Source organism: Phallusia mammillata, chromosome 8 (genome assembly GCF_965637545.1).
Source record: "Phallusia mammillata chromosome 8, kaPhaMamm4.hap1.1, whole genome shotgun sequence".
In the NCBI taxonomy this organism is placed as follows: domain Eukaryota; kingdom Metazoa; phylum Chordata; class Ascidiacea; order Phlebobranchia; family Ascidiidae; genus Phallusia; species Phallusia mammillata.
The window spans coordinates 1,471,042-1,613,419 of NC_137259.1; the positions used below are offsets into that span (position 1 = coordinate 1,471,042).

At 36.3% G+C, this 142,378-nt stretch overlaps 13 protein-coding genes across 18 annotated transcripts in view; 5 read left to right on the top strand and 8 right to left on the bottom strand.

Annotated features, from left to right (window-relative positions):
• Positions 1 to 6,639: 6,639 nt before the first annotated feature.
• LOC145204447 (Golgi SNAP receptor complex member 2-like) lies at positions 6,640 to 10,078 on the bottom strand. Its single transcript, XM_080076992.1, has 7 exons — positions 9,811 to 10,078; positions 9,497 to 9,561; positions 9,029 to 9,137; positions 8,667 to 8,799; positions 8,166 to 8,238; positions 8,033 to 8,103; positions 6,640 to 7,545 (listed from the first exon to the last, which is right to left on the bottom strand). Exons 1-7 carry the CDS (start codon positions 9,837 to 9,839, stop codon positions 7,384 to 7,386), a joined length of 642 nt encoding a protein of 213 aa, XP_079933118.1. The 5' UTR covers positions 9,840 to 10,078; the 3' UTR covers positions 6,640 to 7,383.
• Positions 10,079 to 10,502: 424 nt separating this feature from the next.
• Positions 10,503 to 18,730, bottom strand: LOC145204446 (protein Wnt-3a-like). Its single transcript, XM_080076991.1, has 7 exons — positions 18,233 to 18,730; positions 14,749 to 14,919; positions 14,312 to 14,394; positions 14,026 to 14,136; positions 13,248 to 13,420; positions 11,882 to 12,078; positions 10,503 to 11,506 (listed from the first exon to the last, which is right to left on the bottom strand). The coding sequence occupies exons 1-7, from the start codon at positions 18,340 to 18,342 to the stop codon at positions 11,224 to 11,226; spliced, it is 1,128 nt and encodes a 375-aa protein (XP_079933117.1). The 5' UTR covers positions 18,343 to 18,730; the 3' UTR covers positions 10,503 to 11,223.
• Positions 18,731 to 23,325: 4,595 nt separating this feature from the next.
• LOC145203949 (transmembrane protein 237-like) lies at positions 23,326 to 53,614 on the bottom strand. Of its 4 annotated transcripts, none has more exons than XM_080076330.1 (11): positions 53,407 to 53,613; positions 52,955 to 53,032; positions 52,816 to 52,880; positions 52,542 to 52,641; positions 51,891 to 52,063; positions 51,344 to 51,531; positions 50,828 to 50,958; positions 50,577 to 50,653; positions 49,308 to 49,428; positions 48,606 to 48,709; positions 23,326 to 23,572 (listed from the first exon to the last, which is right to left on the bottom strand). In XM_080076330.1, exons 1-11 carry the CDS (start codon positions 53,466 to 53,468, stop codon positions 23,544 to 23,546), a joined length of 1,128 nt encoding a protein of 375 aa, XP_079932456.1. In that variant the 5' UTR covers positions 53,469 to 53,613; the 3' UTR covers positions 23,326 to 23,543. The 4 variants fall into 4 exon arrangements, with proteins under 4 accessions (XP_079932456.1, XP_079932457.1, XP_079932455.1 ...); XM_080076331.1 differs by lacking the exon at positions 23,326 to 23,572 and adding an exon at positions 27,499 to 27,536; XM_080076329.1 differs by lacking the exon at positions 23,326 to 23,572 and adding an exon at positions 47,025 to 47,342 and having other exon boundaries at positions 53,407 to 53,614.
• On the top strand, positions 24,416 to 34,904 carry LOC145203950 (ankyrin repeat domain-containing protein 33B-like). The gene is made up of 7 exons (XM_080076332.1): positions 24,416 to 24,647; positions 27,829 to 27,910; positions 29,795 to 29,924; positions 30,348 to 30,491; positions 31,640 to 31,794; positions 32,873 to 33,036; positions 34,446 to 34,904. Exons 1-7 carry the CDS (start codon positions 24,529 to 24,531, stop codon positions 34,747 to 34,749), a joined length of 1,098 nt encoding a protein of 365 aa, XP_079932458.1. The 5' UTR covers positions 24,416 to 24,528; the 3' UTR covers positions 34,750 to 34,904.
• Positions 36,375 to 45,758, bottom strand: LOC145203951 (gap junction beta-2 protein-like). The gene is made up of 7 exons (XM_080076333.1): positions 45,512 to 45,758; positions 44,833 to 44,923; positions 44,144 to 44,251; positions 43,953 to 44,043; positions 37,995 to 38,172; positions 36,987 to 37,163; positions 36,375 to 36,645 (listed from the first exon to the last, which is right to left on the bottom strand). Exons 1-7 carry the CDS (start codon positions 45,604 to 45,606, stop codon positions 36,420 to 36,422), a joined length of 966 nt encoding a protein of 321 aa, XP_079932459.1. The 5' UTR covers positions 45,607 to 45,758; the 3' UTR covers positions 36,375 to 36,419.
• Positions 53,615 to 57,989: 4,375 nt separating the features above from the next.
• On the top strand, positions 57,990 to 62,631 carry LOC145204605 (uncharacterized). The gene is made up of 3 exons (XM_080077195.1): positions 57,990 to 59,815; positions 60,668 to 61,438; positions 62,189 to 62,631. Exons 2-3 carry the CDS (start codon positions 60,700 to 60,702, stop codon positions 62,629 to 62,631), a joined length of 1,182 nt encoding a protein of 393 aa, XP_079933321.1. The 5' UTR covers positions 57,990 to 59,815; positions 60,668 to 60,699.
• A 943-nt stretch (positions 62,632 to 63,574) lies between these two features.
• Positions 63,575 to 70,636, top strand: LOC145204604 (uncharacterized). Its single transcript, XM_080077194.1, has 4 exons — positions 63,575 to 65,438; positions 66,590 to 66,787; positions 66,913 to 67,042; positions 69,440 to 70,636. The coding sequence occupies exons 1-4, from the start codon at positions 64,143 to 64,145 to the stop codon at positions 69,727 to 69,729; spliced, it is 1,914 nt and encodes a 637-aa protein (XP_079933320.1). The 5' UTR covers positions 63,575 to 64,142; the 3' UTR covers positions 69,730 to 70,636.
• A 4,884-nt stretch (positions 70,637 to 75,520) lies between these two features.
• Positions 75,521 to 79,373, bottom strand: LOC145205119 (uncharacterized). The gene is made up of 9 exons (XM_080077767.1): positions 79,286 to 79,373; positions 78,944 to 79,015; positions 78,237 to 78,305; positions 78,101 to 78,181; positions 77,971 to 78,043; positions 77,407 to 77,603; positions 76,979 to 77,081; positions 76,789 to 76,916; positions 75,521 to 76,410 (listed from the first exon to the last, which is right to left on the bottom strand). The coding sequence occupies exons 1-9, from the start codon at positions 79,371 to 79,373 to the stop codon at positions 76,070 to 76,072; spliced, it is 1,152 nt and encodes a 383-aa protein (XP_079933893.1). The 3' UTR covers positions 75,521 to 76,069.
• An 18-nt stretch (positions 79,374 to 79,391) lies between these two features.
• LOC145205121 (large ribosomal subunit protein bL12-like) lies at positions 79,392 to 80,335 on the bottom strand. Its single transcript, XM_080077768.1, has one exon. The coding sequence runs from the start codon at positions 80,224 to 80,226 to the stop codon at positions 79,651 to 79,653; it is 576 nt and encodes a 191-aa protein (XP_079933894.1). The 5' UTR covers positions 80,227 to 80,335; the 3' UTR covers positions 79,392 to 79,650.
• Positions 80,336 to 80,877: 542 nt separating this feature from the next.
• On the bottom strand, positions 80,878 to 91,796 carry LOC145204052 (vesicle-fusing ATPase-like). 2 transcript variants are annotated; one of them, XM_080076468.1, is made up of 20 exons: positions 91,746 to 91,796; positions 91,118 to 91,229; positions 90,707 to 90,806; positions 90,398 to 90,437; positions 90,139 to 90,305; positions 89,629 to 89,773; positions 89,446 to 89,551; positions 88,786 to 88,939; positions 88,628 to 88,723; positions 88,109 to 88,274; positions 87,256 to 87,330; positions 86,238 to 86,425; positions 85,125 to 85,220; positions 84,595 to 84,705; positions 83,980 to 84,159; positions 83,608 to 83,674; positions 83,325 to 83,404; positions 82,481 to 82,615; positions 81,851 to 82,020; positions 80,878 to 81,620 (listed from the first exon to the last, which is right to left on the bottom strand). In XM_080076468.1, the coding sequence occupies exons 2-20, from the start codon at positions 91,198 to 91,200 to the stop codon at positions 81,611 to 81,613; spliced, it is 2,169 nt and encodes a 722-aa protein (XP_079932594.1). In that variant the 5' UTR covers positions 91,201 to 91,229; positions 91,746 to 91,796; the 3' UTR covers positions 80,878 to 81,610. The 2 variants fall into 2 exon arrangements, with proteins under 2 accessions (XP_079932594.1, XP_079932593.1); XM_080076467.1 differs by lacking the exon at positions 91,746 to 91,796 and having other exon boundaries at positions 91,118 to 91,364.
• Positions 91,797 to 92,028: 232 nt separating this feature from the next.
• LOC145204051 (endoplasmic reticulum disulfide reductase DNAJC10-like) lies at positions 92,029 to 104,297 on the bottom strand. Its single transcript, XM_080076466.1, has 19 exons — positions 103,965 to 104,297; positions 103,434 to 103,599; positions 102,962 to 103,012; positions 102,597 to 102,679; positions 102,199 to 102,333; positions 100,835 to 100,906; positions 100,362 to 100,532; positions 99,551 to 99,784; positions 98,876 to 98,986; positions 98,435 to 98,558; positions 97,748 to 97,887; positions 97,188 to 97,301; positions 96,872 to 96,973; positions 96,383 to 96,538; positions 95,646 to 95,845; positions 95,041 to 95,191; positions 93,478 to 93,630; positions 93,220 to 93,312; positions 92,029 to 92,791 (listed from the first exon to the last, which is right to left on the bottom strand). The coding sequence occupies exons 1-19, from the start codon at positions 104,142 to 104,144 to the stop codon at positions 92,780 to 92,782; spliced, it is 2,448 nt and encodes an 815-aa protein (XP_079932592.1). The 5' UTR covers positions 104,145 to 104,297; the 3' UTR covers positions 92,029 to 92,779.
• A 1,105-nt stretch (positions 104,298 to 105,402) lies between these two features.
• LOC145204053 (uncharacterized) lies at positions 105,403 to 109,774 on the top strand. Its single transcript, XM_080076469.1, has 7 exons — positions 105,403 to 105,543; positions 105,746 to 105,810; positions 106,154 to 106,246; positions 106,633 to 106,807; positions 107,336 to 107,476; positions 108,829 to 109,014; positions 109,545 to 109,774. The coding sequence occupies exons 1-7, from the start codon at positions 105,444 to 105,446 to the stop codon at positions 109,658 to 109,660; spliced, it is 876 nt and encodes a 291-aa protein (XP_079932595.1). The 5' UTR covers positions 105,403 to 105,443; the 3' UTR covers positions 109,661 to 109,774.
• Positions 109,775 to 136,554: 26,780 nt separating this feature from the next.
• LOC145204096 (armadillo repeat-containing protein 3-like) overlaps positions 136,555 to 142,378 on the top strand; it is an 11,300-nt gene continuing 5,476 nt past the window's right edge. The window contains exons 1-13 of one of the 2 annotated variants that reach the window (XM_080076523.1): positions 136,555 to 136,736; positions 137,073 to 137,190; positions 137,422 to 137,547; positions 137,670 to 137,735; positions 138,614 to 138,789; positions 139,147 to 139,273; positions 139,640 to 139,707; positions 139,971 to 140,157; positions 140,462 to 140,614; positions 140,995 to 141,103; positions 141,408 to 141,527; positions 141,807 to 141,936; positions 142,168 to 142,304. In XM_080076523.1, the coding sequence (XP_079932649.1) occupies positions 136,689 to 136,736; positions 137,073 to 137,190; positions 137,422 to 137,547; positions 137,670 to 137,735; positions 138,614 to 138,789; positions 139,147 to 139,273; positions 139,640 to 139,707; positions 139,971 to 140,157; positions 140,462 to 140,614; positions 140,995 to 141,103; positions 141,408 to 141,527; positions 141,807 to 141,936; positions 142,168 to 142,304 (1,565 nt within the window). In that variant the 5' untranslated portion in view covers positions 136,555 to 136,688. The remainder of the gene's footprint in view (positions 136,737 to 137,072; positions 137,191 to 137,421; positions 137,548 to 137,669; positions 137,736 to 138,613; positions 138,790 to 139,146; positions 139,274 to 139,639; positions 139,708 to 139,970; positions 140,158 to 140,461; positions 140,615 to 140,994; positions 141,104 to 141,407; positions 141,528 to 141,806; positions 141,937 to 142,167; positions 142,305 to 142,378) is intronic. The other variant, XM_080076524.1, reaches the window with a different exon arrangement.

Here is a 142,378-nt window from a genome sequence, read left to right on the forward strand (position 1 = left end):
CGGTGAAAAAAGCGACTTGCACTGTGTGTTTCTGCCACGCCCACAAAACGCCGTATTTCTCGCCTTGACGTCATTTTTGCGTCTTTACCTCCTACGCCTATGTGGCGCGTAACATTACAGGTATAGTTGCAACTTGCAACCGCTAAAGATAGCAGATTTACAAAAGGTGAGTTTAATATCATTAAACTTTAAAAAAAAAATACAAACTAACTTATTTGAGTATTTAGCAGAAAAGACACACGTCATCCAAGAAAGAACTGAAAGTAATGGCTGAAGTTTATCTCAAGTATTTCGTGTTGGTTTGGAATGAAGGCCAACAGGTTGTGAAACAAATTGAAAAGATATGGTCGGAAAATGAGACAATAATCATTATCAGAGACCGTGCATTTGTTACTTAACATGTAAATGCACAATGGATATTATGTACATACACCTATTTAATCAGTTGCGGACAAATTTTTGATCGTTTTTTTTTTGTCATTTAAATGCATAGTGTTGATTTTTATGTACATAGCTAGAGAAGTGTTAAATTACATTCAAATCGTTAATTTAAAGCCCATATGTGGTGACCGAATGCTACCACGGTGTTAGATGACTTTAACGCGTAATTACCGGCATTTTTTTGTTATTGTTTGGGTTCTGTGATGCATTTGCGACAAAACTGTAAGATATCTACGAAACACCTACATACTTGTGCGTATATATAAAAGGAAATGGAAAGCTAGGTGGAAAGAATGAATGAGTACAGCTCTTTTGATGAAAACAGTGAAACGGTTCAACGATTTATTGTACGTGACGTCATGCAAACAAAACACTAACGCAGTGTTTCTCAACCTGGGGGTCGCGACCCCCCAAGGGGTCGCCAAGCACTTTTGAGGGGGTCGCGGAGACGCAACCGAACACGGAATTATTTTATCTGTATCAAAAAAACTTTCCCTGTGACTTTTGTTTAGCATATAGTAACTCACACGACCGTTTGATTTAGAACCGGCGCAACATTATTTGCGATTGTATACTTCTATAATTGCGGGTTTTGGTTTTTCTTAACATAAAAAAAACACGAAATAGTGAAATAGTTATTGAAAAATATGGGTTTTCCGGAATACAGCAAAACGTCGAACTATTGCAGCCACGTTAAGATTGCAAATGTGTGATGAACACAATCAACACATGCTGGTAGTTAAACTTCTTGTGTGTGTGCGTATGTATAGGGGTCGCGTGGTGTTAGAAAATCTTTAAAGGGGGTCGCATAGTAAAAAAGGTTGAGAACCACTGCACTAACGCAAACAAACATTAGCCGTGTTCGGCAGCTCCACTTTGCCACCTTGTGGATTTCTCTATTTATTTTTAATGTTTCGGTTTTTGTTATGCCTTTGCTACACAAATGTAAGATATCTACACGAAACACATTTCTACTTGAGCGAATATATAAGAAAACGACAAGCTTGCTGATAAAAAAAACGAATTTACGCAATGGGCTTTTTGCAACACGCCCACAAAGCGCCTCATAGGGAACGCACGTTGCTTTTGTTTTTCGCGTCTATAGTGACCAAATCCGTCAAAAGACCAAAGCATCTTTCTTAACAAACCTTGTTGCATGGTATCAGGTGAGACTCCCGATCACCAAATCCCAGATACTAAAACTATAGCGCTGGGTTACAACCGCCATAGATAACAGATTTACAAAAGGGTAAGTTACATTAAGACCATTTTTCCAATCCATAGCCATGTGGTGACTTTTTTTGTTACCCGTGTGCTGACCGAATGCTGTTTCGTTTTTTGTTATGCCTTTGCAACACAAATGTAAGATATCTACATGATTCAAAACCCAGTGTATAAACCCTAGGCCAAACAGAATCAACCGTACTTGTACACAGTATTTCACAGAATATATATTTCGCCAAAAAGTTTTGGCATCGTCAGTTCTGTAAGCGAATACAATACTGTTATAAAAGCATAGTAAAACAGTAAAAACAATAAAATACTAAAACAAGCTACCAGAATAACATGCAACTGGTGAAGAAACTTTCCAGAGTGAACGCCGCACTGTTTACTATCGTGCTGTCAAGTATGCTGCAGGTGTGTTGCAAAACAGAAAAAAAGCGGAGGTACAGAAAAAGATAAGACAGTAATTGGGTTGAGGGGAATGCGTGGAAAACGAATTTAGCGAACACGCGGTAGTATCATGCGCTGGATGTTTATTTTGGCGTTAATCAATCCCAACCACTTTGCTTCGGCCATATCTAAATTTTGTAGCACAGGTTGTTCTGCAAAAATGACCGAAAAACATTGTGCGATGTTTGGTTTTTTAACGAGCGTAGACATATGCTTCTGTTCGTAATGGCGAAAAAGCGCAGCTTTGTCATCCTTGTGTTGGTGCTGTGTGATGGCAAATCTTTTCCATGCTGCGCGATGACTACGCCACCTTGTTGCAAACGTATTTTTCGTTTGACCAACGTATCTGTCGCCACAAAGCGTGCATGTCGCAATGTAAATACCGTGGCTGTTGCAATCCAGGCATTGCCTCAACGTATAAATTTCTGTTTCCGTCTTTATCTCCTTCACAACGCTTATCATCGACGTGCTGTTTTTGTAGTTCCCGCAAAGAGCACAGTGTCCGCAGGGCTTTGAAATACCGGGCTCTCTTGTGTTGGGGTATGATGCCAGTTGCCTGTAATTAGTCAGTATTCTGCCCAACGTTGGGGGTCGCTTGTAGGTGACCATTGCGTTCGGTTTTAACTGTTTTTCTTTATGTGTTTGTCGTAGCAGTCGTGGAAAAGCTGTAGCCCAGACCAATGGTTCCATCAGTCTTGATTTTTTAACTGGTGCTGGTATGTCCATTGTCCAGTGCACTGCCTCAGACAAAATTTTGTCAACTGTTCTAGGTGGGAAACACGAGTTGATACATTTCGTTTTCAGCTTGTTGAGACTCTCTGTATAGTACGCATCTTGTTCGTTAAGTCTACGTAGACGCGTGGCTTCGCCTTTCACAATTGCTTTGAAAATGTGCATGGGGTGGTGGGAGGTACCGTGTAAAAAAATCCGATTTGATGCAGTAGGTTTTTTGTAGTCTCTAAGAATAAAACCATACGGAGACTGCATGGACGATGAATGTAATACATCCAGAAACTCAACATCTCCTTCATCTTTTGAAAAACTCCTAAAGGTCAGGCGAAGCCCAAACTTCATCATTGCATTTTTTAGTGCAACCTCGATACATCTGTTTACTGCTGGTCCAGTTGCGATCCATATGATGTCGTCTATGAATCGTTTGAATATCTCGCATTTTTTAAGTGTTGTTGCTATCGGTTTCAAGACAAAGTGCAAAGCTATGTTTGCTAAAGAGACAGCGTGATTATCTCCGGTAACAATACCTTCGGTTTGTTGGTAATAATCTTCACCATACTTAGTTGTAACACCTTTTATAGTGACCATGACCAATTCCACCAACTGTTTCCTTCCTTCAGCATTAAACTTCGCATGTTCTTGTAGCGCTGTATCAATCGCTTCTTTTATTAAACTTCTGGGCAGATTTGGATACAGGGCAACTATATCTGCAGCTGTAATGCAGAGGCGTCCCCTGAGCATCTGTGCTTTGTGGATGTTTTCTCGCTTCCAATTTTTTACCTCCTCCACATAGTGCATACTATCACGACAGAATTCATCAATGCCCGACTGGCAGTATTTGATTGCCACAGGGTGCAATATACATTCAATAAGTGCCGTTACACGCGAGGTAGTGATGTTGCCAGCAGCTTGTAAGAGCCTCACAGGAATGTCGCGTACGTTGATAACATTTAGTTCTTCCTCCATCAATTTATGGGTTTTAAAAAGTGGATAAGCGTATGCCGGGCTACTATTTTCAAAGTATTTTGCCGTCGGTCCGGAAACTCGGTGGAACCTGTTTCCCGTTACCTTTAAACCCATTGAGTGCAATAGTAGGTGTTCCGATATCACTGATGTGTGGTATAGCGCCTTGACGATTTTTTCACATTTCGATCGAGTTAACTCGCACTGTTTTTTAAATGTCTTTTCTGCGATCGTTATTTTTCGGAATTCGTTTAACTGTTGTCTCATTATATAGTCATAGTCACTGTAGTCAACTACCACAATTTTGCCATCCTTGTCAGAACTGCAAATTACTATTTCCTGGCGCAAAACTAAATCTCTTAGTCGTTCCAAACTGTCCCGGAGTGAAAAATCTAGGTTGTTCCGTTTTTTGTAATCTTTTTTGACACCACTTTGCAAATTACGCAATTTAGACTCAACCAGTTCAGTGTATGCGATTGTTTCATCATCAAGGCTATCCCTGTTGGGACGGGAGATTTTCGGATTTTTTAATTTTGTCGGCAAAGCGGTTATTTCACGTTGGTATTTCCTTTCCTCTTCAAATATTTTTGCCCATTCGACATTCCGGATGTGGGAATGCAAGTTTTTCCACTCTGTATTTGAATTGTATTGATGTAAGAACAGTAATCACCGGAAAACTGCTACTGTGGGTGGATTTCATTTCAAACTAGATTTTATATATCTACATGAAACACATTTATACTTGAGCGAATGCAACACACTACGCGATGTGCTTCACTTACCGTGGAACACGCCCACCAAACGCCTACTAGGTAAAGCACCTTCTGCTTCATACACAACCCACGATAGGAACTGTCGCGGTTAATCACAGTTTTACGGTTTATCAGGTGAGGTCGAGACTAATTCTCAGAAATTCTAGCATTGAACTGCAACCGATATAAACAAATCTGTTAACAGATTTACAAAAGGTAAGTTTATAGTTATTAAAGTATTTAAAATAACTTATAAAATAAAACATGAACTAGTTGACTATTTGGCAGAAAAGACACAAGTCATCTGAAAAAGAACTGCAAGTATGGCAGAAGCTTATCTCAAGTACTATGTGTTGGTATGGAATGAAAACCAACAAGTTGTGAAACAAGTTGAAGAAATTAGGACGGAGTATGAGACAATATTCATTATCAAGGACCGTGCATTTGTTACTTAACATGATGGATATGATGTACATACACCTCATTAAGTGTGGACAAAATTTTGATCGTTTTTTGTTGTTGTCATATAGATGCATAGTATAGATTTGTATGTAAATAGCTAGAAAAGTGTTAATTTACACTTAAATCGTTAAATCTAAAGCACATGTGTGGTGGCCAAGTGCTACCACGGTGTTAGGCGGCTTTAACGCGTAATAACCGGGAATATTTGTTATTGTTTATGTTCTGTGTTGCATTTGCGAGAAAACTGTAAGATATCTACACGAAACACGTTCATATTTGTGTGAATATAAAAGAAAATGGAAAGCTAGGTGGAAAGAATGAATGAGTACAGCTCTTTTGATGAAAACAGTGAAACGGTTCAACGATTCATTGTATCTGAGCGCTGTTTGACACTAAACATGTCCACTTTGTTGTTACATAACTTGGCCGAATGGTCTGGCGCGCCTGACCCATATACAGAGATAAAAAAAACCTGATCGGGATTCGTCCCCGGGAGAGTCCTGGGTTCGAACCCCGTGAAAAAAAAAGTTACATTTTTAATGGGCAGGAACTTGGCCGGGGTTCGAACCCCGTGAAAAAAAAGTTTACATTTTAAATAGCGTTTTGCCCATTTTAGGTTCTAGTAGCATTTTGTAACGGTATAAACGGCTGACAGATACCCATGCTGTTAAACCCACTTGCGTTGCTCCCCGTGTTTGAAATGCTTGTACTTACAAAATGAAAAATAATCTCCCAGTCAGTTGTTTGGTGAACGAACTTTATGTCGATTGATCTAAGTTCAGATTTTTGATTTTTTTCGCAATTGGGCTTTATTGTTTTGAAATCATATGTTGTGTACAGAAACGAAATAAAAGCAATAATTTTAATAACACGAAAAAGGTACTTCTGCAACTTTTTCGATCGCTTACAACAGGGGTTCCCAACCGGTGGTACGCGTACCACTAGTGGTACGCGAAGGGTTTTTAGGTGGTACGCGAGTAGCTTCTGTTTTGTTCACAAAAACCTCAATTTGCAACTTTATATTTTGTTTGTCTGGTTTTGTTTACAAAAAAAAAAAAAAACAGTCCCCAGGCCTATTGTCATTGTTACGTAACTATTCCTGTTGTTTCGTATCATTACGATCTTCAAAATACAGGTCATGTCAATTCACAACAAAAAGCATAGTTGCTACTTGCTATGAAAAGCCGAACAACGCTGCGGCACAGTGGGCGTTAATTATGTCAAATGATTGCTCTTGATAGATATATCTACTGTTTTGGTGCTTAAGATAGCGTTGAATGAAATAAGATTCAAACAAATTAGTTGTTCTGCAAGAAGTGGTACCATAGAGCACTGTAGAGCACATTAGTGCTCTATCGTGGTACGCGTGGCAGTGCAGAGCGTCCAGGTGGTACGGGATCGTAAAAAGGTTGGGAACCCTTGGCTTACAAGCTATCTGTCTTATTGTGCTTTGAGGCATATTTTCAATGTATTGTCCGTCAGCTTGCATAGATAAAATGTCACTCTCTAATCTCTGTTACAAGAGAAAAATGAATTGCAAGAACCTACAGCATCAATTTTGGGCATAGATTACCACAAAACAACTACGTTTGGTACAAAATGTTTAAGACCAATGTTTTCAGTGGCGTAAATTTATTATGTAGGTGATCTTACAACATTTGCATTTAGGTTGGCAGTTTTCCAAACACATAAACATTTCCCACAATATATAAACCAACAGGCAAAATCTAACACCTCTATATCAACTCAAAATATTTGTACTGTGGCATTCTGTATCTATATACAGTGGCACCATTTTCTTTGCAATTCTTTGCCTAAAAGCACTGAAAAAAAGTAAAGCAAAAACAAAAAAGCGATCACTTTCAACTTAAATAATAAATTTATAAGAAAATTGTTGGTTTGTTATTCTTACATGTTCAAACTGGACAAATTTTGGGTTTAATATTTGGTCATTTCTAGTAAAAATCTCTAATAACACCACTTTGACAGTTCTTACCTTGCACACCAAAAATAAAACCATCACCGAAAGTTATAAATATTTTGCATAAAAACATGAATTGCACATTTCGTTAAGCACTTCTTAACTTTTGCTTTTAATAAACATTTTTTAATATCTATCATTGGATTTCTTTTTAGCAACAACCAAAGAATAGCCGTAACTTTTGTCATAACAGCCTTGGACTTGATAAATGTAAGGTCTTTGTATTTTTAAAGGAAAGCACAATGTATGTAATACATCGTCTGAAAATGTTTAGTATTTCAATAGTTTTTCATTCTACAAAACCTCTTGCAGAAGCTTGGTCATTTTTTTGTTGCCCAAAATATATAATTTATGTAACAATGGCAGCAAAGTACAGAATTAGGTGTAAAACTTCCAAAGTAAATACATGATTAAAGAAGTAACAATCATTCCCCCGAACAAAATGATTTTATCTTGCGTAGTTCTTTTCTCAATCAATCTCATCACTGTGTTTGAAATTCCCAAAGTGTTGGAAATATTCAACATTCTTGTCTTAACACCCTGCAGAAAAATAACACTATAAAGATATACATTGTAAAGAATGCAGTTTGAAATGTTTTATATGTTTACAGGTTGACAGGAAGCTTGATTTAACAACAACACTTAACTTTTACATAAGAATATAAAACCCAAAACCAAATTTTCATAGAGTTGATACCAACGGTGTAGCTGCAGCGCGTCAACCATTTATCCACCAACTGTGTCTCTCAACTTTGTCGCGCATTTTAACATCTGAACGTTGCACAGCTATTTCCAGCTTGGTGAATATTTCAGCGCAATCGTGCTGCTACGATTTTGCCGGTGAACTAAACTCAACCCAACTCATACCGTTTTCAAGCTCTTGTATAAAGTATACACATTCATGTTTTTGAGTTCCAATTTAATTTGCCCGTTTACTGTCATTTAAAAGTGGCAAATGGAGAAACATGCAAGAATGCTTTATCTACATGTGTATAAGCTTGTCTGTTTAATTTCACTTTAAACTTACCTTCAACATTCCTCTTTGGCCTTTCAGGTTTTCCAAGATATATGAGCCTTGACTTAAAACATCATCAATACCTAAAATATATTTCAAAGCAATGTATTGAATCCAAATAATAAAATACATTTAACACGATTACCCCTATGTGCATTGGTGAGACTTTGGTGGTGATTGAGATCGGCGTCCATTTCAATAGCTGTGTTTTCCTCGTCCTGAGAAAGAAAATAATCATTGTTATGAAACAATTTTGGGTGGGGTAGTACTTGAAACCACATGTTGTTGCATGGTATACAACAGAGTATGCCACATTGTGTGTGTTGTTGTGAGAATGTAAGCCCAACAAGGGTAAATGAAACCAGATTGTATTGATATTTTAATTACAAACCCTTACCCAAACCTGAAAAGCTCCAACCGTCAGCATTTTCAAAAGTATGCAAATTTCAGCACAAAGCAAAAGCCTGCAAATTATTTGTGCTACAGTCCTGCTTAACTCTGGCACTGCCATGCAGACTGGTTAATTAAGCACTAATAACAAAAACTGGAATGGTTTTTGCCTTGTTGTACAGATTGAACTTATAGATAAATTTCCTCTGATGAAACAACTTAATCATAGTGATGTTGGTAACTGAATGTTGCTTACATTGGTTTTAAAGGAAGTTCTCAACAGCAATTGTCTTTCCCTTTTTTGTTGGTCTCTCATATGCCGCCGATGGTGAAAATTGCGCAAAGCAGCTTGAATGTGTTGAGAGTCGTAGCGTACTTGATCTACTTTCCTGTGCAACCATGAAGATTTATTAGCACATTTCAACCAGTCAAACATTAAGCCAAGTTTACACAGTCATTTTTGGACATTTTTGTTCCGTTATAATATATTTGCATTATAAATTTATTCAATTTGTCATTGTTGAATGGTTTCAGTAAACGGCAAGGACTAAAGATTATCAAATTACAAAAAACAACATTTTTTAAATATTTAATATTTTTAAGAAAAGGCAAACTTACATTCTAGCACTTTGCCGTCTTGTGGGAGGTTCCTTGTTGACCAAAATATCGAGTCTGTCACAATTTCCATTGATTTGGTCAATGTGTGACTGGATTTGTGATTCAATAACTGAGGTGAAATAATAAAACACAAACAACATTAACTTTTTTCTGACCCCCAACAGCTTAAGACTGTACCCGGTGTGCAGAATATGGTAGGATCCGACAAGATCTTAGGTGTGCAAGACCAATATGACCCTTGTACACGTGCATGGCCTCTAAGTGTGCTTGCAATGCCAATTGTACTGGGTGCAACACAAGTGATATACAGGGCCAGGCAGTACTTCAAAATTCACAAAAAAACGTGCAAAATTATATTTTCATAAAAACGTTGTCATACTCTGCAGACAGGGCCTGAACAATTTTCCTTATCAGTTGAAATAAAATAAGGAACTGGGAGCAATGTTTCAACAGTACTGTAAATCTTACTGTGTGAATCATGCTCAGGAGCTGTTTCAAGTCTTCCCATGTGATCTTGAACATCCTGGATCATTCTGTTAAAAAAATTGAAACTTCTGGTTCTTTGTATTTGATTTTCTTGCGTTTAAAAAGTCAGTATTATTTCTGCTAAATATGTAGAAAATCCCTTTGAAGGGTTTGTGGACAATTTACAAATTTACCAATGCTTTAAAAAAGTAAGACAAAATATTTTGCATGTCCACATAGCAAATTACATCTATTCTAAAATAAAAATGAACAAAATTGCAAAATAACTAAAATTGCAAAACATTTACCAAGCCTACCTGTTTGTCTGGTGATACAAAGCTTCCATACTTTTATCGTTTGTTACTCAGCTAAGTTCGCAAGCAACTCTTCGTCTTCAAATAGATGCCCTTTCTTCTACCCAATGGAAAGCGTAGGGTTTGATATATTTTAGTTTTTTGACGCTTTTAAATTCTGAATAACAAACCTTAAAACAGTTTTTTTATTTACACTAACACGTCACACGCGCCAAATTGTGAATTTCTGACAAACATTTACGCCTGGAAATTTCTCAAACTGAATTTCCAAAAATGTTTCCAGCAAACCTACTACCTTGTACGGAACCAACAAAAGAACCAGTGAATTATTGGTCATCGCAATAACACAATTTCTTCTTATTAAAAGGTATTTCTACACAAATTAATTTCATAATAACCTAACTAAAGTTTTTTTCTACAATTGTAGTTATTTTTTGGTGGTGTATAGGTGTTTATTCTGTAGGTTGTAAAAATATTTTTGCACTGTATGAGGACTTTATAAGTACGTATATTTCAGGCTACGTCACTGGAAAACAGTTTTTCGGTGGTTTCCCAAGATACTCAAATATCATTGATTTGATTATTTCATCATCATAATAATAAACTGATCTCAAATAAGGATAACTATTTCTGCCTGTCAAAATATTTTCGAAATCTTTGACCAGTTTTGCAACAGCTGCTAACGACAAACAATATTTTCTTCTGTCAATTTTTGCGCAAAAGCATCAAACATTATGAAGCAAACAAATAAAATAGACAGAAATGCAAAAAGTATGTTGTTGGAAAACGAACTCAATGTCGTTGCGTAAAAACGGACAAAAACAAAATAAATAAAATAGAGTACGATTGAGCACAAAAATAAAAAGCAAGCGATGATTTGCGTGGCGCGACACGATGCAGCGCAACAAGCGACATAGATAAAAAGTGGAACATTTTGAAGCGAAAATAGTAACAGCAAAGCATGGGCATAAATAAGTTAAAGAAATAGCAATAGGCGATCACCGTAGCACGATGCTCAGATGACCTTGACTTTAAACTTCTTCTCCACAAAGTTTCCCGTTGAACTTCACAGTGGTAGGACCGGAAAATCTACTAACACCATACCTCAAGGGACACCCACATTTAGTTAAATTTCGATAGGTGGCGCAAAGGGCACTTTTCACATTTAAAACTTTATATCTCCAAAAATGCTCACGGTTAGGGCTATTAGGGTCGGGGTAAGGTATTAGCATTTAAAATTCAATAGAACTCGCAAGAGAACTTAGTTACTAATGTAAAAATTTTCCCCTCTTTATCAACCCCTCTTTAGCCGCTAAATAAATAATTCAGCTCTTTTCGCCACCTTGTGAAAGTGGATCACCCGCGAGGTATGGTGTTAATAGCTCTACCGGTGTGACTGATGACATCACAATGACGTCACTTGCACGTGTGTTCCTCGTATTCGATGACGCAGTCTTCGCACTTGACCTTGCAGCACCACTGGAAGACGCAGCGACATTTTTCAACCCGAGTTTTTCGTTTTGTTGTGTGGCCTCGGCCGCAACAGAGAAGGAAACAACCGTCGACGCCCTCTGAATCGGCGTTACATATTCTCCCGCGCGTGCCCTTGATTCCAGAAGCAACGTTTCGGTCGCAGAAGTCCGGTGAGCTTTCGTAGTAGATGAGATCTTTTTTGGTTGGCCTTCTATGGAACGAATGGCTGTGCGGAAACAATATAATAGTTAAATTACTGCTAATGGGTGTAATCACACACTCTTGAAACGATTTCAAAAGAAACTAAAAATTAACTAACAAACACTTTTTAATTTGTTATTTTATTTTCAGTTCGCTTTAAAATCGTTTGACGCGGAGCTTTTTCAAACACATAGCAATGTTTTTTCCAGTCGAGGATAAGGGGGTCTTTTCGAAATTGAAGTTGCATATTAATGCATTACGTTTCATGAAAATGTTTTTGGGTCTAAGTGCAAAATGTTGATCAGTAAATTTTATAAGGATGCAAGCAGGCCAACACTTTGTTTCTTACTACTTCAACAACAGGACAAGAAAGCAAGAACAAAAATGCACGTAAATTTACCTTGGTACAAAATCGTCTTCACAGCCTCTTACACCAGTGAAACTTTGAACTTTCATCAACGAAGCATCAAGATAACGCTGCTTCAAATATGCGCCGACTTGGTTGAAATCCGGAAGCACCAACCAACATGTCTTGAGTTCACAACTCCCGGAAACTCCGTGACATTTGCATTTGCGCCTTACTTGGTCTCTCAGTGCCTAACAAAAAATATATTCAGTTAAGAATGCTTCTGACTAGCAAACAGTTATGCTATGATGTGCAATAACATTTGAAACTATTAGAACAGTGTAATGTGTAAACAGTTTTTCGGTTTCCTGCACAAAGCTCGTTAGAAAACCAGTTTTGCCAGCTTGGTTTACGTCCCACTTAGTTAAAAAAAACATCCGAATATTATCACATTGTTTAAACTTAATTTCCATTATAATGCGGCGTTTCATTTTTGTTCTACAGCGTACAATGGCTATTTAACAAAATTGTCGTTCAACTTGTGTGATGCTAAACAATATACTAGTTGCTTTTTTTAAGAACTTGTAATTTTGCTGACGTTTCGCCCACCAAAAACAGTAGGCTATGCTTTAAATTTCGCAAGTGCGCAAATAATCTAAAGTAGCACATTGGCTACAAAAAAATCACGCGAAACTACATTTTGTGCGTAACAAATATAAAAAAGGAAGTTGGCGAAATTATTTAAATGTGCCACACCTAGTTGAACAAGTTGAAAGTCTAGTGCGGTCAGTTATGGGGAAAAGCAAATTCAAGACCGCAGACAATAAACCAACAAACTGTTCACGTGGAAAAATGACTTTAAAGCGAAGTTTCCAAATAAGCTTATGACGGTTTGGGTAATGGATGTTATCACAGCAGACGATGAAACCAGTTTCGATAAACGGGGGCGTATAAAAAATGGCGTACTCCATTCTCGAAGTGATGTTCTCTGTCGCGTCAAGAGCCAATTACGCGACAATCAGCACGCGACAAGAAGTGAGAGCAATCAAAACTGACGGATCAATTTAAAAGGAGAAATGGATGAACAGAAACGGAATTGGAAATTTATTTTTTATTGATGTGGTTGGATTGAGAAAAATGTGGAACGATATTTGAAAAGCAAAGTAGGAAAGATTGACTTTTGGGGGTTACATTAGTTTTAACTTTCCTCTATTTACTTCTTTTTGTCGCTATTTAGTATGTTACATTTGAAAAGAGTTTCGTGGCAACTTAAATTGATTTATTTTTAGCGTATTAAGTTTATTAGACTTAGGTTTATAAGCAGTGGATTTGAACCCCTAACCTTCCGAACAAATTCACTTGCGCAAACTGCTTCAAAATCGACGCAAATTAAACAAATTTAATCATTTTTCAAACCCACCTCTCGGCCAGCCTCGTTGTTGTGCAGATTCATGATTGACCTCGCGTATGGCGACTGATCACGTGCATCAACGAAATCACGTGACCTGGCTATCCCGTATTCCACGTTTTCGTCACACGACCCCCATTTCCAGTCAATTCGCGGGAGCGACCGAAACCGCGGGCGAAGGCGTCCTGTCGAATAAATAAACAATCAACATTATTCTTCGAGATCTTATCGGCATTGTGACGTCACGCGTCGCGTGTCAAGGGTATGACGTCACTGCGTGGGTGATGTCATAATGGGAGACTGTTGTCATTAGGCGGAAATTGGACGGACGGGAATTTATATTGTTTTCGATGCGTCGTGGAGATAAGGGCGTGTGGTCGGATGAGGGGAGCGACATTTCACGACGCGCCATTTTGCCGTGATTGTCCCGGTTCGATAATAATGTCGAAATGAGTGGACAATTGGTACAAATTCAATTAATTTATGTTTGATGTTACTTGTGCTGTTTTCTTCCAAACAAATATATTATTTTAAAACTGTCTTTTTTGTTTGTTTTTTGACAAAACTGTATTCAGTAAACCGAAGTCTTACGGCGATAATAGCCACATATTTCCTTAGTTGCTATTTTTGGGGGCATTGCTGACGATTTTAGGTTTAAGGGTTTGGAAATGTGTTAAGTATACAAGACACGGACTTAAATAGTAGCTTTAATAAAAAACAAATACGTTTTATTCTACATCGCTGGCAATTTGGTTTTTATAAATGGAAAAGTGTTGTTTGGTGTGCTCACCGATATTGTTGCATTTGCAATTTTCCAAATTTCCTTTCCAGCACGATTTAGTGATTGAATGCGCAACACCCGCCGCTGCTAATGCGTGGACGAAAGCCGCTTCTTTGGAACCTGTGAATACAATGTTTGTCATTTTGATATTATTCTATTAAACACTTGGTCGCAACCTAAAAATATGATGTATGCAATATTCTTTTCAGATAATTACAGCTTGAATTGTTTTCTGACAAATTGTTTGCAAACTGTTACTGAGAGAAAAGGTTTTTTAGTCGAAATATGAACTTACCTCTTTCCAAAACGGATCCGAATAAATTTCTTCTTCTGCTCCCGTGTCCTGAAACGCTTCGTGACGAAGTGCTGCAGTTCCATCTAGAAAAGATTCAAAGAAATTTAATAATTAAAAGAAACTCTGAATCTAAAAAACAGTTTTTTTCGAATTTGCAACGCATTCAAAACCCCAAAAATGTATTGTAGTTCCTATTCGAATATGTTTATTATACGAATAATACATGGAAAACAAAAAGAGGTGAAGAGGTGTAAAAATATAGCTTCGTGTTTTCCTATTATGAAACCGTTGCAAAAAAAACTATTAAAATGAATTCATTTTTTATCTAAATTTTAGGATGACTTAGAAATTCAAAACCGAAACGAAAACGGTGTCAACGAGGTTTTCCTACTTATTTCAAGTTGACGAAATTTTGCAGCCGCATTACTTTGTTTTACCTTCTGTTTTTAAACTGCAGCTGGCATTGTTTGAACCCGAGTTGTGTTCCATCAGCGATACTCGGCATGAAACTCCGGTTCATCGTACAAAACCGGAGTTGCCGCGAGTTTAACCCGGGAATTCGGGAGCACGCCATCGTTGCCATGTCAACCGACGTACTTGCAACGTTCCTGCCACACAGAAATCGTATATTATTTTATTATTCTTATTAGGGAGATTTTCGTAAATATAGTAATTTCTGTAAATATAGTAATTGTAAAAAATTTTCTGTAAGATAAATATAAAGCTTTAATTTTACAAAATGCGAGTATAGCATTTTACCAATGTAGCGCATTAATGGTTTAAAAAATGCAGCAATGACTTTAAGTTGAACAGAGTTTAAAAAGTGAATTGTTTTTGTCGCATTTTTCACTGCAGACATTTAATACAACAACTTTATGGAAGAAATTTTACGGCAGCCTGGTCAGGATATTGCCGAGCTGGAAAGGCGACAAAATAAACAACCCGTTCAATATTTTTAACCACATCAAACAAGTTTGGTTGTTACGGCAATTTCCCACCGTTTACTGCAGAAATCATCGCAGCACGAACTTTAAACTCGAACTTATCCATGATTTCTACCAAAATATTCTGGTTTATTTGTATGCTGGCATGAGTTTTGGCTGAAACGGTTGGTAAATAAAGTTATTTTAACAAACAGATTTATCACAAGAAATATTTTTTTGAAATTATTGCTATAAGAGTGAAAAATCAACTAGTTTAATTCACAAACATTAAAGCGTTCCTGCAATGTTGCCATTGTAAGCACTGTAAGATAGAAGCGGAAAACTTATAAATTCTTTTTGCTTTATATCCGAGCGGGTATTTTTATATTATTCAACTTTTTGGTCTGAAAATTAGGGACAAAATTTTAACCGACTAGACCTGAGTGCGTCACCATGTTTTCAAACCTGATAGAGATCAAAATCGCTCGCGTTAATTTTTAAATCGTCGTTTGCGCATAGAAATCAAAGTGCATCGATTAAATAGAAATCACACGTACTTTAACAGATGAAAAGTTTAAGAAAAACAAAATTTGGTTAAATTTAAAATTATAGGTCGCTGACTTCAGAAAACTGGTTTTGTGTAAAAAATCTGATGAATCAACGTAAAAATTGTTTTTGTGTGGCTCCAGGTTGTTCACTGGAGGCTGGGAAGAAAATTGGATAAAATTTTGGGGGGGCGCGGCACCCTCCCAAGTCGCGCAGACGGATAACAATCAGACTAGTTGAATTGGCGTGAGTAATAATAATCAACTAACTGCCGGGCGGGAATCGGGCGAAAATTGGCAAATAGTTTGCAGTCTCTTGCTGCGCGGAATGCCTGACATAACTCATCGCATTATCCCACTATCATGTAGCGACTTGCTGAGCCCGACTGCGACGTGCAGCCGCCGCCGGATCCAGGTGCACAAATCCCGGCGCATCCGGTGCCAGAATTACGATCTCGAAAGCTTTGCGACCGACACAGACAGTGAGAAGAAAATTGAGAGTAATTGTAAAAGTAAACGACTCGCTGCAACGGCTGCCGCAATTGGCTTATTCCGAATTGCAAGGATTATGATTTTCAAGAAAACGTTACCACAAGACTATTTATCGTGAAAATTGGATGAAAGAAAATTTCTTTTTAGCACGCATTTTTGTAACAACAATAACCTTTGTTGTTACATCTTGTTACATTTTCTAACCGCCGACATAAAAAGGGTATTGCAAAAATTTATAATTCATCACATAGATCTGCACAATGATGAAACATTGCTACACATATCCGTATAACCATTAATATGTAAAAAGTATTGTTTTTTCGGTTTGATTTACAGTTTGCCTTGTTACGGTTTTAAAGGTCAAAGAAACAATAACTTATACTTCACATTCTTGAGGGTTTTGCTTGACTTTTTACTAACCAGGAAAAATTAACACCAACGCAAATTTGTCTAAGCGCGCAACAAACTTTTGGCGGTTTTACTAAAAAAGCTTTCGAAATCCTGGTTTTCTTTGCGAAACCAAATGCAATCCATCATAGTTTTCTGACAGAAGCAAAAGTCTGCACAATAATACTTTGCGACTGTTGCCTTTAAATTTCGGGGCCGCCCGTAGAAAGATGGAGATGTCTCTAAATTTTCGCAAGATCGTTATCAACAGATGCCAATTTTCAAGCGTCTACATCTAAACCGATGCCGCTGGCCGGTTTGAATTGAGATAAACGACCCAAACTGACACCCGGGGCTTAAACTCACATCGACCGGCACGTGGACCTGAGGTTTCGACCCCAATCGTTATGTGAGCGTTCCGACTCATTAGGCAAGTAGGCACGTGACTTTTCGGGGGCTTTGGCCGCGTAAACCGCAAAAGTTACCCCGTTTGATTGCAATCAACGCGGCGAACAGGGACTTTGTTCTTTCGCGGCAAAACAAGCCCAGCCGAGACGTGGAAAGGGTAAAAACGCCCCATGGTCAAACGTCGTGGGCTCGACGCGCGGTCTATCTTTGTTAAAAGCGCCTTATTATGAAGCAAAAGGTGGAACGGCGGGGCCGCGTTAATTAGGGGGTATGTTACAATACACAGGGTTTGAAGCGCCTTAGCAGACCGCTGATCGCTTTTAATGGGATTTCAAATGCATCCGTTTTAGAATATTAACGAGAAATGAACTGCTTCGATATTACGCTTGTTATTTCCTTGATCAAAAGAAATATTAGCGCTAAAACACAACTTCGAAACTCAGATGCCTTCAATAAGCGAAATTAAATATTCTGCTATGTAATGTCAGATTCAACTGCGTCACTGACGTTGGTCGTCTACCGCTATTCTTGAGTATTTGTGTATTTAATAAGTAAAGACAGATCCGTCGGTCACCACAGGCTGATTTTTGGAGTCTGTTATGACATTACAGTTTTTAACACAGTGTACAAAACTCTGGGTCAACAGATATACACAATTTCTTACAAAACAAATCGTTCACGAAATGCTTTTAGCGTCCTTATTCAAATAGAATCTATGGCGCTAAAACAAAATGTGTGTTTACATTAAACGACAAATGGCGCACTTTATTTCATGTCACGTCCAAGCTTCGTCCTACACAAATTCACATCCACAAACCCAGACCTTTTCCTGTCACTAATCACCCCGCACCAAATACGATCTTTCTGCGGCCGAGGAGACCCAATTATCCGCCCTTCGTTATGTAAGAAATCCAATCAATAATCAACAAGACAAAGTTTTGCGCTTGAAATCGACGTTCGGTGCTCGGTGCGTGTTTTCCGTTCCGCCGACCCAGCAATTAACGCTGCGCCATTACATGTACTATATGTCAAACCCACCAAGTTTTTATGACAACAGGGCGGCCTGAACACCAATTAGTGGCTGCAAGGCGGTCCTATGTATCAATCCTCTACATTAGCTTCGTGTGTTCAACCCTTTAAAGCAAATAGAAATCATATTTACTTACCACCACTTGGGGGCCCCGTTCCTTGCTTCACATTTTGACGTCACCATGCGAAAAATAACAAACCAAAACATCGGGTAAATCCAGACCGCCACAGAACCAACTAAATTCATTTTTCCCGCTTCTTGTATATATACTTGAGTAGTAATCCAATATATCCTTACACTGTTAAGTTAACTAGATGCTATTTCAGTTGCCTTGCTGGCTGATTGCAGTGAATTGTTCCGTCCAAACGTTATTTCCACAATAAATGGAGAATCCAACGCGACTTGAAGACTTTTTTCAGCGCAATTTTCCTCACTTGGCACGACAACGCGGTTTTGGGTGTCAACAGTTGTCACTTCAAAGTGCGACAATTACGTGACGTCACGGGGGGCTATGACGTCACCTGTGCACCGGCGACGCGTGAAACTGGAAAAGCGTCACTTAAGATAACCGCGTCATTAATTGCCGATAAGAAATTGTCACCACGGGTGTCTGAAAATTGAAGTTCCTGCAAAAGACACATTTGTGATGAGACTCTATAATTCTGCGGTATCTGATTGCTCAGGCAAACTCAGTTAGGAAATGTATAATGGTAATGCCAACATAGACTTTCTCCTGCTTTTCAAATTATATTCATCATATTTTTCCTACTTCAAATAAACTTTATTCTAAATACAGCTGTTATGTTTATTTCTGTCTCGTGTGCCAAAAATATGCGCCTGGCACGACAACAAAGATTTTTGGATCGTCTGCAAGAAAACTGATTCACTACGTACAGGTTTTCTGACAGTTGTTGGCGAGCCTCAATTTCTACCACTTTCACATAATATAAAGCCCAACTGGTGTCACGCGACAAATTTGTTAAATGTGCAACCTGGTGGACGAAACGCCAGTATTTTCTACCCAAACAATTATAGTTAAAAGTTTTACGTTAAAAATATTTCCAAAGGCATAACGTCAACGTAATTCGTCACAATTAACATGCAGACAGGCTTTCCTGGAATAAAAACTTTTGCACACTTCACCCGAAACAAGGGGTTTGTTTCACGAAGCCAAACACCGCAATATCAAACTGCAGTGAACGAAGCAACCGTCAAGCACAATGTCAACGTTGCTGTCTCCTAACTGTCTCCTTTCAAACCCGGCCGAGCACTTTCTCTCGAATTCGCGCAGCCCCGGCCATTTTGAAGCCAAACCCACACACACAACAAAGGCGGGATTATTACATAAACAATTCACGCGCGAATGACGCTCTATGACGTCATAACGGTAAAACGAGACGCCCCTAATTGGCCGGGCGGGGGTGTGGACTTGAGGGGCGAATTAGGGGGTGAAAAAGTCACCCCCAAGTGGCGGGATCGATGTTACTGCTGCTATTTTTAGCGCCGAGCTGAACGGATGTTTTGGAAATAAGACAAGTTTTTGTTTTTGTTGTAAATAGTAAAAATGCTGTGTCTTGCAACGGTTGCTTTCACTTATTCATGTCGGTTTTCGAGAATGTTCAAACACGTGCTCAGCGAGTTGGCATGATCTCAAACACGTGCTCAGCGAGTTTTCTAACGGGCATTTTGTATTCACGCCGTAAATAAGATGGAAATTTTCACGGAATCCGAATCATTAAAATTTGATTGTAGTGTAAAAATGTCAAAACACGATCAAAGTCCAAATTGTTTAAGCTTGTGTATAATAGGCTGTTGCGTGTAAAACACTAAATTCAAAATCTCAATTTCTGCAAACACATACGTTTCTAAAATACTATTTCGTTTAATTTATCATTGCTACTAATTTCCATAGTTCTAACCGTAAACGTCGATTTAAAGGATTTGTAACACTTGGTCAAAGTGTTCTGAGCTTAAATTTAATTCAAATGTACTAATTCTCGTATAGCCAACCAGCAAAACAACATGCATACACTACTATTTAATCTAATTTTCCTCACTAGCCTCTCATTTCATGTCCTGACTTAAAGACATTTAATAAAGCGGCAATCAAACTGTTTTAAATTTAAACAATAACACAGAAAGACTTCACAAAACGCCCCTTGGTTTAGCGCACATGGAACCCGAACTATATAATAATGTAGGTTCGCATTTAGATGAATTGAGCAATTTCTTGAATTTGACTTCTCCAATCATCGTCGCGCGGTTTCGGCACGTCGTGTTTTGTGGCTTAAGGTACCAATTGAAAAGGTGAAGAACTTGCATCAGATTTGGCCGCGAGATCAAAAAAACCAACGCCTTATTTCAACACTTCGCCTGATTAAAGCGCTTGAAATGTGCTCCGATTGTGCTTTCTGCAAATTCAAGGTATGCGCGTTTTTTAAGCTTAGTTTTACGGCAGCGATTGTATAAAATTGAATTAATTTCGTTTATTCTTAAAGAATATATCTCCAATTTCTTAAAATTATTGCTATAAAAATCTGTTTAAATATTTAAATTTGATGCTATAAAAACGTACTATGCCTGTGTTTGTGTTAGACAATTTTTACCCAAATTTAATCTTCTATTTTCGTTCTGATTTCTTATGTAAACAAAACCGATTTGCACAAACTATTACATCAGCAGACTTTGTCGGTTTAGCAAACAATGTTATCATTAGTAAAACGGAAATACCAGAATTCCTTGTCGGGGTAATTTTCTTGCTAGTGCTTAGCTCAGCAGTTCTTGTTAAACCCTAAAATCCTAAACAAATTTTCACAGCCTTCTCGCGGAGACAGCAAGATTACTCGCAAGCAAATTTGCTAACACAGAAGTAAACAGCTTAAAGCTAAAAGTTTGAAACCGTTTTTGCAACGAGCAATCGCTCACTGCTTTCTACAAGGGCGGGCTGCCCTGTTTTAAAGCAGGCGCCCTCCAAACCGCGCATTCTATATCAAACATCCCTGCCAAGTCCAATAAAACTGTCTGCTAGTGGACACAACCCTGCAGCCCTTCGCGATAAAACGGGCTGATTTTAGCGCGTTCCAATTCGCCATTGTTACATCATAAAGTGTCTATTATAATTGTTGGCTATTTACGAACGTTGTTATTATCACTAGTCACGTGGCAGGGAATTGACTAGATTTTGACGTCATAGTGCTTAGTGTTATGTCATAAGAGCGTGGCGGTGTGAAGAGTACGTAGGGTTGGGTCAATGACATTATAACTTGTGATCATTGAATGGCATTTTTGACGAGTTCAATTATCAATGCGCCTTTATGTGGCAAATTCCAAAACGTAACGCCATATTTGGTCCCTTGAAGCAAAAAACAATTGGGCGTAAACCCATTAATTACAACGTCAGGTTGTAAACTACCTTTAAAAATAACTTTATTTTTGATAATTAGGAGTATTTGACGCTTGTAATTTTCAGAAAATACCAAATTAAAATGAATCTACTGAACCGTTCTATTACAAAACCCAATTTGTCGAAGAAAAAATGTAGCCAAATTTTCTGGCTCTTCGTGAAATTCCAGGTAAATGATAAGATAAAGCTGCTTTTAAAAATGCCAGAGAACATTATACGATCGAACAATTAGTTGCCTCATATCTTCCTATCGAACACTGCTCATTACAGATGTCTTCTGCAAAATATTCACAGGCAAAAAGAAGCCCTCGTAAAAAAGGTTTCAAATTTATACTCCTCTTACAAGATCAATTGCAGGGTAATTGTGACGTAATAAAGACTTGCGACAATGCGGCGATTCTAGAAAATCGGGAAACTCGCTTGACACTTCGATTGGGCCGCGGTGTCGAATTGTTTGTGGAAATTGGATAATAAGACACGACGGCAGGAATTTTGCTAAACATAATAACCGGAAAAGGTGTATTCGTGATTTATTGTTGTGTGGGGGTCATGGGTTTCGAGTGCATCGTGAAAGGGTTTCGAGTGTTCAATTGTCTTGTGGTGAAAACACGTTTTAATGTTTTTTCCGCGAACAAAAACAATATTATAGATACCAAAGGGAATTTGGATTAAAGAAGAAAAAATTTACATTACAGAAAGACAACCTTATAAAGCTAAGAAAAATGTTACGTTTTGATTATTTACTGTAAATGCAAAGATAAATTGGCTTATTTTACGCTTCTAGCTATACTATAACTTCTAAAGACGAAATAAAAACAAATAGAAAAGCTAATGGACTCCAAGTATGGAATTAAAGGTAATGTTTTGTGTATTCGTAAATTACATTTAGTTAAATTTTTATCTTTACGAAACTGGTCGTTTCTCAAAGTGCTGTAATAAAATGGGAAGTTTAAAATTTAAATTAGATTGCAAATATTGAAAACAAATTACCTCAATAGTTTTCTCTACAGGGCTATTTCTCCTCAAATTGACAAATCTGTTTCTCAATACCTAATTGCTTCAACTTACGAATAAACACTGAATTTGGCTGCACGCGAGCAAAATATTTATTTCCTGTGTTAAATTCCCACACAATGGTGCATGGGCGAAACACGGTCTCTCTGTCTCCCTCATGCGGTAGTTACTTCTGACGTGAATTCATCACTATATGAAACCACGAAAAATATTGGTTATCTGGTTCATTTTAAGGCGGTTTTAACCCTTCTTTAGAACCAAAATATTCCTTATGAACAACACGTTGAATTAATTAAACTTGTTTTCACATCGCACAGACTAGGTGAGGCATGGTTTTTCAGCCTGTTACCCCCAACAAACTAGAGTGCCGTTGGATGGTTACACTAACCAATCTGCACGCTCGTCACCATCTGCACTAATGAGGGGCAGGAACTTGGCCGAGTGGTCTGGCACGCCTGACCCCATACAGACATTGAAAAAACTGATCGAGATTCGTCCCCGTGAGTGTCCTGGGTTCGAACCCCGTGAAAAAAGCTATACTGATAACACCTTGAAGGTCGAAAACAGTGAAACCTTCATGCTTTTACATTTTCACATTATATTTCAACTTTCAGAACGTTATCTTATGGGTTGTGTTGTTCAACTTGTAACTTATTGTGGCAAATTACATTTCGTTATGGAAAACCTTTTGCGCGGTTGCATCTTGTCAAATAGGTTAAGTTTATGTTTCAACTTTTAATAACTTGGTAAATTGAAAACGTAAAGAAATTTTTGCTTAAATATCCACAAAAAAGAACTTCCTAAAAACCATATTCTTTGTATCACAATGTATTTATTAGAAAAAATAAAAAGATCCAAAAACTAAAAAAACAATTATTTACAATCTAAAAGTACAAAAAAGTCAAAAATTTTTGTTCGCTCTGCTGGGATTTTCACTGTTTTAAGGATCCATATATGACGTCATAAAGGGTTGAATTCCAAAACACGCACAAAAATGTTTAAGGACAATTATCCTTCGCTCATGGGACGTTTATCTTTCCTCGTCACTTCCGAAGATTTCTGTAAAAGTAAAAAGAGGATTAAAAGATTGGAATAACACAAGTTCATGGTACCCAACATAATATAATGTCGTTTCGATAAAACTGCGTCAAGTATAATGAATTGTAAAATATGTTACTTGTAACAAAATGTTGTGATGAAATTTTTGTCACATGAAAACAAAAAAATGCAGGAGAATCTCTTTGCAGGCGTTATAAACAATAATTGTGGAATTGAGAATCAAACTGTTGTAAAGTCAATAAAGGAAAAAGTTTCTCCCCGCGTTGTGAGAATTTAAAGAGTGGAACCGGATATGTAACCGAACCCGCGAACCGGTTCAAACGTATAATTTACCGGAACCGGAACGAATTATTACAAAACAAACGGAATGCAACCACAAGTTTTTGACCTTTTGAACCCAAACAAACTGACAAATCGGTAAAATCGAACAAAGAAAAAAGAGATAAATACTTTACTTCAAATTTGCAACATTGTGAAATATACCGGTGTAACCCTGATTGACCTTTATTTCAATCAAAAAAGCCCCAATAGCAACCGAGTTAATTTTGTACTTACGTAACACTTATGTAACATAAATGCCAGTGAACCACGAAACACCTCAGGTCAAGTCATTAAAAAATCCAATTTAAACCCCATTATGTGTTACAAAACAAGCACACAGACTGCATTGATTTTGCAGCAAGGCTTACGCAATAAAGAGAGCGATAAGACGCCATCGCGCTACTTCAATCCCTTTAACCTCCACAAGCATTGTGACGTTCCAATGACAGGTCGCACGCATGAGTAACCACATGATGAGACGAAAAAGGGCGAACAGATGGGATTTTAATCCTCGCGAATCCAAAGGTTTAGTTGCAAAAACCAAACGGGCGCTTCTGGACACATGTTGGTGAACTAAACCGTGGCCATTTTGAGCATATTTTGGAATTTGATTGAATTTTCATTGAATTCGTGAAATGGATGACGATTACGACAGTGACGACACCGAATTTAGTGATGTCACTGATGAAGAAATGACTGCGCAAGTGTTGAAGGATATTGACGAGTCGAAAAATGTGTTTCTCTCAGAATGTCGGTAAGAGGAGGTTTAATAATTTGTCGTTTAACTGGTGTGATGCTAAACAAAAAAAACTTGTTGTTTTGTGCTTGTAAATTGTAAGAGGAATGCTCATAGACAGGAAAAACAAAATCATATACATTTAATTGAGAATGATAACACTATAATTCATTGACTGATTCTGCTATTTATATTTTCCATTCCAAATCATTTAGACATTTAGTTGTTATTACAGCATCTATTTCGCGAATAGTGGGCATTATATGCAAACAAATAGATTCTATTTGAATAAGAGCGACTGATGATGCCCCAATGCGTGAAATATGTTAATGCCACTGTTGACTGATTCAGATCAGGAAGCATCGTTGCTTCGTCAGCCATTTTTACAAGTCATACAGACTTAAATAATACGTTTAATTGACAACGTCTCGGGCCAATGTCGATCAGTGTATTGCTAATAATGATAGTTAGTTAAAAAGGTTTACGAACCATTGTCAAAATTGTTATAATTTTTTGAATCACAATTTTGTGTAAGAAACAAAGACATTAAAACAATGACGCAATTTCGTTGCTGACTGTAAACCACAAAGGGGCACAACAAAAAATCGAAACAAAGTCGTTTCATGCCATAAATGTCCAACAATATAACCACAACTGAATACAGGACTTTTCGAGCAGAATAGTGACTATTATTATTACTGATATAATACAAAATTCATTCACGGCATACCAGCTTCGCAGCATTTTTATTTTTGCTAATTCTTATGTTCGTTTTCTATGTGTTTTTTTGCATTTTGTTACAAAACTAAGAAATTGGTGGAACCAAAACCTATAATCTAATTCGTGTTTCGACAAAATCATTACGGCGACCTGACGACAGATTTTATGTCATTCAGAAGGGATTAAACGTCATCCGAACATCTGTAAGCTAGTAGCGAAATTCGATAAGGTTGCATGGCCAAATTAACACGGTGACCTGAAATAATGTGCATGTCATTAAAATCAAAAAGATATAATTGTGAGATGTATTTAGGATTTTGGAACACTTCATATGTATTTGTTGATATGTTTATTCAGGAAAATAACATGCTTTATTATTTAAACGTTTTAACAAATGCTCCCGCCATCATCAGTGAGGGGCCTCATCAAATCATCATATGAGGGGCCTCATCAAAGATCGATAAAAACGTGCAAAAACCCAGCGTTTAGGATTTATTTTAATAAACAATATAGGTTATGATATTTTCTGTATGTTGGAATTGCAAGATGCTAGCTATCGGACAGTTTTGTTTTAGTTTTAGCTACCATCGAATTGTTTACACAAGTTACGTTTTTCAATTACGAATTTACACTAATACATATTTGATGTGTATTTGGGCTATTACACCCTTTACGTTTGTAGCAAAATTTGCAAAACCTGTTACGATTTGATTATACTGTACATACTCATCAAATGTCTAGAGCAGTAGTTCTCAAACTGTGCGTCGTTTAAACTTTTCAAGGGCGTCGCAGAATAGTTCGGTTTCGTGGGTTTTTGTGGTTGTATCAATAAACAAAACTTTAATAATAAGTTTCCTCATTAAATTTTATTTGCTTGTTTGTCACAAGTCCAGAAAAACTTGTCCAGGGGCGTCGCAAAAAAAAGTTTGAGAACCACTGGTCTAGAGAATGTAGAAAAACATTTTAGCTTCATACTTGATTATTTATAGCAACGCATTACCTTGTAAAGTTCCAACCCCACAATGCTTCTCATATTACATGACTTAGTTTGGCAAAAGGCTCTGGTATTCAAGTTCAGTACGCATTGGTGTGCGAAGTTATGTATAATACAGAAGCACTTCGCGAAATTGGCGGTAGTTTGTGGATTTCAACTCCGCGAAGTCGGTAGTAAGTTTAAACGTTTTACTACCGCTTTAACAAGTCAATTCGTGACATCTACCCCCACAAGGTCACACATTCATCAACTTAAGTGACGACTTAGCACTGCGACGGACAAAAAAGAGATTGAAAATTCACAACGCTATTGTCAGTTTTGTTTTATGATGTGCGGTGATTTCTTCGTGGTAGTTTTAGTGCAGTCGCTGATTTGGTTTCATAGCACATGGTTGTAGCGGTTAGCATTCATTGTGATGTAATTTTACATTTTACAATGTTGTAAAAAATACCATGCGAAATTAAGGGAACTAGTTCCCGCATAATGCGTATTTTATACAAACATAAATGTTGCGTGGTAACAGAAATTCGGTGTTTTCACTACAAACGATACATTCCTACAAAAAAGCTACTAACAATCATAAGGCAAAAATATCTGTCTGAACTTAATGATATAATATTTCAAGATGTCGTAACACATTAAACCTGGTTTTACGCATTAATCCAACGAAACGTTTGAAAACGATTAAAAAATAACAATTATTTGCAAAAATGCTGAACATATTATTAGAGTACAAACTGCAACAGACCATATTGAGCATTTTTTTCAATACATCACGTTGAACCTCAATCTATTTTAACACATGCAGAAGGATTTATGTGCGATCGATAACTTACAATATTGCTTGTAAATGCAACCGAACGGTACATACAAAACAACCAGTTTTTGGAGGAATTGTAGGCTATAAATTTGCTTGGAATATTGAAATCATAAATATATTTATGACTATAGTGCATTAAAATAGCTAGTTGCTTTAATTTTTAACATTGTTTTACTCGTAATGTTTGAATATTTTGTAAAAAATTCACCAAATATATGCAAAACTTCACATTAAAACGCAGAGTTTTTGTCGCAAGTTTTATGAAACAATGTTTGTAATTCCGACCAAAAAATAAATAAATAAATTATGTATATATATATCTTTGACTAACATACCAGTACGAGCTTGTATTTTTCTGCTGCAATGTTTTAATCTGTAATTGTAAGCCCAAGTTAGTTTACCGTAACCATCTGTTACAAAACATTTTCCAAGTTACTTAATGCAAAAAGTTTAAGAAAACGTCAAAAATATGTCTCTTCACAAAACCTTTTTAATTGAATAAGAAACTGATAACGCTGTTTAAGCAAAAATGATGTGTTTCTCAAACCCTAAAGATAAACGACTTCGTTGTTTTGTGATTTGACCTTACACAGTACAATTAAATTAGACACAAAACGTTTGCAGCTATATCGCAATATTAAATGTGTTACTTATTTGAACTGCAGGAAAGGCAACGACCTTGGAATTCGAGCACTACTTCGATTTTCGATGCCAAATTTGGCGAGTGCGTGCGACAAAAATGGACAAGTAAGTGTCATTGTTAAGAATCAGGTTTATAATTGGTTTGGAAGTGGAGTCCACTAAGTGGACGCCTATAAGTCGGTTTCGAATTATGTTTTGAGGGGTGTAAGGAAAATAAAACTGCCCATGTCAGCAGAAAATAGGCTGTTGTATTTGAGTAAGCAATTAAAGTTCAAAAATTACCATAGGACCTTTTTAAACAGTTGTGATCAATCTTATTAAATCGGGTAGATTAAATCCCTAATTGTTAAGATTCAGGTCCATGTTGGGTAAAAATTTGGATTTTCTTTAATTTGTTTAACCAATTAAAACACAATAATCAATGTTGAATAATTTTAGACACACGGTAATGAATGTCCTAAAAGACATATTGATGGCCAAATTGATTTAAAATCGAGTTTAGAAAGATCAAATGTAGAGAAATTAAAACCAAATACGGGAGCAAAAAATTGGGCTTCTATATTTGGGTAACCAATAAAAATTCAATAAGCATTTTAATAAATTTGTAAACAGTTGTGATCAATGTTATAAAACCGGGATGCACAAAAACCCAGGATGTACTAGTTTAGGCGGTTTTGTTTCAGTTTTGACATTCCTATTTAATTGTGCACGGCCAATTAAAATCCAAAAGTAGGAGTGGAAAAAATCAATATGTTGTTTAATAAAAAAGTGGAAAATGCAGGATATTTTTTTACAACAAACAAAATAATTTGTAATTCTCAGCTGTTTTGAAACCTTTACTCTACATTCAATATTCGTGTTTCCAACTGTGGTATAACGGCTGTTGTATGACCATGACTATATCAGAAGGGGTATACTTCCAGTAAAAGTCGTCCATATTATAATTTTAAAACTAGACCTACATTAAACCAGACAAAAATAAAATTTTCCGAACGAGAATAAAAAAGTATAAAGCACACGTTAAAAACTGTTTAAATCCCAAAGACCCAAAATTTTTAATCAAATCACAAAATAATATATTCTGCGCCCATTTTATTAAGTTGAGTTTATTTTACTTGGTCAAAGGACACATTGAGCGACACATTTAAAAAAACAAAACAATTACTACGCTGGAAATAGCTTCGCAACGTTAAGCTGTTATCAAGCGCAAAACGTAAAGAGCATAATTGGTGGATAATGACTGAAACCAACTATATCATAAAGCGTTACGTGACAGGGACTCACATTTGATTAAAGAAAGAGTTTGGTGCAGTTTGCTATATAGCTACAGTTCCCATACTTATATAGTGCAATAAGGTTAAAAGTTCTCTAATATGTTTGAAGTTATAGAGCATGAGCCAGAATCCAAAAACAAACTTCGGTGATGAATAATTTAACAGACCAATTTTGAAACTCGCTTAGAGCCGAATACTGGTCTATTTTAGTACGTGCGTTGGGGCCATGACATTTAGACCATGTTTATACGTTATGTGGCGCTTTAAGAGGGTTGAGAATGATACCAAAATGCTTTAAAAATCACGCAAATTAACACAGCATAAACTTCCGGTTTATGGTTTATGAATTTGAACCAACTCATTGTCAAAAATTTAACTTGAAATTTATGGTTTGTAGGCGTCAACCCAGAAAAAAACGCATAATGCAAACATACACTCATGGAAAACCTAAAATATTTTTCAATCGATTTAAATCATTGTCAAACTGTGTTTTTAGCAAATTTACCAAAATGTTTTTTGTTTAAATTGCGACAAAAAAGAGACGAATTCCCCATTCAACTACAATCTTTGCATTATTTTAAGGCATTTCATGTGGTTCGAACGCGCCGGTACAATAAGTTTACGTTAATTGAGCAACCATGTACTCCAATTTTATCATCAACGCAACCTTTACTCTACTGTAACAACATTCTGAAACAGTTTTTTCAAATTTTAGTCAGGACTAAGCCTGGCGTGTTCGACAGGAAATGTGGGCGTGGTCAGGACGCTCGTCCAATCAGGATCGGTCGACGTAAATTTCCCTGACAACGAGGGTAATACCCCTTTAATGATGGCGTCACAAGCCGGTAAGACAATAATTTCATTACGAGTAGTATTTACCACAATATGTTGAGATAAAACCGCGGTTTACGCACAAGCTTTCTTGATTGCATAAAGCCATAAGTAGTTTATGCGATTAACCGGATTCGTGTGTAAAATGAATTCACTTTATTCCAAGTTATTTCGCTTCTTTGTAAACCCAGCCTCGTGTTTTAAGCACGTGTGATTTCAACTATGGGTTAAAAGTATTTGACACATTGCCACTGATTTTGGAACACTATATACGGATCTGTTCATAAGTTTAATGGTAAAAATAACGGCCCAAATAGACGTAAAAAGCTGATGATGTCATGAGCATTTGCCAAAACGTTTGAAACATAAAGCATGTCACTTTTTACGTCTATTTGGGCCGTTATTTTCACCATTACGCTCCTGTTTTTGTTCGACAGGTTTTGACGAAATAGTCCGTTTCTTTCTCTTTCACATGCACGGAGAAGTAAATGTGGACGCTCAAAATTGCTCGGGTTTCACAGCTCTCATGAAAGCCGCTTTACATGGACGAACCAACTGTGCAAGACAACTTGTTATCGCCGGTAAGTCCCCACTGGGGGTTACCCTAATTAGATATTAGTTTGTTGTGTGATTTGTTGGTTGTTGAGAGAAAAGGTTGTTTCAAGGACATAAACTTGCTTGATTAGGTTATGCGTAAAATTGTGGAAGATTCTATGCAATAAGTAAACTGTTTCATACTAAGTGAACGTTTTCGCAACTAACATAAATACACAGGCACAAACAATACATACAACTTACAGCAATAGTCAAGGATTTTAGCCTTTTAAACACGCCGATGCATAATAAGAAAGGTGGAAGCTTAAACTTCCAAAGATTTTAAACAGTTTTTTTAAACAATGCACGTCTAAAGCAGTGGTTCTCAAACTTTTTTTTGTTGCGACGCCTCTGGAAAAGTTTTCTGGACTTGTGACGCACCATCAAATAAAAGTTAATGAAGAAACTTTTTATTAAAGTTGTGTTTATTGATACAACAACAAAAAGCCACGAAACGAATATTCTGCGACGCCCTTGGAAAATTCAACGACGCACCAGGGCGTCGCGACGCACAGTATGAGAACTACTGGTCTAAAGAATAGACTAACCAGACGCTAAACGCAGTGCTCTTATATGTAAAACTTCGTCAACAACAAAGACATTGGTTGTTTACTTTCAAAACTCGAGTTATATTTATAGTTATTTATTTCAGCACTTTGCGTAACATGCACCTCGTAAAAGTGCCAAAATCTAACAAAAAATCATTAATAAATGGATTTCAGTAATGTTGTGGAGACAATGCAAGATGATCCGGTTCGGGATGACCTGCCATAAAATCAATAAACAAGCACCTTTAACATGCATTCTGACGTCATAATGGCTTGTGGTGCTCGTAAATCAAAGCGAGCAGCGCGTTGGGCTCGTCAATAATAAATGATCGTCATATTTTTCACACAGATATTAGTGACGTAATAAGAGCAAACTAATTAAAGGAAAACCACGCAAATATTTAATGCAGTCGCGGAAAAGTTAAAGGCGTGCGCGCGACATTTTGTGTTGTCTGTGTGTCATTTAAGATCAAAGTATGCAAAAAACATTTCGTCCTTGAACCATTGTTACGCGATAGACTCATAGGGCCATTTGTGTCCAAAATAACAAAATTCATACTTTTTTGTAAATTCATACTATGACGTAGGTGCTAACGTCACAAAGAAAGATTGGGGGCGTGGTCTGCGAGCTGACCAATGGGCGGAGTTCTGTGGAATGAAGGAAACTGCAAAAGTGATAAGGAACGTCGCGAAATGTGCAATGCCTAAAGATGAGGTTGATATGCTACATTGGGAGAAGAAGGTACAGATCACAAATTGATATTGTTGTGTTATTGTCGTAGCATGCAGAGTTGTAAACGGGGCTGAAATTGGGTCCCTAACCCGAATCGTTTTTGAGAAGCCCGCTTAGGCCCGAAAGTTTGATTGACAGACGTACACATTGAAGCCTCAGGAAAGACCAAGACAACAAACACAATAGACAATAACAGACAAATGGTCTTGAACATGGCATTTTAGGGGTGTTTGTCATTATAAGTCAGGTCCAGCAACTGGTTACTTAGCTATAGTTACATACATTCGAAAATATACTGACACAGAGTGTAAGGTCAGGGCCGAATCAAGCCCGTTTTTTGTGAGAACCAAAGACAAAACTCGGCCCGACTTACAACCCTGGTTTGAACCATCAAACATTTCGCTTTTTACGTCGATTTAAGCCGTTAAATTTCTCATAATGAACAGATTCGTGTATAGTGTTTGAAAAGTTGCAATAATGTATGAAAACAAACAACATCACTGTTTCAACTGATGCACAATTTACCTCTTTTTAACTATAAAACAGTAAAACCAATGGACAATTTGTTGTTAATCAATAAAGCATGTCAGTTCGGGCCGTTAAATTCCTCAAGACTGTTCCGTAAATAGTGTTTTAATGTTCGGAAACGTTTCTATATTCTAATTTAAAATTTAACAAGAAAAACTGCACGAACAAGGTACATCTGTTTTATTGTTGCATGGGTAAACAATATATCAAGGATTCAAATCTCAACCCAACTAGATTTAAAGTAAGAATAATTGCTGAGTCAGCACCATAACCGCCTATGCTCTTTTGCGCCACCAACCAGAAGTTCTTAGGCCGGGGGGCAGCCCAAGCTCAGTGTTAGTAGCTCTACCGGCTCAATGCAATATGGCGCCTTCCAGTGGCCTGGAGTGCTTATTAAAACATACAAGTTCATAGATTGGCGAAAAAGACTTTACGGAATTGGAATACACCATGAGCCCTCCGAATTTATAGCTAGTAATGTAAATTGCGACTAAAACACAATGACTTCAAGTAACCTAGTAACTGATTAAACCGCAATGACCTGAAGTAACCTTTCCAGACAAGCGCAGCAGCTGAAATATTCCAATGGCTGGAAACCAAAATCGCTCGAGCATTTAAGTTGAAGCAGAAGGATTGGACGACCGAAGCCGGTGCGATGTATCATCTGGCATCGAATGCTTACAACATGCACAGTGGGATGTTCGTGGTCAATTATCCAGACAGGTAGGTTAAAGGAAAACCGGTGCAACTATATTTATCGTGTCGTTGTTTAAAGGAAAACTTCCATACGTATATGGTTTATTTTAGTCTGTGGTTCCCAACCTGGGAGAAGTTTTTAAATTTGAGAGGAGGAATTTACTTTAATTTTTACATGTGGTTTGTAAATAGACACGTATGCTCTGGGAATACAACCTGTGAAGTTGACAAAAACGATCAATTTTAAATAATCTTTGTATGGTTTAGCATCTACTATGTAGTCATTGGGGAGGAATGAAAATTTTTTGAATTGTTAAGTGAGAAATTCGCTCATAAAGTTTGTGCACCACTGGTTTAAGCAAAACTGCACAAATACATTTTGCTTCGTATTTGAAAGTAAACTTCCACAGATGTATGTCAGCTATAATCAGGGATCTACAGTATTTACAAGATTCCTAGTATTCACATAGTGTTGAAGTTAAACCTCCGAATATAAGCGCCAGCAGCTATAAATGTGTAAAAAAGCGCATGTGTAAAACTGGGACCAGTCCCAAAGCATTCGCACCTGTAAATGACATACTGTAGGCTTGGCGCTCTGTGTTTTATCTTTTTCGTTTTGTCAAAGCATGCAATACATTAAATAGGCGAAGATGAACAAAACAACATTATTGACTAACGGCAAAATAACTCTTCGTGATTCTCAATACATTAACACGAACAAACGGTCTTTAGCTTTATCAGGCAAAAAACTGCTTAATGTTAACATTAGTATGAACCTTATGTAATCGGCATACGCATGTCGTCAGATAGGAATTACTCATTCATTCGAAAAACATAGAGCCTCAGTGTAGAAGCGGTTAGTATTGATTTTACCGGGCCAGCTTTTCAGCAACCGACATCGTAGGATTCTAAAACTCTAATTCTTACCTCCTAAAAAATCGATAAAACCGAAATCCAATACTAGCACCTGTTACCATGGTGACTGAATACAGTAAACGAATCAACTGTTAGTGCAATTATAAACCCAATAAAGCTTTTGTGGCAAATATAAGTATGGCAAAGGCGACCTGAATGAGACGCAGAAACGCTGGCACAAACAAAACATTTGCCAGAAGAGCGTTTTTAAGTCTACTCGCCACAGCGCTGTTCCATTTTTTTAGCGAAGGAATGTTGCAGTCGTTTCAGACTTTATTCGCCCGCAAACGCACTTGAAACTTTCCCATACTTTACTGGAAAAAATACAAAAACTCAAATATTACTTGCAACTTCAGTGCGCCGAGCAAGACTGTTTATATTTATAAGATAGCATGCGGTTCTTACGCCTTATGTCATAAAGTTAATAACATGAGATGTAAAAACTAATATTTCATGGAACAAAGTTTGAGAATAAAAGAGAATTAAAACATTTTACTAAACAACGCGCTATTTTCCCACAGAACCGCCGAAGCCCGTCGCAAAGAATGTGAACAAAAAGCAACCTATGACATCACAACCCACGACAATGACGTCACAAACGACGAACGCATCGTCGTCACCGTCACGCTTCCAGAACGTCATCCACCCGCCGTCGCACCGAGTCCTTCGAAACAGCGTCAAAGCAGCGCTTCAGCAGGGGAAGTACCACTTGTGAGACTCACTCAGGCCTCGCCTGTGACGAAACGAAAACCGCGACGACCGCCGAGAGATCACACCAAGCTTATTGTGCCGAAACCCGTTTACAAGAAGAAAAAGCAGGTCTAGAGCGCCAACATGTGGACATTGTGGTTATCTATGTTTGCCGCTAGGGGGCGGTACAAGTATGACGAAGTGTATGAGTTGGAGGCGTGTTTCCTTACGTTGTGCTGGAACCTACTATTTATTGCTGAAATGACTGAAAATACAGCGTGTTTATAACACACAGTGTCTCATGTAGCCAAAGTTGTGTGAAAATTTTATCATATTCATTAAGGTATAGCGATTGGGCGAACGACAATGACCGGGTAGTTCGTTCGTTCGTTTGAGCGCAAGAGATAAAAAGTTAGAAAAAAAAACATTTGTTCAAAGTTAGTTTTCAATTGTGTTTCACTACCATAGAAAATAACTTAACTAAAATAAATAACAAAATCTGATAAAAGTCAACAACAATAAAGCAAAAACAAAATCCAAGCAAAGAGCTTTTTAAAACACACCTGTAAGAAGTTTCATAAAAAAAATATATTTACGACAAAAACCGACTCCAATCTATAATTAAAATAATCAGACGAAGAAATGCAATCCTGTGATTAGGAAAGAACTAAAACTCAAGAAAATAAAGTTACAAAGCCTCAGACACAATATGGCATGTAAGACTTTTCCAAACTGAAACAAAAAGAATAATTTTTACAAATTGTGAAAAATTAATAATACTTCAATATTTTTCCTGCAAAACCGACCAACAATGTGTTTAATTAAAGCAGCGAAAAAGGTAATCTTTTCTCTAAAAACGACAAACTAAGAAATTTTAACACATCCAGTTCAGAATTATTTAAAACACATTTCAGCTTAACCAACCAACAATGTTCTTAATTAAAGCAGCGAATAAGTTAAAAATAAATGTTTTCTCCAGAAACGACAAAAATAAAATCTAACACATTCAGTTCAAAACTTATTGAAATAGAAAAAAAATGTAATTCATAAAAGTGTGTCATTTTCCAAATTTTTTATAAAACGAACAACAATATTCGCTGCCGTAATACGTCCACGAAGAGTCGCTCTTCCATCAACAAATCATTACGCTAGGCGAAGGGACAGTCCCGAGTAAACGCCATTCATAAATTTACACAATAACATCATAATCCTTGTAATAGAACTCCAAGGAGAAATCAAAAACAAATCCGTCTTTCTAACTTCGGACGACAGATTCAACATAAAACCGCTGCATCACCGCACGGTTTTGGCAGACACGAGCCAAAAATAACCCTTTGTTCATGAACGAGTCAATTAATTTCTTTGCCGAAGAATAAAAAGGAATTCCGAAAGCGTCCGAAGTTTTCCGAGCGTGCGTAACGTTTCGGAAACTAAAAAGGCGTTGGTTGAAACGTCGCTTTTGTTGGAGGTTGTAAATTATCGCCCGTTGTTTTGTTACGTCATTAGCGTTCTTTTTTAGCAAAACAAGTTTATTAATAGACTGGTTCTATTTTTAGGTGTTTATAAGTAAAGATATTTATATATATATTGGTGGTATAATACAGGCATATGGCAAAGTAAATAAATCACAAATTATGCATGGTTTGCACCAATATATGATATACAATTTCCTTTCGGGGATACTGCAATGGTCTCCTGCACAAAGCGTGCTCGCCAATCCGCTTAGCGTGCACAGTAGATCAAAACAAAAACACACAACATTCATAAATTAATTTTATTGAAAAACCAACAAACAAATTTCAACATCATAAATAAGTGTGCATATGATTGGGTCTCATGTCAACGTAATCGCTAGGTGGCAGGCTTGATGACGCCAACGCTTCGTCACTGGCGCTGACCTCAGAACATGACGTCACAAGTATATTGGGTACGTCATCTTTGGCTTTCCATTGCTCATGTTCATTTGAACACGTGGCGGTCGATGATTGGACGGGCTTGTTGTCAAGACAACGCTCAGTCGAGCAGCTGCGTCTAATAAAGAAAAAATGAAATTGTGGTTGCGTGACGTCATACGTATATTGACGTCATCGTTTTTTATACACACAGCCTGAAAGTGTTAATTCTAAAGAATATCAAAATCTTTCAATGTGAAGTCATTAACCAGAAACAATGACGTTTATAGTTAAATGTGACGTCACAAACTCATTGATGTCGTCCTTTGTGACATATAACAAGAAGCAAAATTTTAATTTTCTATTTTACCTATACGCGAAATTCTTTGTGACGTCATCAATATTTATTGCCTCATTTTTTCAACATGACGTCATTAACCAGAAACAATGACGTTTATATTTAAATGTGACGTCACCGACCTTGCGCCGATCCAGGCTATGTGAAGAAGTTCGCAGAGACTGAGAAGAATCGAGAAAGCCGACACAGCGTACATGTAACGGAAGAAAACTGTCTTCTCGCCTGGACGACTCACAAAACAATCAACTGTGTGGGGGCACGGCCACTCGCTACAACGAAATACCTCGGGCACTGTCCATCTGTCGAATAAAAATGTGTTGCATGGCGTATAAGTTGTATTTTTTGGCAAGAAAATGTCGCTATGACAATATTAAGCACCGTTGATATGTATTTTCGCAAAATTATTGAGCCTGCATTTATTTAATGTCTTTTAAAACAATCCAAAAAGTCTTCACTTATTATTTCAACTTCAAATTAAACTTTCGGCAATAACATTAAGAGATAAGTTCAACAAATATATTTTTCGTTTGCGCAAAAGAATCGGTTTCGACCGAATGAATTGTTTTGATTCGGTTCCAAACCTGATCTTTGTCAAAATTCGCTGACGCAAGCGAATAAATTTGTCGATTCAAAGCTTCACAATATCACTAGTAACAACCGAAAGGTAACTGGGAAAAACTTTCTAAAATGTTCACTTCTGAATACCGTATTTATCGGCATTGAAAGGAAAATATAACAGGATTTGCGAGCACTAGTTAAGCAACGCACCAAGGGTAAAACTAGTTGCAAAGTCTGCATTTGCGTTCAATGGAATGTTAATTAAACGCGCACGTTAAATAGACGTAACACGTGGGTGTACAAGTTGTATCAAGAAAAGAGTTGTTAAAGTAAACTTTGGTCCTCCTAAATTATCCTTACCCGAAAGCACGCCCACGCAAAAGTTGGATATGGCCGTAGGTTTTGCAACCTGTTGTTTTGTCAAACACGCAAGTTTCAAAATAGTCCACATATGGTATAAATAATAGAAAGTTGTTGTTTAAAATGCGGTCCAACAATTCTCCTAATAAATTTTAAAAACAAACAAACAAAAACAGTTGAGGACTTAATTCAAACTAATCATGACGAAATACCTGTACAGATATGATGTGTACTGGAGCATGACGAAAACGCACTCAACCACGACGCGCACGAATATCTGGACGAGGTAGAAACGCCAAATGACCCTGGCACGTGACCTGCGGAGGTCAGGCGGGATCACGTGATTGGTGAGAACCTTCCAGCGCGCATGCGCATCACGTGACACGTTGCCTAGAGACAAAAGTTGGGAAGTGAATTTTTGAAGATATTTTTGTGTGAAACACAGTTATGCAGTGGTTTATGAGAAGTAATCCTGATTTAAGAGTCAAAGGTTCGAATCCCACCATCGGCGACAAAAGACAACATTAAATATGGCATTTTTTGAACCATTGCCTATTTAGGTCCCAGTCCCACGCAGCCCCATCGAGATTTGAAATGACTTTTATGACTCATCAACAAATTCTATTTCAAAATGTTCATCTCCCGAAACTGCCGAGTCACAGAAAAAGTCCCCAAAACGAAAACACGCCAGATGTCACTTAAACGAGGGAAATTAAAAGTTCCAGCCTCATTTAAAGTTCCGCATACCAAATCGAAAAGTCAAAACAAACACCAGGTTGTTACGTAAGTTGTAGTATCATATATCTTTGTAGTACCACAAGTCTCTGTGGTATCAGATATCTTTGGTATAGTAGTTTTGCAAACGGAGACAAGAAACATTTTAGATCGGTCGTAATGCTACCCACGTAAACTCTTTGATGGGAAAATGTTTGACGCAGTAACAGATGTTCACAGGTATTAAGTAAAATAATGACTTCACCATATACCATCAATTCTTAACCTTTTTTCTCTTTTTGACCGATAAAGTTTGATTAACCCTCTAAAATCCCATTTTTTGCGAAACATTTGCCTGCAAATTTAGCCCCAGTGAAAAAATCTGCTACACCCTGTTGCTGCTTTACACAAAATATCATATTTAATGGTATAAAAGACACTGCATAGCTGCAAGGCATATATACATACATTAAAATGAGTCCTTATCTTTCTTCTGGTATATAATACAATAATAAACACAGTCATTGCAACAGCTCTACATTTGCAAATGAACGGCGAAATAAATAGGATTCTAATATATATAGTGGCTTGAACAAAAACATGATGTAACTGCGCTGCAACCTGGGGTGAATGCGATTGTCTTTACAAAGGGTATTGTTAAGTGATTGTGTCGTCATATACAACAGTGGTGTGATGTTCAGAGCAAAGTGGCGTGATTCACTTACGAGAGGAAAAATCCATGATGTCAGTTATGATGTAACAAGTGAAAACAATCGCCTCAATGAGACAATAGTGGAAAGGAAAATTTTGGCTGATGCAACTCTAGTAGCCAGCAATGCAATGACAGTAGACCATATCAATGGCGTGAGGCCACTTAGCGTGGTCCGACAGTGAAACGAGGTAACCTCACTAAATCAATGGAGCGAAACAGGCAATGATTTTTATTCGCACCTAAACCGGCGTGTTTTTCTGAACACGAAACAAGGAAAGGAGGTTTTTTACAGGACAAAAAAACGACGCCAGTTGCTTCTCCAAAATAAAGTTTTCCATTTAGCGTCATAAAGCGCCCAAAAAAATCCCCTCACCCATAGCAATGAGCCCACAGACAACAAAGGAACCAAACAAACACCGAGCCGAGTTCTTGGAACTACCAACTCATGTGTAACCGTTCTAACGCCCCAAGGGACTTCCCACAGTGAGGTAAAGGCGGCACAAGCCCACGTGGGGCGCCTAACCCAGCGATGGTGGCTCGTTGTTCATGCTAGGAATGTAAGGGAGGAATTTCTATAAATTGAAACGCTTTTGTCTACCGGTTTCTGGGGTTACTATATCGAGATATTTGTGCATGTTTTAGTTGCTGAATAAAAGTGCTAAACTTAAATACGTGATGCATTTAAAAACAAACATGTTTTTGATACGAATAAGTGAACGAAACTAGTAAGTAAACCGGTCAAAATTGGAGAATTGTGCATTTGAAAACAAACCACAGTATGACTCAAAAACATCAAAGTACTAAGTTAACGGTCGTTTTCACCAACATCGCAACTATTTGTCGACAACTAGCTGAAAAGTATCGAGTAACATTGCTTCGTTTGCATATGGAAACTTCGAAAAATGTTTTTTTAACTGATTTCGATTTCAGTTTCCAATTAAACAAATAAATGTGATGCACACAAACCAGATAGACCGTGGTACTGCATAACTTCGGCAATACGCTGACAACCGATCAGGCGATACATTTTTTCACATTCGATACTTGCCGAAAAAACAAGTTTTCACTCCTTTATGTGACCCCTGACCCGTGACGAAAGTGATAGGTTCGAAGCAGTCTAATACCCGAGGGAAAAATGCCCCCACCCCCAAAAGTCTGCAGTTTTTCGGCCATTTGTCGACCAACAACAAAACATTAACTTAAACGTGTAAAAAAAACCAAAAATTTAATTGGTATTTATTTCTGGTGTACTTTTATATCAAATAATATAAAAATAACATTTGTAAAGATTTTTGTTGTACAAAAGTATTTCGTTTGATGTTTGATTCGGAATGCAGCCAAGTAGTAAGTAGGCTATTCTAGAACAATCATTTCGAATCCAGAATAAATCCTATCATTTTTGCCAAAATACATGCAAAAATACTAACAATAGTCCACTTAAAAACAAGAACCCATTTATTCTAATAAAAGATGTCTGCAATTAAGAGCTTGAGATACGAAATCAGTGAATGAACTCAGCCGGCTTGGAAACTACTATTTTGACGCCCTGACGTAACCGACGCTTTTCGACTGAAATTGAGATGCGCGATCGCAGAAGCTTCTAGAATTTTCGCTAACGCAGCAAAAATGTGGCGCGACTTTTTGGCGAACAGCGTCATATTACCTTTGCATTTAAACGTAATAAAAATAGCTGGATAAATACTGATACATTACTGAATGGAGTATATTCTCTTTAATTGAAATGCAATTGCAAAAATGTTTTGCAATCAGTGTCGGTTAAATAAAACCGGTTTTTATTACCCGATAAAAACCAGATGTAATAATATCTATATATCTATGTATTAGGTTAGATCAGGTATTTTAAGAGGTTCGGGTTTTTATGTAAATAAAATGGGTTTGATTCGGGCCTGGCTTTGCGCTCGCAATTTTACCTAATTTTACAGTAAATCAATTCGAGATTTAATTTGAAAAAAAAAAAGTTTTTTTTTTCAATTAGGTCATGATTTCACAATTGTTTACAACGTTGAAAAACAGAGTAAATTTTATGTTTCAACTTTTATCTTTCAATGTTCTTGACAACGTGTATGTTTATTAGGTTTGCTTAATAAAACAAAAACTATATAAACCGGCGGCAACAGTCCCCCAAAAACAATGGAATTGGGAATATAAAACATCCGACCTACTTTCATTGCTGGGCACGTTCCTTGCGGGGGAGTCCCTTGTTGCTGCGTTCACGGTCCAGTGATTCACGTTTTCGGGTTAGGTTTCGTTGTGGGAAACGGTTAAAGCGAAAATTTGCCGGTTTTTAGTAGCGTTGGGGGCCATTGGGGCTAAACAAGCGGGGTTAGATTGGGTAAGAATTGGACCCTACCCCCAATATTTGTGGGAAGTCAAACCATTTCACCGCCGAAACACGAATACAACGACCAAATTTGTTGTTTAAACCGGTTCGGGTGGTCTGTACACGGATATGTATTACATTTGTTGTTTGTGTTTTAGACCGGGTTGTTGTAGCAAAAGCCGAGTAACTGAGAGACGACACGTCGGGCGTGAAACAATGCAGAATACCTCAGAATTTAAAACTCCGTGCAAAATATCCAAAATGGCAGCTTTTGAGGCAAGAATGTTACACTCTTTTGGCATGTTTTTGTCTGCAGTGCGATCTTTAAAACACATATTATTGCAACGACAATGTCACCAACCCCATGGCCCAACATAAGACTACAAAATCATCAATACAAGATATAATTTACTTAAGGAACATTAGGTGTTAATACGTGGCGTGCCAAAAAATTTATGAAATAATAAACTGTCGCTGTATTAACGCAGTATGAGCCAGTCTGATCATTATACAACGAATAGACAAAACGCATTGGCTTCTTTAAGCAAACTTGAACGCCTATAAAAATACATAACATACAAAAATAGTTGGTAGCTTGACCACTCAGGCCGGAAAAGTAAGGAGAAAAGACGTATTTCTTAAAACATCAGGTCACTGCGCAATGTGAGCTTCAGGATTATGTGGCAGCAGGGAAATTAAATTAACGTCGCCACTGGGGGTACGAAAAAAAATCTGCTCTCTATCAGAGGTGTACACGAGCCGGAGTACCGGAGTGTCCGGAGCCGGATTTTGCCAAAATTAGCCGGAGTCTAACCGGAGCCGGAGTTTATGTTTTGTCCGGCCTGCCGGAGCAGGAGCCGGATCCGGAGTTCATTTTGCGTTTATTATTGCTTCGTTGAAACAACAATTGTCTGTTATACCGGAGTATTATCAGGAGTCGGAGTCTGATTTTGCGCTATTTATCAGGAGCCGGAGTGGAGTCGGAGTCATTTTTGTCGGACCCGGAGTGGAGTCGGAGTCTAAAAAATCAGACTCTGTACACCTCTGCTCTCTATACAACATGCTAAGCCCAAATTAAACGCGATCTCAACGCTTTATATTTGTAAGCCTTTGAACTTGCAAGTTCGGTAATATGAGGTTATTATTAGCGGCACGGTGTATTGCAACAAGAATAATAAGGATTTGATTCGCGAAGAGTTTAAATTATATGGTTGCGATTTTAGGAACGAAATCTAAATTTTGCATTGTTCTGCCCTGGGGGGTAAATTTTGCATAATATTTTGCGCATACAAGATATAAGCAGTTTCATTTGTGAAGTATTTTGGAACAAACCACAATCAGATTCACCTAATTTTAATTTTTTAAATAAGGAAACCTTTTGCCCTACCGCTCACAGCATCGGTTTATGACGAAAATTTCGCTCAGCAAATTCTACAAAACGCCTAAAGGCGACCCATGTTACGAAGTAAAGCTTCATAAACATTGAAGTTATTTCAGGTTTTTGAGGCATTAAATGTTCGATGTTTGTGTTGTGTGTGCAGTGGTAGGATTCAATTTTTTTTATTAGCCGGTTCTATCCATAAGTCATATTTTTTAGCAGGTTCTGTTACAAAAAAGTACATTGACAGTAACCAGTAATGCTAACCGGTTCGCTGACCTCATAAAATTTCGTGAGACGGTTCTATAGAACCGGTGCGAACCGGCTGAATCCCACCACTGTGTGTGGGCAACTATTTGACTAATTTGAATTGAAATGGTTGTGGTATTTGTCTCATGAAATCATCAACTTGCTCACCGCATAAATTCAAGTAGAAGCGTTGTCGTTGTTGCATAAAAACTTTAGCTCAGTGGTTCCCAACCTTTTTGTTACATTCCTCCCTTTGCCCATTTTCGAACTATTCATTCCTTCCCATAAGACGAAAAACAAATATAACATAAAAAATTATGTCAATTTGAAATAGACAATTATAATTAGGGATGTCCATTTCAGAATCCTTTACAACCAGTTCCAAATGTGAACCGGTCCATCTCATAATGGACATAATAATGAAGATACAAAAATATTCCAATGTAATTTTTTTTTACAGTTTTTATGAAATTCCTCCTCTGAACTCATAAAATACCTCCCTAGGGAGGAATTCCTCCCCGGTTGGGAACCACTGCTTTAGCTATTTGTGATTCCTGAATAAAATCAGTTTTGTGCAACGGTGGGCGTCGCCCCAAAGAGATATAAGTAAATACGGCATCTATACTTGCACACATATATACACGGTATTCACAAATCAAACAACCAATTGTTTTGCCTGCTGGCTGTTTACCATATTTCTCCGGTCAAGCTGCAATTAATACCAATGCAAATTTGCACTGCAAGTATTTTAAGCTACTGCCCCTAAAAATACACACCTTTTTTAGCAGAAGCCAAAGCATTAGTAGGAGAAATGCACTTTCCTGCAGATGGGCTACTGGCATCGCTGGCACTTTTTTTCTTGGAGACCTAAAATATAGCAACGGTTAAATTCCACTGCGAGCAAAGCTGCGTTGCGGCGTTGAAAGGCGATGCCACGGTCGGTCACGGATCACTGCACACACCTTACCACGTTCATAACGTAGACGAAATACAGAGCCCCGGGTATGGCCACAGCGAGGATCTGCAAGCCCCAAAGGCGGACGTTCGAAACCGGCGCAAACTTGTTGAAACACACCTGCAACAACAAAACAATGTGGTTGGGCTATTTATAGACACGTGTGCTATTTTTGTATTTTTGGTCTGTGTCTTCTAGTGTTCAAGCGTGGGTGTTGGGGCTATTTTGAAGCATGCAGGATTTTTTTATGTTTTGCTGCGAAGTTTTTGTACTGATTTGTTGTTCTGTGAACTGTGACTATTTAATAAAGAGAAAATGTGGAAAGAGGTGGCTTTGGGAGAAAAACACTTTTACGCAATAATTACGGATACAAGAATTTTACAAAAAACATATTACCAGTAAATAGGTGATTCACTACAATAGTTCAAACACCAAACATATATGCTTACACTGATTTAAATCCGTAAATGTGTGAAGCACTGATGCGAATAAAACGTCTTTGCCACTATAACACTATTATGTTGAAAAGTTTTATTGTGTTGCTTGATATATAGAAAAACACACAAATTATCACATAAAACCCAACTGAACAAAATAAACACCTTGTTCACATCGCAGTCTTATCGTGTTGTGCCACACCCTCGCCACGCCACTCTGCGCCAAACGTCACAATACGGTACACCCCCTTGCATACTACTCACATTTTCGCAGCCCGGTTGCCTCGTGTTGCAGGTGAATTCACGTTGTTCGTCGCTCCAAACGTTTTCCCCGAACACAGTGAGCACGATCAACCTGAAAGTAACAGGAGGTTGCTACGGACGACTGTTGCCAGGCAACGGACACGTGGTTTACATGTGCACACTAAACAGCTGATACGCTCAACGTCGTGAACTGCTATTTGCAGCTGACTGATATAAAACCTGTTTGTTTTGGTTTGTCATTGGTTTCTTGATGCTGCCGTAAATTCCTGCGGGTTTTTAGTGACTTGGTGATGGCCTCCATTGTCTAACAATATGCGTTCACTGATTTGCATAGGAGCTTTGCATAGGTTCGCGAACTTGTTTCATGCAGTGAGTCGAGATTATTGGTTTGATTCACTATAAATCGGAATCGAAAACAGACAAATTGAAACCGATTTTAGTAACAAAACAAGGATATTTAAAAGTTGAAAAATACTTTAATTGGGTGTTTTCACAATTTTACATGAGTTTGCTGGTTCGTTTACAAAACTTGTAACAGCTGACTATTGAAAGCTTGCTCAGGGGTCAACTAAAACCCGCTTCAACTACACTACTACGCACAGTAATACTCCTTATTCTGTTCAAAAACTACACAACAGTACCTAACGTTAGACAAACACGTGCATGTAGTACAACTTACCTTAACAGCAGAAGTGAAGCGACCCAGTATTTCCCCAAAAGAGTCGAATTTTTGCTCAACTTAAGCAAAACGTCATCCAAATATTTCCAAGACATCCCGAGTTTTTTGACCCGAGGTTAACTTTTCAACTCGCCCTCTTTGCTGCGTTTGTTCAACTGGCATCTTGTTTGTGTCTCAGCCTTTAGCATTGCGACACGCAGCTGTTTCATACGTCATAAACGCGACGCGAGAGCGCTACTTTGATTATTACGTCATACCTGGTATGGCAATTAGCCAAATGTAACAAGGACGGGATTCTAACTTTAGTATTGCTCAAAACACTAGAGCTACATTACAGTTTGGTTGGTTTCTGTTTATAATTGCTTCAAGTGTATAAATGTACAATATTAAATACTGGACAAACAAAAAAGCAGCATTATTCGTGTCAGGTACGCACCGTATTTTAGGGTGATTTGGTTAAAAAATTCTACTTACTAACAGCAATTTGTAAAATTTACATTTAATAATCCGGTTTTTAAATCAGAAAAATTCCATCGCGTAAGCATGACAACAGAACAAACCTCGTCATGTCAACGAAAAGCAACAGAGACGTGAAATCAAAACAACCTTAATCCATCCCCGTCGCCATAGCAACACTAGAAGCAACACATTGTGACGTAACAACTATGACGTCTCGGAAGCGGTTGAAAATAGTCAACAAACATTTGGAACAAAGTCCTTCCGCAACCACACAAAAGATAAACGTCGCTTTACGTACCTGAGCATACGTTGTAACCTGATTCCAAGACAAAGAAATATTTTAGTTGTCAGGTGAACGACAAAGGTGGAATGGTGCTTGTTTAAACAATGTGTGATCGATAATGTAGCGAAAGCAAAGCGTCCCAAGTTCGATTCCCAGTGACGGAGGCAGGAAATACACTGTTTTATTGCGTATTGATCTATTTGAATTATTTTAAATAGCTTTTTAGACTTATTTAACCAGTTTTATCGTCATTTTAGTCACAATGTTTTGGCGTTTAATAGACTAGCATGTGTACTTCTTTGGCTGACCCTTTGGATGTACGATTTAAACTATTTTAGAAAACAAAACTATCAAAATCTTATTCAAACAATATGGTATTTTTTTGTTTCGAACCAAAATACAACAACATAAATTTCACGCAATCCTTGAGCCATTTGAAGTTCAAGAAATTCGTCACGGCTTATAGTATTTTGACGAGTCATATAAATTGCTTTAAATATTGATTGCTGGACAATCAGCTAAACGTAGACATTGTTATTGATTTTCGGAGCCAAATATTTCTGGTATTTATAAATGATTAAACACTAACGCACGTATGAGACGGTTTAGCACGTGACAGAAGAAATTTTTACGCCACTTTAAAATATTTTTTCATGTTGTTTCGAGGTTGAATGTACACATGTGTGAATTGAACAAGTAAAATCAATCTTTAGACAGATTTTAAAAAATGGACTTTAGAAATCATGCCTTATTAGTTTATATGAAATTAAATGAAAAAAACGTTTTACACCGTTATAACAGACGAAACCGAATTCAAGACTTAAACTTGAAACAGATTCTGATGGAAAAATTGTAAAAACAATGGTTTAATTTAATAGTGTTTTCAACATCCTTTGACAAAGTCGCAGCCAAAATTAAAACCGGAATGTTTTAACAAACCAACATTAAATATCAACAAAAAAAAAGCAGAGTTTACAAAGCCACTCATTGTGTAATTTGATGCCAAATTTCTTTTCAGTAAATTTCCAAAACGGATTTTCTATCCGTTCAATCAGTATAAAATCACCAAAGACTTTTTAACGACAGCCACTGTAATGATGAGAAGGAATTATTAATTTTGAACGACACACACTTGTGATTTTCAATGGCAAAGATATTACCTGACGCAGAACGCCACACCTATCTATACATTTCAAATCAATGATACTTAACCGAATAAGAAGCTTTTAACATAAAATCGAATATAATCTCATCAAACACGTTACGTACTAAACCACATTCCACATTCAGCATCAAAATTAACAAAACCGTAAAAGAATTTGTGGCTTTTACTGAATTATGACGCAAAACACGTCTATTTTTGAAACAAGCAAAGATGATGTAATTACTCATTGAATGCAGCGTACAATGCTAAACAGGCTAACCAAAAATCGTTACTTTTCCAAGGGATACGCGAGAGTTAGAAGAAGGTAATTTGTACTTTGCATGAACCCCCTGCATAAAGGTTAGAAGAGGCCCCATGAAAAATGTGTTTTAACAAATAACAAAAAACACGAACAAACTTGGAAGCCTAAATCTTTGCAAGCAGGTTTGCAGGAATAAAAGAATCTCCAGAAATGGAAAACAAATACTACACTACACACTGACATTTTCAGAATATTTTTTACAAAATGTATAAAAATACCACAAATTAAACCACAAGCCCTACCTAAGGCTTAAAGTGCCTTTTAAGTTAGCCAAAAATATGCAGATTAAAAACACTTTAAACACAAAGTTTCACGAAATTTACAAATTTCTGACATGTTTTACGAATCCAAAGCTGTTCAAAAATCAAAAAAAGCATGTATACAGTTAACGACATTAAGCGTTCCTTATGTCTAAAACAACAACAGTAGTCGACAAGAAAATACTTTATATATTTTTAAATAAACAGCAATAGCTTGCATATTTTCTCCAATTCAAATCCTTTTTTTAGCATTTTTACAACACAGCCACATTTATACAATAATTCACGTAACACAACTCTGAAATCCGATCACAATATCTTGATTGAATCAGTACATTTTAATCAATCATACATTAATTCGATGTAACGATATCTTTACAAATTTCGTGCATAAAAAAAACAGTGATTTAATTCTGTTTCTGATCAATGCTGATTGAAGTTTCTTTTTATGACAAGAAATAATTCTGTTTGATAAACGCTCCTAGCACAACTAAAAAAACTATTTCTATAAAACGCTAAAGCTTTTGAAACCAATGCAAAAACCACAAAAAAATTCAGTAGGGTGAAAATATCGAAAAAAAAATTTTAACGGCTGTTATTGGTTTCAAAGTCGCCAAATAACTCACCATGCGAAGTATTGTCTGTTTCTGGATGAAATGCGATTAATGCCCATCCAAGCAGCGCGAAGAGAGCACGAATAACATTGATCGCATGCCACTTTGTAATCGAGCTGGAAAAAAACGCGGTCAAAAATGTTTAGTAGTACTGGATACAGATAAGATAAATTCATAACTGTGTTTAGCCCTGAAGCATTCATGCAGACCAGCGAATTCGGCATACTCATATACAGGTTTCTTTTAAGGTTTGGTTTGGGTGACCGCTAAGTAGTTTTAAGAGACCGCAAGTGTTTCATTTAAATACCAAAAACTGTAGTTGTAGTTGCAAGTCCAAATTTTGGGAAACCGCTGGAGAAAACACACTGCTCATATATATAATAGGCCTGGCGTAGTATGATATTACTCGATATAGAACTAAATAGTGGTTAATGAACAACAAAATTACCATCAAGTCAAATCAAGAGATATACATAAAGGTTATATAAGCTATTACTGCGAGGGATTATATCAAATTTAAAGAGCTCTTCTGGCAAATATATTTTTATTCCGACGTTTCGACGCCCTACGCAGGTCGCCTTCATCAGGGTAAATAACACTGAATGCGCGTAGTGCAGTGCACGATAAACAACGGAAAACAGAATTAAACCGCAAGCATACATGAAGGTTCTGTGTTTATGTAATAATTGCTAAGATCACAGACTTCAAACTTACTCGTCCAAGTTTGCAGTGAGGAATGTTGATGTCAGGGTGGAGTTGGTTGGAATATTTGCTGTTGCCAACCAATCGTCTAATCCCGTTAACCCGATGTTGAACATCAGAGAAATGAAATACACTGAAATAAATGGAAATGAATACCAGGTGCGATTCTTAACATTTTTAATCGAAAGTAACATAACAACGTTCTAATTTGCCATCAACGGCCAAGTCAGGGTTGGAAATACTCGACTAAACCGGGACAAAGTTTCATTTAACTTGACTTGTTAATGTTTTAAAATAAGAAGCTGAGTTCAAAGTCATTTATTAAAAAACTCACATTCACTTGAGCCAATGTTTCAAAATACTCCACATAGAATTCGAGTCAAGGTTTCAAAAAACTTAAATTTACACGAGTCAAGGATTCCAAACAACTCAACTTGACTCGAGGCCCGGTTTCAAAACTACTCAAATTGACCCGCGCCAATGTTGCAAATATTCCACTGAATTCGAGTCAAGGTTGCAAAAAACTCAAATGTACTCGAGTAATCATTTCCAAACTACTCCACTTGACTACAGTTATGGTTGGTAAAATATATTAATAACTAGTTTCTTTTATCGTTCCCAGTACTAAAACGAACTTAAAGTTTCGTATTTTAAACAATTACGTAAAAAAAAATATTTGTCTCACATCTTTCCGTACGCCATAAATTACTAAAAAACACATTTATTACAAGTGCCAGGTAATGGATTCAACATATATTTTCAGCCTATTGTCAAACGGTACAAGTTCTTTTTTATCGGAGACCTGTCTGATTGATAGAAACAATTTTTTTAATTAAATTTAAAATTAGAAGAATCAGTTTTTACGATCACTCCACAGACAGAAAAAGGTTAAACTTCGGTCACATCGATTTTTGGTCATTGCTATAAACTCCTGTGATTTCCTTTTCAATTTGTCAGCGAATATTACGTCACAAAGGGAATTTAAACAATTCCTGTTGCAATTAAAATGAGGCCATGCACGGAAATTGAATTTATTTTTTGTTTTTTTGTGGTTTTCCATCAAGCATTTTAAAATTATCTGACAGGTTCCTATTGTATAACATTAAAAGAAACACAAAATGCAGACTAAAACATAATAAAATACCTTATTTTACAAAACCAGTGGAAACTAACTTTAAATTGAGGTGATTTTTATGGTGTTTTTACAATCATTGGTTTGCAAGTTTTTACCTCATAAACTTAAATTTGAAATGATATTTATGACAGTTGCAAAATACTTACATACAATCATCCAAGCTTTCCCATCAACTTTTGCTAAGCTTTGAAAAAAGTTTCGTCCGTATTTTGCAAAGTTAAACCTAAAATAACAGAAACTTAAAAAATACATTTTAATCATTTTAGGAAACAAATTTTGGTGATAAAAATCCCTAAAATATATACATAGTGTCACAGTACGTAGTGTGTTTTGGCTCTTTATGCACATCTATGCTGAAAAAATATTGACGAAAAGATTAGGAAAAACTTTGTCTTACCTGTCCATTGCGGAGACAAAACAAAGCACCACTGCAATGTAAAAAGCAGTTTGCAATGGGAGGGCAATTGTTTGGTAAAGTTGCATGAATTCTGTATTTCCTTGCCCATTTATGATGAAAGCCACAACTACCTACAAGAACATACCAAGCTCTAAAAAAGTGTTACCAACGATTGTTTAGAGATTAACATGAGAATATGAGATATTTCTTTCTAAAGATATTTTTGATTGCTTTTCAGAAGTCTAGTTGTTTAAGAATCCAATTTTATTTATCCACAAAAACATCATACAGATCAATACGTAAAACTCATTTTGTTGGCTAAAACCGAGGATTTGTGTTTCTTACTGGTTTGCACAAAGAAGTGCAACATATGCATGTTTCTTCTTAAAGTCAGTGTAGATGATACCAAAGGCATACCTTTTACGAGAGCACTTACAGGATCACATAACATACCCCAGCCTTGACTTAAATATTGACAATTAAAAACAAACATATCTTAACACAAAATTTACCAACCTCCCATACTGCAAGTCCAGCTAGTATTCCATGAATTAAGAGGGTGAAAAATAAAAACCCTCTGTGAAAACTCAATGCGACATCAGATGATTTTGTCACAGCAAGTTGCTCTCCTCCTTCCTGTGCATTCTTAGCTGCATTTAGTTGCCGGGTTTGTAGCCAGTCTTTTGTGTGGCTTGTAAATCCAGCTAATATAAATAAACCCAACTTTTGTGAAAAACTTCGTGGCATATTGGAGGGCAGACCATATAAAATAAATACATTGTATGTGCAAGTCCTTGTAACAGTCAAAAAAAGGCAAGTTTTTTTTTTTGCTTTACCTTGTCGAACAAAAGATTAAACATGAATATGTTTGACCCTAACAAAACTGCCAGATACCATGTACTGTACATATATGTTTACAAGTAAAACAATCAAACATGTATTTAAACCTATAAAGCAAGAAAAAGGGCATGTATGCTCTGTTGTAAGTTAGTGCAGGTTTAGTTGTGTCTGTACAGTTAAAAACAAAACTCTAAAGTTAAAAAAAATACTAGTGGTCACTTACAGTTGGTCTGCACATAAACTTTTTCTTGAGGCTGACTGTTTCCGTTATGTTTAGCAATCCCTGGTAGGTTTGTCATTGAAACCATGTCATCCAATCTGTCGACGGGCACAATGTCTTCATCACTGAGTATGTTTGTGATTGCATTTCCATTTGAAATCACTTGGGGTTGGTCCCTAGGAAGACGGAATAATGGAAGACAATAAATCAAGAAGTAGTACAAATGTAACACCACATGTAAAATAGCCATTTGTTGCAAAAAAAATTAATGACACTATTTATTTTACTAAAAATCAGTGGAATATAAGTAACTTAATTCTTGAGTCACAGTATGTCAGGCTTATTGAAGGCGTTATACCAAGACAGCCGGCCACCAAACATTCACCACTGTATGGCAAGGCTAGAAAATCTAGTCTCCGGTGGGATTCGAATCCAACAACATGAATATTTCCGTGACTCGCGCTCTACCAACTGAGCTACGCAGGCTCAGTTGAGAATCCGCCAAAAGTTAAAACACAAGCACCACTGCCTGCCTCGTATGCTGCACATGTCAGATTTGTAGAGGGGGATCGCCTTAATTTATGAGAATTGACAAATCATATTTTACCCCACACATTACTGCTGAAGCTATCGGTTTCTTATTGAAAAACAGACCTTGGGCTTCTTGACGCTTTTCTATTAGCTTGCCGCCGTCTTGCACGAGCCGCTTTTGATGTTGTTGACACATTTGCCGATGCTGCCCGCTGGTGTGTATCTGCAGGACAGATAACAATAAAACAACTTAAATTTTGTACATTATTTAGTCAGCCGAACATAATATTTAACATAAAAATATTTTCAATCTTGCCAACTTTATAACTTATAACTAAATGTGTATGTTGTATTGTGTATATATGGTATTTATAAACTGGTTGTTTAAGTAATGTACCTCCTTGTTCAAGTTCAGGGAGAGATCTTTGAGAAGGCTGCTCGCTTTCCAACAGTTCTGGTGACCTTTTTGATCAAACAGAAACTTTAATATAGTAGAGTTGAAAATCGTATTTTTAAAAAACATTATTATTTTCTACCGAGTTTGTTTTCTCCGTGGTGATCGTTTCTTGGGTCTTGGTTCACTAACTTTTGTTGACTCCAACCCAGCAGACTCACTGCAAAAAAAGTAAGAAAAGAACTCACCAACATTCTCGTATAACGCCATGTATACTTTTGCTCAAGACAATTTACTATTAAAAGCATCTTGAAGTGTTGTTGTACTGACTTCGGGTAAAAAAAAATCAAGCAAACATTTTTGTGTTAACATCACAATGCTTTAATGTTTATTTACTGTTCTGTTTTACACAGGAATATTAACTAGTATTGTTTCTTTTTGACATAACAAATACATTTACACCTTATTGGTACACTGAAATGCTCTAGACTTTGACTAAGCTTTACAACAGGTATTAAATGATGATGTATTATAACAAACTTCTATGCAACAGTTAATAAAACGTTTAAACCAACAGAAATAACAGTTTTTCACCTTGGAGTTGCTCCATCCAATGGTGGTAATGCCCTTCTTGGCAATGGTCGCATTGTGTCCATTCTTAACTTGTGGACTCGGATAAAGCTTTGCACAATAAACTAGTAAAACAAGATTTTGTTTCTGTGATGTGAGTAACAGAGTAAGCAACAGAAAATAACGACCAAACAACACCAAACTAAGACATTAACTATAGATAAGTCCAGTTCAAATTCTATATGATAAAAACAACTGTCACGAATGTTTAAAAACTTTCAACAACAAATGAAACAAAAGTCAATTTACAAAATACTAAAACAAAACATTTATAAACAAAAATCGCGCGCCTTGTTTCAAGCGGTTATTATTAAAATCCCCTTTTTAACTGATTTCTATTGAATGTTTACAAAATTTCGTCATCAGGGCTTGTATAAAATAACCCAAAATTAATGTACGATTTCTTAATTTGACAACCACTATGGAACACCAAAGGCCGTCACGGGATAACAATCTGCCAGACCTAGATAGAATCGTTAAATCAAAGTTGGCGCAAAAAAAGCATGTAATTAAATATTAATGCGCCCTTTGGTTCAAATATGTGCAACAGTTGCAGACCCATTTCTCCATTAAATGAGTGTTTTATGACTCAGGCTTTTCTATTTGTGACAATTTTGCCTGCTCATAGGAATATAGATAGCACCAAAATACGGAAAGCGATGCGACTTAAAGCCGCCTTAAACTACTTTTATATCCCATCGGACACACTGATATATTTTGAACATTCTAATTCTAAAATTAGTAGAAATAAAAGCGAAACGGTTTTTTTTATCGTTCAACCAAAACAAAATCTAAAAATGAATGACTAATAAATGAAAGCTTCTGTTTAGTTAATAATAACTGTCCTAGTTTTAAGGGGCCATATTAATGTGGATTTCTCGAGACCGATTTAAATACTATTTATGACTTTAATATCCATTTTTGCTTCATTATACTGATCAACGTTGGTATAATAGACATATTAAACTGCAAATAGTACATGTTTATTCCGGTTATTCTAAGAATTTCATATCAATTAGTTTGTATGTAATGACTTTTTATACGACTGACGTCAAACTCTAATTGACTTGTTTCAAAAAAACAAAATAATCGAATCAAAATACTTTGAATATCTAAAGTTCAAAAGTACGGGAAACAACATTTGCGACTTTAAAAACTATATTTCAAGTATTATGTGTATATTTGTACGGACAGGGCTGTCAAAACAGGATACTAATGACGTTGGTGCTAAAAAAGAATCGACATTGGATGCATCTGTTGTTTAAAATACACATTGGGGGGCAGGCGTGCTGCCGGCCTATTCGTATACTGGTTGGGAAAGTTTTCGCAAATATAACTACCCCAATTGACACTGTATAACTTCCTGCTATGCACGTTTGGTTTCCGAAAGCTGGCACGCCTCCTACAGCTGTTGTTGGTGCCCTTATTGCTCGTAGAAACGTGCCAACGCTTTTTCTGTATCTCTTACTTAAATATACTTTTGTAAATTTAAACTTTGATTGCTTTTAAGTTACTGCATAAACATTCAGAACGCCTGAAAAATTGTAAAAACTAAAACTACTTTTTTAAACTTTTGTACAATTTAACTTTCTAATTTATTTGCTTGTCATATTTTGGCGCAATTTTATATTATACCGACTAAAAAACGATCAAAACCAGAATGAAAAACCTTTTCTGGAGCTGCGTCTCTCGATAAAGCTGGTTAACGGTGAACTTTTTGCGTACCGAGGATCACCTAAGCCACCAATCAACTGCGCGCGCCAAACACCATTACCTTTATTGCAGCGTCATCCACGGGACAAGCCTATAATGGTTTGAGGCAAAAAAAATGAATAGACCCAAACTCAGGGTATCCTGTTTTCGAATGGTAAGTTTGGAATTTTCAAGTCTAAATAAACACCTCGGGTGGTATAAATACCTCGGCGAAAATGGCAGGAGCCCAGGTAAAGACCCCACTTTAATCAATAGTTACATTTGGACATGCATGTTTCATCGCAACGTCTTCTTTCCCTTCGCTAGACGTAAAGCTATATTGCTACCACCAATCGATAGCGTTTGTGACGCAACAAATAACGAGTGAAAAGGAGAGGAGCGCTCGGAGGAAAATGAGGAGCCGCAAATAGAGCAGCCTATATCGGGCGTGAATCGCTTCCATTTTCGACAATCCAGAGATGACGCGATTTTATCAGGCAACGTTGTGACGTAACAAGCGTCGACGCCGATTCATCCCATTGTCTTTCGTTTATGACGTTTAATAGGTAAATGTCTGCTTACCAAGAGCGACGGCGGCCTTACGTTGACATTTTGCCCTGTTGTTATATTTCGTGACCGTCGTATATTTAAGCGGGGTGAAATTCCAACGTACTAATATAACCTGTAGCGGTTTGCATATTGCATCGTGAGATGAATGTTAATATTTTTACGTATGATATTTTTTGCGTCCGATTAAGCTCACGTTTCGGGCGACGTGCACGCGTTTAGTTTTCGATTAGAAGAAGCTCTACAGATTGGGCCACATTTCTAATAAATTGACATCGAAAATAATCGCATTTTCCCATTTTGTGTGGTTAACGTGTAATGAACCTTCATATGCGTTTATGTTTTACAGAGACCATAATCACAATTTCAGTTCATTTTGATTCACAACGCGCAAGGGAAGGTTGTTTAGGAAATAGAACTTGGCCGGAAAAGTTAAAACTAAGTACTTTGTGTTTTAGGATAAGCAATAAAGGCGTCTCGTACAGTAGTCCATACTTCGATTGTTTATCATAGAACTACTGAAAGAGCAATAATGGTTTGGCTAGAGAAAAGTTCGTAAAAAACTCATAAGCCTATCAAGTTACATAGGTCTTATTGCAGTTTCATCGTAATAGAAGTTGCTATAGCACAATTCGGTCAAAGGTTTGTGGAACTTGGGTGTGGCATTGTGGTGGTGTGAGTGTAGGGGAAGGTTTGAATACATACCTATGCGGAAAATTTTAAAAACATTCACTTACAGCCTTCTTTGCGAGCTCTCTCAGTTGCGCCACATCGAACCAGACAAAACTACACTCAAGGGGGTTCCCCCGCTTTCGACCCGGCCCGACAGTGTGCGCAGTCAAGTGTTCCAGGAGCCAGAATCGCGAGATACGTAACGGGGTGGTGGTAGGGGGTTACATTCGTTGTGCAAAAAAATACAGACAAAATGACAGTACAATAAAGGTGAAGTTTCTCCCGTTGTGAAGTATGGACAACTAAAGATCTCCGCTTCCGAAAGACGTATACAGTGCTCGTAGAAAGAAATTTGAAACCGGATGTCCGTATGTGATGTTTTAGCATTCAATTTAGTGAGAATATAAATAAGAAACCTCCGTGCATTTGTCAAAACCATAAGTTTGTAGCAAGGTATGGGTCGTTGTTCAGAATTGCATGCAGTTTCACCAAGTAGTATTACTTCAGTTAGGTTGGGTATAAAGTGGACTGAATGCTTCAACACGTGCACAGTGATACAACTTCAAGCCGATTTGGAGGGCTTGGGGAACATAAGAGTAAGGTATATCTTGCAATTTTAGCGTCTTAGCATGTGAAAGGTTATTGCAGGTCTAACCAATAACTGCGTGTCAAAATAAATTACGCACCCTAATATAGAATAGCTTCAGAAATAATCGGGATAAAACAATGAAATTCCAATCCAAATTCGTTTAGATTTGTGTCAACGATACGAAATACACGAGATGAAAATAAACGAGAGAAACGTTTACGGTACAGATGGGCTAATTATAGACACGGAGCGACAAGAGTAAAAATTATCTCCCACGCTTACATAGAATACGCGGCGCAATTTGTGTCAACGTATCGCTTTGCGTAAAGTGATAAAATCAGACAAGGGCGGACTGTACAAGCCACGCAAATTGGCCCAAGGCTTTGCGGCTTTTGTTGGACAGACTTTTTAAATTTGTCATTCCAGTCAGGGCAATGATATTACAAAAGTTTTCTCAATGAAGATTAACGCTTATTACAGAATTGCGTGTAAGTAAATATCATAAGGCGTCTTTTCCAGTGCGACGCAACGCATGAAAAACGACATTTATTGATTTTCAGTTTGCTCGTGGCGTTAAACAAAGAAAACCATCAACATTTCGAAACAATTAAAGGCCAACGCAAAGGCCAAAAATTTCAACGACCCTTTTCCAAAAGGAGGTTAATTATGTTAAGTGTTGATTTTACCTACGAAGTCATAAGGGCGACGTAATTTTGACGTCAGATTTATTATAGCGTCGGTGATTGTTACGTCACTACGCACACCGTTATGATGGGACAAACGGCGAATGTTCTATTTCCATAACGCAACAATCACCCGCTGCCCCCCAAAACAAAAATAATCGCGAAAAAGGGAAGTCTTATCGATTATGACGTAGGGGTCGCAACAAACGCTTTCCAAACGAAAGAGCGACCGCGAGAACACGCTGCGCGCGCTGAGCATTGTGACGTTGTTGCCTTCTTCTCGTACGCCGAACGTCATATAAATACGCCGAGGTCCAATGCTGTCTGCGTCAGTGCGTCAACGGGAACGTAACCAACGTGGTTTCGAGGTCAGGAACGCCCGCTACGTTATTGCGGCATGGTGACTGCGTTGAAAGATTACGATAACAGACTCAAGGTTAAAGATAGCAGGTGTAAGTTTGGTTCGGTGCGCCTGTGTGTGGGTGCAGAATAGAACAAGGTGTGGTGTAATTTAGATAAGTTGATTTTTTCTTACAAAAAGTGTGGGTCTGTTTTAATTTTCCGTCGAGCAAGCGAAAGGAAATCTTCATAAAACTAGAAAGTTGGGTACTAACGGTGGCATTTTAAAATCTAACAGCAATTATGGTCGAAACCGGTCACTCGCTTAAAAAGTGCAAGACGTGTTTAAAACTAAATAATTGATTTTACAAATTACAATGAAAAAAAAATATAGCGATCTAAAACATTTTGGTTTATTGAAAAATATTATTTAACAACACGGAAAAATATTCCTACAGGGGAAATGGGATTTTATATGTCGGAAGCGTGGAACAATAATGTTTGCAAATATCGATCACAGGCCAAAGACAGCGCGTACGTATATGGGAGAAAACACTCTAGTCCATATGCGTCGCAAACGTGAAATAGAACGTAGGCTATTTTCGGATGCGTTCGGATATTTTCGCGCCCGAATTAGCTCGGTATTCGGCGGCTGCGATCAGCTTCGGCTATTTTCGGATGACTGCTGTCGGTAAACACAGGGCATCGAGGTAGAAATATTTAGTGACGGTGATCTATAACGGGAGTGCGTCCCGTTATGTGCTTAGAACACCGTAAACTGTAGACGCAATCGGGTAAAAATAAAGTGACGTTATTTCAACGTCGCGAAAACCATTTCACTTTCTGATTAAAAGCAACCGAAAACAATATTATTTTACTAACCGGATAATCACTATTCGAAAAACTTCCGATGACAAGAATACTGGATTTACATTTTCATGGAAAATTCAAAGCAATTAATTGGTTGTTTGTGACGTCTCTATGGCTTCGTTGTTTCGTCACATAAATGTCAATTGGTCATTGTTGGTGACGCGTGTGTCTAGAATATAATCTTGCACGTGGATTTAACTATTTTCGCAGCAATTGTGATCATTGACGCGTGGACGGCGGTGTGATGTCATAAATTGGTTTGTTGCGTAAGCAAGCAAATTTGCGGTAAGCTACATGAATAATTTTGACAAGGTCAGTCGCAAGCAAATTTTCAGGTCTTCCGGCCCGGCTTTAGGCATAAGCAGGCAGACAGCGAATAAAATCAAACTGTAAATTTGCCACTAAGTTGGCATTTGTTGTGTCCAGATGTATATTGACCAAGTGGTAGAAAAATGCTTGGTCAAATTTGGAAGAACAGTAAACAGCGTGACACTTCCAACTCTTAAAACAGCTTCCGAAACGAGCATCTTCCGTGTTATGTTCGCAATTTGCTTTCGGGAAGCTGCTTATATGTGTCGAACATTATATTTATCTCAAACATTTTTGGATAATTTCGAGCTAGAAGCAAGGCAACAGTATATTTAATTGTGATTTTCAGGAAAGTTTTGTACTAAGTTTTAAAACTATGTTAAAAGTTAAAGCCGACATTAGCTTGGTGCACGTTGACTAGTTGACTGGCTCGTTTGTATCAGTAGCCTTTGAATGGCATGTTTATTTGTAGCTGTTTTATTTTTAAATGTATGTTTTCTATGTTTTCAGCTTTGTAGTTGTGTAGAATAGAATGGGAACAAGCGGAAAGTCAATTTAAACTTGCCCATACATCTCGCCAACTATAGACTGAATTTAGACAAAATTGAGCCCCAACGGGATATCAATTCTCACAGTATACCTCAGAAACAAGGTAAATAATAAACATTGTTGTGTTATAATACGATTATAATGAAATAAACCTTGTATCAAGGCGGTTTAGTTGTGTAGCACAATGCAAAACGCAGCCATTTTGACATTGTAGACTGGACAGCTATTTCACATTTTATGTTATATACACTAATTATCACGTTTATAATTGTTTCATTTCACTATTTTTATTTGCCATGACACTTTACACATCATGTTACAAAACCATTGAAAATAATTTGCGATACGAATCAAAATTTGATTTTCTGTTTTTTGAGCTTATTGTTACATATTGACCCTAATTTTAAATGTTTAAAATCTATTTTTACAAAAGAACTAGTAAATTTGCATTTAACCCAAATTGCCCACGGCCACCATTTTGCACAGGCACCGAAATTTATGAGGACACTGGTTATTCCGATAAATCGATAATTTTGCGAGACAATGACAAATATGATAATAAAATGCAAGTTTATTCATCCAACCTGCATTTAAAAAAGAATTTTCCACGCCCAAAATATTCTAGTAAAACACAAGATTTTGGTTACACTGTATTTTGTTCAATAATCACAAAATTATAATTTTAGGGATTCAACCCGATATTATAAAAACGTATTTGGACAACTAGGGTTATTTTACACCTTTTTAGTGTTTATTGCTGTGTTCTAGCAGGCATAATAAATCGTGTAACTTTGGGTATTTCTGCATTCCATGCCATAATAATATTCAGAACCATTTCATCCACTTATTTGTAGCAATCTCACAGCACGCTAATATTGAGCACATCAAAATGTCAGTCGTAATTTTATTTACCCACCGTTGCATGTCATTAACCCCAACTCATTTCACCATTCAGTGCACGAACAAAGTACAACGATTGGCGAAGGAATGACCATGGATTGCGCAATCGTTGAATGTCACCCTGAAATAACTCAGTTCTACGGCTTTTCGTCGCCCCCAACCAGTTACCCCGCTGTTGTATCATCGCCTGAAGACAGCGACCTTTTCGGAACAAACCCAAGCTGGTCGCTAAGCGAAGCTGACAGCGTGGACAGGCTGCTGGAAGGCATCACCTCAGAACCGTCAGTAAACCTGCCTTGCTTGTCAGATGCATCGATTCAGGAATCGTTGAGCTTCTCACCACCGTCAACCCAGCCCGTTTCCACTTACCAAAGCCTGGATTCCACCTTCACAATGAACCAGCAATGCAGCCCTGTTATGGCGCCTCAAGTGTACGACCACGCATGCCCACAGAACGCCAACTGGCTCCTGGAGCATCAAGGCCCACCTTGCGACAGCTCTAGTTGTTCACCAGCAACCAGTGGAGGGCGCTCTGTCATGGATGCAACTTTGGATGAACTCCAGGGTCTTTACCAGTGTGATGAAATCCAGCCCAGCGAAATTGAGGCCGGAATCCAAAACTTTCAAGCCACAGAGTACGCACCGCCTCAAACCTTCTCATCGGGATTCGAACCCGCAACCGATGGATTATACGAAGAGCACGACTTGAATACAACCCAATGTTACAGCTACAACCAATCGCAACAGTGCAATTTTTCAGCTGTTGTGAAACAGGAACCGGGTACTTGCTTCGAACATGTGGGCTACAGAGAACAGCCTACTGCTGGTAAGAATGTTATGAATATATTTGGTTTTAAAATAACAAGGAAAACCGCAGATTTTACTAAAAATGACTTATTTTGAGTGTTTTGTTCTGATCAACCTGGTTTTACCATAACCCACTTTTTCTGGCGATTAGGTATTTGATTTACTTGGCCGAAATTGTCGCTAAAGAGAACAGATATGGTTTCAAACTATTTTTGTCGGCATAACTAGTGTTTATAGTTGACTGCAATGACTGACAAAGCAAATGAATTATCTGTTTATCGCTTGTCGATACCCTTGAACTTTAAACAGGGCAACGGTGGTTGAATTTGAAGAATTTGAAGTGTCCTGTTTTCTTTTAAAGCGCCTTACATTGAAAAACTATGTGTCCAATTTCTAACCTACTTTCTAAATTTCATAACTAATCACTATTTACAATGCTTCAAACCTTGGCAACACGAGCTTGTTGAAGCGTAAACCAAGTAGCATGGTAACGGATTTTATGTTTTACATCTAGAAACAAAATGCTAAAGCTAACTTTTTATACATACAGAACCTATTCGTTGCAATATTTAATGCTAAGGGCTGTTGCCATTGGGATCAAGCCTAAGATCTCTTATTAGACAGCCTTACAATTTTGACTGATATGCACTAGGGTGATAAAAAAAATAAGTTAATGCCTTGGTGCAAATTTTTTAGTTATAAGAGAAGCCTGCATTTGAATATAGTTACACGTTATGTACTTAACAATTTGTCTTGACAATTTTTATAGGCGACTACTGTCAGTTGATGAGCAATAACCCATCTCGCCGAAGATGCAGTCTTACTCCACAGCAAGCTCTTCCACACAGGAACTCATTTGGCCGCCAGATGTCACAAGAGACACCGTCGCCTACTCGCACCAAATTTACTCTTCAACAGCAACACTCCTTCTCCGACCCTTCGATCCCTGATTCCCTGCGTCCTGAGGCTCCTCCCTACAGCTCCCTTCCTCCAAGATACCCGACTTCTTCAAGCATAGCATCCGGACACGTTTATCCCTCGTGTTCGATGCCTCTTACTGTGAACCAACACCGAACTGACAACTTTGGAACTCAAGTCACTTACGTACCGAAGCAGCAAGCACTCTTGCCTCCGCAGACTTGCGTATTTGCTCCCACCTCTACCCCCTTCTTCAAGCAGAAGCCTGCATCCTTTTCACAGGTGTGTATTTGATATTAATTTTAATTACTATACCTTATTATTTACACTCTATTGAAATGCTTGCCGTTCTATGCATTATAAATGTAATCAATAGCGGATATATTTAAGCCCGCCATTTTAGTTTCTTAATCGCCACATTTATACACAATATCAAATTGACAAACGTGGTCGAAATGCGTAGTCTTTTAGTATGTGAAGATTCTTACATTACCATTTAACCGTTTGTTGGTTTGTATTTACAAATGCCAGCATAGAAATTGCGAGTCAATATGGCCATTCTGTTCAAAGCCTTTAAAGTTAAGGTCCAACCAATTTCAATAAAGGATTAATTAAGAAGCAAATGCTTCTGACTCAAAATCAGTAGACACTGAGTTGGTAGTTCGAGATATATATTCCACCTATTCAGGCGTCGTCAGTCTCTAAAAAACTGCAAACAAACGAATGCCTACTATTAGAGGGACAGATCGTGTGAATAGCAATTATGTCAACCAATTTCAATGAACACTTCGTATTATATAACCCGTATCGGATGCTTGCACGCTTAAGCTGGTATGATGCTGTATACATCACACAACACATCAGAAACAAAACTTAAAACACGCCATTGCATTAGCGAGAGTGAGATAGAGAGAGAGTGTGCAAGAGTGGGGCATGTTTGTGTGAACAACAATGCTCCCGTGATAGTGTTACTGGAACTGTTTACACCTTGCAAACCTGCTGCCCCGTCCACTTGTTATACTGGCCAAGCAACGTCTGTTCGCTGTCGCATTTTCGCTCCAAACCGCCTGAGGCGAACCGGTGATGGTGCCGGTCGCCACACTACTTTTCTGAAGTGAATTTTCTACTCTGATCGCTATCAAAAAGCGTTAGATCGAAAATAGGCGGAGTGCAGTCATGTTTTTTGACCTTATTGCAGAATATACTTACTGTACATCAGCTTTGGGAAATTGTGTGTGAAAATGGTTAGCGGCGGGAAAATGTGCTGCGAATTACCGCCATTTGTCCTTCCCGACGCCGTTACCGACACTCACGCCCTTTTTCTCCCCTATCATAATCGCCCAGTTAGTTGAACTGCTCAAGCGAACGTCGTATTAGTTGACAAAGGACAGCAGAGCACTAAAGTCGTCTGCCAAGTGAAGCAAAAGGACAATACAGACAAAAGACTTCAATTGCAGCTTTTTTAGACCTAGTGCTAGACTTCGTACAGTTTAATGAAGCATTAACTCATTCAAAGCCTACAATGTAGTTTATTGTGCAGTTTTAAGAAACTATGTTATATTTTGCCAGCACCATGCCCGTAGCAGAAGTAAATGAGATTTGTGCAAATGTGTTTAGATTTTTACACAATTTTGAAGTTTAAAGTTGAGGTTATTTTCTTTCTTTTGTCGAAGGCTCCCCCTTAAGGTTTGTGTGTTATCAAGTAGGAGGGCTAAACTCCGCAAACTTATAGGCGGGAAAAACATGCTGATAGCGCAAGAATTGAAACAATCAACCCGACTCACTTGCCTTGAGAACGCAGCAACATGAGCAGACTGGACTTTACGTTCCAGCTCAGTAACAGAGGGCCAGGGGGGTTATTAGGGACTTCCCCGCAGCCCCACGACGTCTTAGCAGCTTTGAGGGGTGCGCAAGATCTGCCGAGACTTTCTGAGTCGATCCTGGATGGTCAGGTCCTGGACACAGACCAAAGATCCTCATCGTCATCTTCACTCATCGGATTTGACGATGCTGACGTCACTGAGATGCATGAGACGCTGCTCGATAGGGGGCTTATCGCTCATCCGCTTAAAGAAAAGTTATACGAGCAGTCGTATGGGAGGAAGAGCCCGATAACAATTCACTCGCTCACTACTTCGGGCGGAGGGCTTAAGATATCGGGAAATATGGCTCCCTCCAACGGCTACACTCGCAAGTGGCATCGCAACGCTCAGGACGTCAGTCTTGCCGCCGTCCTCTCGCCTACTACGTCACAATGGCTCAATCCAGGTATGACGTCATTGCATAAGACGTCACCCGAGCCGCCTACGTCATCACCTAGTGACTTGGGTTTATTGGACGAAGAGCGAAATCAGTCTGGGACTTTTAATCGAAACTTAGGGGTCTACTCGGGGACGCCCCCTACTTCACCTATTGACTTGGTCGGGTTTCGAGTCCCCGAATCGCGCTTGAACGAAGACTTTGACTTTTTGTCGGAAATGAAGGCAAAACAAAAACCGATTGTTTCGCAACAACACAGTTGGTCGGAAAACACGCGGCGTCGATATTTGTCGTTTGACCCTGTCTTCAGTTCACCATTTGACCTTAACCCAAGGTCACGGAGCACGGTCCATGACCTTGACTACCCGAGTGGCGAGTCGACCCATAGCTTCAATGAAGATTCTGTAAAGTTTGAAACTGTGGAGCGATCAGCTACCGAAGCTTTGCACCCAGAATGCAAAATCCATCTTCTTAATCAGGACTTTAATGCATCCACCTCATCTACCTCACAAGGCATGCACTGTACGAGCAACTCTTCACGCCAAACTGACCTGCAATCGCCATCACTCCAGCTTCCAAACCTCTTTCAGCATCCTCAAAGCCATCAGCATATTCACCAGCACGAGAGCTCTGTGAGCAAACGCAGACGTGTTTCACTTCCAGTGGGTCAGCCGATTCAGATCAGCCACCATGGTTACCCACACCAGCACTTCAACGCACATCTAAATAATAACAACAACGGCGGCAACAAAATTGACGTAAAAATAGAGTATTTTTCACCTGACGATGTCCGGCTAAACCGGGTGAAATTCTCCCCGTCGCATCCTAGCCACCAGCACCAGGTATATTTCAAAGAGTGGTGGTAGTGGAAAGGAAAAAATAGTTACACTTAGATGCATTTTATAAAGATCTGAGCCAGTTTGTGGTTTCGAAAATCGTTAAGTCCATCAATTTAAAGTTCTAAATTTGATTGGTTGCAACCGAGTTCTCAAAATGTATTTAAACCGATAAAGATAATGGTAAAATGTCATAGTCGTGTATGCAGCATTTTCTATTGGTGGATCTCAACAAATTTGCGCGCTTCGTGATATTATTCCCCGCACGTTTAATGACCCCAAGCTAACTGAGTAAAGTCAGGTACTGCGTGCGCAAGGCGTAATATTTTTGGCAATGACCAACGTGCCAGACACGACATTGGGTGTAAATGTCACATAACAAACATACGTCACTGCTTGTAACAACCAACACCTGATGTTTTTTCCACATTAATAGGGAATGTCAGCAAGTACCAAGCACTCGCATTTAGGCAAGCAGCTGTTACAGTCGCTGAGAGAAACGGGCAAGCGAGTTTTGAAATGCTTGTAGTACCAAGAACCGAAGTGCCAGCCTTTAGCCGCGGGGCTTGAAACCGGGCTCCAACCATAGCGATCATTTTGCTCGTACTGTGCGCTAATCATACACGAAACACTCTGTCGTTGCGCCGCAAAGTAGCATCCAATGGCCGTATCGGCTTGGAACTGTCGGCGGTGTGTAATTCCATCAAAAGCTGTTGTTAAATGGCGCGACGAACGATCCCGGCCGTTTATTAAACGCGGATTGTTTTCGTGCGTGGCACCGCGATTGGACGATATAACACGTCGCTACGTCAACAAACAACCTTATGACGTAATAATATCGGATCTGGGTGTAACCAGTAAGATAGAGTTGGGGTTTGAATTCGACTAGCCTCATTTTTTTAATGCATATGGCTAATTGATTACTTGAAAACATTTTCGGCCATTTATCAACATATAATACTAGTTTGAAACTTATAGGTTTGCGTTAGGAACATGTGTCATCTTTTTATTTTAAATGAGCTACATTGTATATTTTGTAACCGGCACTTAATACAATTACAATTAACAAGTTTAGTTACCATAATACATTCTTTTGCATAATCAAAATGCTTTTTTCACAATTTTACATGCTAAATTATTTTTGTTTTAATTTGCAGGGTCGCTCCAAGACCTCCCTACCTACCCCAATTGTGGGCCCCAGCACTTCACATGCCCAAACTCACCCCTCAGTGTCACCCCTAAGCCAGGGTTCATACGGGGGCTTCGGGGAAGGCACCTGCGCAGTTTGCGGTGATAAAGCAAGATGGCAACATTATGGAGTTCTTGCTTGCGAGGGATGTAAAGGTTTTTTCAAGGTACGTTAAATTGCTCTCTTGACGCAAATTACAATGCAGGTGCAGCCACATCCGACTGTGATTTTTTGTGTGGGCGTGAAAAGGCGTGCAAAACCAGATTTTTATGTTTTTTTTGCTCTTTACAGCGTTCGGTCCAAAAGGACGCAAAATACGTCTGTCTCGGAAACAAGAACTGCCCGATCGACAAGAAAACCCGCACACATTGTCCGTACTGCAGATACCAGAAGTGCATCTCAGTTGGAATGATAAAAAACGGTGAGTTATGAAAAAAAACAATACAAAATTTTTAGCAATTTTTAAACAAATTAGATTTATTTATTTATTTTTCAAACAATACCAATTTTGTGTTTAACGTCAGAAAAAGTTTAAAACATTTTTTACGACTTACTGGACAAAGCTGACTCGCAAACCCGCTTAAACTTTGCAACATATTTCGAACAAATGCAATTTTATTATTTTAGGGTACACATGATAAAAATCTAAAAAGTAAATTGAATTAAAAATAAATTGTAACCGAAGTAGCCGTTTTTGGTAAACGGTTCCATGAATAAATGGCGGCATAGGAATGTGTATTGAATAAAGTAGGCTTCGCGATTTATATTGAGGAGAAATATTTCTTCTGGGTATTCGCCAGCTGATCTTTATCACGCTCCAATCGTTGTGATTATCGTAACTGTTACGCGGTTTGGTCTTTCCTGGGCGAGAAGCCCAAAGACTTGTGCTGCCAAAAAACACAAATTCCGTGTTCCAGTTTGACCTGTTTTGAAAATTCTATAAACGCGGCCGTTTTTGACACATAGAAATTCTATGTTAAAATGGAAGTGCTATTAAAATCGAATATTTGAGAATGAAAACATTAATATTGAAGTACTAAAGTCTGTTATTGCGTTTAATTTCTGTTTTTGATTACGAATAGTAAAATTTCTTTTAAACTGCTATGCTTTCTTACAACTGTGTGATATTTATACACTTAAATTCTCATAATTCATATATTCGGCAAATTGTTCATGTCTAATTTTGTACAAACTGACTTGTAACAGAATCAGCAATCAAAAATCTATTTTCAAGTTTTAATAGCACGTTTGGGTTTTCTCTAACATTCCATTTAAGCGATGTTGCGGTTTTTCTCATTTTACCAAATTCACACGAATTTCACGAAACGCCAATCGCTATAAAGTGACTTTCTTCACAAAAACGCAACATATGTCGGTTAAAAATAAACACAGCGATTTTTTTGCGGCGGTGAGATCGAATTTTACGCAAAGTGAGTCATCCGAAAGCGTTGTAGTCACGTACGATAAGCATGAACGCACACACGCAAGGTCAAAATCACTCATGCGATTCGCTGCGGAGAATGGCTCGATTGTGACGAAACAATGAAAGACGAATTCCGCGTCATTAAAGCGCCAAGTTCCAGTTTATAGTTCGTCCAAACTATGCTTGGTTTGGAATTACAGCGCCTTGCTTAAGGAGAAATGGCTTCCGCCTGAAAACTACAATTAGGTTCGGGAAACGCCGACTGGAAAATGAAAATGTGGCGGGCGCGATCTTTTTCAGGATAAAGATAAAATTATGGGGGATGTGAAAATACGTGGTGGAAAAAAAGTACGTTGGCGTTCATAAAAATTTTTCTGCCTGCGAAAACTGTTTTTTCTTTAATAGGGGAAATATAAATGTTTTATTTTGCACAAACATTTTCACACGGTTTCAATCTATTGTCATTTTATACACTTTGTTGTTAGTTAATTCCCACCCTTTGACAAAGCTTTAGCGATTTTTAGGGCCTTAAAACAGATGCAACCACAAGTACAGCTGGCGTTGACACGTTTACAGGCAACATATAACAAATCCAAGCATAGGGTTCAACAATACACCTTGCATCGCTGTGAAAATATTATCCTCACAGCAGAAATGTTACGCGGTGTTCGTGAGAAAGTTTTAGTGCTCCTAAAACCATTGACGCACCAGTAAAGTAGTAATCGTTGCAACGAACCGTAGCAAATTGGCAATAAACACGTATTTTCATGTCAGCGTGCAGCTGAAACGATTCTGTTCACAGGTTTGGAGTTTAGGGACCCAAGCAGTATAATACCTGCATGACCTGTTTTTGTTTGTGACGTTCATGCAACATTATGACGTGGCGGTCAATGTCATGACCTCAAGCGACGTAATGGGTTCACGCGAGTTCGTTTTCGTTTGTTCCCATAGACGGCAGCCAGCTTTGTTTATTTTACATCCTGATTGAACGCCAAATTATGAGATTAACCTATCACCTTTGTAATGTTTGGACTCGAAAATATGCGCGTCCTGTTTGCAAAGACCGGTTATCGATGCATGGCTACAAAATTTTGGGACACTTATGTTTAAGTGATACGACACAGAATTTTATTTACGGTTTTAAGCGCCCAAAACCCACCAATCATTGTTGTGCTAAGAAAATATTTTTTTAAACTCACAAATATTTATAAAAAAACAATTTGGTGTGTAAATACAAACCATAAATACATTTTCATATGCAATATATACAAACACTTGATTAAATTGCACAAAAATTATCACTAAAACAGACGATTAAATACTTGATTTATCTTTTTTGGTTTATGCAATATCTTTCCAATTGTTCTTTACTTAATTTTACTTTTTTCTTTCTAGTTGTTCGAATCGACCGACCACGAAAACCATCCAAGACCAAATCGTCGAATAAGCCATCAGTCAACCAAAGCAAGCCCAGTCCTATGATCCAACCCCTTCCCAGCACCACGTGTCCCCTGACCACCACATCAGCCAATCACAACGTCAACATCGCTCACGTGACCACACATGCGCGTATCCATGGTGACCAGCATCCACAACAACAGCAGCAGCAACCGCACCAAAACTTCACCGGTTTCGACCTTGCCGCGCACCAAAGCTCAAGCTCTATGCAAACATTCTTCCACTAGAGGGATTCGAGAGCGGACGATTTGATTGACAGGCGGGTTTTGCACACGGCACGCGCCCGGGTTATTTTTGGCGGGACGACATTTCGCAAACAAGCAATCCAAGTGTGATTGTCGTTTCCGGTGGCCCTTGTGCCCGATCTTGGTGACGTAACAATGGAAGGAAGCGCTTCGTGACGTAACAAAGGAGAAAGCCACGTCGCTTGCACATTAGGTGGCGCCATTCTTGCCAAAAACTAACTTTCACATTTTATCATTTCATCACCAGTTACTGCACAGTCCTGAGATTTCGTCAAAGTTTCAATTTTCGTTTATTTTTCTTCCCCGGTGTCCTGCACTTTATTTGCTGCCTTCTACGAAATTATCTTTGCCAAAATAGAAACAACGTAAATCCCTACTCCCAGGACAAAGTCCGGGTCATCAACATTCCGGAAGTATTGCCAAGTATAGATTGTTCCAAAATAATAGCATTGTTTACGTCATAAGGACCCAAGATACTTTTGCTGGCATTATTTTCTCTCGACAATTTACTGCCTATATTCTGTTGTAATTTTTCATTTCTCTCAAAAAAGCCTATTTTATGCTACGATTTTTTGCTCATGTTCGTATTATATTTGTTATTCTATTTTTTCTGTTGTCATTTACGAAAAAAAATTTAAGTTTCGTATGAAAGTATATGAAAGAAAAATTATATTTTTGCCCAAATTCGCTTCTATATATATGATATGTGTATTTTTTTGTTGCATCATACTTTTTAGTTTTGCGTAAAAACTTTCAATTTGGGAACCGTATTCTTTCACAAAACATGATTTTCTTTTTAAACTTGCCAGTGGCCAGGGCGTTATGCCTCACTGCCTTTCCGTAACACGTGCGTGCGCAGTCAAGCGAAATAAACAGTCGATGCATGAAATTTTTTCGTCCGACCGTAAATTGTTTTGCAGAAAACACATCGAAAAATCAAATTAATAAATTGTAGCAGAAATTTTATTTTAAGGAAATAGTAAAAATGTCCGCAAATTTAAAATTCTAGCAGAGGGTTCCCTAACCAACTTTAATCAGTCAAGCGCAGCGACAAGTAGTTCAGTACAGAGTTAGAAATGGTTTTATATACTAACAAGCTTGATGAGTATGTTGACAATTTTTTCCTCCAAAATACTATGAGGCCGATTTACTTAATCAGGAAATATACTTCAAACGTTTGTTTCATTTTAATCCTGGGTGGGCGGGCAACGTATAAATTCGTTCTTCTGGCAATGAACTCACCGTGCTTGTCTGTTGAATTATTTTTATTGATTTTTACGAAGTTGCAAGTTCAAAGGCGCTCGCGCTAAACAGTCAGATATCTTGGCAGATAACGTTGGAACATTGTTTGCAATGGTCTTCTCCAAAAGTCAAATAAAAACCGCAACAATGGTACGATGCAAAACAGCGCCTTAACTGTGAAATCTAAGGTCACATTGTAATGTAACGTAAAGATTTATCTCAGTGTTTAAAGTCAGCAAGGGCGTTCACAAAAACCTGGAGATTAACTAGAACGAGTGATTGGCCAAATAAATTGCCAGAGATTTAAAAAAAATCGAAAAAGCAAAACAACCATATCAAAATGCTATTCGAAAAAGCACTGGAATCATTTCTTTGTGTTAGGATATTAACCACACAGCACATAGTATCAACCCGTGAGTGTCCGAACATAGATATTTTTGTGCCCTTGTTTGTTGCGAACAGAGAATACAACGCCAATGAAGATCACTACCGCCACCATGCGAGAATCATCCAGCGGGAAATTTAGAACGCTACAGTTTCTACAGAGAATGGGATATTTTTGTTTTTGTGAAGGACATACGACGCCTGTAAGTCGGGCCGGGTTCGGGTTCGGGTTCGGGTTCGGGTTTACGTTTCTTCAAAAACGAGCTTTATTCGGGCCTGGCTTTACACTCTGTGTCAGTATTTGTTAAATTTAACTAGCTTAGTAGCCAGTTGGTGGACCTGACCTAACGTCAAACAGCCATAACACGCCTTGTTCAAGACCAATTGACTATTGTGTTGGTTCTCTTGGTCTTTCCTAAAGCTTTAATGTGCAGGACTGTCAATCACACTTTTGGGCCTAAACGGACATCTTAAACACGATTCGGGTTTGGGCCGAGTTTTCGGGCCCGTTTACAACTCTGGTATCAATTATTTAATGCGTGACATTCAAACTTCAAAGATCTATTGGCGATACCCAAAACGTCAAGCCTATACAAGCTAACAGTGCACTGACAATTGTGTCTGACTAAACGTAATCTGGTTTAAACAACTACTACTGAAAAATTTATATCTTATCAAGTCAGACAGCTTTTAAACTGGTAAGAATGTAATATTTCTGTAGGCATGTTATTACATGGTAAGCAGTTCAATGGACACAAATATATACTTTCGACGGTAAGAGCTACTCGGGCTGGGGTGAGGGTTGTAATTGAAATAATACTAGAATCTGGTCTCATTTACCCGTGTTAGGGCTTGCATTTTACTTTCCACACAACTCTTGGTTTAATGCGGTAACATACGGTATTTAGTACCACCCGTTATTAATTTCTTTGTAAGCAAGGATAACAATTTAAGTTACCACATGGTAAAAGTTATTGAGGTGGTTAAAATAATAGTTTGTCAGACTTATTTTACCATTTTTTTTACAGTAGAAGTTACAATACGGTGCTAGTAGAGAATTTACTATCAAATAGAATAAAACCTTATGTGGAAACATACAGCTACGAAGCTATCACTTACGACTGGAGGAAGTCAGAAATGCTTAGGTTTCATTTTTGTCATCAATTGTTGTTGTTTTTCGCGTGGTTGCAGTTTTTGTACAAAAATCTTCTTTTTTGCTAAAGCCCCCATATGCGATATGTTCATATCGTTTAGAAGCCGACAAAGAGAGATCAACCAAGAATCTGCACAGAAACAGTATGAAGAAATCATCAGTAATGTCTAAAACATGTTTGATGTTGTTTGTTGTTGCCTTGGTCTTGACAAGTCATTCAGCTACAGCAAAGGTAAGCTTGTGTTAACTGCTAATACTTTGCAGAAAAAAAAATCTTGCTGGGACACCAGTCTATTGCGGTCAGTGCTAGTAACAACGTATATGTTTGACTGCACAAAGCTCGTTGGGAAACTCTCGTTTCGGTTATTAAATTTGTGCCAGTAGCTATAGTTGTTTACGTAAAGCTTGTTAGGGGACCGGACTTTAGCGTGCAATACCGTGCAGGTAACAAGCGCCATGGCAGATACGACAAAGCTTGTAAGGAAACCTGCGTTTGGGTTGTAAATTCGTGCCCGTAGTCATGGTTGACTGCATGAAGTTTGTTAGGAAACCCGCTTTAGGTGTGCAAAGTCGCAAATTTAACAACTACTGGATTACTGATTAAAGTTGATGTTTATATTGTGTTTACAGTGGACATGCTACTGCCTCGAGAATTGCGCTGACTTTTCATTGACAATACGTAAGCAAATTTCTTACCTAAAATTCACTATTTTATCGCTTTAAAATTTTGGGCATTGATCGTCCGTTAAATTCAAAATCGTTGATTTTTTGCAGTGTTTAACATCTGCCAAGCCTGTAAGCTCACGGGTATTGCGGGACTAAAGATGAAGAACAAACAATCACCAAATAAAATGTGTTTTGGGTGTAATAAAACAGCTGACTGTTTACAACTGGTGTAAATGATTGTATGCAGAGGTGGAAATCAGCCGGTTCGCACCGGTTTTACAGAACCGTCTCACGAAATGTTATGAGATCAGCGAACCGGTTAGCATTACTGGTTAGTGTCAATAGACTTTTTGTGACAGAACCCGTTAAAAAATATGGCTTTTGTGATAGAACCGGCTGACAAAAAATTGAATTCCACCACTGTGTTTATTTCTCATCGTGAAGGACAACATAGCAACTTGAACAATCACCGAGTCGGAAATTGTTACACAACGGTGTGACTTTATTAACGCAAAAACGTGGATAATGCAAATGTACTTTGGTTGAGACAGAGTGGTAAACAGGCCTGAAACTGGAGTCCGAAACCCGACCCGAATCGTTTTTGAGAAACCCTTTTAGGCCCAAAAGTTTGTTGACCAGCCTATACAGTGAAGACTCGGGAAAGACCAAGACAACAAACACAATAGAAAATTGGTTTTGAACAGGACTAGCCTATTAAGGTCGGTTTGACAGAAGGTCAAGTCCAGCAACTAACTATTTAGCTAGTTAAATTTATTCAAAATATATTGACGCATTGTGTAAGGCAGCGGTTCCCAGCCTGTGGGTCGCGACCCCAACTGGGGTCGCCTGACAATTTGCCTGGGGTCGCCGAAGGGAATGGCTCCCAACTCATTTTAGGCCATAGACTAATTTAACAAATAAAAAACAAAAGAACTGGGCACCACATTCCTTCCCTTCATTGTTTTTTAAAGTATGTAAACTAGTAACTACATCTGGGGTGGATGTTTAATTTTCGAAGATTTAATCGTTTTCACAAAATGCTAAATATTGCCTGGTATTATTACGTAATAATACTGCATTCACATAATCATTAAGTCAGAACCTGCCAACTTGTTTTGTATTCTCGCGATAATATGGCGGCGGGGTGGTGGCGAACACCGTGGATATTTGGGTTTGTTTGTATCGGTATCTTACGAAACACCGTAAAATCTGAACAAATTTGGGAACAGTTTTGCTTTTGAACAAGCGTGCTGACGAAAAAGCAACTAGTTTGGTTGGTGCCTTACTTGTATGACGTCAAACACACAATTGTTGGCAGTGAATGATTGGCCACTATGGTGTACAATGCGATTGTTCTGTAATAAATGGTCACTTTGGGTGATACAAAAGCAACGACTTGACGAAACTGTTTCTAAACATTGCTAAACCAAAAAAACGTTAAAGCGAATTGTTCCAAATCAATATTATTTTAAAAACAATTTTTTGTTAAAATTGACGAACTTTGCTTTTTATTAAAAGTATATTGGGCTTTGAGTTGGAGCTCGTTTGGTTGCACGCATTAGTGACGTCATAATTTAAATCCACCACCTTGCATTTTTGTAAAACTCGGCGCCTATGCGTGGGGTCACCTCAACTTGGGAACTGTTTTAAGGGGTCGCGGCACCAGAAAGGTTGGAACCGCTGGTGTAAGGTCAGGCCCAAATTAAGCGCGCTTTTTGAAGAAACCCAAGCCCGAATTCTGGGTTGAAATGTTAAAAGTTTAAGACTTAATGTTGTTTGACAGAGATTGAATTCAAATGAAACACTTAATATGCAGGAAAAGTAAAGTTATATAAAGAACAAATATCAAATTCTATACTTATTTTTTATAGTTGTCGGTATTATTCTATTTCAGAAAATAGCAATTTAGAGATTTTAAAACAACTACTTGCTCTATCTATAGCAGGAGTGGGCAATTAATTTTCAAAGAGGGTCACATAAGCAAACTGACTTGTGTTGGAGGGCCGAACTAACAATAACATGAACTGAAATCTGCTCAGTACTAATTTTCCTCATCATTTAAAGATTGAAATATATATTTGTGATTAAAAGAATAAGAGTATTTTGTAAATATTTGCATTGAGATTTTCGAAATTTTTATTTAATTTGTCAAATCAAATTTGCGTTTTGCGCTTTCCAGTTTGTAAAAATCAGACAATTTATATTTTTTTGCTATTCTTCCTGTTTTTTCGACAACACAGGCTATATCACGTAACATTGGGTGGACAACTTGTGTTTATATCGACTTTACCCAGCATCACTTGTAGTTGTTGTGCGTTGCTACGTGAATATATATAAAAAAACATGGCAAAATATATTTTAAAATAAAAACAACACTGCCGTATTTCACACACACAGCATAAATGAGCCTATTTTTCCTTAATTACTTGACCTCACACGGGCCAGACAGGGACAGCCAACGGCCTGGATGTGGCCCGCGGGCCGTAAATTGCCCACGTCTGTTATAGGTTGGTACGCAGCGATAAAAAGCCGTCAGATGGTAAGGTTGAGACCCACTGCAGTAGACCGAACGACGACCCATGAATAGGCTAACTATATTTCAAAAAAACATATAGCCGGTATATGTCGAGCGCACAAAAATTGTTAAATATCTGGTTTAGGTGGTACGCAGCAATAAAAAAGTCGCCAGGCCGAACGCGATCACTTTAAGGTTGAGAATTGCTGCAACAGGCCGTTTGACATTTCATAAACAGGCTATACTCACCCGTTTAAAAAAAAATCAGTCTATAAATGCCAACTGTACAAAGAATAAAAAAATACGACAAATTTATTGCAAATATTATAAATACTGCTCTTCAACAAACGAAAAAAGTGACGTCATCTGCACATTTCCTTCGGCGGTGGTCTCATTGGGATTTCCCCTAATGTGAATCTCTCATTTTGGAACTGTTCCAATTCTTCGTCGGTCAAAATTTCACGATTCGTGTACCTCGTGTCTTCCGCTTGAGGCGCCACAGAGACCGGCGGCGCGTTTTTAAATATATTCGCTACAGCGACTACTTTTGGTTTGGCGGGTTCAGGTGCTGGAGTAACTGACCCAGAAGGTTGGGGGTTATTTTGGGGTTCAGGTGTGGGCAAAGACGCAGGCAAGGGCTGGGGGTCAGCTTGCAAAGAAGGAGGTTGTGTAGGGGGTACAGTTGCACCCTTCTGCTTAAAATCTACAACATAAAAATATCAGTAAGTTGACCAATCTGTCGCAACATGACATTACAGGTTTTATTACAATATGTTTAATGCCAGTAGAAAGCACTGCGAAAACAATATGTGCCCTTTGGTGACTAATAAGTTTTCATCAGGTACAATGCACACTGTTTGGACCAATGAGGTCTCATCAGTGCAGCTGGTGGCAAAACATTACCTGTATGATCTAATGTGGCCTCCTTACAGCACTCCAGTTTGTTGAGTGGAACATTATCAAGAAAACAGCTATTATTTTACTGCCACATATTTGGACGGTGTATAGCATTATTTGTATTCTGACTTTTATTTCAATCATTTTGAGACATACTTGTCTGGTAAATGAAAAGATAACTCACCTACACCTTGCCCATACATTGACATAATAGTCAGACAAGACGAAGGGTTTGATGCAACAGAGTTATTCATATCAGACAATATCGCTTGTTTCACATCATTCATCATTATAAATAGTTCATCTTTTCTCCTTCAAAAATATGTTATTTCACCAATAAGGTTCCATGGCATTAAATTAGTTTTTGTACTAACTTGTTGTACATCATGTCCACTTGTTGTATTAAACTTTTATAAACCTCCTCTCCATGTAGAAGAAACAAAACTCTTAATTCCTCTGGTTGTATATCAGGAAGACCTTAAACAACATAATTATATCAGCACAGCATAAACATAGACAAAAATATGGCCTATTGGTACATTCATCTGCTTTGTGCTCACAGGGTTGCTGGTTCTAACCCTGTCTCAACCATGTGTTTATCTGACCAAGAATTGCCCCTTACCAAAGTTAAGAATATCAAATATAAAATAAAACAGCATTATTGTATTCAGACAGGCAGCTAGACAGCAGACTCACTGTATGCTTACATATTGCTTGCCTGCCAAGAAAACAAATCAACTGATTATAGGTAAAATGAAGGTTCCCAACACAGCATTCGAAACAAATATTTTACACCTTTTACCTTCTATGCATTTCTTTCCTTTAGAACAGTAATAACAAGAGTAAGGCCACATTTTTGACTCCACCCAAACTTTCATGTCATCTTGTATCGATTTGATCATTGCTTCATCCTCAGCTTGTCCAGAAGCAAAGTTATTATCGTTTGGGGCATTTTCTAAGGCGCTGAATTTGTTGGTTGACCCTTTGCTCCAGTGGAACCTAAACAACCAAATATTGTGAAATGTTGAATTTTGGCAAATACAAACCCTTAGTATTAAAAATGTTTGCTTTTTGAGCACTTTTTTATTACAAATAACCGCTGTTTTGATGTCCCATATGGGTGCCTTCATTGTGATAACGGCACATTATGAAACACAAAGCTCTTTTAATAACATGCAAACATCAGTTATTTTTTGATAAAAATCTCATAATACAGTGTGCCTTGCAGCAACAGCCTATTAACAAGCCAATAGGTATGTTCTAATCTAATACAAAAAAGCAATTTTATTGTAGAACTGCTTGGTACTGGATGGTGTAGGCACCCAAAAATTTTTGTTAAAAAATTTTGTCAGAAGAAAAAACTGACCTATCTTGATTTGGTTTTTTAGGTTGTTGATGTTGCTGTTGATTATTTCTCATAAAAGGGCTGCTGTAGTCATCTAAAAACATTGAATTTCAGTTTTTTTTCATTCAATACTTGTACTTTTATATAATACCTTGATTTTGATTTCTACCCTGTCCACCAAAATTGCCTTGTTGTTGATTTCTTCCATAATCATTGTTCTGTTGTCGGTTTTCTATAAAATTATATTTTGACATTGATAAAACTACAACTTAAACAAACAAACGTACCACGGAACCCATCTTGGCGAGAATTTTGTTGTGAATTTCTGCCGAAACCGGATTGATAACCTCGATCACCTGGAAAAAAAATATTGCAATGATTTTAAAGTCCAGTTTTTGCTTGACCAACACAATTGCATCAAGCTTGAATAGCTTTACAACATTGCAATCGTATAAGGTGCAAAAAAATGAAGATGCTACTGGTGGAATATGATTGCTACTAGTGATGCACTGAACCCACCTAAAAAGGTTCGGGCCGAAACCTAATATTTGGCCATAAGGCTGAACCTAAAATCCCGTTCTTATGGATGTTTTCAACTGAACCTTGTGTTGTTGTTGCAAGTGAACTCAATTATGACAAACCAAAATCACATTCACAATGCAAAAGCTTTTCTAAACTTGAAAAAATATATTTTGCAGACAACAATGGCTCGTATCTTATAGGTAAATAGCTAATTTGTGATGTTTCATATTGGCGAAAATGAAAGTTTAGGTATTAATTCCAAGCAATCAAAAAGTTCGGTTTCGGACGAATTTTCAAAAAAGTTCGGAAATGTTTCGTCCAACTGAAACTTCGGTGCATCACTAATTGCTACAGCTAAACTGGCCAACTGACATATGTATGCCAAACCCTAACAGGGAAAGCAGTAATCATGGTAGCATTGCAAGCAGTACACATAATCAATTATATGCAGCATATGCTCAACCTACATTACCTTGATACTGATTGTCTTGTCTATAGTTTTCCTGGGTGTTTCTGCCATAGTTTGACCTCGATCTTTCGCCACCTTAACAAACAAGTAAAATGTTAAGATTTCATAAAGACACAACATATGATGTCTGGTTTCAAAGCTATAGTTTTTAATAAACAATTGATTCAAAAGCAAAGATAGCTTGATTTTTTTTAGTTCAAAGAATATGTAAGAATTGGGTTTCAAATTTAATTTTACAACAAATGAATAGGGCATAAAAAACATTAAAGAATGTACATTACAAAAAAGAGGCCAAAGAATTAAAAAGGTCAAGAAAAGTTTACAAAAAATGTGTTAATGAGTCACCTTGATAGACACCATCACGAATGTGTTCGTTGCGACATCGATTTCCGAACTTGCATTTTCCCTGCTGAAAAAACTTACACACAACCATGCTTACTGCTTATTCAGACTAAACAAAGATGTTAGAAACTGTTACATCACATTTCAGCAAAAATTGGACACTTATGTTACATCATTATTACAATTTTTTTTGGAAAACCAAACATAATACTCCACATTTTTTGAAACTGTATTGTCATTTATGGGAAAGACAAACCATTGGCTTGCAAGTTTTGTTTTATTGTCCAAGAACTGCATGAAGTTTATGCTCATGTACAATATGCAGTGTACATTGTATCTTTTGTTTTTGGCGTATTTTAAAAATGTTTCTACACCACTTCCACTTGGGCTCCAGCGGCGGTTAAATCTGCTTTAATTTGTTCAGATTCCTCCTTTGAAACTTCTTCTTTCAGCACACACGGCGCACTTTCGACAAACTTTTTCACTTGCACAAGATTAAGTTCAGGCAAAATCAACTTTATCGCCTTAATCACCTTAATTTTGCTGGTGGCGTTATAACTGGTCAACTTAACAGTAAATTCAGATTGTTCAACAACTCCTTGGTCTTCTTCATTGTTTCCTTCAGCATCTTCTGCCTGTGGAGCTACAACTGATGCAGCAGCCATAACCGGGGCATCCTTAATACCAAGAGTGCTTTTTAGCAGCTCATTCAAGTCTGTTACTTCACGCAATGTTAGTTTGGAGATCTCGTCCACAAGTTGCACAATTTTGGGTTCGTAAAGCTTTGGTTCGTTATCCAATTGCGGTGGTGAAATTTCTGACACAGCTTCCTGAGTTTGAAAACGATTTGACGAAGCAATAAAGCTTCTTCTACACGTAACAATTGGCTGTCGCACCAAACAAACACGTGTAGAATGTAATAACAATCTGCTTACACGAGACATTGCAAAATATCCTCACCTCATGCGTAAGTAACTGTTAAAAGTCAATGTTTGTCAAATTGTTCAATTTTTAGACAAGTTCACAATACAAATCACTGCTCGCATGCTTTTGCATCACCGAACGTTATTTTCACGAAACGTAACTTTAACAGTTCTTTTTTAAAATTATGCGTTGTCCGGGACATGCGAAAGTTTTCGATACATTTTTAACAGTTTCCGTTTAAAATAGTTCCAAACCAAAAAAATGTGTTTACATTCATCTGCTTTTGTAAGTTAAACCGTTAGTGACCTGGTTATTGCTGTTTGCAAAATTATCTATCGACCAAATTAGCTAAGTTACATGAATTTTCTTGGCATACGTGCTCCCCGAGTGCATAGTGAGCAATATTGTGCTCAACATACGTTTTAACGTACCTGGACGTCCACACATATGAGTAACATTATATGCGCCCTCAACCTGTCGTAATGTTTTCAATCAGATAACAATATGGTTGATTCCAGTGGTGAGATTCAGCCTGTTCTGTAAAATTTTATGAGATCAGGGAACCGGTTTTGTAACCGAACCAAAATATGACTTTTGTGATAGAACCGGCTGACAAAAAAAGTGAATCCCACCACTGGTTGATTCGTAGTCGAAATGACAAAACCACCAACTTATGGAAACAATATTTTATTGCACAGTCTACAAGTAAATCGTGATATCTATAGAAACCAATACGATTGAAAAAACAAACGAACGAACGACGACATACCTATACAATTTTAAATATTTGAAACTCGAAGACGTACTTGCTTTTGTAAACAATGACTAATGCTGGACCTTTTTGAATAATTCCAAGGACTGAAAATGAGGTATGTCATTTAAAGTCCCAGTTGACAATTTCAAAATAATACATTAAAAAAGATTATTTGTCTAATTTGAAATCAAAAGCAAAATTACATCATGCGTTTCTTTATGTTGCCAAACTGTTCCGTAAATTCTGCTATTTGTTTTACACAACAAAAAAATTCTACCACGAATATGAAAACTCCAGCAAGTAACTAGTGGGGTTTTAGCAGATGTGGAAACATGTTGGATTAAATTAGACAACAAACGTGGATAGCAGAAACATCACTTAACAAAAATGCACCTCCATTAAATACTCAACCAACACAATGAATTTCAAGAAAACTTTTTCCCAGTCTCTTGTAGGACCTCTCAAACCAAGAATGAAATTTGTTCAAACAAACAATAATTCCAAATATTGGTGTTCATTTGAGTTAAAAATTATTTCGTTTTGTTGCAACATTGAATTTTTTCCATTGGTTGGTGCTTTATATTTTAAAATCACAAATTTCCAAAATGACAAAAATTATTTTTTGATTCAGCTGTTCTTTGAGTAATGCTCTACTGCATCCTGCAAAAAAACAATAACAATAAAGTTTTTTTTTAGAATTTACAAACAATATTTTGAAATACATTTTGTCTTTTAGTGCTTAAACTATTTTGCATAGATTTTTGTTTTATTTTTTGCTCTCCAATTCTAATGACGAGAAGTGAGTACCTTGGTTAAATAGCACTGGTCTATATATATACTCCAAACAAACATTTTCCATGACTTATTTATAATAGAAATCATACACCTACCCTCCTTCATCTTCGAGAAGTGCAATAAAAGTTGGAACTCTCATATTATCTTCAGCTTGTTCTGCGGTTCCAACCATTCGGATCAGTGACTTAATACCAACCCACAGTTTACGACCAGACAGACTTCTCTTAATGGATGATCTCTCCTCAGTGGTGAAAGCATCAAGAGACTGTGAAAAGAAACAGGTGTCTGAGTTGTTGTTTCTAGTTGTCACAAATAGTAAAGCAAATACAAAGAACTGTGCGGTTTTAAAGATTTTGAAGAAATAAACAAGTCAACATATTTGTCTAAAAACAATGTTTCGACACATCTTATGTCATTTTCAAATGAATACAAATATAATGGCTGGTCTGTTTCTTGTCAAATACAAAAAAATATAGAAACAAATTTCATGTCAACTAATAATAATGAGTTACATTGAGTTTATTTGCAAAATCTTCTGTGGAAGTGTCGATAATTGAAAAAGGAAAGTTTGGGTTCTAAAAAAACTTTATAGGTTTATGAATAGGTGCATTTCCCTCCATTTACTTGTAGCTTTACGTACAATTAACAAGTTGTTAAATACTATGTTTGCCAAAAAATTGGACTTTTTTTTATCTTTCATAACAATAATATTTGCTTAAGCATACCTCTAAAGCATGCATGACTTCTGACTCATTAGATAGACATTTTATATGAATATGTGAATCAAACGATTTATCCATTCCCATTTCATGTATCACATCTCGATTGCTGGACGTTGCAATGACAAGAAGGCGGCGACCCTGCAATTTATTACATTTTTTGCTTTTAATTCTTCAAGTAAATAATTCATTACATTTCCATGTGTAGATCTATGGTTAAATGGCATTCAGGTTTAGGCATCAATAATTATTATTAATTGATTAATTTAATCATAAAATTTACAAATTTTGCAGTGTGAATTTTATGTGAATGCAAAATAAACATAACAACAGATAGACCATACATAAAAAGTTTAACAAAATAGAAAATTAGAACAACTTGGTTTATATTAAAAACAAAAATAACACAATAAAACGTTTAACTATCAATTTTGACACTAAAATACATGTTCATACAGTTGTTGAACACAAGTAAACTAAACAAAAATAAAAAAAAATGAAATGTTTAACAATGGTGGCAATAGACACTATTTAGTGTCAATAGCAGCTAATTTTTTTGTACAATAAAACTGCTGGCGAAAGCAATTTTTACTGAAAGTGTGAACCTGAAAAAAGCCAAAATAAATAAAGGGATAATTTGCCTAAATTCGAGAAATTGGCATTCTTTTACATCAGCTAAATACCCAACAGAGATTGCATGAATGATTTATAACTGCAGTATGACACAGGTCACAGTTGAGGCACACTCATGTGCTAATCCTGGCTCATTAGGCCACAGTTTTTCATTAATAATAGACAAGACGAGTTAATAATGCATATGTGCGTATTTGTGTAATCGTAGACTACTTACCAGGGGTGGAAGGTTTTTACAAAGAACCATCATGGCTTGTGTGACGATGTTGGAGAATCTAGGTCCAATCGGGTTGTATTCTGAATAATGAGAAGATGATAATGTTTTTTTGAGTCATGAAGACAAATCCCACTTTACTGTGCTTTATTACAACAAAATTTTCAAAATTAGTGAGATTTCTATGGTGGTGTAAAGTTTAGTTACAACCAAGTTTTTCGTATGAACCCATGAGCAACCCTGATAATTTTTTTTCAAATAGTCTTTAAAATAATATTCCACTCACCAATCAGTTTTTCGATGTCGTCAATAACAACACAACTTAATTGTGATTTGTATGCATCATCAAACACCTGAAATAAGAAAATATGATTTCTGATTTTCTCAAGGCCTTAAAATTTTAAACAGTTTAAAGCCAAAAGCAAATAAGTTTATGTTGATGAAAACTAACTAAACCTTGCAGAAAAAATATATTTCGAACTTTTCATTTTTAAGCCTTAATTTTATTTTTGTCTCTTTACAAATTAAATTTGACAGCAAAACAACCAACAAAACCACCAGGGGAACTTGAATTATTTAATGTCTTTACCCCCAAGTAAACAACTATCAAGTCAATATTTGCATTTTACTCAGCTGCATCCTTCGCCACAAAACCCACCTTCTTTAAATGCTGACATTTAGCTGACTCAGAAAATCCGACCAGATTTCCGGGGGAGCAAATCTTCAAGAAGGGGAATCCTGAATCGACAGCTATCCTCGTTGCGAGTGCAGTTTTACCCGATCCTACTGCACCAGTAAGTAATACACTAACCAGTGGTGTCTTGTCACTGTTTCGAACCTGGTTCACCACAACAAATTAGTTGTTATTTCTTTTCATTAACAAAGGTCTGCAAATTTTCGACAATTTTATTATAAATTGATATGGTATCCGATTTTTGTATGACTGAACTGTAACGAAATTTAATGTTTGTCATATTATTTAAAAAAATAATAATACAAGTTGTAAAAAAGGATTTTGCAGTTTTTACTGCACAAAGCCTCTTCTATATTGATTTTTGATTGTATTTTTGATTTTGATTGATTTTTGATCTTTCCATTGTTTTAATTATGTTACATTTGTCCGACAAATGTTTTCATTATGAACAAGCATGTCTCCAACAATACTTCTATTCAGACTACTTAAGACTGGGTTAAGTACTTGTGTAAGCGACAAAATTCTAAATTTAAAACTTTGTAATACATCCTGTCAATAAAGACTCGCAATCTATTTTACCTGATTGACAAGTAAACTTCCACTTTTCAATGTTTCCTCTACAGGTGAACCCCACATAAGTATTCCATTCCTCATGTACCTTTCTACGTCTTCTTCTTTAGAGCCATAAGCCTGTGGTGTAATGTAATACAAGTTAGTACATGAAAATCTTACTATTAACATGGAAAGCCATTGGCTGGACTAAATATGTTTCTTACTGCATTAACTGCAGTTCTGGATCAAAACTAAAACTCATTTTAAAGGCACATTTGGTTTATAAAAGCATTGACACAAACAAATAACTTCATAACTTAAAGCATATTTGTTATTATTATTTCTTGTTTGTCTTTATATTGCCATTGTAGACAATTAAAATGTTTTGTATATTTTATTAATGTGTAGTTGTTTATCATATCTAATATTGCATGCATGTTTTTCTAATCCATTAACTGCAGGTATAGGCAATTTAGGAAAATTTCAATGATGTGCAACTGGTTTGTGAAAATACATTGACCAACAACAAACAGTTTTGCAATGATTTTGTCACTTACCGGTTTTATATCATTTTCTAAACCCGCCATAAAATCAGCTCTGCAAACTTGCAATGCATCGATCGTATCAAGGTTCACTTCAACTTTGCTGCCAGCCTGTAAAACATAGATTCACACATTGCATCATGAGGACAAATGTTATTAGCAAGTTTGTGTCAATAATTCCAGGCCAGATAGCAGTGAAACCTCAATGCATTTCCATGTGCAGTTACCATAATTTTCCAAGTATAGTGCGCCCCCGTGCATAATACGCACCCTAAAAATGGCATGTCGATGCTGGAAAAAAGCCTGTACCCATGTATAATACGCACCCAAATTTTTACTCTTAAATCCGTAAACGTAAAATTATTTCAGAAAAAAGATCATCTTTTGAAACAACCGGATGTTATTCTGCCGGTCAGTATCACTGTGCATGCGCTCGCAAACTCGATAGCGAAAAATGTTTAGGATTTGTGTAGGGTACATCGTGACAGCAAACGAGATCTTACTGGTCGCGTTCAAGCGGAACCGATCTTAATACTAGCAGAGAACATTTTTATTTTTAAAACACAAATGAAGTTCAATATGTATCAGATTAAAATACATAAAAATCAGAATAATTAAATTCAAACTTATATACAAAATTTTAGTTCGATCTGTTGCATATCGGCAATGATATCACCCCATTTACGTTGTCGCTAAATGGGCAGTGTGCAGTATTTGACAATAACACACCATCAAGGATTGCACCATCGCATCAAACGATGTGTCGTCAATTATGAATTTTACTGACTAAGTGTGTTGGGCAGGATGGCTAAATGTGATGCGCGATTGACAACAAACAAGAAGAAAGGTCGGATTTCAAGTTTTATTTAGAGGCAGATTTTCTTCAAAAATTGCTGTACCCATGCATAATGCGCACCCTAGATTTTAGGACAATAAATTAATTAAATTTTGCGCATTATACACGGAAAATTACGGTAACTGTTGACCAGTGATGCGGCTATAGAGCAGGTGCCATGAACAAGGGCTTGCCCAATCTCAAGTATTATACTGTTTTATGCCTTAAAGTAACTAGATTTGTGGACATCCATAAAACAAGTACAAAATGAGCACTTTAATACTTAAGCATACCTTAGTATGACGAACAAATGCACAAGACTGAGCTGCACCAACTAAACCAGCCAGTTCAGCACCACTGAAGTTTTTGGTAAGGTTTGCGATTTCATTTAAATTCACATCGTCAGCTAGCTTCTGTGATTCAATCATCTTCTCGGAGTGAATGCGGAGAATTTCAAGTCTTCCCTTCTCATCAGGAAGCCCTGTAAAATGTACATCTCATTTGTAAACAGAAAATTTGCTCTTAAGGGAAAAACTGTAAATTTCATTCCTGTCTTTACAAATTACAATGAACTTTTTAAAGCAATTGTTTAGAAGCATTTGGTTGATTGTTTAGAGTAAAAAAATTACAATGACGAAAAAATCACAAAAAATTAGCTGAACAAAGTTGGTGTTTATTCACATAACAACGCCTAACCCTTAAAACAATTTAATTTTCAATGAGAGACAATCTTGTGGGTCAAAAATGTAAGAATGATATATACAGAGGGAAACAATTTGTAAGAAAATGACTGGTAAAAAACTAACTTTTTGTACTATATATACAATTACCAAGTTCACAGACAAAGGATATTTAAAGTTGTAGCATTGGACATCTCCAACAAAAACTTATGTTTGTATTCAAGTTTGTGTTTTCATTGCTTTGGGATCGAAACAACAGACCTCACTACAATAAACAAAGCTATGAAACCAAAGGCCAGTATGATGAATTGATTTTTGTGGCACACAATGGATCCAAAGGAATTATTGACGTTTTGCACCAACTTCAAAATCAATATCTTTTCTGGTACATTAGGCTTATTGCTACTCATTCTGCATTCTAGAAATCTATGTTGGTGACATAGGAAACTGCAAAATTATACTAGGTGGTATGAGACAAATAAAAAAACTAATAAAATATGAATGAACTAAAATGTTTGCAATTTTGTGAATTGCTTAGAATAATTTCACAGCACATACTTGCCTAACAGTTTATACAAATGTTCGTCTCATACAAATTTCATGCTGAGGGCTCATTGCATCAAAAGCTTACCAATTTCCTTCTTAACTTCTAATCTGCCAGGTCTTAACAAGGCATCATCGATAAGATCCGGCCTATTTGTCATTCCTAAAAAATATAAAAAAACATATATGGATAACAAGATCAAATATAAAAAAGAGTTAGCAAGTTAGATTACTACAGTCTAAGTAGGCGTTAATATATTAAAAATTTATTCAACATTTTTTACCCCATAAATTGAATTGTAAACTGTCTGTTGTGTCAGCGGAAAGGCATAAACATTTTTTAACGACAGTGTAATAGGTGATAGAATGGTCATGCATAGGGATGTGCCAAAACTGCAAATGTTCTGTTTGGTCGAGCACCGAGCATCTCACGTTAATGCTCGGTGCTCGGCCGAGCATGCTCGGTGCATTATGACGTCACAAAAAATCCCCTTTCTACATTTTAGCTCTACAAGGCCTCTTACGTCACCAGCGGTGTATTAAGCTGTTACAGGCCTCAGAAGTACACGTTTTTCCACAATCTAATACATTTGAAAATTCATTTGTTTTTGTTCATAGACACCCATTCGAACACTAGTTTCGTATGTTAGCAGGGCATGAATATGCAAATTTAATGCTCGGGTCAGTTTGTGCAACTGCTCGGCCGAGCACCGAGCATCAAAAATAGCGATGCTCGGTACCGAGTACTCGGGTTCTGGCTCGGCTCGGCGCATCCCTAGTCATGCATGTGACCAATTGATTTTGTTAAGAGCCATGTGCCTTTTAAACTGTGCAGTATAAAAAATTCTCTGATCATATAACAGCTAATTTTTCAAAGTCAACTAAAAAGACCATATTTCATCATAAAATCGTTGTTTAGTAACAAATATTAATCTTTTTACCAATCACAAGAATGTTGTTAAGTGGTTCAACTCCATCAATTTTCGACAGCAACTGGTTGACGACAGTATCATGAACACCGGATGCGCCCTGTACACTTCCACGCTGTTTACAGATTGCATCAATTTCATCAAAAATGATAATATGTAAACCACTGTTGAGTCCCAACTGCAACAACATGAAACTTTGTGTTTAACCAAAGCAAACTCTTATTGCAGAGGTTTTGGAAGGTATATCTCAAGAGACCATTTTTTGGAAAAGCAAGTTTGGTGTTCATAAACAATGTGAGCCTAAGTTTTATTTTAGGATTGTAGAACAAGTAAGAGCAAATAAAAAGGTGATTCGCTCTGTCATATAATTATATTTGGGGAAAATGAAACAGAGACCAAAAAATATAATTAAAACACAATGGTTATATTTTATTTTTTTAGATTATCTATAAACTTTATACCTTTTTTTGTTCCTCCTATTTTTAATTTCGTATTTTTTTAACTGATATATGAACATTGTGAACATCATACCTTTTTTTGTTCCTCCTCTGCAGCTTCAAACAGCTTTCTAATATTTGATTCTGATTCACCGACATATTTGTTTAAGATTTCTGGTCCATTTACAATCTACATCACATTGGAATCATTTAAATTAAATACGTTTTACTTATATGGGTGTCAGATGTTACCTGTGGTTCTCTTGCACTAAGCATTTTACCGATCTGTCGAGCCATCAAAGTTTTTCCACAACCAGGAGGTCCGTGAAGCAAAATACCTTTGACGTGTTTTGCTCCCATTTGCTCGATGACATCAGATGGCAAAACTCGAGAAGCAAATGCTCGTCTGAACAAAAACAAACAAGTTGAGTAATTATGTATAAAGTTGATGTTAGAATTTAGACAGGCCAAACAAACTTGCCAGGTGAAGAGTTCAAATAATTTTTCCAAAGATGGTAAGTTTCTATTGAAGGATCTAATTATTTTTCTTTTCAAATAATTGGTTAGCAGATTATTACAGGAAAAAGGTACAAATTTCAGTTTATTTTTGCATTGTTTTTGTCTAGTTTAAATAAATGTTTTGACTAAAATCCTGAAAAAAGCACTAAACAGTTTAAAGTAAAGATTGCTAACAAGACATTTAACCAGTGGTGGGATTCAGTCGGTTCGCACCGGTTCTTTAGAACTGTCTCACGAAATTTTATGAGATCAGCGAACTGACTGACAAAATATTGAATCCCACCACAGCATTTAACCAACCAAATCTACCAGCACAAAGCCATGCAGGCATTCAGCTGCAGTTTGCACATCTGTTATACCTCTGTTAAATCTACCTTAACCTGTTATACCTACCTAAAAATTTCTGTAAATTCATCATCCAAACCTCCAATGCCAAGCTTTCGAAAGTCAAAATCTGGATTGATAATATTTCCTCGGCCTGCACGACTTCTCGATTTACCTGTTAACAGACAGATGTGTTGTGTGTTCTCCCTGGAGCTAAAGTCAATTTAAAGAACCCATAAATTGTGGCCTTACCTGTTAAAGTGATGGGTGACTCTGGAGAAGATTCAAAAATGATTTTAGTAGATTTGTTTGTAACACCAACATTTTTGTGAGGAGAATTTACTTTCATTGATTTAATTGAAAACAACAAATGGGTGCTTTGGAAAATGTACAGAAACTGCAAACAACAAGGTTTTTTAGTCGTCATAATGATCAATGTAATTCAATGAGCATTTAAAAATGGTTTTCAAATCTGTTTATTGGCAACAAGCAGTGGTGGGATTCAGTTGGTTCACACCAGTTCTATAGAACTGTCTCATAAAATTTTATGAGATCAGTGAACCGGTTTGCATTACTGGTTACTGTCAATGGACTTTATGTAACAGACCTGGCTGAAAAATATGTCTTTTGGGAAAGAACCGGCTGACAAAAAATATAAATCCCACCCCTGGCAACAACCATAGCGTTCACAATAGATTAAAAAACATCAAGGCATAAACAGTAAAGCATTTGGAAACAGGCATGATACAAAGTTACACTAACCTGTTGCGAAATCATGACAGAATGATTAAAGTGGGCAAACTGCTTGAGAAAATAACTTGACATGTCGTCAGTGTTGAACGACAGTTTGTTGTTGGCATTTTGTGCACGAAAGAAATCTACTGTAATCGTCAATTCTTCCACATCAGGGAATTTCGAGCAATTGGAAACTGAAAACAAATGAAGATTTTTAAAACTTATCTGATATTTTCTGTTTATTTTACACAATTGAGGTTAAAGAAATTATGAGCATTTTTCTTACCTTTGATTTTCTGGCCGATGCCAAGATATGCCCACTTTCTCTATAAAAACATTTTATTGCTTATTATTATTTATTTCTATACAAATCGTAGCAAAAACAAAATCTAGAAGAAAAACTCATTGTTGATTTGGATTTTTCCACAATTTTTTTACTGCATTCCAATTAAATTGTTATACAATTGCCAAACCCTAAAACAAAATTGAAACAACAAACCCCCACCAAAAAAATAACATTTTTTGTGTGCATGAACTAAGAAGTTATTTGTAACAAATTAACATTTAAATAAGCTAAAACAATAATTTTACAAACCTGTATAGCTGAGAACCCCATACTTTCTGGTGCCATTGCATCATTAGGATATGTTGTGAATACAAATTTCTCGTTTCGACCATTTTCAACAAGAACATGTCTGCAAATGAACACATGCATTAACTTTTCTTTGTACCAAGACTTGCTTTTACTCGACAAGAAACTCGTGCATTTTAGGACTTAGCTTTACTTAAAAGTTGAAAGTGACTTGATTAATAAGACTTGTTTACCAAAACTGGTTACTTTATGAAGAAGTATTTACATAAGCAATCCACCAAATATAAGAACTACATTTCACTAATAATTGAGATTTATTAAAAAAAAATGAGACCAACTGTCACAAGACGAGATACATTAAAATCAGTCACAAATATGGGATATTGTATCACACATTTTCCACATTAAACTTACCTGCTGCTTTCACTTGAACTGACAATAACGCAGTTTGTCATTGATAAGTCGTTGCTTGGACATTTTGCAACAGTGTAGCTCATTTTTGTTCGGAGCAATTTAGATCTCAACTCTAAAATATAACTTGTAGAAACTTTGCTATAGAATTAGTTTACACCACAGTTTTCGGGTCTAGTGTACAAAACAATCGCATTACAGTTTTTCCTGCTTGTTTTAACAAAGACAGAAAATTATATTCCTATTTCATAAAGCTTTCGTCTCGTGAACAGAGTGAACACTGAACATCGCTTTCGTATTCGATCAATAAAAGCTCAACCAATTCGATTTCTATTTTTAGTGACTCCACCTAAAACTTCAATATCTCAGAATACACAAACATTTGAGAAGGATTTTAAATATTTTTGACGCCTGAAAAAGCTTGCATAGGCGGTGTAACGGAATAGGTCTTATTTTTTGACCTTTTTAACATTATTATAGGACTAAAGGAAACAAAAATTTAAAATTATGACAGCTTTATTTACGTCATGTAAATGTGCTTGGCAGCCCAAAAATCAAAACATAGCTTCACTCAATTTGCATTTTAGTACATAAAAAACTTTCACTGTCGCAAAAGTATATAAAATTTCACCTGGACTCCAATTGTAGGCTTTGCCGTTGCACCAATGCTACTGATATGGCTTTCGACACAAACATCACATTTTATAAGGGGAAAATATCGGTGGTTTCCCCTGCAAGGCATATCAAATCGTTCAGTTTTGTACACGTGTCACATATTACGCCTCGCCTCTTTTTGTTGTTGGCAACACAAAACTAAAGCTAGCTCTTGCAACTTTTAAAAATAGAAATCTATGTTGTCACTATTCTAAATATATCACACTTCTTTAACACTATCATAAGAAAATGCAACAAGCAAAAATCATAACCGTTTATTTTGCATTTGAAACTTTCAACAAGTTTGTAAACTACAGAACAAATTTAACACATCATTTATGAAACAAGCACAATTGTGTATAAACCACAACTTGAATGTCAAAATTTTTTGAATTATCAAGTAAATAGCAAAATTTTGTCACTTAAACAGTAATGTATTTGTTATGACTTTAGGTTCAAATCGAAATTTTTAACCATAACCAGGCATCCTAATGTAACTTTTTGCACAATAAGTGTTGATTAATTTACACCACCAACAAAAAAATAACTTCAAAAAAGTATTCAACACCAAAAAAATGTGCTTCAATCATAGCAAAAGTGTTAAGTAGTTTCGCTTCGTCTTGACTTAATAAAGCTCAAACAATCTGCAGGGTGTAACATAATTGCCCAATGTGTAACACATACATTCTTCAAGTGAAATAGGCACATTGTGTATCAAGTAGGTACTAAAGAACTTTCCAAGTGTAACACAGATAAATAAAGTTCAGAAAAAAGTAACAATTTAAACACGAGTAAATTGGAAGCAGAAAAATAGTTCTATTTCTGTGTTATTGCAAATAAACATCAATTGTTTTGTCATAAGGCAACATTAGACATACATATTAAACTATTGCAGCTTCAGACATTTCCTAGATATTTTCCATCCAAAGTTTAATCAACTGTGCAAATACAAGTGGTGTTTGTTGTTGCTTAACAGTTGTGAGAATTGGACAAAGTCATTGGGAATGCTGGTTATAACTCGTCCTGCACAAGAAAACAAACAAATACATTAATATTCTAAACTTTGCATTTAAATCCCAAATTGCGAGACATTCACTTTCTTGAGACCCCCTGTTATTTAACGCCTTGCAACGATGGTGTAGTTGCAGTGCATCAAATTTTTTTTTTAATTTTTGAAGCAATGTATAACAATTTAATGTTGCACAGCTATTTCTGGCTTGGTGATTGTTTCAGTGCTATTGTGCCCCTATATTTTCCTTCATCAAACAAAACTCAATAAAAAATACCACTGTCCGCTGTAATATGGCACATTTTGCACGTTTTTTTGAAACCAGGTTTTCACATATTAAGCAATTCGGCTATTTGTAATTGTAACTTCTTGTTACATATCATGACAAGTTTGAAAATTACAAAAACGGGTTTATAAAAAGATTTTATGTGATAAACATTACCTTTTCCTTCTTCTTGGACTTTTGTTTCTTTGCTTCTTTCGTTTCATATTGTTTCATTTGACTTTCAATGATCCTTTGTATTTCATTTGGGTCCTTAAAAATTGTTTACAAATTACAAACAATATAAGGTACATTTGCCTAGCAACCCGTTTAAACACTAGTTGCAGCTGAAGTAAACATGATCAATTTGGTGCAAGAAAAATAAAAATCCAGTGGTTTTTTGATATGTCATAATTTTGTTGACTTATTTGGACTTACTTGTGTACGTATGGATTCCTTCCCTGGTCTTGAAGAACCCGATTTTGGTGGATAAAACTGTATTGTGGGATAAGCTCTTACCCCATTTTTACTACAAATCGATGGCATACTTTGGCAATCAATCTTTCCAAATTTTACTCGATCTGTGAATTTCTGCAACAAAACACACAGTAGATGCCAGAAGCGGATTTTACAATGTTTTGATTTTGAAAGTACTTTTACTATTATATTTTATTTGTATACACCCATATGTGACCACAATCTATACAAAATACAATAATTTTTTTTTTTTGTTTTCCATATGCAATTTTAACTAGAAGGGTGGCTTAGCACATATTGCCCTTGCATATACACTATAACCTATTTTAAAACATGAATATATTTCCTATGCTTATTTTGTATTGGGTCCCATATTAGCCATCGTCTTTTATAACTTTAAGTCGTTTCTGCAGGCAAAAACTCATGGGTCCCCACACATGCAAAGTTGAAAATAATGCAATTCAAGAGATAACCATGAGAAAGTCGGGTGTTGTAAGGTAAAACACAGTGATCGGCACTGGGCTTAAATAATAATACTATGTAGAATACAAACTATAAAATTAGATTCACCCCAGATATTGTTTGAAGTATGTCCTATTTAACGTTTTAAAAAACTGACCCATTTTAGGGGGCTAGTAGGGCAACTAATTGGGTTCGACACACAAACTAAAAAATATATAAAAACCACAATGACTCAATCAATAGTACTGCAAAATTTCGGCCCAATCCGCCAATGTTTAAAATTTTGACCATTAGAGGTGTTTTGAGCAACAACCGTTACTGTTTCTGACGTCATAGGGCTGTTAACAAGCCCCTAACTGCCATGGCGCAAAAACGACCACCAAGCAACCCACCAACGAGCAACATACAACTGGTTGCCCTTGTAACACTATTGCTCCAAAGAAATCTTTCGTTTGTGGTGCCCAGTAACATACAAATACGTTTTACACTTTAGGGGCTTGTGGGGTAAATGTTAGGACTACAGGGTTGAACACAACAATCGACACCTATAAATGGCATACTATACAAGAAATCCAAATTTCAGCCAATTCTGAAACTGTTTAAAAACTCACCCATTTTAGGAGGCTAGCGGGGTAAATACTGGGGTTATCAACAAAAACAAAGTGGGATGCACATCTACATGAATATATCTACCATCTGTGTAAATTTCAGCCAAATCCATCAAACATTTGATGGAAAAACGAGTCGGACAAACTTCCGGGAAAAAATACCTATTTTAGGGGGCTAGCGGGGTAAATACTGGGGTTATCAACAAAAACAAAGTGGGATGCACATCTACATAACTATATCTACCATCTGTGTAAATTTCAGCCAAATCCATCAAACATTTGATGGAAAAACGAGTCGGACAAACTTTGGGAAGAAAAAAAAAGGAAGAAAAAAACACAAAAAAAAACAAACAATTCGAGTAAAATCAATATGTGAAGGGGATCCTTCCCTGAAGGGGACCCATAATAATTTCTCTACATTTGCATTCCAATATAGTAGTGTGACAATACTTACGAATGACAGCATCATGAATTTTGGTGCAAAAGCATGACAGTGACCACACCAGGGCGTGAAAAAATCCAACAACCATGCACTTTTATCTTTTGGTTGCCCGTTGTTGTCAAAATCGCTGTATGACATCGTCACAACACCATTTGGAACATTCCTATAATGCAAAAATTAAAATGACAAATAGCATTGTTGAAAAGTTGAAAAAAATGGTTTGAACTGTGCAGCCGAGCTTTCAAATTCTTAGCTACTTTTTATAGTTATTATGCTGGAATAGGTTAATTATAGTTGACCAATATCTTTTATATCCCCCCTTAAATAAGAGAATGAAAAAAATATAAATCATAATAAGTCATTTGCACAGCAATGAATCAATGTTCTTTGGGTATTTTTAGTTATCAAACTGGACAGGTTAATTTTAGTTCACAATTATCTTATATGCCTGCTTAACTGACATAATAAAGAACATAAGTCTAAATGCCTCTTACAGCAATGAATCATTTTTCAGTCTCGATGGCTTCCTACAATACATGAAATATTAAAAGTTTTCCAAAACATGTATTTGCTTGTCTCATGCTCATGAACAATTTAATCCCTCCTCAGTGACTTACTCTAGTGCCCAAGCTGCGAGTGAGTGGGCTTGTCGGTTCCACCCTTCATAAGTGTCATACACTGGGTTCGAGTGTTCGTTTTTCTTCGATGGGTAGAGTCGAATCTCGGGGTACGAGTCGACCAATTGTTTCTTGCAAAAGCTCGAATGACCTGCTTTTGCACAATCAACTGCTCCAACTTTTATCACACCAGCCAACATCTGTAAAAATGTGGACATGTTAAACAAAAGAATGTGATATTTTCTCCACATTGCATAAGCGAAAGCAGTAAAATATCATTTTCCTGTACATCAGGGGTGTGCAACAGGCAGCCCGCGGGCCACAATCCGGCCCGCCAAGCTATTTAGTGTGGCCCTCACCAACACACTAATTCAAAGAAAAATGTAATTCTACTGGAAATTTTGTAAATTTTTCCACTAGTTTTTGGTAAATCTCCTAAGCTGCTATACTGTATGTAACAAGTATAAGCTAAACCAGAGTCTTCTGACTGGTGGGCCATATAGCAGTTTGCAAGTACTTCACCGAATGTGACATAATAATTCCCTTTGTCTAGGAACAATTGTTTTGTTGTGAATGCCAGTGTTGCAGTGAAACTCTATATGTTTCAGAAAATAAATGTATTAATACTTTGGCAGAATTGCAAATTTATTGTGTCTACAAAATCACAAGTCTTTCACAGTGTCCAAGGCTTACTGATACAACGCAACAAGTTAAATTGTAAAAACCCTGTTTTGTACCTTCGACATTTTTCTCCAATCTGGCAGCATGGCACGACATGGTCCACACCAGTTGGCATAGAAATCAACTACCCATGTGACACCTGGTTCCCTCCGCTGGACTAAAGCTTCGAAAGTTTTGGGTGTGAGATGTTCATAAGGTGGGTTGATTAAATCCTTCAGATGAAACAAGAGATTTTACACTCATAATTAAAAAAGTGATTGTAAAAAAAATGCAACATAATTTATTTACCACATATAAGATTTTAAAAGTGACATTTTGATTTTTTGAAATACCAACGAAAGCTGTTCAACTAAATATTTTTACAATTTAATGGATGTTCTAAATAACAACAGTTGTTGCCATTATTGTCAAGTTGGTATTTCATGATTAATGTTTCAAAATTTATCAGGCATTAACATGGTTTTTAGCTCAATAACCACTTGAGTTGTGCTACTACTGTTACACATACCTTGTTCAAATTAATAAAACACAAATTAACAACATACCTGAACAAACTGCGAAATTCCATGCGAGTTATGATGTCCTGTGTATTCGGTGATGATTGAATTATTAAAGAGCATTGTGGTGGGGTAAGAATGAATTCCAAACTGTCAAAAGAAAAAAATATCTTTGTTAACGCATCAAGCCAATAAATGATAAGCTGCAGAGAGTGCACACTGTTTTGACATCCAGCTGCACTGATGAGACCTTATAGGTCGAAAGAGTGTGCACTGTCTGCAGCTTTTAAACTGTCGTTCCTTTTGAATTGTGACACACAAAAAATATATTTCATGTGACAAATCAAATCTATACAAAACTTACTTCACTACAAACAGCTTGGAAGTTAGTGCAGTCAATTGTCCCAAAGTTGATGCTGTTTAAACTTTGTGAGGCTTTTCTAAGTTCGGGAAGAAGCGCTTTGCATGGAGGGCACCACTGAAATGTATGTGTAATAATTAAGGTATACAGTTAAACCACCAAAAATACACACTGAAAAATGAACGTCTTGTTTTATTCACAGTATGCCAGGTCTATTGAAGGCATTATACCGAATCAGCCGGTCACAAAGCATTCCCACATGGCAAGCAACAGGCTGGAAACATCTAGCCTGAGGTGGAATTCGAACCCACGACTGGAGCGTTGTTGGACTTTTGCTCAACAAACTGAGCTACACATGCTTATTGTTTTAAATAATTCCCATGCATGCAATAGTATTATTTTACTGATATGCCTCAATTTGGAAATCTTATTAACCTTTTCTGAACAGAATATTAAAACCATGAACACAGATATCAAGGTGTTACCTAACGCAGTTTAGTTTAATTACTATAAAGCGTGAATAAGGACTTTTTTTAGTATGTACTGCAAATGTCATAACTTACTGGGGCAAAGAAGTCAACGAACCACGGTTTATCATTTTCCACCATCATTCCATCTTTAAAGTGGGATGGATTCAGTGTGTGAAGTCGAGCCTTTGAACTTTCCTGTGCGAACATGCTCAGTTCTGCAACACTTGGTCGGCCTGGAAACAAATGTAAGCTGTTTTTGTCCTATGATATATTATTAGTGGGGTAATATTTATTGCTAGGATCAGTGGACATTCATTCGTTTTGGGAATTTCTTGAAGCAATTTTTAAGTGGAAAATTTTAGCTGTTCACAATAAATATCTTTCTCGATAATGAATAATTAAGAAGCAAATGTCTCGTAAATACAAAAACTGTGGGACCACTATATCCATTGCAAGGAAAAACTGCGGGCCCACAATATCCATTGCTTGGCCCGTCTCTCGCAGGGAAAAACGGGCCAAGTGCTGAGCCAAGCGGGCCAAGTGGGCCCGCAGTTTTAGACGAGACCCCTCATTCAACAGTTTTTTGCTGGAACTGCTGGATGAGCAATGCTTACATACATTATTCCTGGCAGCAACAGCTTATTTACTATTCAGTCATATTAGTATTTATTATTCAGTCACTAACATTGATTAAAAGTATTGTTGTTAGACTCTATCTAAATGTAAAAACAGTTTATACCAGTGCATAGACAGATAAAAGTAACTTGCGAACTAAGTTACCATGATAAACTTCAAAGTCTGATATTCCCTTTCCTTTAAACACAAGCGTTGAATCTTGTGAAATGTGGAATTTTTCGTTGCACCACGGTTCGCTAAAACAATCGATCTTCACAACAGAAATTCTCTGCACACACAAACATCAAAACATTATTTGAACAAAAATCTATGTTGGGTCTGTAAGTATGTTTATGACAACACCAAGTAATATTTTAACAAATTTATGAATCTGTAGTATTTGATGAATGCCCGTGTCTGCGACTACATAACATTTTAAAACAGAATTATAGCAACTTCAACTTGCTAAGATTTTTTGTGTACTCCACTGAAATATTCAACTTAAAGATGGATTACAGTCTGGAATTTAGTGAGCAATTAAATGCAATTTCTTTCTAATCAGAGACTTTTGCATGTGAAGAAAAAGTCATTACAGAGTCTACTTACATGATCTTGTAATAACTTTGGTAACTTCTTCAAACTGGTTTCTTTTTGGTCAGCTTGGGAATCTTCAGAAAATTCCAGAAACACAAGGGCTGGCTTGTTCTTTACATGTTTCTTAAAACCAAAAGAAAAACTTAATTCAGAGGTATATTTTAAACAACATTAATAGTGTGAAAATAGATGGTGGTAATCCCTAAAAAAGTTGCTCTTCTACCACAAACAGGAACTTGTGATCAAAACAGGAAGTCAACGTCCATTTTCTGTTTCGTTGGGAAGTCCAACAATCTATTGTTTAAATAGGTTTGCTATTGTTGTGGGTAAAACACCCAGACTAAGTTTTCTACAGTTGCTTAACTTTCACTTGGAGTAAAAGTAAAAAGACACAAACAATAGCTCCAATGACAACTCAAATAACCTAGAAAAGTCATTTTTGTACATCTTATCTTTACCAAACTGCAAAGGATAAAAAATATTTTTTTGTGTAGCTTTGCAAGATAAAAGCTTTTAAAAAAAACTCTTATATATATATATTGCTTATTTTGCCATTAACTTAAAGATATCATATTGTTTTGAAATTTCTCATGCAGCAAATATGCATATTAGTTTGGGATTTAGGATGAAAAGATGCAAAATTATGCAAAACTTATTTTCTGCAAAAAACTGTTCTAAAATTTTTACCTCAAGTTTTTGTTGCGAAACACTGTTTAAGCCTGGAACCAGTTTCTCCATAAATTCAGTGTGGATTTCCTTTGCATCGAGTGATTGGAAATAATGGACGTCGCTCTCATCCGTTGGTTCAGGGAATTTGCCGACAGCAAAATGGTAAACCCCTGATTTTTTTGTGACGTTCGCTCCTCTACATATTTCCGGAGATGAGCCACAATCAACTGAGCCAACATTAGCAAGACCGCTCTGCATAAAATGGTAATATTTTTAACATATTTTTTTCTGTTTTAGAGACATTTGTACTGTGCAATACATAGACCAGTGGTCCCAACTGGAAAAAAATTAAAGCTTTGGAGGAATTTACTTTTGTTAAATGCGGTTTTGTAAGTAGACCAGATGCTATGGGAATACAACCTGTGAAGTTGACAAAAACAATCAATTTTAAATAATCTTTGTATGGTTTAGCATCTACTATTTAGTCATTGGGGAGGAATGAAAATGTTTCGAATAGTTAAGGGAGGAATTCGTGGACAAAGGTTGGGAACCTCTGGCATAAACCACAGGCCTTTCTGGAAAATCTTTTGCATTTCTGATTTGTGAATAGAGCACCACGTTAGATTTATTTTAGTGTCTTGTGTTACAAAATAAACCTAAAATGATAAAACTTGTATTATTAACTAAGTACTGCAACCAAATAAAACACTGTTTTTGCCCAAAGCAAACCTCATTGACAAACATTCAAAATTTCGTTTGATAAAATTTTTAATTTTTTGACAAAAGAATTTAATATTGTTTTATCATTCCCTATTTTACTAATGTTTACCATTAAACCAGCAATCTTTCGTCTAGTGATTCGTGATGGACAGTCACCCTCAATTTCATCATCATCTTCGTAGGATGAATCAGTTTCGCTTCTACAAAATGAAACGACCCACGGAAGTTTGGGTTTCTCTGCAATCTCTACTTCGATGTTGCTATCCCACAAATCAACAACCTACATAGAAATCATAAACAACTTTAGTTAACGACATAACTGCTAAAAAACTTATATTTTTAAAGTTAAGAAGCTAATATTTTTAGCAACCTTATTTACCAATTTCTTGTCAAAAGTTTTATGACTTTATTGCATGATAACCAGTCAAAAACACCCATTTAAATACTGAACTACTATTGTATCTGCAGCATTGTAATTTGATACAATTACGATCCATCTAAAATGCAAATAGCCAGTGATTTTTTAAACAATGTGTTTGTCATTCCTGACAGAGAAACAGGAAATTTTACAAACGAACAAACCTCCACGTTGACATGTTCCATCACAAATCGCGTCAAATCCTTTTTGCTCCTGTCACCTTGGTATTTTACAGGCTACAAAATAAAATGAAAAAAATAATTCAACAAATCATTAATCTGATTTCTGCATGTTTAAATTGCAGTTACATGCGTTAATATTTTTTTTATATGACAGATGGGCTACAAAGCAATGGTTCTTAACCCTTTTACATTCACTACAAACAATAGCTTTATATTTTCCTAAAATAATTGATTGTTAAACCAGAGGGTTATGATAACTGAAAACCGCTGCTGGTTAGGGATGCTTTTCATATTTTGGGTGTCAAATTAATTTAAAGGTCATGGGTTCACCTCTTGTTTTGGTTTGTACAACATTAAATTAGGAAATGAAGTCACACGCTGCTTCAGACAAAGGAAGCGGTTTCTTCCTGAGAAATAAAAAGCCACAGCATGCAAAAACAAAACATGCAAATTAAAACCACCGACAAAATTGCAACATTTTAAAACATGCAAATTAAGTTTAATGGTAAAAAACGACCAAATAAACAGAAAAAGTGACATGTTTTATACTTCAAACGTTTTGGCAAAAGCTCATGCCATGATCAGATTAAAAATGTAAACAAAGATTGAACAAAAATAGCAAAGCTGAAAAAAGTTCAGTAAAACAAAAACATGATGTATATATCAAATTATAAAATACATTTAAAGGAATTAGATTGCTTCTTAAGATAAAAATGGTTCAAGTTTACAAAAGCACCTGAGCATTCAACCGCGGCAATGTTGATAAAGCCTGACAATTCGCTAGCAAACGACCTCCACTGGAAAAGAAACATGCAACACAAAAATCAAAAACATGCACAAACAAGTAAAAAAATCACTTACAAAGTGGAAAAAGGGATAACTGAAATTTTGTATCTTTCTGCATTTGCAGGTTCTTTTTTTTTTTATTAAGTACCGTCTTTATTTTTCTATAGGCTGTACTGCACCCTTCAATAAGATTCAAATCAAACTAATATAGATTCATTCTGTTCCAAAACATGTCTTCGCATAATTTTCTAAAATTGACGGATTCCTTATGACTTTTAGCCTAATACACACACTGTAGTATTTGCACCTTGCTGACAGAAAAAATCATTTGCTAAACTTCACAAAATTCAAATCTGTTCACACTTCGCTACAAAATCTTTCTGGCAGAAACAGTTATACTCATATGCAAAACTTCTGAACCAGAAACAAATTCATCTGGAACCAAAAAGCAATTAAAACTCAAATCAAATCATGCAAATTTCTTCATGCAAACAACATGCACTGATTCACTGCAAGCTTGCCTCTCATGCTTGGCATAGAAACCTGTTTTCCTGTCTTACCCTTTCATTTTTAACAAACAGAACGAGGGACGGGTAACTACGAATGCCGTTGTTACTGCAGATCCAGTGGTTGTCATGACAATTGACTGCTCCAATATTCACGACTCCACTAAATTCTTCGGCAAATTTTCTCCACTGTTTGGTAAATAGAATGGTAATAAATTTAAAAACAGATTTAAGGCCCAATAAATAGCATAATAAAACATTATTTTTTATGTCCAATAAAAATCACCAAACATAGAAAGTTTTTTTTTAGAAACTTTTGAATGTTCTCTATTAGGGAAAGGCATATTTGTTATTAGTATTAAAGTTTTATAATAATAATTTAGCTTTTAAAAATCAATTTTAATTAATAAATTTTTAGCGAAACATATATATATATATATTAACAAGGTTACCGTTGGGGCAAGTTGGTGGCAATGGGAGCATCTTGGCGAATAAAAGTTTACAAACCACACTTCGCCTGAATGTATTGAAGCCTCTGCAAAAACAAGAGTTTTATTTTTAAAACAGCAGATGTAAAAATGAAACCACCAGCCACAAGTGTCATTATGACTTTATTGAACTCTTTATAGCAGCAGTAGTAGATTGTTTACATCAAAACAATGTTTTGTACAATATATTTTTGTCAAAGTCAGCCTTTGCAAAAACAAGAGTTTCAATTTTAAAATAGTATAAGTTTGAACTCATCACAGAAGCAGTAGTAAATAGTTTGCAACAACAATGTAATCACTTTATACAATTTATTTAGACAAACTCATACCAAAATCTCCCCCATCCAAAGTGACTACCTCAGGATCATCATCATAAATACCTGCAAAAACAAAATGTGATTGAAAGATTTTTAGGTAACTCTGAATTTAATACAAATGTCTTGATGCAGGTTCTGAAGAATTGCTCGTTGCCAATGAATATACCTTATTTTATTTTAACGTTGTAAACTGAATATCCTTGCAAAACACCATTATACTTTGTAAATATTGTGACATGTAAAAAGCAAGCATTGCCTGTTATTAAAATGAAGCGGTTGTTTGTTTCATTCAAAGCTTGCAAATCTCAACCCTAGAAGATCAATTAAATCAGGTCAAAAAGTGCTGCCCCAACCAATATAATTGGGTTTAGTATTAAACAATTTATGTTGAGGTTTGGCTGGTGCATGTTTTCTTTGTGAAACTTTGTTATCTTTTTTGACACATAAATAATGTTGAAATAAATCCTATAACTTCTCAAATTACCAAATTCGTCTCTGTAGTAATTGTAACTTTCATATCTTCCACCCCGTTTGTCATCTTTAAGCCCCTCCTCTCCATATTTATCATATTTCTTTCGCATTTCTTCATCTTTCAGCACTTCGTAAATTTCGTTAATCCTCACAAATTTATTGTGTGCTTCTGGATCATTCTATTACACAAAAATAAAATTAGTTACAGACTTGCATATACATAGAATTTTTACTTTTTGTAAATCAAAGTTGACTTATTAATAAGATTTTGTTGCAAAAAAAGCACAGGACTGCAATGATTCAAGTTCATTAATTTATGACTGTAGAAAATTTAGGAGTAAAAACACTAAATCAACAGCAGTAAAAATGTGTTTTTTACTCTAAAATTTCTTTAAAGTTGCTGCAATACTTTTTGTGCATTTTCATTATTTTTATTTTTGTAGTGCATACAGAACAAATATATAAATTGTTTATGATGGTCAAAATAATTTAAAAAAATGTAAACCCCAAATGTCCTGTCCTAAAAAAAACGATTATTACTCACAATGTTTTTGTCAGGGTGCATAGTCAGTGCTAGCTTTTTAAACGCTTTCCTAATTTCCTTGTTGGTTGCATCCTTTGTGATTCCTAGAACTTCGTAGAAATCTTTTTCCGCTAGTAATTGCACCGCACAATTACTTAACAGAAGCCAAGCAATGCAGGTATAAAGTTGGTATTTTATCATTTTTACCACTCCAATCCAAAAGTTTCTGTATTTTCACCCAATATTTTGAATTTTTTGCTGGTGCCGGCGAATTTTCTCGCAACTGTTACGTGTACTTCAACAATTACACGTTGACGTTGCGCTTTTTTCTCGGAACAGGGGATGTTTTTGTTCACTACCGCCTCTTGTGGAGAAATTAACTAAATGACCGGCAAAAAAATATGATATTTTTTGCGTGACAATAAACAAATTTTTAACACAACTCAAACCATAAGTATGTAATTTTCATATAGCTTTGTGTAACATTTTAATTTTTTTCAATAAAAGATAGTAATATAAAACCAATAAAAACTAATTACCATGAAATGTATTTCTCTATTTGATAACAGCAGGCTAGAATCGTTGGATAATATTCAGATTGAAAGTAGACTGTGGATATAATTTTAACCAAAAAGCAAGTACCGCGATTAAATAGGTTTTGCTTGTTTTGTATTTTAGCTTTGTCGCCGAAAATTGACAGATTTCTTCGGTTTTTCGCATGTCGTCATGCAACCCTCAATAAAGTATCAAGAAAAAATGTTTGGCTGACCAAATGTTTTGTATTAAACAGAGGTATATGGCACGGGGCACAAATCAAGGGTTAAGACCCGAATTTGGATCGCAAGAACGTTTACTTCGGTTTGCGAAAAACGCCGAAATAATTTTTTCGTGTTAATTGGGTTTTAATTCATTTGCAAAGTTGACACATGAAAAACGTTGGTACCTATATCGCTTACATTATTGTTTTTGTTAATACAATGATTTTATTAATGTTTTTACCGTCCATTTGGATTGCGGGATATTCGGGAAAAAATATTTGCGGACCATAGCCTAGGTGTGCAATTTTAAATAATTAGAAAACCTTTTTCACACTATTGCGTTTACAATAACTGTTTATGCGACAAAATTGGCAACCCGGTTTACCGGGAAACCACGTCATGGCATGAAAAGTAATAAAACAGAAAACGTGGAATGACTGTCATAGAATCTTTGTTTATTTTGTTGATAGATCATCTAAGAGCAAATATCAAAAACGCAAGAAGAAATATTTAAGGATATATTTTCTGCTATTAGTTTACCTTAATAGATGCAAGTTCAGAAAAAAAACACTTGGTCGTTCACCCTTTTGTTTTAAAGATGTGTATATATATTTCGCTATTACAGCATCGTCAGTATCTGCGAACAAGTAGAATCTTTAGTTTAACTTAATTGGTATAGTTTATGTTTTGCGACAGAAGTATTAAGATATTAACGGGTTTGTGTATTAAGATAGGGGACAGCATGTTGTCTGAACGATTGTGGATTTTAATCAATATCTTTGCAACAGTGGGCACAACAGTTGCAGTGATACTCTACAACAAATGGGCTGTCTTTATTCCAGGTAACATAGTTTGATGCAGATCTGCAATTCGAATTTGCTTGAAGATTGAAGAATTGTTGTGAAGCATAGAAAATTTACATCTTAATAAGTCTTTGCGACAAAACAAGTTAATGCCTTTTTTGTGCAATAAGAGTTTTATCACCATAAATACATTAATTACTTTTTAAAAATTTACTAATTACGTAGTTTTTGTTCTTTACAGGCTTACAGATGAGGGAATTTTATCTTATCCATTACAAAGTGGACCTCCACCCAACAGCAATTTGTGTAATAGCATGTATTCAATCTTATATTATCAAGTTGTAATTATAACAGGCTCAACTGGGAAAGTCCAAATTGCTCAACGAGAAAAAAAAACGTTTAAAATAATAAATAAATAAATAAATAAATAATAACAAACGATAACAGCGAATTTTGTGTATTTGGGCCTACTAACTTAGTTAAAAGCTCATTGGCATAACCTTTTGTAGCAAGCTACATTTTTCGTTAACATATATCCTTCCTACGTTTCAAATAAAATTGTAAAAGTTTGGGTGCTAAGGCTTATAAACAATATATTGTTTCATTTCCAACGATCTTTATTTTTCTATTTGCAATCTTGTTTACACAGATGAGAACTGCTTGGGCTGTCGCTTATGGGTCCAACCTCATTTTTCATATCCTTCTGTACAGACGGAAATCGAAAGAAAGGCTTTTTTCGGCGGTAAATCAAATTCATTACAGAAATATATTTTCACTACTCTTTGAAAGTTGCTAATTTTTCACGAGCGAAATGTTTTTCGATTATTATTTAAAAATTTTTTGCTTATTTTCAAACGTTTTGGAAAATGCTCATGCCATCATCAGTTACCCTTTTTAAAAGAATATGTTAATCACATAAATATAGGCATTCAATATCCAAAAACAATAAGCAACGTTTAATTAAAATATAACTGTAAGTTGTGGTGCAGTGGTGGGATACAGCCGGTTCTATAGAACCGTCTCACGAAAATTTAAAAGATCAACGAACCGGTTAGCATTACTGGTTACAAAACGACTTACGGGTTTGAACGGGCTTCAAAAAATATATATTTTTTATTCTTTTTTTAGATCTATTATATCTGTTGGTTCTTTGGAGTGACGTCGGTCATCCCGTTTACCATCAGCTATGGCTACCCGAAGATCGTTCACATGAACTTCTTCCTCACCATTATAGTTGTATGTCTGGCCATTGGCATGAAGTTGGTGTTAAAACATAGGAGTGCTATCCACCAGCAATTACCAGGTGACGAATTGCGTAATGCTGTTGTGTCTTTAACAAGTTGCCTCTTCTACTCTTGCTGGTGTTTTCAACAGTGGTGGGATTCAGCCGGTTCGCACGGGTTCTATAGAACCATCTTATGAAATTTTATGGGATCAGCGAACCGGTTAGCATTACTGGTTACTGTCAGTGGACTTTTTGCAACAGAACCGGCTGGCGTATTGTTCCACTCTTTTATCGCTTTTAACAGTGTTGAATTCGCTCAAAGGATCTAAAATGCCAAAAACCTTTGGTGAAATATATATTCTGTGCAGATACTGTATAAAGGGCTTGATTCTGTTTGGCCTAGGGTTTTGGATTATACGGATGTAAAGAACAGTAATTGCCGGAAGCGACTGTAGGATACATTTCACTTCAAACTAAACTTTTTTTATAACAGTAATAGTAGTTTGCGTTACGTCACAAACAATTCCGCAAAACTGCAAATTTTTACTGGTTCAAACCCATCTTCGTAAATGTTAACTTTGTGACACTATTTGTTTATTCCTGCAGGTGTTCCAGGTTGGCTAATTGACTTTGTGTCTCTCGATCCTCCGCTGTTCTTTATCTGTTGGACTTTACATGCTATCACCTTCCTAACCGCAGCCGGGCTGGGTTATAAGGATGGCCCTTCAGATGTGGCTGTGCAACGGGGTGAGCGTGAATGTATTTGTTATCAGATAAGTAAACAAGCAAAAGTTGGGGCCAGAATTACAACCATGGATGTATGTACATATAGCCAAGGGGTCATATGTCCCACCCCTGTATAACAAAATTAAAGCCGAACTTTTCTTAAATCTAAGATTCACCAAAATCAGACCACGATTTTGGTGGTGCTGGCTGACAATGGTTGGTATAACAACAACATACTCAAATCATGTTTAAAATCGTCGCCACAAATCGTGATCCACATAGAAATGCAAGACTACAACTTAGGCGCAGAAGCACAACACGAAACACAATTTTTAAGCAACACAAAATGTGAAAGCATCGAGCCAGTAAATGATAAGCTGCAGACAGTGCACACTGTTTCGATCCATCAATGGTCTCATCGGTGCAGCTGGTGACAAGAAATCGACCGCATTGGTGCCGTTGAATGGCTATGAGACCTTATAGGTTGAAAACAAAAAATGTTGTTAAAAAAACCCATTTTGCTCTCTTTTCGCCAAACTCACTTTCTTGTGAGCCCAGTCACATATCGCTCTATAATACGGTGTTGCTGCAGCGCGTTCGGTCCAGAGTTGTAAGTCGGGCCGGGCTTTTCGGGTCGGGTTCGGGGCGCGTTAGGGTCTTAGGTTTTGTTTAAACAAACGGTCTTGATTCGGGCCTAACTTTCTGCATCCGTTTTTTAGATTATATTACCCAACTAAGTATCTATAGTAGCTGGACTTCACCTAATGCCCCAAAGCTCTATAAAACGCCGGTTTCAATTATATGCTGTACAGTAGTACGTTTTGTAAGCTTTTATATAGCGGCCTGTCAATCAAACTTTCGGGCCTAAACAGGCTTCTCAAAAACGATTCGGCTTGGGCCGGGCTTTGGGCTTTTATTTTCGGGTTCGGGACGGTCCGGGCTCCAATTTGGGACTCTGGTTCAGTCATAATTCACCGATATCACAATATTGTGTCGTCCACTGTTTTTGCGTTCAATAACGTTTTTAACGTTGCGCAGCTATTTCCGGTTTGGTGATTGTTTTAGCGCAATTGTGTCACATGTTTTGTTTCACCAAGCAAAATAAACTAAACCTACTTTAATTCAGTTCAGTGGAGTCCCGGACAAACTCATGTTATGGGTTCGAATCCCACCACAGGCTAGATTTTTTTAACCTGTGCCTTGCCATATGGGAATGCTTGGGAGATCAGCTGATTCAGTACAACGCCTTTAATATAGGCCTGGCGGACAATGATTAATCGATAAGTATTCTGTGATCGCTGGTCTGCATCGACGCTTCAGGGCTGATCCCAGTATGAATATGTTCATCTTAACTGAATTCAGCATTTTTTCAGGTTGGTGTGACCCGGATTATACTTGCGGAACCTACGTGTTGTTTATTCCGATACTCATGTTCGTAGCTTGGCTAGCTGCTGATTTACGTTTTTACACGGAGCAGACAAAACACATCAAGCTTATGTATCCACTCTTCTGGTACTTTGCAGCGACACTGTTCTTAAACCCACACTATACACACGATGGTAAGAAAACGTTAAATGATCCATACTGATATTTTGTATTTCGATTTCCAGGAACTGATGATGCGACATTGGCGAAATATATATTCCCTAATTTGAACCGACTGATTCTGTTTTACCAAGGATTTTATCGTCCATTGGTTTTAGCGTATTAAAGTTGAAAAGGCAAACAGTAATCGTCAGTTTAAGACATGCTGTTGACGGTTTTGATCTATTACTAAAGTTGTTATTTTGGTATTTTGACTTAGTACGGAAACTGTGCTAAAGCTAAAATGTAGGATGAATTTAGTTGGCGAATTCGCACAAAAAGCAAATATTTACAAAGTGTGTAAAAAGCAATCTATTAAAACATTGAGATTTTTTAATAAAACCAAAAACACTCATCTCTAAAGTTACCTAACGAAGACTTCGCTTGTTACTTCGTCAGGTAAATGTGTAAAAACAACAACACATTGTACATGGTTGTAATTCGACACAGTTAATTTGATATTAAAGTGTTACTTACTACGTGTGTTGATGCCATTATTTTAAAGGATTCCACTTCAACCGGGCCGTGTACGTTGCTATGGGAGTTATGTCATTCGTGGTCTGGTGTTTTAGAAGTCAACTGCAACGGCATTTCAATCAGACAGCTGTCAAAAAAGAATGACATAATTAGTAAAACGACATAAAATGAAAGATTTGTGAAGTAAATGTTGTTAAAGAAACTTGACGTTTTTCTTTATTCAAGCGAATCTATTGTGTTGATTTTTCTTTATCGTGGCAATTAGGCTCCAATAAATTTTGATTCGTTAAAATAAAGGCAACGTTGTTGTGATATAAAGACGAAATACGGACTGTATTTTTTGTAGTCTAGGGAAAACTTTTATTTTATATCAGGAAAGTAAAATGTGCAAGAAAGAATATGAAGCGGGTAAAGTAGAAATAAAATAACCAGAAACACCAACTTCTTTGCTTTTACATGTACCTACATGGTGTAAGGTGTACAGAAATAATGGTACAAAGCCTCTACGCACCATCGCGTCAACACGGAGATTCAGACTTGCAGGTCATGTGTTACGCACGTCAGACGAACGGGCTCCGAAATAGTTGTGAGCTAAACAGCGCAAAAGAAAAGAAAAAGAGGAGGGCCGAAGCAGACCTGGAGCCAGACTTTCCGCAAAGATCTGGAAATGAGAGGCTTAAACATAAAGAGATTGAGGCCAAAGCAAAAGACAGAAAAAAGTGGAACAATCTTGCTGCCCAATGCGCCCAAGAGCGCGGGAAACTATAATAATAAATTATAAAAACATGCTACTTACATCAAGTTCAAGGGTCAAACCTCACCATTTTTACGCAATTCTTGGGGTGGGTTAAATGGATTTAAAAAACATGACTGCTGATTAAAAAGTTAAACAATATCTCCTGTTGGTGTAATATTAAAACATAGAGGAGTTTACTTTAAAAATGGATTCGGAATTATCGACGAACAGTTTTGTATATTGAGGCAAAAATGCCTCTTTGTGGTCACTTATCAGTTTTAGCCTTTTCGGGACTGACCTAAAAAAATTGTTAATGAACCAAACATCAAAAACAACTCATGCTTACGATGAATGTATGACGCCCTTACGTCATGGTTTTATTACACTGAAGTTATATCGGTCATTTATGCAAAGTAGATGAAAATGAAGGGAAAGACGGTGACATGAACTAATTAAAACAGTGTATGAACAATGACACGTTAAAACACATGAGTCAATTTAAGCGATAAGAAATTGATTGTTGCATGCAAAAATGTGTCTACACGATTAAATGTAGTAACTAGTTCACCAAATTGCGGCCAGATTCTGGATGTTGGATGTAGAATACGGAGTAAAAACTGATTCTTGTAAGATGATCAGATTGCTAGGGCAGATATATTTGATTTTGTTTTCATTTGTGTCTGTGACTACAGGTAAGTTTATCTGTTGAGATTAGAAATAATACTTTGCCAAAATTATGTCATTGTTGAAAAAGTTACACTCAATCTGCAAATCAGTTACTTAACCCAAAACAGCGCCGGACAAAAGAAGTAGTACATTATATCTAGGTTTTTCAATAGTAAATTGTCAGAGAGAAACGTATGTTAAAAATCGTTTTTGAACCTAATGAATGAAGTGTCAAAAATGTAAAAGGATTACAAAATGTGGTTTTACTGCTGGGAAGACACGTTGTCTGGGCATAAACTTATGCAAATTTTGACAGTTTAATTCATTTATTTGTTTTGTGATACGATTTTCATTTTTTTCCAATCAGACATTGCAACTAAATACTACGCAAAAATCTAACCTTTTGACGAAATAATTTTGAACTGTTAAAAAGATAAAACTTATTTATACTATTTTCCAAAAGGGTGCGGAAATATCACATTTATATCAACTGGAAAATTTGCCAGTCCAACTTTTCAATGGGCTATTGGAGTTCCATCCATAGAAATCACTTTTCATCTTCCACAAACTACAGACCCTACTTTTCATCTCGAAGGCCTATCTCGAATTACCCCAACAACGCATCTTTTTGAGCTTTCGACGAGAAATGATGAAAAGTCCTTCTTTCTAACTGTAAAACTTTTCAATCCGGATTTGTTTAATTCTACGCAGATAAAAATTGTCGTGGATGGGCAATATCTAAACCTCCAACAGCCGCCATGCATACCGACGATAACTGTGCAAATTGTTAAAAGACTCGAAATTTGAGAGGACTGTCTCAACTGCCAACAGAATCAGTCAGTAAATTAGAAAGTAGGAATATATATTTCGCCTAACAATGGCATCATCAGTTCCTGAAAAACGCAATAGATCAACACCAATATATCAAGAATGTAAAACAAACACAATGTTCTAAGCAACTCAACAACGCGAGTGTCGCCAAACACAAAATCGTTAAAAACCAAACACAACTCAGCAATCATTCTTACCATAAACCCAAATTGCTGAGTCAGCACCATAAACGCCTATGCTCCGTTGCGCCACCTACCAGAAATTCTCAGGCCGGGGGGCCAGCCCAAGCTCAGTGTTAGTAGTTCTACGCTGATAAGTATGTATCCAACCAAATAAATTACTGAAAATGTACCAACTGGCCAAATTAATTCAAAACCGGTTTATAAAAGATTGGATTTTTTATTCCATATCAATATCAAAGAATCAAATTAAAATGTTTCGAGTTTAGTAAAAGTAATCTGGAAATCTCCAAAAAAAATGTTTTGCAAGTGCAGAGAAGTTAGTGTAGAGTTTCACAAAACTCGTTTTAATTTTCAGAGTGCCCGCAAATCAACAACTTTAAGGTTACCAGCCCGATTACCAAAGAAATTAAAAGTTACACAAAGGGTCTTTTTGGTACTATTGCAACAGTCGAATGTTATGACTCATTGATAACGTCGAACACTGAAATTATTGGACGCACGACAACTTTAACATGCACAGCTGGTGCTGAATGGAGGGAGCCTAACCTGAAATGTTATGAAGGTAGGGTTGAAGGATTTAAACACTGCAAATTTTCAACATATGTAGTAGTTTGATTTATATAAACAAATCACGATTTTTAAGACCATACCAAAAACAAACAAGCTAATATATTTATGTAAAGCTCTTTTAGCAACTTTTTATATGCCTTTCGCGCTTCTTTTCATCCCTTTCTTCTTACTGCTTTGACTGGTTCTTACTTGATTCTTACTTCTACATTCATAGAATGACAAAAGTTGCTGTCAAAACGTTTTACACAAATATATTGGCTTGCTTGTCTCTGCGTATAACTTGAGCTCAATCAAAATCAGATATGATTTACTAATGTTTTAGGATCGCTGTAGTAAAGAAACAGTGGAGGCATTATAAAGCATATTAACAAAATTTATTCAACTTTTTTTGTTTTTATTCCTGTGATTTTGTAGGAACTAAAGATGCCAGTTAGGCGAAATATATATAGGATATTTCACGTAAATTCAATGATTCTATTACCTAAAAACCATTTTCCATTCGAAATTATTGATTGTCATAAACATTGATCGTCAATGACCATGCTGTCTCTTCGAGGGTCTGATTTTGTTCATTAACACATTGTGGCATTTTTTAACGCTGACTTTATGGTCTGATTTGAACAGGGCCTCTTACCGACATCAACAACGCCAAGAAACAAATAACTTTCAAAACCGGAACACAAGTGTTACTATTTTGCGACCAATTCAACCCCAACATGGAAAACGTCACAATAAATTTGGACAATTTGACATTCAGTGGATACAAGGTTTTAAACTAAGTGCTAAAATTATTTAAAATGAAGTATATGATGCATTTGGTGTATGATGTGGTGTAACAACTTTTGGGACTAAATCAGTAATAATTCATCAACGTTTTGTCCTTCTGATTGCAGATGGTTTGGGCTTACGTAGTGATGACGCCATCATATCATCTTTCAACTGTGACGTGTCGTCAGAGTTCTAATGGTTCAGAACAATTTGAAAGCAAAAGTGTGAAGCTTGATGTACAATGTAAGAAAAACAAGCTCCATCTTTCAACCTATTACTCCCAACAAACTGAAGTGCCTTATGGTCTATTTACACATTTGCTTATGTACGGTCTATCTCTTGTCACCAGCTGCACTGATAAGACTTTATAGGTCAAAAAAGTGTGTGCTGTCTGCAAGTTTAGTGATTATTCTTAATTTGTTGCTGTATGTCGTCCCAAACTTAACTTAGGGCTTTTTCCTTTTTGCCATGATTTATCTCTGGGATCATAGTGCTTGTTTTCAACCATTTCGCCTTGTTTTTTACCCAACTCAATTCAATTAAGCTTCTTTCGTTTGGTCGTGAAATTAAGGATTATAATTGAACTTAGGAACACTATACACGGACTTGAAAAGTAGTTTAATCATAAACATTACTGCCAAGGTAGTGGTGTATAAAGAATACATCGTTCAGACGTTTCAACAATCTCTGTTGTCATCATCAGTGCATGTTTTCAATCAAGCTGTAGAACACGGTATATAAAGCACTAAGGGAAAAAGGGGAAAGCGTCTGAACGATGTATTCTTTATACACCACTACCTTGGCAGTAATGTTTATGATTAAATAATTGAACTTGTCGTCAAAATTTAAATAAAAAATTGATCTCAAAACGATGTCCTTTATTACAGTTCCACCTATGATTAAAGACAACTTGACAATAAGAAGATCATTTGGTTTTTATGAATCAGGAGTTGTAGAATTTAAATTTCACTCCAATCCACCCATTAACTCAAAAGTTAGAGGAGCCGTAGTTGCTGGCAAAGAAGGTACAGAAAATACAAGTATATTATTGAGTTGTTTTATTATGTATTCAACAGTATGCATACTAATGTACTAACTTTATAAAGCTCTTTTGGCAATTGTATTTTTGCATCGACGTTTCGACGTCCTAAATTGTTACAAATTGTCTATCGTGCACTATACTATGTGCATTCAGTGTTATTTACAGGGTTGCCATACCGTCCTTATTTCTAAGATTTGTCCTTAGTTTAAAGGACTATGTCTTAGAAAAGTTCATTGTCCTTATTTCTAAGAAATGTCCTTATTTTTGACTGGAGTCCTTATTTTGTCTTATTTTCAACAATTACGAGTCAAATCCCTGCTACAGTAAAAGTAAACCTAGACCTGAGCTGTCGTGAGATGCACGAAGTATTTTCTACGAACAACGAGTTGCTGGAACAGATTGTTTCCATTGCAGATGATAAGTCATGGCTCGTTTGCAAATGCAAAGATCTGTTCAAAAACGCTTGTTTTGTTTCGTATGAAAATTTAATTTTTCGGTCGTCCTTATTTTTGATTTCAAGACGATGGCAACCCTGGTTATTTATCCTGATAAAGGCAACCTGTATAGGACTTTGAAACGTTGGTAAAAAGAAATACTAGAAGAGCTCTATGTAGTTGATGTTATGCCTAGCAGTAACAGCTTATGTACGTTTGTTTTTCTTTCTTGTATTCCAGTGAAATTCTTAGACCTCTATTACACCTGGAAAAGAACTGAAAGTAGAGTTGTAATGTTTTTCACCGATGTGAGTGAGTTTTAATTTATTTCAAGAACTCATGGCTGATTTGAAAATTGATATTTTATGTCACTCAAGTGGTTATAAACGATTGTAACTGATATGGCTCCTCATTTCACTGATGATGGCACAAGCATTTGCCGAAACGTATGAATCATATTGCATGTCGCTTTTTATATCCATTTGGGCCATTATATTCCTCATAAAATTTTGAACTGTATTTGTACATGCAAAATTTAGTTGACGGAAACGGATTTTTGAAATTATTCCGTGTTTGTGGTTTTATCTTGGCCATTTGAAGTCACCAAAACCGTGCACGTTCTTATTGAGCAACGACGTATATCAGAAACATCTGATGGATTTTCCTCTGCTAGCATCGCCTTACTTGTCATTTTAATCCTGGTGGCTGGAATAGCCGTGCTGCTTGCATTGAAACTTTTTGGGGTCGGTTTCTTTGCTCAAATAGGTGAGAATATTTTCCATTCTATTGTATTCTCAGTGTCTTTTAAATGTACTTGAACTTGAATGTAATAAATTATAATTAGGAACGATCAACTTACTTTATTTCTTTGTTACCTTTCAAGAAATTGATACGTTACTAAGGAACATTTTTGAGCACAAAACGAAACCAAAAATCTCCTATTTTTACTTTTTTCTTCTTGCTTTAAATTTACAATGGTCTTATGAATGACACAATAACTATGAAAAAAGGTGTATTTAATCAAAATAGCTTTCTCTATCCTAAATAACATGAACTGTTTAGTTTAGCTGAACAAACTAGACGTATGTTTTTTTTTCTTTACAGGCATAAAAACGGCCGAGGCATCATGAGGCTTCACTGAATCAAATCTAACATCTAACAAGAAATTTGCATCATAAAATTTAATTAAAAAAAATCTTTAATTTGTTGAAATCTTGTGGATCGCATCGCTGTAACTTTGTTTAGGTTGGTTTGTAAAATGCTTTCACATTTTGAGGCAATACTTTTTATATCGTTGTGTGGGCCTCATTATTCAAGTTAAATGTATTACTGGGTCCAACTAAAAACATTCACCCGGTGACAAGGTCTAAGCCGCGGCCATCCTTTTTATTTGTGACCAAAATGTACAGAACCGGTAAAAAACTCACCGACTTCTTGACATAGACATAATTAACGGCATTGCCTTGCGATGTAGAGAGTGGCATACGAGCATTATGCCACAAGGCAAAACCAACAAACAAAATAGTCAAGAAGGTCGGCAGACGATCAGCGTCAGTGAAATCTTTTGAAACATAAATATTAATTTCACCTATTTAAAAAGCCATCTTCATTTCCTGTATATTTTGTACATTTCATAAGTGAAACAGATCTGTTGGTCACCACCCTGTTATACAGAATGATTCACTGTTATTATGACATCACAGGTAAACCAGTTTCTCTTTTAGTGTTATACCTGGAAACAACGTGATATAACTCAGAAAATGTTTTTACGTTTGTTTGAACGAATGAGTTTAAGAAACCAGGAAGTTCTGTTTGCCCAAAACGATTTTGTAAGATGAAATATTTCAAAACAGAAACCAGACCAAGCAATGTTAGTTGTAAAAGAATAAAACTACAAGCCTTGTAAGATGAACAAGCTAACAGTGTATATAGTTTTGTGCTTGTTAAGTGGATTGACGGGTGAAGGTAAGTTTATGTCTCGCATAAATTAAAACTTGTTTGCAGTAAAAAGACAAAAAAGGCAATCATTGTTATCAACATGAAATTGACATTAATCCAGAACATGAAAATGTCGCAATTTGATTGGAATAACTGCACCCCGTATAAAGATATGAAGCGCATTAAAGATTTAAAATGCAGGTCAAAAGCTGTGTTTTCAAAACTAAACATGCAGTAGTTTGCGGGGTTTAAAAATTTGTTAGTGCTTCGAGTATTCCCATACAGCGCAATGAAATGTATAGGGTGAAAACTTGTAAATACTAGAGTTTGGTGCTAATGGTTAAAAGTATTGGTGGTAAAAATTAAAATAAATGTAAAGACCAAGTAGATCAGTTTGTTAAAAAAACGAAATTATAAAAATTTGGAAAAGACAAAACCTTGATATATAAATCAGCTAGAGTGAAAATGCACATTAAGTTAGTTGCACCACAACATTCTGATTTTGTTAAGCTTTGAGCTGAAGCAAATAATGAAAGGCACTTTACTGAATCATTTTTAACGGTTTATGAAACTTACCAAACCTAATAACTACACAATTAGTTTGCAGTAGCCAAACTACATAACTTAGTTTTTTTTAATTTTGTCAGACTTAAATCCCAGTCGACATAATTCATGTTAAACGAGGTGTGAATTAATTCAATTAAATATTTTTTTTGCAGAAAAGTGTTGGAATATCACAGTCGAATCCAGTGGAAAATTCGCAAGTCCAACTTTTCAATGGGCCACTGGAATTCCATCAATAGAAATCACTTTCAGTTATACAGCAGACGAATTGGAAGACTCTTGGCTCATGTCTCGTCTTTTCCTGAACGATTCTATCCGCCTCGGAACATGGTTCGGTTCAGGTTACGCAAGATCACACAATAAAACTCTTGTTGATCTGTCCACAAGAATATTCGGAAACACTGAACTTCTAAACGAAAATCTTAAAACCAAGCTTGTTCAATAATGCAAACCTTGTACTGCGAATGGACGATCAGTGTGGGCAACCAAACACAACAATCACAAGCCCGAAGATCCAGCTAAGAGGTGTGTAAAAAATAAGAAGTTTTAACGGTTTATATTTTCGGGTTCGTTACTTGGTCGGATCAGTTTAAGCTGCTGAATTCAAATGATGTGGAGTTTTTATCGAAAGATTTTAGTTTGTGTTGTCAAAACGTTGTATGTACGTCAGGATTATTGAAGGCGTTGTACCGAACCAACCCTGCCTCCCTCTGTATGGTTAGTTTTAAATCGTTTTAGTAAAAGTAAATATAACTTACAAAATCACTATTTAAACGTGTATTACCGTGTAAATACCGATGTAATAGGTATTTATAACTTAATCTAAGACAGTGTAAGTAATGTTGTGGAGTATGAAGTGTTCACATAAGCTTACTTGTGTTTTGGTATAATTTAAATAAACACGTTGTCATTAAAGTTTTTTCTTAAAACCTTGATTTTTAATTTAAACCACATTCCTGTAAATTTTATGATCCATGACACAAATTTATTAAGTTAAGTGTGGAGTCAAAATGTGGCGACCTCATGAAAATAATCAAAAGGGAAAACCATTTTCCCGTTTTCCATTGTTGTTGGAAGCGAAATTACATGAGTCATAAAGTGCTTTCATCCGTCGTATGGCTCAGTTTAGCAACAAGGAAGTTCTACTTTTCTGCAAGATTAAATGCATCAAAGCAGAAACTCGACCAAAGCGAGTCCTTTTCTTGGCCTGACAATTGCAAGCAGAAAACTAAGTGACAACTACAAGCCTTATAAGATGGTCAGCCTGGTAGCGCAGATATTATTGTGCTTGTTAGTGTGTGGATTCGAGTACACAGGTAAGTTTGTATCTTACGTAAATGCGTTTTTCGATTTGCTTTGGAACTTAAGCCAATGTTTTTTTTGCAGATGCATGTGGAATTATCAGAGTTGAATCGACTGGAAAGTTTGCCAGTCCAACTTTTCAATGGGCTACTGGAATTCCATCAATTGAAATCATGTTTAGTCTTACAAACAGTGACACATTTTCTCAGCTATTTTTGGAACTTTATTCAAACGATTCTTTTCGTCTTGGACCAACAATATTCATTTTGCGAGGCTACCCAGAGTCATTTAATTCAACCCTGGTTAATCTATCTACACAATATAATGGAAGTAACCTACTTTTGCATGTAACAATTTGGCGACCGGAGATGTTTGATAAGGAAAACCTTACGTTACATGTAAACCATCCGACATGTTCACGAACCATCACCACACCAATCATTTACCTGAAAAGTAAGTAGAAAATATTTTCCAGTTTGTGCTTATCAGGTTGATTTCCAAATGAACAAAATTTTCGCGTATATTGTACAATAGAGGGAAGTTTCCGAAAGATGTTAATATTTGAGCAGTGTTTTAATTCTATTAGTCGGGACCCAACGTTGGGTCTGTAGGGTCGCCTGTTTTTATGACAATAAGAGCATCTACTTCTATACTTTGTTTCGTAGCGTTATTTTTTATTTCCCAAAGCTTTAAATTGTTGCCCAACAATAATTTCATAACACAGTGGCGAGATTCTGTTTATGACGTCATAAGTTACGTATGAACTTACTATTGAGAGTACATAATTGTCTATGGATCGAAATATATTCCGACTAAACATTGTTAAATTAATATTTTTCACTGCATGCAAGTACTAAAGGGTAAGTTGTTTTTTGAAACAAACCTTTTTTTGAAACATTACTTAGGTTCACTCTAACCACCTTCCAGCTCAGATAAATTGTTAAAACAAAATTTACACAAAGTTCGTTTTAATTCTACAGATTGTCCAAAGCTCGGTCAGTTGGAAACAATTACTCCTACCAGGGAAGAAAAGTGGATTTACGGTTCTAATGCAACGGTTCAATGTAACAACTCAGTGGTAATGAGAAAATCTAAAATTATTGGACGCACTGCTACATTAACATGCACTGCCACCGCTGAATGGAGCGACCCTGATCTTAAGTGCTACAAAGGTTGTGTTGGATGCTTAATCGAAACGTAACATTAATTGGTTTAAATTTTTATAAAAATATAACATATATCAAAAATATTACATAAAAACTTCAACTAGTTTTGTGTAACCTATTTTTCAGTTAGAGGGTTTTGTTCACATATAGACTATGAATTTGACTAGTTCTAACTGTAATGGATATTTGAAAACGGACAATAATAAGCAACAATGCTGATGTAACTGTTACAGGTCCTCTTATTGACCTAAACAACGCCAAAAAGGAAGTAACTTTTAAACTTGGAACACGGGTGTTGTTATTTTGCGATCAATTCAATCCCAACATGAAAAACATCACAATAAGCTTGAACAATTTTACATTCAGTGGATATAAGGTTCTAGATTAGTAAGTGTAAATATCCAAATCCAAATACATGAAAAATCTTTTTTTCCGATTGCAGTCGGTTTGGGCTGACGTAGTGATGACGTCGTCATTTCATGATTCACTGGTGACGTGTCGTCAAAGATCCAAGGGTTTGGAAAAAATGTCCAGCAGAAACATAAAGCTTAAAGTTTTATGTGAGCAAAAAAACAAAACAACAAACTCCTTTGCCATATAGCAACATTTGGAAATTTGTATAATTGTACTACTTTTTTTTACAAAAAATAGGAGCTATTTGTATTATTTTTCAGTTCCACCGATTATTAAAACAAACATGGCAATAAGAAGATCACTTGCTTTGTATAAACCAGGGTTTGTTCAATTTACATTTCAATCCAATCCACCAGTTGATGAGTCTGGAAGTGTTACAGCTTTCAAACAAGGTATATTACTGTATTCTATGTTAGATTTCGTTATGCTATGGATAGAAATATCTTTGTTTTGCGTGGGTTCTAGGAGTAAAAGTAACAAACCTTCATTACATTTCAAACCATACGGAGAACAGAGTCACTTTGTTTTTCACAAAAGTAAGTAACTTTATTATTTAAGACTTTCGTGAAACTTTTGCAAACTTAACTGAACTTTATAACAGGTGACAGAAAAGGATTTGGGAAACTACAGTTTTCTTGTGAGAACGGGAATGCCGTTCAATGTTGCTAGAACTTTTCATGTTGTTATTGATGCCGAATCAGAAAATAATATTCCTCTTTCCTCCACAAGCATAGCCTTGCTTGTCGGTTTAACACTGGTGTCTGGAATAGCTGTGTTGCTTGCATTAAAAGCTTTTCACTTTTGTTGCTTTGCTTCAATCCAAAAAGGTAAGATCCTATCAAATGTGTTTAGTCATATTACAATGTAATTTTTTAACCTTAATTAGGAACCATACAGCCTTGCTCGTTGGTGAAAAGGCCAGTTACTAAAAGTGGACGTTTTTACTAAAACATAAAACGTTTTTTGCCTTTTTATTGCCTATATTCAAGTAACCTTCACAGGACACATGCCATGCATGGAAACTTGTATACATACCACGTGTAATTGAATCGAGAATTGTTTTTTCAACTTTGGTTATATTTTGTGTTGTTACGCAAAACAATTAGACATCTTTGTTTTTAGAAACAAAAAAGGCCAGGACTTCATCCAGTTCGTCTGCATCAAACAGGTTTAAACAAAATCAGAAATTTAAAAACAAATATTGATTTGTTTAAAAGTGCGTTTGTTTACAGACCAGTAAAAAGCAACGTCGCTCATAGAGAAGAAAGGAATACTAGTGTTTATGTGAACGTTGAACCAAGAATAAATCCATCAAACAGCGTTTACGAAACGTTTGCAACGTAAAATATGAACACATCAAGAACTAATTGTGCCCAACCAACAATGTATGGAAGAATTGCTTGTTTCATTTACGCAATGACTTTTTCAACAGCCTAAATAATTTTTTTTTGAAGCAACAGAGGTTTGGTTTTTTCAAATTGATTTTATACATCTTAGTGATTGTATTTCGCTTTTACTTTAAACTTAGTTTGTGTAACGTTGCATGTGTTTACAATTACCCAAGTTGCAATAAACTAAATTAGTAAAGATGAAAAATAAAACGTTTTCGGCCTTAACACAAACCAGTCCTCCTTATAGAGAAGCTACGAAATGTTTTCATAGAGTTTACAGTTCACGTGTGGGTTGAGTAGTGTTCGACCAATCATTTAATTTTGCATGACAGTCACCATCATAAAAAGAAGCATGCACCCACACAACAACAACAACAACAACACGAACACGGTGAATGACTACAACGTACTTTTAGAGAATCGTTGAATCACATACAACCAATATACATCATACGTGATTATATATGTCTTGGTGAAACCATTAGTCAAGCCATAAACAACAAGGAAGCACCGTTGCACAATAATGAGCAAGATTAAATCTTATCTTGCATGACATTTGGCTTCAGAAGCATAGGAAGTAAAATTTACTTTGTAAGATGAACAAGCTACTATTGAAGACAGTAGTTATTTTTCTATTATACAAGTTCGCAAACGCAGGTATGTGATTATTAAATGGACACAATTAAAAAGTGTATTTTAAACGCATTATGGTTGGCGGTTAGTTACAAGACATCTGATGAGACCTTGTAGTTCAAAACAGTGTGCTCTGTCTGCAACTTACTTATCATTAAATCAGCACATTGTATAATTGTAACATTGATTGTTTAGAGAAATTAAAATGTTAGTCAAATGCCGGAATAAATTTTTGTTGAAAAAAGTTACCCAAAAGTACACCACTAGTATGCAAGACTTTATCAAAATTTAATGAATCAATAAATGAAGTTGAACCAATCTTTTTTAACCATTGAAAAATACAATCGAAAACTACAATCTTTTTGGCTCCACTTTTTAAAATAAACAAAATACTTTGCAGATACCTGTGGAAATATCACAGTTAAATCGACTGGAAATTTTTCTAGTCCAACTTTTCAATGGGCTGTTGGAATTCCATCCATAGAAATCACGTTTAGACTCACAATCAATGACATATCTTCTCTGCCTGTTTTGCACATTTATTCAAGAAAATCTTTCGGTTTTGATGGAACAATGCTTTTTAGGCCACATAACCACACATTATTTAGTACAAACCAAGCCAATATGTCTGTACGATACTACGGAAACAATCTACTTTTACATGTAACAGTTTTGCAACCGGAGAGACTTGATCAATCAAACCTTACGTTACATGTAAACCATCCGACATGTTCACGAACTACCACAACACCAATCATTTACCTGAAAAGTAAGTACAAAATATTTACCAGTTTCTGCTTATCAGCTTGTTTTCCAGCAAATGAACAAAATTTTCGCGTATATATAATAGAGGAAAGTTTGCGAAAGATGTTTATGTTGGAGCAACGACTAGTTGGAATGTATTGCGACAAAATTGTGTCAAATTTATCAACGCAAAAATCGGGTGTTAAATTAACTTTAGAAATTAAACTCATTTTCATCCTTACCACCTACAATATCAGATAAGTTTCCAAACCAAATGTGTACAAAGTTTGTTTTAATTTTACAGATTGTTCAAATCTTAGCGACTTAAATATTGTCACTCCTATCAACCGAGAGAATTGGGTCTACGGATCTAATGCAACGGTCCAATGTAACAATTCAGTAATAATTAGGAACTCTAAAATTATTGGTCGCAATGCAAAACTGACATGCAATGCAAACGCTGAATGGAGCGATCCTGACTTGAAGTGTTACCAAGGTTGTGCTCGTTATTTTTATTATTGGATTTTGTTGTTTTCAAGTTTTGTATTTAATTGTTATATTTTCTGTTAACAGTTTTGTCTCGCATAGACTAATAACATTACCAATGTAACTGTGATTCAGGGCCAATTATCGACATCAACAACGCCAATAAGGAAGTGAGTTTTGAACGTGGAACAAAAGTGTTGATGTTTTGCGATCGGTTCAACTCTTACATGAATAGCATAACCATTAGCTTCGGCAATTTGAAATTCAGTGGAAGTAAGGTACTTAAACTCAAGACTGTAATTTCTTTGCTATGACAAACTCTTTGTTGTTTAAAGTCGACCGACACATAATGATTCTATCTTCGATTACAGGCGGTTTCGGCTTACGTACTGATGACGTCATCATACCATGATTCCATTGTGACGTGCAGTCAGAGCTTGCCTGCTTTGGGACTTTTTGCAAGCAGAAAAACAAAGCTCAATGTTCTATGTAATAAAAATAAGTATACTGAGTTGTGGTATCTTGTTAATGTGACATAGTAACCATTTTTTCGTAAACTTTTTTTGGTTGATTTCTACAAGAATGTTTAACGGCTTAAAAACAGTCTTTATTACAACTGAGCCAAAGACTAAAGAAAAACATGACGATCAGAAATTTACTTACTTTGTTTGGGCTAGCAGTTGTGTTGTCTTTGTTTGAGCTTTTGTATAACTTACAGTGGAATAAAAAATCGTTTTGTTTTTCCGTACATATTTGGTATTTTAAATAATAATAAAATACAGAAGTAGTAGTAAAACTGTTCAATTTTTAGCAGTGTGGTGTGCAAACGTTACAACTGAATCAACTGGAGAATTTGCAAGTCCAACTTTTCAATGGGCTGTTGGAATTCCATCAATAGAAATCACTTTCAATCTTACAAGGACTTTGTATCCCAACAGTGCTCATACTGATCTTTACTTTAACAATTCTCTTCATCTTGGTAGATGGTGGGGAATAGGTAATAACGTAACAACATACCATTCAACTCTTGTTCAACTGTCGACACGATACCAAGGAAGTTTTTCTCTTCTTAACGTTACAATATTGCGGCCGGATTTGTTTGACCAGGGAATTCTGGTACGCGAAGTCACATTTAAGTGTTATCAGGCAAATGACACATCAATATCCAGCAAAAATCGAACTTATACCACCCCGACGATTGTTCTAAAAAGTAAGTACAAATTTTAGTCTCACTTTTTCATGTGTTTGTTTTGAAAACAGCAAAGTGGTCAACGAAAAAAACAAATTTTGCTAAACACGTCAACTTTAGACATCTTGACGAATTGTGCTGGTCTTGTGGCATTTGTACTAAACAATCATTTCAAGTCTTTTATGCTTTCTTTTCAGGCTTAAACACCACACAATATCTTTTCAATTTAGAATGTCCAAGCCTCAACAACTGGCAAGTTGCAAACCCTACGATTGCAAATAACGGGAGTTACGGAGCAAAGGCGCTTATTCAATGTAACGACTCGGTGATACAATCCGACTCGAGTGATTTTCAACGCTATGAAATATTTACATGCGGTCGAACTGCTGAATGGGAAATTTCAAATTTTACGTGCTACAAAGGTTAAGTTATTACATTAAAAAGTTACGTTCAACTGAGTGTTGAACAAAGCAGGTGTTCTGTGAAATGAAATTCCAAACATTTGATTTTTCACAGAACATTTGGCTTCATTGATTTCAATTTTGTGCAGTCAATTTTTGTATTTTTACTCGTTATAAATTTTGAACACTTTTGTCTCCATAGAGCATAGACTAAACTATTTTTAAAATATAGGACCTCTTATCGACGTCAACGTCAACAGAAACTTGACATTCACATATGGAACACGAGTATTGGTGTTTTGTGACAGATTCAATACTAGAATGGAAAACATCACAATCAACATAGGCAACCTTTCAGCCACTGGATATAAGGTATGACTTGTAGATGAATGCAACTATTTTGTTGTTATGTCAACTACTTATGTTGTGTTTCACCAATGAAATGAATCATTGAGATTTCGTTTTTCGATTGCAGAAGACTTGGGCTTATGTGGTTATGACGCCATCTCATCATGATTCATTGGTGACGTGTACTCAGAGATTCAATGGTTTGAGTTCTTACACAAGCAGAAACACAAGGCTCAATGTGCTATGTAAGAAAACAAGTCTTTTTACAACAAATGATGCAGTTTCATTTTGACAGGATAACATGTTTCACACAAACTTCAAAATCAAGGATTTGAATCAATATTTTAGTCATCAATTTTTTTTGCAGTTCCTCCGATCATTGACCCAAACATGACAATAAGAAGATCACTTGCTTTGTATAAACCAGGGTTTGTGCAATTTACATTTCAATCCAATCCACCTGTTACTGAGACTGGAAGTGTTAGTGCGTTTAAACAAGGTGTGGGGTATCAATAAACAACTGTTAGTAAATAGTTATGGATGGAGGATTAGTGAAAAGTTTGGATGATAGTTTTCAGCGATATATTCTTTATTTCGCCTTTGTTTTGCACACATTTTCTTGACCCCTTCTTTTTGTTACTACATGCGCCCAAAGTGTAAAGGTGCCAAAAATTCTAGTTCAAAGGCCTGTCCAAGTTGCTTTTTGAACGCCCGTTTAGGCCCGAAAGTTTGATTGACAGGTCTACACATGACAACCTACAAAAGGTAAGGATGTACAGAACATAAAATGACATATAAGTTACAAAGGCTTAAATACACAAATAATAATAGAAGACTTAAACACCACGTTATTAGGGCTGTGAGTCAAGTCCAGCAACCATAGCTCATTAGTTGTGTATTTTGATAAATTTATGCACACAGAATGTGAAGTCAGGCCCGCAACGAGCCCGACCGGAAAAGCCCGATGACATGAACGGTGTTGGACACTATAACATATTTGTATTAGTTATGCAAACAATTTTATTTAAAACTTGAAATAATAAAAAAGATTTCTGTGGTGTAACTACTTTATTGGCAAGTTCCATTTTCCCCTTTAACCTTTTTATGCCATTTCAGGAGTGAAAATAAGAAACTTTTACTCTACGTCGGTAGGAGCTGAAAATAAAGTTACTTTGTTTTTCACGAATGTAAGTACAGACAATACTTGAGTTTTTAAATCGCTCGGTTCAAAACTTGAGTATTTTTTCTCCAAATTCAGCCAACAAATATGGATTTGGGAAATTATTCTGTCGTTGTGAGGTCAGGCTCTCCGTTTTATGTGGTCAGAACTTTGCATGTTGTGATTGACCGTAAAAACATGTTAGAAGTGTTTGGAATTCCGGAACCAGGAGCATGTCAACGTCTTTCCTCCATAAGCATAGCCTTGATTGTCATTTTACTTATTGTTTCTTTGATAGCTGCGTTACTTGCAATGAAAGTTTGCGGTATTGGCTGCTTTGCAACTTCACAAAAAGGTGAAGTTGTTGTTTTAACAATTTTAAGTTTGCTGGCAAAAAAATAAGATGATGTGGCAAACTAGCAACCAAAAACAGTTTTTTAAATGTGTAAATTTTAATTTCTTAAATGTACCCTTTTGCCGCCTGCATGTTTTTCTTTTGGTATGGAATTCAGATTTTGGTTTTAGCTACTTAGCTACAAAATATTTATTGCAAATTTGTAATAATTTTGCACTTTGGAAAACATCTTGGTTAAATTACTAAAATCATGGGTAAAAATTGACATCAGTTTAATATCAGTTTGCAGATACAAACATATTTATGTTTTTTTAGAGATGAACAATGTGGCGACCTTTTCAAACATGACTAAATCAAACAGGTAAACAGGCAATTCAGTTATGAACACGTAGTTTGATCAAACAAATCTAGTACTTTACCATGTTTTTGCTTTGCAGACCAACAACCAATAGCGTTGCAACAACACAAAAGAATGAAACAAACTACGTAAACGTAGTACCAGAGGACGACCAGCAATATGAAACCTTCACAAACTAAAGAGCGATTCTTCATTTGTCCTATATGTTTACAAGCAGAATATCTATTGTCTATTTTATTCGGCCTAGAACTCCGGAGTTTAGTTGAAATCAATTTGTTTCTAAACAGAAATTAAATTTAGACTGTCGACATTGTCAAGATCACTTTATTTCAAAGATCACTTTATTGTTATCGCTTTTATTTTTCTTTAATCATATTTATGTTACATGGTTTAACTAGCAATAATCTGATGCATCGTCACGCATTCTGATAAGTATTTAAATGTTTGGCTCGTAACAATATTTTCGGATTGTTTTGTAATTCCTAAATGTACTTTGCTTTGCCCAAAGCTCTTTTCTGCGATCCAACTAGCATTTTATATGATTAATGAACATGAACTTTACCTTTTTGAACCTATTGTGATTCCACCTTTACAAGGAACAATTGTTGGTCAGCTATTTTTGGCTTTGAGTTTGTATTATTACTATTGTATCCGCGAGAAATCAGAAAAGTAATCCAACTCATCTAGTATAGAAGACATTTCAAGCGTTGAAAGTTGCAAGTGGAAAAGAGACCTATTCTTTAAGATGGTCAGGTATTTAGCCCAAATACTTCTGTGCGTGTTGTTATGTGGATTCTCGTATGCAGGTACGTATGCGTTGTCTTTAACATAAGAAAGTAATAAGGCACACCATAAAGCAAACATGACTAGATCGTTGCAAAGGACAGGGTGAAATCACTTTAAACAGTGTAGAAACTAACCAAAACTATATTTGGCTGAATAAATGAATACAAGTTAGTTGGGTGAAAAAATAAGATAAATATAGGTAAAAGCTTGCATCAGCTTTAATATTTCTTTTCATGTCAATTTATTTAACAAGGCAGCGTTTATTGAATTGAGCCCATATTTTTTGTATTCGCTATCAAGTTCAATTTTATTAAATGTTTTGCAGACAGGTGTGGGAATATCACAGTTGAATCCACAGGAAAATTTGCCAGTCCAACTTTTCAATGGGCTTCTGGGATTCCATCAATTGAATTAACTTTTAATTATACTACCGAGTGTCAGAACTTTAAGCTTGTTCTTTTTCTAAACGATTCTATTCGTCTTGGAGTTTGGTTAACACCACATGAAGCACGTGCACGTAATGAAACACTAGTTACTCTATCTCCACAAAACTATAGCAATTATGCACTTCTAAATGTAACAATACTGCAACCAAAGATTTTCGATGGAGCAAGGCTTGTGTTTCTTAAAAGAGGATTGTTTTTTTTGTTTTTTATGACCAAAGAGAATTTACCACGCCAACGATCTTCCTGACAAGTAAGTAAAAACTGTTTTTCATCTTTTTTGATGTAGATATCATTCGCTCAGACTTACATCGTTAATGCTGAACAGTCGTGTACAAAACCGAAAACCAAAACAATATTAATTGGTGCAAAGTTTTTTTTAAGAATCCAAAAATTTATTGAGGTTAAACTATGCAAAGTTTAGATTACCTTAATGGCGCCAATTTCAAGTTCAACTCTAATAAGAAGCAAATTTGCATAACAAGAAAGATTGTCATGTTACAGACTGTCCCAAACTTGATCATTTACAAAATATAAGCTCTGTTAAAGAAGAGGAGTGGGGTTACGGAGAAGTTGCAACTGTTCAATGTAACAACTCATTAATAATAAAGAACTTTGGATTTATTGGGCGCACTGCAACATTGACTTGCACAGCAAATGCTGAATGGAGCGACCCCGACTTTGAATGCTTCAAACGTTAGTATGCTGTTCCTAACATTAAGTTTGCTCCAAACTATGTTTGTTTTTTACTAACAACAATAATATAAACGTAAAAGCTTTATCCAGCCTGCTACATTCTTCAACATACTGGAGTGCCGTTAGCTGGCCAAAGTGGCCTATGTCTTGTCACTAGCTGCACGAAACTGTGTGCGTACAGCAGGGGTCGGCAACCTTTTAGGCAACGCGTGCCAATTTACTTGTTGTTTCTATGTGTTAATGACCTCGCGTGCCAACGTTTTTCTAAATATTAGTAGAGTGTGCCAGCAGATATCAATAATAAAGAGAAAGTAGAGTGTTTTTTTGTATGTCAGGCTGAATTTGGATACAAAGACATGACAAAAACTATAAAAAAGCAATGTAACAGGTTCAATTTTTACTTCAATATAAACACACAAATGGTTGGCGTGCCATGAAAAACCACCTCGCTGCCGGCCCCTGGCGTACTGCATGTCTGCTGCTTACATAGAATAATATTAAGTCTGAAACTAAGAAGTAGTAGGCCTGTTGTTAACATCCAAGTTTGCAATTGATGAAGTATTTTAGGTGGATCTGATAAATTTTTTTGGGTAATTTAAAAACGCGTTTTAATCGAGTTTTTTTTCATAACATCTAAATCGAGTACATTCCAGGGTCATTTATCGACCTTAACAACGCCAGGAGTCACATGACTTTCAAAACCGAAAAACAAGTGCTGCTGTTTTGCGATCAATTCAACCCCAAAATAAAAAATATCACAATAAGCCTGGGCAATTTAACATTCCGTGGACATAAGGTACTAAAATTTACTGTAGTTCTTTTGGTGTTGTGTTTGGCGTGTGCTATGGCACACATTTATTGTTGAAAATTAAAAGATAAACGATGCATTATGATTCTGTTCTTGACTACAGGCGGTTTCGGCTTACGTAGTGATGTCGTCATTATATCATGATTTCATTATGACGTGCAGTCAGAGCTCGGCCGGGTTGGAACATTTCGAAAGCAGAAACACAAAGCTCAATGTTTTATGTAAAAAAAAACATGTTTCCTAAGTTGTATTTTCGGATCATAATTGATTCTTTTTGATTCTGATACAACAACATTCTTTTTTTTATTTTTTTTTATTTCTGCACGCCCTAAAACCAATCTATGTTACAGTTGAACCAAAGTTGAAAGAAAACACGACAATAAGAAGATCACTTGCTTTGCATAACCCAGGGTTTGTTGAATTTACATTTCAATCCAATCCACCAGTTACTGAGTCCGGTAGTGTTACTGCTTTCAAACAAGGTACAAGTGACCCATGCTAAAACAATGTTTAAGCTTATTCGCTGTTTTAAGCGTCAACTTTGTTGTAGTTTATTAAACAGCACTGATCATAGAAGACACATACACTTGATTGGAATTGTTGACTTAATTATCTTTTATTTCAGGAGTACAAGTAACAAACCTGCACTACAGTTCGAAACTGACCGAGAACAAAGTTGTTTTGTTTTTCACCAACGTAAGTAGGCTACTCTAAGCTCTTTATTTGATCATGTCGCCTTAAACATCACTTCTAAATTCAGGTTACTGAAATGGATTTGGGAATGTACACTATCGTTGTAAAGTCGGGATCGATGTTCAACCTAGTCAACACTTTGTTTATTGTTATTGATCGGAGAAACATAACAGAAACAACATTTTCAAACTTATCCGAGCCCACCACACCAGAACAACCAAATCAACTTTCCTCAACAAGTGTAACTTTACTTGTCATTTAATTGTGGTGGCTGGAATAGCTGTGCTGCTTGCCATAAAAGTTTTCTTTGCAACCACTCAAAAAGGTACATTTTCCTTTATGTTATAATGATGTTTGTAATGATTTTCGATTTTAAAATTAAGGTGTAACAACATTGATCAACAAAGCATAAGCAAAACGTTTTTTGCCAACTTCTTTTTGATTAGGGTTTTATTTACATTCTGAACAGGTTTTCTGTTTTTATCGCAAATAGGTTTCGTATTTTTGAATGTTCTTTGGTAAGATTAAAAATGTACATGGTAACAAAATTTATTTCTAGTTTTGAAGCTGACAACGACCAGCTATATGAAATGTGTTCGACATAAATGTTTGTGTTGAGATATTTTTAATTGATGGAACCTTGTAGTGTGTTGAATTTGTACAGCTATTTTTTTTATTTAACTATTTTACCGACTATTTTTATTAATCATTTGCTTTGTTTCAAAAATTACTTTTTATTGCTTTCTAAACTTTTTTAAACGGCAACTTGGTGTTATGGAAAATCTAGTGTAATAAATTGGTATGATCCAATAAATTACAAAAGTATAAAAGCAATCTCAATTAGATTTAAAAAGATGTCCTTGCGGTGGTAAAATACGATAGGCAACCTTTCTAATGGAATAAAATTAAGTTGTTATTCGACTTACAAACTTGTGTTCTTGTGATTGAAAGTGCCGAACCAACTTTGGATGTGTTAATAGTGATGCAATTAGTCACAGTGACATTTGATTCGCATCAGTTCAGTCTAAAAAGTATGAGTCAGTCATCTTTCTTTCGTTATTTCAACGCGTGACTCAGATAAAGCAACCAATTACCAATAAGTTAGAGAAGCCTAATTGAACTTATCTAGGATATAAGACATTCCAAGACCTGCAAGTTGCAAGTCGAGATAGAGCGGCAATTTGTCCTACTAAGATGAGCAGGTTTTTAGTTCAATTGCTAATGTTCGTGTTGTTGTGTGGATTCACGAATGCATGTAAGTTCCGTTGTCTTTAATATAATAATGTAATGCAGCAAACTATCCACCACCAGATGAATGATATTAGCAATATTACTTAACCGCTACGGAGCATACCCTGATAAAGAGATACACAGGGTAAAATTACTGAAAGGGCGTAGATTCGTTGAAACTAAACAAAATTATAATTGGCTTAAACATAAAGACTACAGAATAGCTTAGATAAAGTTTTTCCAGCTCAAAAACATACCACAAAACTCTAACGTTTTTATAGTTTGTGCCAAATTGCAAATGACTTAATTACTGCCTTTATTTAACGAAACGTCATATTTCGACTTATGTCCTGATATTTAATGTGTGTTTTTAGATAAAACCTAATTTTACCGATTAAAATGTTTTGCAGACAGGTGTGGGAATATCACTGTTGAATCCACAGGAAAATTTGCCAGTCCAACTTTTCAATGGGCTATCGGAATTCCATCCATAGAAATCACTTTTAATGAAACATCAGCTGAGTTTTTTGGCTACAGAAAAATGTTTGTTATTTACCTTAACGATACTATCCGTCTTGGAATGTGGTATACTGAAGATCATGCAAGTTCATACAACAACAGTCTTGTTGATCTGTCTGCACGATCCGATAAAAACAATAAACTGTTAAACGTTACAATTCTGCAGCCGCAGATTTTTGACAAGGCAAACCTAACGTTGGGACGTAGAATGTTCTGTGATCAATCACATAATGTCATTACTCCGACGATTTACCTGAAATGTGAGTAAAAATATTTCTATCGGTTTGTACATTGCTGCATGTTCTAAATACGTAAAAAAGACGTTTGCATGGCTGTTTAAAAAAGGGTTTAAACCAATTTATGTCAAGTTTTGGTTGTTTATTTCATTTTTATCCCTGTTGGGAGGCCAACGCCTGAATGCGTTATGCTCACAATAAGTCCGCCGTCGAGCTGCATGTTTTTATTGCAAGTCCGTTGATCATTTTCTATTTGATTTTTTCGACTTGGCAGTTGGTAACTTCAATTTAGTTCAACCCATCGGGGACCACTAGGCTGGAGCAATGTCGCTGAAGTTTCTTGCTCAGGAAAACACAAGCTTTTATTGCCACCTCAAATATCAATGTTTAAAATAATTTATAGATTGTCCCAAGCTTAACCAATTGAAAATCATCAGCCCTACAAACGAAACGGAATGGGTTTACGGCACTAATGCCAGTGTTCAATGTAACAACTCAGTTATGATAAAGAACTCTCAAATTATTGGTCGCATTTCAACATTGACTTGCACGGCAACAGCCGAATGGAGCGACCAAGACTTGAAATGCTACGAAGGTACAACTGCAGCTTATTTAGAATAATATAAACTCTAAAATTAAGAACTGGCATTTCAATATCTAGGTTTAAAATATTTTCGTCATTACAATTAAGGATTTATTTTGGGTAGGCCAGAGCTTTTTTGCAATTTAAAAATGTGTTTAATTGGTTTAAATTTTTTGTCTTTCACCTCATCTAAATTCAGTACATTCCAGGGCCAATTATCGACCTTAACAACGCCATGAGTTACATGACTTTTAAAACTGGAACAAAAGTGCTGCTGTTTTGCGATCAATTCAAGTCTGACATGAAAAACATTACAATCAGCCTGGGCAATTTGACATTCAGTGGATATAAGGTGCCAAAATTAATGTATTTCTTTCGGTGTTGTGTGATCGTATGTGCTATGACTCTTTGTTGTTTAAAGTAAAACGATGTATCATGATTCTGTCTTTAATTACAGACGGTTTCGGCTTACGTAGTGATGACGTCATCATTCCATGATTCAATTGTGACGTGTAATCAGAGCTCAGCCGGTTTTGGAAAAATCCAAAGCAGAAACACAAAGCTCAACATCCTATGTAACAAACATAAGTTAACTATTTAAAAAAAAAGATAAATGAATTATTTTCTTTGTAACAGAGCAACCTATTTTTTGTATTGTTTTGTATAACTACAGTTTTTTATTACAACATCCAATAAACGTAATTTAAATGCTTTGGTCCATAAGCTATGCTCAAATTGCAGTACAAAAATTGTCGAAACCAAGATAAACTTGAACAGACGAATACATAATCATGCAAATATCCACCAAAAAAACAAAAACGTATTTTAAAATTTAATTAAAAATGTGTTTGTCGTTGCGATTAATAATGTATTTTAGGTGGGTCTGGTAACAACAACTTTTGTCCGTGTGCTTTTTGTAATTTAAAAATGTGTTTTACCTAAGCTGTAAATTTTGTCTTTACCCCTATTTAAATCAAGCGACATTTGTTTTACTATAAGAGAATATTCCAGGGCCCATTATCGACTTTAACAACGCCATGAGTTACATGACTTTCAAAACTGGAACAAAAGTGTTTCTATTTTGCGATCAATTCAACTCTGACATGAAAAATATCACCATAAGTCTGGGTAATTTGACATTCAGAGGATATAAGGTAATAAAATTAATGTATTTCTTTCGGTGTTGTGTTGAACGTATGTGCTATGACACATTTTTGTTGTTTAAAGTTTAACGGTGCATTATGATTCCGTCTTCGATTGCAGACGGTTTCGGCTTACGTAGTGATGACGTCATCATATCATGATTCGATTGTGACGTGTAATCAGAGCTCCGGTTTTGGACATTTCCAAAACAGAAACACAAAGCTCAATGTCTTATGTAAAGGATTTAACTTTACTACACTTTTTTTCAGAATGTTTTTTTAATTGATTCCTTTCGAAAGAATAAATTAACCTCAAATATTTTCCTAGACCTTTCTTTGGTCTATTTTTGTATCAAACGTTCCCTCTTTGTAACGAATCTTCTTTACAGTTGAGCCAAAGATTAAAGAAAACACGACAATAAGAAAATCACTTGCTTTGTTCGAACCAGGAGTTGTTGAATTTACATTTCAATCCAATCCACCTATTACTGAGTCCGGTAGTGTTACTGCTTTCAAACAAGGTATAAGTGACTGCTGTATAAACTGTTTTAAGGGTCATCTATGTTGATGTTTGTGATCAATAATCATGCAACACATATCACACGAGATAAGAATTTATGTTGACCTAATTTACCTTTGTTTCAGGAGTAAAAGTAAGAAACCTTTTCTACAATTCAAACCTGATAGAGAACAAAGTTATTTTGCTTTTCACAAACGTAAGTACGGCGAGCGTTTTACTTAATTACTCTTTTCGCCTTAAAACATAACTTCTAAATGCAGGTTACAGAAGTAGATTTGGGAATGTACACAATCGTTGTGAAGTATGAATCGACGTTTAGCTCTTTGTATGTTGTTATTGACGGTAAAAACACGTCAGAAGTGTTTAAAACCCCGGCACCAGCTGCAGCAGGGCAACTATTTTTCTCCATGAGCATTGCCTTGCTTGTCGTTTTGTTTGTGGTAGCTGGAATAGCTGTGTTACTTGCCATGAAAGTTTACAATGTGGGCTGCTTTGTAACCACTCAAAAAGGTACTTTTCTTCATATGATGACTGTACTGATATTTGAATATTATGGGCTGACAACATTGGGCAACGAAAAATTACCAAAACATATTTTTGACAACTGCTTTTCGATCATAGCGGCTATAATCATTTTTCATCGCAAATCGGTTTTAATGTATTCAATATTCATTAGCAAAATTTAAAATGAGCATGCTAACAATTTCGATGAAAAAGTCTTGAGTGACATTCTTGATTTGTTGAAATTAAAAAAAAAAACTTTTTAATTTTGTTTTTTAGAGACGAAAACGTCAACAACAAACAACAACATTCCAATAAAGCAAAACAATCGACTTAACTACATAAACGTTGTAGCAGATAATGACCACATTTATGAAACGTTTTCGACATAAAATGTTCATGTGGAATATTGTCAAATGAAGAAAACTTAATGGTGTTTTCCGAAATGTTATTTGTTTGCTTATTGTTTTCCGAATTTTTTTTATTGCTTTTTGAACTTTTCAAACGGCACCTCTTTTTAATGAAAATCGGGTTGACCCGGGTTAATCCAACAACCACACGAAAGCCTCAATCTGGATGAGATTTATTGTATGTAGGCTATACGTCATGTACATTACAACATTTTCCATTGTTTACAATTGAATAATTGAACTTCTATACCATGTGATGTGACGACGTATTCGCTCATTTCCAACTCCTGATAAATTTGCGTACAACCGTCTAATAGTATTTTATGCATTATTGTCTCAATCATGTTTCTGTTAACTTATTCTAATGAAACATTTTTGGTAATCTTGTGATTTATTTAGGTAATAATTAGGTTGTAATTGCAGCCAAAAGATTTAAAAAAACAAACAAGTAAACCAAATTTTGATGATTGCTACATTGTCCCACAATTTTATAATCAGAATCCAAAATATTACTTGTCCAAACTAAGATAAGTTAAAACAGACAAACACATAATCAGAAAAAAAACTTTCCCAAAATTTAAAAAAAATAAAACGTTGGACGTTTACCTTTAATATGAACCTAACAACGGAATCAAGCTTCATTCGGTCATGGTTCGGTGAGTTTTCGATTTAGCGCATTTTTGTTGACAAACTTTTAACGATTTTTATCATTTTTCGCTTTATTAAACTGTATGGAATGTATATTTCCCATTTCTTTATGTCTCTGGGATTATGTGTATTTAAGTAGGTTGCCTTAATACAATAAGTGTTTGAAGTAAGTTTGTTTGATCGTAAAGCAGTGTCATTTTCACAACTTTTAAATTCTTTCAATCCCTTGGCCTTGGGTGTGTGCAGAAAATAGTTTGACTTGTTTGCCTAAGTGAGAGCCATGGGTAAAAAAGTAAAGAAAGAAGTGGAACCTCCAGCAAAAGATGTGGTAAGAAACTAATTTCAGTTAAACTGAAGTGTTTTTTTGCTAAATTTGAAATTGTTTTAATACTTACATTTTAGCATTAACTTGTAGTATGCTTTTATGAAAGTGAAACACAATTACTCTTAACTTAATTTAACTTTGCATGGATATAAACTCAATATCAGAACCTTTACCTAAAACAAGGTTTGGTCACAAAACATATGATTTTCAATTGCCCTTTGACAGTGTGTTAAATGTTGCTCTAGTTATCAAGTAATCTTTCCTGATAAAAGTTTCAGGTTCCTCACATTTAGCTCTATGTATGTTTGTTTAATTTCATTGTTGTTTTTTTGTGAACAGTTTGATCCCCTTAACATCGAGAGCAAGAAAACGGGAACTGTAGTTTTGATGTTAAAGTCCGAAGAGGATGAAGTTCTCAGCAAAGCTTGTGAAGCGATCTACAGGTTTGCAGACAAATGTAAGTTACAAAATGCACACTTAATGTAGTTAACTTAAATTAAAAGTTTTCTATATTAAGTTAAATATGTATATATTCTAGGTATATAGTTCCTTTTACTGTTCATAAGGATCAACAACCAAAAGCTATTGACTTTTTTGATTTAAAACTTCAAAATATAGAAATTAGACTTTGTGTTACAACTGCCTAGTTTTGGGTGTATTTTCATAAATTTATAATCTATTATTACAGGTGATGAAAATAAGTTGCAGCTTCTGGATCTTGGAGCTATGGAGTCACTTATACGTCTGATCAATCATGAAGACCGAAGTGTAAAGCGATATGCCTGCATGGCATTTGGAGTAATGGCTGGGCATGGTATGTAAGGTTTAAAATCATGCTTTGAACTATGTGTGATGTTATGTATAATCAATGCTTTTACTTGAGAAATGATTTCTTGTAGCAATGTGTTAACATATATTTACGGATATATTTTTTAGCTGATGTGCGGCGATATTTAAGAAAGACTGACAGTATTACTGCTGCAATACAACTTCTTGGAGATGGTATGTTGCATTTGAAAACTGTAAGCTTCATTGTCTAAATTGGCATTCCTACACTTTAGTACCGCTGAGAGTAAAATATATGTAAAACTCTAACATATTATCAACCCTCCAGCTTTTAGTATCAAGCAAAAACTATTAAGATCCTGGACGTTAACATAATTATGGGTCCCCTTCCCTGAAGGGGACACATATTGATTTTACTTAAAATGTTTGTTTTTTTCTTTTTTTTTCTTCTACCCAAAGTTTGTCCGACTCGTTTTTCCATCAAATCCTTGATGGATTTGGATGAAATTTACACAGATGGTAGAAGTAGTTATGTAGATGTGCATTCCACTTTGTTTTTGTTGATAACCCCAGTATTTACCCCGCTAGCCCCCTAAAATGGGTATTTTTTTCCCGAAGTTTGTCCGACTCGTTTTTCCATCAAATGTTGGATGAAATTTACACAGATGGTAGATGTAGTTATGCAGATGTGCATCCCACTTTGTTTTTGTTGATAACCCCAGTATTTACCCCGCTAGCCCCCTAAAATGTTACTCATTGTTATCTATTGAATTGCATTATTTTCAACTTTGCATGTGTGGGGACCCATGAGTTTTTGCCTGCAGAAACAACCAAGGTTATAAAAGACGATGGCTAATATGGGACCCAATACAAAATAAGCATAGGAAATATATTTATGTTTTAAAATAGATCATAGTGTATGTGCGAGGGCAATATGTGCTAAGCCACCCTTCTAGTCTTTGTTAGAGTCAATTATAACAACCTGTCCCATATACAATACTCGAGTTTTAAGAACGGTACTAAGTTTGTCTTACATTTTAGCCTGGGCAAACAAGAACTGCTGATTTAACAAAGAACAACCTTTGATATTTCAGAGGATGATGTCTGCAATGAGTTTTCCAGCCTTTTCCTATCTCACATGTCCACTGATTTTGCAAGCAAACTCAGCATAGGAAAAGCTGAAGGGCTCGAACCTCTTATAAACCTTCTTGCTTCTCCTGACCCTGACGTGCAGAAGAACTCGGTTCAGGCTATTTGCAACTTGGTTCAGGTGAGATATACATTTGTAGAAAGGAGGCAAGTTTGTGAAAACATACAAACAATAGGAAAGGTTGTTGCACACAGAAAATTAAATAAAGTGTAAGCTTTTATCCATGTGTATGTCTGTGTTCCATTTGACTGCTTTGCAGTGTTGTGGTAAACATAGTGGCAAAACTGTTATCCGATTTCATTTGTTTTGCACTAAACACAATACAGTAAAAAGTTCATGTTTGTGTTCCAGCTTTCTGGTTGTGCTTTGTGCCACTTGTGTGAGATAAAGTGGTATTAAAAAGTCTGTGATCAATATTTGTAACTAAAACCTGTTGATGTCTTTAAAAATACATTGTTAAGATTTTTGTTGCATTAGGATTTTCAAAATCGAGCTGCAGTTCGTGAACTTGGAGGGATTCCGCCATTGCTGGATCTTCTTAAATCTGATTATGCTGTCATCCAAGAACTTACTTTGACAACTCTTGCTGCTTTGACACAGGATGGTATGCACTTATGGTAAAACTGAATATTTTGTTCAAAGCGCTACAATTGTTGCAGAGCACCTGTACTTTTTATTCCCTGGTGTCAAATTACTAATGTTTTTTTTTTTCTTTTAAAATCTGATTCTATTTAAATTAGAGACTAGCAAGGAAAAATCACATTTCTTTTTTCAAATATTTTTTTATCTCGTTACATTCAGAAACAGATTGCAAATGCTTACCATTATCAGTTTTGCCCAAGCACATAGAGTCAAAACTAAATTAACACAATCTTGTGGTGACTAATGACAAGTATTTCCCGTTTTACAGCCTACAAGTGTATTGTGTGGGCTATGTCAAAAATTTTAAAATGTTTTTATGTAATCGCAGTGGATTCACGAGTTGTTGTTCGAGAAAACGAAGGTTTAGAGCAGCTTGTGGAATTCCTTGGAAACAAGGTACTTGCTAATAACTAGTGTTGTAATGAATAACTACCAGTAAATCCCGACCTTTTTGGTGTTTAGCATTTCCAGCGGGGCATAAAATTTTATGGCACCTCAGTGACTAACTAACAACCACTGAATTCTGGGTTTGTTCTGAACAAATTTTAATCTAAAAAAAATTTAAAAATTGCCAAACATGACAAGCAACAACCTTTATAAATACAAATACCACCCAAATGGTTCCATGGCATGTAGTGATATTTTTGTTTTCTTGCCAGGAATGGGAAGACCTCCATGTTCATTGTCTGGCAGTTTTATCCAACTGCATGGAGGACACAGATTCACTTGATGAAATAAGAAGCAGTGGTGGAATGGAAAAGCTCCTGTCGTTTTCTGTTGAACAAAATGCCTCCGCCCCAGTACAAGCCAACACAGCCAAAGCTATTGCCAGAGCAGCTAAAAATGGTAAATGTTAGAGTGGCTGTTTTAATGGTAAAATTATGGGCTTGATGTGTGACAAAATTTTAAGCAACGTAAATGACCTCTATCTCAACATGGTACAAAACAACTTTTTAGAATTGGTAACCGAAAAAAACTTGTTTACAGTACTCAAAATTTATCATGATTGCTGATTTTTTCCTTGTACAGTATTCAATTTGCCGACTGAATAACTGCTAAAATCATAAGCCAAAAGCCTTAGAAGTTGCAGGACTGCCATTGATTTATAGGGTTATAAATTTTTAACTTGATTTTACAAAATGTTTTTCAGTGGAAAATGGTAAAATTTTGCATGAGCAAGAGGTGGAGAAAACACTTATTACGATGATCGGTGGAACTGATGAGCAAGTGATTGTCGCTGGTTGCCAAGCAATCGCTTCTCTGTCAGATAATTTGGCTGCCAAGGATACATTCAGAAAATCCGGTAATGGCATAAAACAGTAAACATCAACTTTTTGTTGTAAGACATTTATTCAAATCAAATCCTAAAAAGTTTTGGGTAAGAAACAGAGTTGTACAGTCGATGAAGTCTTTTTTAGGTCTTGAAGAGTTTTTAAATAGTTTCTAAAAGAGACGGTTTCTAAATAGTACAGAGTCATATTCATAAAATTTGGTGAATTGTGGTGACTTTAGGCTGATTTTGTCAAAGCGCAGCAATAAATTGTACAGGGAAAAATAATAACTTAGTTTTTGGTTGGAGTCAAATATTAACAAACAACTTCCAACTTTGGGGATAAGTGCTGTATGCACAAACTCTACAAAAAGGTAATCCTCATTGTTTATAAGTTTTCACTTGTGTTTCAGAGGGAATTCCTCCACTGATAACCTTGCTATCATCTGAGTCTGGACATGTAAGGGAAGCTGCCACCCTTGCACTTGCAAATCTCACTCTTAACAACACAAATAACAGCAAGTAAGGAAAAATTTCACGTTCAAACCTTCAACCATAAAGTATAGCTATCATAATACATTATGTTCAACGTTTTAATCACATTAATTGCAATAACTAACAAGTATGAGGATTTGTTTCCACATTCAACCCTAATAATGAGGTAAAGCTATCACAAAAATGTTTTATTGTTTAACCACTTTTGGTCTTCTGATACCAATTATTAGAATCTGTTTGCAGCAAAATTTAACCTTGTAGTAAAGCATAGGTAATGCAATAAATTTTGTTTTATTTTTTAACTACAACAAATGGTTTTGTGCTTGTTCAGTGAAGTTGTAAATGCTGGTGGAGTTGAGCAACTTCTTACTTTACTTCAATACAACAAGGAGTCAGTAGTTGTGAATTCAGCAGCTTGTCTCATCAACATGGCTCATGACATCAACATTAGGTCAGTGTTTAAAAGTTGTATTACCCTTGATGATTTGTCAATCATTCGCCCAAGTCACACACAAAAAATCCGCAAATATTTCCGGTCTTTAAACATTATCACTTGAACAGACATGAGTTAAAATCTGAATTAGCTTGGTTCAACTCAGCCTACTACTTAAGTTCCATGTAACAGTTTCAGTTAATGGGATAGTAGCACTGGTAAAATTATGTAACTAAGCAAACAATTTTCTCAACAAATGGGTGCAGTTAGGATAAAATGGAATTATTTTCTGTCTAGGGCTGACATATTCAAGCGAGGAATTATTGCATCATTGACAGAACCTTTGAAATCGAACAGCACCAAAGTACAAAGCAAGGCTGCTCAGGCAGTAACTGCTTTTGTGACTGGAGCGGATGCTAGAACTGAGGTATGGTGGATTTGAAATCTTGCATAAGTTAAGCTACACTTTTAGATCCAATACCAATTGTCCGGACTTTAACAGTAGAGATTGGAAAGCCTGCCTTTTTACCTGTTAGCCTAAGACCAATTTGTTATTTTTAGGTAATTGTGACAAAAAAGGCCTTTTTACTGGTGAATAAACTGTGACCACTTTTTGTAAATATTTTGTAAACTTTTTTGAAATGTAATTTCTTTGCAGATGCGTCAGCATGGTGGATTAGAGCCTCTGATTGGTCAATTGCAGTCAGGTGACAGCGAAGTGAGAAGAAATGCGTCATGGGCAATTTTAGCTTGTAGTTCTGACCCTCCTACTGCTGCTGCCATCTCCAAACTTGGGTGAGTGTAATTTCCAGCTTGTCCAGTGTTACACAGACTGAGAGGCAAATGACAAAATTATCGCTTTTACGGTG

Coding starts and splice junctions, on each gene's coding strand:
- LOC145204447 (XM_080076992.1), bottom strand. CDS start 9,839: ATGGAAGCTTTGTATCACCAGACAAACAG. Junction 9,562..9,810: donor TTGTATCACCAGACAAACAG/GTAGGCTTGGTA, acceptor TTTTTTTAACAG/AATGATCCAGGATGTTCAAG. Junction 8,239..8,666: donor GAACTTCCTTTAAAACCAAT/GTAAGCAACATT, acceptor TTTCTTTCTCAG/GACGAGGAAAACACAGCTAT.
- LOC145204446 (XM_080076991.1), bottom strand. CDS start 18,342: ATGAATTTAGTTGGTTCTGTGGCGGTCTGGATTTACCCGATGTTTTGG. Junction 14,137..14,311: donor CGGATCCGTTTTGGAAAGAG/GTAAGTTCATAT, acceptor TTGTATTCACAG/GTTCCAAAGAAGCGGCTTTC. Junction 12,079..13,247: donor ACAACGAGGCTGGCCGAGAG/GTGGGTTTGAAA, acceptor ATTTTTTGTTAG/GCACTGAGAGACCAAGTAAG.
- LOC145203950 (XM_080076332.1), top strand. CDS start 24,529: ATGGATGACGATTACGACAGTGACGACACCGAATTTAGTGATGTCACT. Junction 27,911..29,794: donor CGTGCGACAAAAATGGACAA/GTAAGTGTCATT, acceptor TTCAAATTTTAG/TCAGGACTAAGCCTGGCGTG. Junction 33,037..34,445: donor GTGGTCAATTATCCAGACAG/GTAGGTTAAAGG, acceptor ATTTTCCCACAG/AACCGCCGAAGCCCGTCGCA.
- LOC145203951 (XM_080076333.1), bottom strand. CDS start 45,606: ATGTCTTGGAAATATTTGGATGACGTTTTGCTTAAGTTGAGCAAAAAT. Junction 44,044..44,143: donor TCGTCTACGTTATGAACGTG/GTAAGGTGTGTG, acceptor GCTATATTTTAG/GTCTCCAAGAAAAAAAGTGC. Junction 38,173..43,952: donor TTTGGCTTCTGCTAAAAAAG/GTGTGTATTTTT, acceptor TTTTGTCTCTAG/GCAACGTGTCACGTGATGCG.
- LOC145203949 (XM_080076328.1), bottom strand. CDS start 53,468: ATGGACACAATGCGACCATTGCCAAGAAGGGCATTACCACCATTGGAT. Junction 51,532..51,890: donor AGTTTATGTGCAGACCAACT/GTAAGTGACCAC, acceptor TATTTATATTAG/CTGGATTTACAAGCCACACA. Junction 48,710..49,307: donor CTCACTGCAAACTTGGACGA/GTAAGTTTGAAG, acceptor GTTTTTTTCCAG/CTCGATTACAAAGTGGCATG.
- LOC145204605 (XM_080077195.1), top strand. CDS start 60,700: ATGACCATGGATTGCGCAATCGTTGAATGTCACCCTGAAATAACTCAG. Junction 61,439..62,188: donor CAGAGAACAGCCTACTGCTG/GTAAGAATGTTA, acceptor CAATTTTTATAG/GCGACTACTGTCAGTTGATG.
- LOC145204604 (XM_080077194.1), top strand. CDS start 64,143: ATGAGCAGACTGGACTTTACGTTCCAGCTCAGTAACAGAGGGCCAGGG. Junction 65,439..66,589: donor ATCCTAGCCACCAGCACCAG/GTATATTTCAAA, acceptor TTTAATTTGCAG/GGTCGCTCCAAGACCTCCCT. Junction 66,788..66,912: donor GATGTAAAGGTTTTTTCAAG/GTACGTTAAATT, acceptor TGCTCTTTACAG/CGTTCGGTCCAAAAGGACGC.
- LOC145205119 (XM_080077767.1), bottom strand. CDS start 79,373: ATGGTTGTGTGTAAGTTTTTTCAGCAGGGAAAATGCAAGTTCGGAAAT. Junction 78,306..78,943: donor ACAAGACAATCAGTATCAAG/GTAATGTAGGTT, acceptor TTTTTTTTCCAG/GTGATCGAGGTTATCAATCC. Junction 77,604..77,970: donor AAAAAACCAAATCAAGATAG/GTCAGTTTTTTC, acceptor TTGGTTGTTTAG/GTTCCACTGGAGCAAAGGGT.
- LOC145205121 (XM_080077768.1), bottom strand. CDS start 80,226: ATGTCTCGTGTAAGCAGATTGTTATTACATTCTACACGTGTTTGTTTG.
- LOC145204052 (XM_080076468.1), bottom strand. CDS start 91,200: ATGAGCTACACTGTTGCAAAATGTCCAAGCAACGACTTATCAATGACA. Junction 89,552..89,628: donor GTCACCCATCACTTTAACAG/GTAAGGCCACAA, acceptor GTCTGTTAACAG/GTAAATCGAGAAGTCGTGCA. Junction 87,331..88,108: donor TAACAACATTCTTGTGATTG/GTAAAAAGATTA, acceptor TATATTTTTTAG/GAATGACAAATAGGCCGGAT.
- LOC145204051 (XM_080076466.1), bottom strand. CDS start 104,144: ATGATAAAATACCAACTTTATACCTGCATTGCTTGGCTTCTGTTAAGT. Junction 100,533..100,834: donor TGGAACATGTCAACGTGGAG/GTTTGTTCGTTT, acceptor ATTTCTATGTAG/GTTGTTGATTTGTGGGATAG. Junction 96,974..97,187: donor TCCAAGCTGTTTGTAGTGAA/GTAAGTTTTGTA, acceptor TTCTTTTGACAG/TTTGGAATTCATTCTTACCC.
- LOC145204053 (XM_080076469.1), top strand. CDS start 105,444: ATGTTGTCTGAACGATTGTGGATTTTAATCAATATCTTTGCAACAGTG. Junction 106,808..107,335: donor TATCCACCAGCAATTACCAG/GTGACGAATTGC, acceptor TTATTCCTGCAG/GTGTTCCAGGTTGGCTAATT. Junction 109,015..109,544: donor CCCACACTATACACACGATG/GTAAGAAAACGT, acceptor ATTATTTTAAAG/GATTCCACTTCAACCGGGCC.